Below are 142,855 nucleotides of genomic sequence, written 5' to 3'. Positions count from 1 at the left end.
ATGTGTTGGTAATATGTCCTAGCCCCATGGATCTCTAAACCCCAGGGGAATGATTCTAACCCCCTGCCATTGGTGATATTTTCGTTTTTGAGTCGGTATCACAACCTAACCCCGTGGATTGGAAAACTCAAAGGGTATGGATTCAACTCCCGCTAACCATTTAATCCTTATACATGTACATTATTTAGTATTACACATGTACATTAAAAGCCAATTTCCGTACATTATTTACTGCATGCAATCCAAAACACACATAAAAATGAAATTCAATGCTTGTGGTGGTACTATACCCTAGCCCAATGGATTACTAAACCCTAGGGGAATGATTCAAACTTCCTACCCTTGCCGATGGTTTCATTTTGTGGGTGGGTACCACAACCTAGCCCCGTGGATTGCTAAACCCAAAGGGTATGGATTCAACTATCGTCAATCATTAAATCCTTACATAGGTACATCATTTAGTGTGACACATGTGCATTAAATGCCAATTTTTGTACATTATTTACTGTATAACTAATAAACACACATAAAAAATTAAACTCAATGCATGTGGTAGTACTATACCCTAGCCCCATGGATTGCTAAACCCCTATGGGAACGATTTAAACTCTCTGCCATTGGTGATGGTTTCGTTTGTGAGTGGGTACTAGCCTCATGAATTGCTAACAATGTATAGTACATATACACGAATAACAATGTTTATATTATATTAGGACTGGCAAATCGTGCGGATTGGGTCATTATCGGGTCAACCTGATAATGACCCAACCCAATAAGGCATAACCTGAACTCGACATGTTAAGGAAACTGTAAATCCGAACACGAACCCGACCTGCTACCTTCAAATCCGAACACGACCTGCACCCGACACTAACCCGTTATCGCCACAATATAATATGGGTTGACACGACACGATAACAACCCGAACCTGATATTACACGATTAAAACCTAATATTACACGATTAAACCTTAATTTTTAACCTAATTTACACAATTAAAATTTGTTTTATACTATTTAAACCTAATTTATAAGAAATTAAAAAATTAAGGTAATATATATTTTTTAAAATAATAATAAAAATAATAATATTATTTCTTAATGGGTTACCCGTATCCAACCCAAACCCAACCCGAAATTATCGGGTTCTTAATGGGTCAACCCGATAAGGACACGGATCCAATAAGACTTGACCCCAACCTAATAATTTCGTGCGGATTCGTGTCAGATTATCGTGTTTTGTCGAAAATTTCGAGTCCTATATTATGTAATGGAAGTTTATGAATACATTATATCCACAAATCGAACATTAATTGCTGCTACCTTGTCAATAGTTCACGCAAGAACATAGAATGCAACAAAAACACAAATACCAACATCTTAATTCTCCTCAAAATTTGGTGATCACTCACGCTCATTCAATTTCATCATTACAAACACATTTAAATTGCATGCATCATTGAACAATGAATTTTTTAATAGACAATTATGCCTTGAAGCGTAACGCTCCGTCATCGCATAGTCACTGTAAAAACATAAAACTATCATACAAAATAACTAAAACTTGATAAATCTAAATTGAAATTACATTCTCCCATCGTTGATAATAGTAGAGGATTGACAGTAATGCAAATTAAGCTATTCATTAATCTTTCTGTTGATCTGTAATTTACAAAATTGCAACGATTTGTAGAACGTAAATTCACTTCAAAAATCGTACGCATAAACATTATTTACATTCTTCCATCGTTGATAACCGTGAAATACTGTTGAGATGCTGAAGGACGGCGCAGAACTTCTTACTGTGCGTGGTTGTGTTTAAATTCACGGACAAAAAAATCTCAAGAGAGATTGATTTGGTTTCAATTACAGAAGGGAAAATAAATCTTGCTGGAAAAAAGGCGTGAATCATGGAAACTTACTAACAGCATAATATATCAAATGCCATCCTTGCCTTGCCCCTTTTATGATTATTATAATGTTTAAAAAAAAGATAATAGGGAGCCATATAGACCGTTAGATTGATAAATTGAAGGGATGAGATTTGCATGGATTACTTTTTATAATGACTCAATTAATTTAAATTTTTTAAAAATAAAAAAATAACTCTATTAACATATATTTACAACATATTTTAAAAATTCCTTTTTTTTCCTCTAGATTTTTAGAATCTTTGCACGAATAAATTGTGTTTTTAACTATGAAGAGTTTTCCCCAATTGTTTCCTTTTCTCACTTCCAATCTCACCTGAAGATGAGCAGAAGGGCTGCCGTATCTGCAATCGATCTCATTCATGGAAGAAGATTTCTCAATCGATGGTCTCATAAAACGGGTATTCTCTCTCCTCCATCCTCTCTCTTCTCTTCCAAGGCTTTACAACCTAAGCGGCACACAATAAATTTCAGTGTTGTTAAAGAATTAGATGATGCTATTAAATTGTTTCAAGAAATGAAGAGTATGCGGCCGGAGCCTTCTATTCGAGTGTACAACAAATTTATGAGTGTTTGTGTGAATATTGGGGAGTATTGTTTTGCCCTTAATGTGTTCGATGAAATTCTTCCCTCTGAATATGTACACTATGAGTATTGCAATTAACTGTTGCTGTCACTTGAAAGATATAAACTCTGGTTTTGCTATAATGGCCTTCTTTTTTAAGAGTGGTTGCGAACCAAATGCTGTGATAATCAGCCCTCTCATTAAAGGGTTCTTTTTAGAGGGTAAGGAGGCAGAAGCTGTGAAATTATTCCAAAAGGTTCTGGATTTAAAAGTTTGCGAACCTAATTGTGTTATGATTCTGCACTTGATCGATGGGTTATGCAAAGCTGGACAGGTCATTGCAGCTTATGATTGGGTTCGTAAATTAGAAAGTTGTGGGTGGAGACCCAACGTTTGGGCTTATAGCACATTAATTGATGGGTTGTGTAAGGGTGGAAAGATGGATGACGCTTTGCGACTTCTGCCCGAGATGATCAGCAAGGGTATTTTACCTGATGTTGTCACATATACTTCCATGATTAAGGGACTATGTAACAATGGTAGGCATACCGATGTTGGAGACTTATTGAATGAAATGGCCAATTCAACGATATCTTTGGATGTGCAGACTTTCAATATATTGATCGATGCATATTGTAAGGAAGGGAAGATGGAAGAGGCTACAAATGTATTGGAAATTATGACGCAACAAAACATTTGTCCCGATGTGGTCACATATAATACACTTATTGATGGATTTTGTATGAAAGGTGAAATAGATAGAGCAAAACAGTTACTTGATTCCATGGGAGAGATGGGCTTAAAGCCTGATATTGTTAGTTATAGCAGCTTATTAAACGGATATTGCAAGAAGGGATGCGTGGATGAAGCTAGGCTTCTTTTTCTTGAAATTCCTAATAAAGGTTTGGTACATGATACGCATACTTATACCACCATGATACATGGATTATTTAGTGCAAACAAATTTGGTGAGGGCTGTAAACTTTTAGAGGATATGGAAGATCAACAAGTGTGTTTTCCTGACTTGCATACTTATAATATATTGTTGGATGTGCTGTGTAGCAAAGGAGAGATTGATAAGGCTGTTTCATTGTTGCGCGTGATTGAAGATAAAGGATTTACCCCTGATATTGTTACTTACAACAGCTTATTGAATGGATATTGCAAAAACGGAAGCGTGGATGAAGCTTGGCTTCTTTTTCTTGAAATTCCCAAAAAAGGCTTGGTGCGAACTAACCATACTTATAATACCATGATACATGGATTATTTAGTATAAATAAATTTGCCGAGGGCCGTAAACTTTTCGAGGATATGGAAGACCAACAACTGCGTCCTGATTTATGTACTTATAATACATTATTGGATGGGCTGTGTAGGAATAGGGAGACTAATGAGGCTGTTTCATTGTTGCGCCTGATTGAAGATAAAGGATTTACCCCGAACGCAGTCACGTATGGTGCTCTAATAAACGGATTATGCAAACATGGAAAACATGGCATTGCGAGACTTTTTTTCAATCAACTTCCTTCAAATGGTGTACAACCTAGCCTTCATATATATACTATGATCATTGGTTCATTTTGTCAGGAAGGGTCTTTCGAGGAGGTAAAACGTTTGCTGGTAGATATGGAGAATCGCGGGTGTGGACCTGATCATGTAACATACAATGTCATCATCGGGAGTCTGCTAAAGCAAAATGAGGTTGACAAGGCAAGATCATTCATGGAAGAAATGCGTGAAAAGGGATTCTCAGCCGATTCTGCAACTTCCTCGATGCCAGATGGAGATGATTGTTTCCTCAAATTGATGAAGGACCTTAGGCCCAAGTAATTTGTATCCTAGTCCTTATCAAGTGGAGGTTAGTGATATTATCACCATTCTAATAGAACCATTTACTTTATTCCACTTTTAGTATGCGGACCTCATATCCCACCAACTTTTTACACTCACAATCTAATATAAAAACTAATACTTAAAATGAGTCTCACATTCCACTCACTTTCTCCCTTTACTTTTCTTCACAAAGTCAAACAATTCCTTAAAACTCGTGCCGAGTCAAAATGACTCTTTAAATGGTGGACGGAGGGAGTATGAATTATTTTTTTAGTCAGTCCTTGAAAAGTACTCTCATTAGAAATGGAACGTTTTCCTTTTTAGGTCTCCTATTAAAAATGAAACGTTTACTTAAATGGAAACAGTACTCTCTACTTTTTCCTCTCTGTTACTTTATTATCTTATCATTAATTCACAAAACAATATTACATAAAATTTCGTGCCGAAATCCAATTGTTTAATTTTGTAATTGGGACGGAGGGAGTATATGGACTTTCTTATTTTGGAAATCCAATTTCACTACTATTAATGTAGACGCTACTCTCAACTAACATTACTTCCATTCCTTAAATAGTGTAAAGTAACTATTTTTAGTTTATAATACTCCCTCCATCCCATAAGAATATGCACTATTTCTTATGAAACTAGCAGGTGACATCCATATCATTTTCATATTCCTCCCATGTTTACATTGGTGTACTCTCTCCCATGAAACTAGCATCTCCATAATTTTGAGCAGGTGACATCCATATCATTCTAGAGCTAGAATCATCACAAATTTTTAGACCTCTCTCTTTCCACATTCTGAACTTGATTCATAGAGTTAGCATCAATGACGTGAAATCGTTCGGATGGTATGCTCGCATTTGGACTGTGTCTGCATGTTCCCTGAACAATAAACCAGAACTAATAAGAAAATTTGAACATTAATTTTGAGGGAGTAAAAAATGAAATTTAGTTAAATATTTACAAATTCTGATCTTACATATGTGGCAGGAAATAGAGTGCAGCCCACTACTTTGTCCAACATTTTTGTTCCTTCTCACCTTCATAGAAATTAATGGATAAATTTGATGTTACAAGCTACAATAATTTGATGAAAGGGTACTGCAAGTTGGGACGAATTGATGAAGTCAGTCGTATTTTTACCATGATCTGCACCAAAGGGTTAGAGTGGGATGTGGTTTCCTATAGCATAATGCTAGAGGCCTTATTTGGTGAAGGCCGGTGTGAAGCGGGCTTGAAGCTGTTCAAAGAGATGGAAGCTCTACAAGTGTATCCTAATGTAATAACTTATAATATCCTCATTGAAGGGTTGTGCAATGATGGTAAACTTAGACAAGCAAAGGATGTGTTTGATGAGCTTCTGTCCCGAAATTTGCAGCCTGATGTTATAACATATACAAGCCTTATTGGTACACTTTGCAAAGATGGGCAAACAGAAGAGGCTAAGGATTTAATGGTGCAAATGGTGAACAAGGGGTGCTTGCTCAATAGTGTGACATACAACGTTTTTGTTCAAGGTCTTCTCAAATGGACTAAGTTGGACGATGCGATTCTTGTCTTGAAAGAGATGACTACAAGAGGGGGATGCACACTTGGTGCTACCACTCTTTCGATGTTGATTGAACCTCTACGAATAGCAGGTAAAGATAGTGATCTATTTGATATGGTAAAGAATCTTTTACCAAAGTTGTAGGCTAATGTAGTTGGATGATATGTGTTACATGGTATTACTATTTTAACCTTTGGAGTGCACAAGTTCTTATTTGGTTGTTGAATCTCTTATGTTTATATACTGATATTAAATGCTTGAATTGTATTTTGATGGTTGGATTGTGGAGATTTATCAAGACTCGTATTTAGATATTTCAAAGGATGGGAAACTAGGTATGACTATCAGTCTTTGTGCCACTGTTTGAGCTGATCTCGGAATTCCTTGGGTTTTTCCATGCCTAAGTTGATGACGTTGTCAGCGATGCCTTGTTTGTGGTTAAATTCGTGCAATTTCATTTTCACGAAATGCAAACATGCGTCTAATATGCCTGTTTCACTGCAAAAATCTCTGAAAGTACTGTTCTGCATCGTTCGAGTTCGAGTCATTCGATCTTCAATATCTTCTTCCGTCGTCTGCTGAATTTGGAATAGCAATCGCTCCTATGAGAGTGATGAATATAGTCTTTTTTTCCCAATACGAAGCCATTTCGTTCACTAATTTTGACTGCAGTGAATTATGAGACTATAACACTCATTTTTAGTCATAACCTCATTTTTCTCCAGATACATAAGCAACGCCTGCTATAGGGCCGAGAATCGCGCCCCAGCTGCTTCTAAACTCGGCCCTGTTATGTATGGCTTATTAGTCCAATGCCGCGACCGCTCCAAGCACACTGTCATGCGCTACATCTAATATCGGCCCTACAGTTCTGTTTTTGAAAAGTTCGACATCAACCATAACTAGACCAAACCCAAGGATGTGTCCTCTCGCCGTTTGGTCCATGTACATATTTTCGATTGACATATCAACGTCAATTTCACCTAAATTAAGTAAGATGAGATGGTAGTGAATTTTGTCGAATATGGTGATTGCAAATTGAAAGAGAAGTATCATTCGAGCTTGTCCTATTACGTCAACATTCATAGAAATTCATGGATTCCATCTTAAAACCAATTGGTGATAAGAGGAAAGACCCATGAGACTTATATAATGATTAAGCTCTTTGAGTACACCGATATGAATATTATTATATTCATTTTTATGTTTCAATTGCCAACAAACATCAATCACGACCTCCAAGAGATACAAAGGAACTTAAATTCTTATAATTATCGGAAGATTTATGATCTTATCTAGGCTAACAAACAAGCACTTAGATCTTGAGGTATCTATCTACATCTGTATTTTCGTAATTGTGAGAATTCATATTCATTTTGTGCTTTACACGACTCTGGTGCTATCAAACCCATTCCCGCTAAGAACAAAAAAACCATTCCTGCTAAGAGAAAAATTAGGTTAGGTCAAGCATGGCCCTGAAAAAGATATAAAATGAGTATAATAGTATAATAGTAGTATCTACTTTTAGTTTAGACTAATATTTAATAAAAGTTTAAAATTTTATGAGAAATTAAAAAATGCAATAATGTTTTTTTATGTGTAGTCCAACTCAATCAACTTACCAAGTGGGCCTGACCGAGATAGGTCCAGATTACATCTAGTTCAGCCCAGACTGCTTCAGTCGTGGGTCTGGGCTGAGCTGAGGCCCAATCCATTTGGTAAATATATGTGTAGAAACCTTAATCTTCCCTTTGGACTGGCCAAAATATATGGTGGGCATTTTATATTACCTACTACAAATCAATAAAGTATTATGTATATTTTTATGTATAATTCATAGAAGTAAAATAATAAAATAACGTATGCTATTTTATACTTCAACGACTGAACTCTTCATAATTATACTCTAATAAAGATGAAAAAAATATATGAATTACTTTATCCACAAACATGTGATACAAAAATTGTTAACTTGTACGGATAATTAAACCATATACTTGAAATATCCTAAATCGAATTCCAATATTCAATTCAAAATTTAAACTTCAATTCCTCGGATATAAATCCTTACCCCACAACTCCAAACCATATAATCTTAGTCAATCAACTACTCATGTGCTCAATAAATAAGTAGTATGATAGGATTGAATTGCTAAGATAATGATTGTTAAGATGTTAATTTTTATATATCATAAAATATTATTTGTCCGAATAATAAAAATGGAGATTGGACATGAGAAATCCGATGTGGCGTACTTGCACCATTGGGTTGTTTTTATGTGCTAGTAGTTGGGAAACATGGTCGAGCATCGATAGTGCCACTTCATTTTTGCATATTATTTTTGCTTCTTTATTGATGTACTATACTTGTCTAAGTTCCAACATAACTTTATTTCTATGGTAACCCATGAAAAGGCCAACAAAAACAATAAATATAAAATAAAAATAAATAAAGCTACTATATCTTCATCATCAATATATATTTTGAGATTATTCATATTTATAAAAGGGAAATAGCTGCAAAAACCATTAACATTTCCTGAAATTTGATATTCCCACTATCATTAAAAATGGTGTGAAGTACCATGGATTTTGAATGATACTAAGTTGATTTCCCATGAAGTTAATTTAGGCCAATTTTAGTTGTCGTGGCTTGCCAAACGTCATAGTGTAACCCCTACGCGCAGAACAATCTGTATGATGAATTAAAATTGGCCAAAAAATTAACTAATGTTAGAAAATTACTATGTATACAAAATGTGTATGGTGAGTCAAATTGGCCTAAAATTAACTTCATGATAAATACGTATTTCTCATCATTTTTAAAATTCATTCGAGGAAAATACCAGATTTCTGGAAATGTTTATAATTTTTGCGCAATTTTTCCATTTACTAATTTACAGTTAGTTGCACATCATAAAATTATGAAATATTACGTGTATTATTGTTAGTATAATATTATCAACCCGTTGAAAATTGATGGGCTAATTGGAATCTTTGATAAATACTAAGTCAACCAGCTTATGCTTGTATCCTGTCATGATCTCTCACTATTCATATTTGGACTATTTATTGACACAATTCTTATGTTCTTCACAAAATAATAGGAGTATCTTTAATTTACACCTAACTATTTTTAAATGTATACAAATTTGAGGGTGGCCGTTGACCCTTTTCTCGAAGGGACGAAGGCGACCGTTGATATGTTTAAAGTGAGGCCATTAGTAATGGGGCGCCCTAAGGCGCGCCCTATGGCGCGCCACATCATCAGTTTTATCCTCCTACCCCCCACCTGCAATAGGGCAACCTAAGGCGCGCCCTATGAATTTTCATTTTATTTGAAAATTTAAATAACACACAAAATTAGGAAAAAACTTCATTTCATTTATAGAAATTAATACATTACAATACGAATTAAAAAAATACGCAAACTCAGCGACAGTGGTTACGGGCCCACACTTCTTCAATCATGTCGTTCATGGGCTGAACATGGTCTTGTTGGTTGCGCATTGAGACCTGGCTAGCTAGAACCTCATTGAAGCCCGGCGGTAATCCTCTAGAGGGGGCTCGGTCGCCGTGCTGGACAAGCTAGATGCACCGTCATCATCGTTCCAGTCGGTGATGCTCCCACCCTCATGCTCGACTATCATGTTGTGCTTGATTATGCACACGTACATGACATCGGCGATGACTTTCTTGAACCAGAGACGAGCCGGCCCTTTCACAATTGCCCACCGTGTTTGGAGCACACCAAATGCCCGCTCGACATCCTTCCGCGCCGACTCCTACTTTTGGGAAAATAAAGCCCTCTTCTCACCAATTGGGCAGTTGATCGTCTTCAGAAAAATAGGTCACCTAGGGTATATGCCATCGGCCAAGTAGTACCTCATGTGGTGTTAGAGCATGTTGGCAGTGAACTCGATGGCCGGGCCGTTGCCATTGCATTGCTCGGTGAAGAGGGTGGATGAGTTGAGGACGTTAATGTCGTTGTTCGACCCGGCTACGCCGAAGTAAGCATGCCAGATCCAGAGCCGATGGTCAGCGACGGCTTCGAGGATCATCGTCGGGTGGCTGTCCTTGTATCCACTTGTGAATTGGCCTCTCCACGCCGTCGGACAATTCTTCCACTGCCAGTGCATACAGTCGATGCTCCCTAGCATCCCAGGAAAGTCGTGCGCCGTCTCGTGCATCTTCATCAGGCCCTGGCAATCAGCGGCAGTTGGCTTGCTCAAATATGTGTCGCTGTAGGCCTCCACAACTCCCCTACAAAATCTCTTCAGACACTCCCGGCCTGTTGTCTCCCCGACGTGGAGGTACTCGTCGAAAATGTCCGCCGTGGTGCCGTAGGCCAACTGACGAAGTGCAGACGTACACATTTGCAACGGTGAAAGGCCGGGTCTGCCGATGCCGTCTTCCCGATACGTGAAGTATTCATCACGTGATGACAACGTCCGGACAATGCTGAGAAAAAAATAACACGACATTCTAAACCGACGGCTGAAAACAGTCTCTCCCCACCGTGGTTGATCGGCAAAATAGTCTGCAATCAGACGCTCGTGAGCTGCAGCGCGGTCGCGTAAAAAACGTGTGCCATCGTCCGCCGATCCCACAATGGCGCGGACGATAGGCCATCGTCCGCACCATAGGGCGCGCCCTATGGATCGGCCGCTGACGAAGGGGACGGAAGATGGCGGGCACCCACAATGGGAGCATCGTCCGCGCCCGAGGACGATGGACGCCATAGGGCGTGCCATCGGGCGCCCCATTGCGGGTGCCCTGATATTTTATGAGAAATATTTACAAATTATATTTAATCATTAATATCAATTGTTTCAATAATTTGTACTCCTTCAACTAACGACTAAAGCTCTAGAAAAAAAATTAGATTGACACATTGGAATTAATACCAAAAAAAATTAGATTGACACATTGGAATTAATACCAATTACATAGAGAGGAAGAAAATAGAATCCAAAAAAAAAAATTTGTTGGTTTCTGGGGATTACAAGAGATAAAAGCCGGGCGTAATACAACCCAAAAGAAGGAATACAAAAGAGGAAACTGAACTAGAATGAGATTACAAATGCAAAAACGAAACAGTAACCGTGAATAATGTTTGAGCCGAGTCGAGGAGGCCACTTCCAGCAAGACGAGATACGCCCCGGTAGTGTTCTTCGGTTTGACGTGTCGTCCCCAAAGGTAAAATGGCTACGTCTCTATTGATGCAGCACCGCAATCAGTAGAGCTCCGGCGAACGGGATGGAGAAGAGGACATAGCTTTCGACAGAAAACAATGCAGAGAGGGAGAGAGAGCTTATGATGCAGAGAATGCTTGTGAAATGTGTAGTCCTAATGCAGTAGAATGACTAGCCTATTTATAGGCCGAGCCACCATGCAGGGTCAACCAAGCCATGAAGGCTCATCATGGCAGATCCGTAACCGCCGACGGTTACGAGTGTGTGGCAGGAGTGTGCCATCCGTGTGTGGAGCGTGTGGATTTCTCACGTAATCGGGATCGGGCCCGAGGCCCGCGACCGCGACCACGAGCACGAGCACGCGCTCGGGCGGGCGGGCGGCGGCGGCGCGCGCGTGTGGGCTCTTTCACCCATCTTGGTCCACTATAATTATTAAGTAACATAAAGTCACTTAATTTAAACACATTAAAAGATGTGTTAATCCTCCAATGTGGGATAATTAACACTAGTTAATTATTCCCTAAGTTCCAACTCCAAGCTTTAATTAAAAGCTAATTATGCCCAACTTTAATCCACTATTTCTCACTCACCGGAAATCGGATTTGAGAAAGTGAATATACTACATTTATCTACGTAAAATGTAGATCGACGCTATGTCATTTAATTTCACAAAATTAAATGTCTCGTCACATTTATTATTTGGTCAAAATCCATTGACAGGGCATATTTAATACCATGATTTCTACAAATTTATGTCACAAATTTGTCAATCACGCATCATTTTTTTTTCTTTTTCCTCATTTTTCTTATTACATAGTAATACAATAATATGGTGACTAATAATCCGATACATATTGCATAAATTCCGGGTCGGATAGTAGGCCTGCCATAGTGTCCGGAGCCAAAACCACTTCCAAATCGACAGTTCCGTTCCCTTCGCGGCCTGGGAAGGCCGATATCTTGCCGTCAAATTTATTGGCGCGGCCGCTCCGGACCACGACGGGCCGACCCCACCCGAAATCATTCTCGTACATAGGGAACCGGGGCGAGCTCCCCATCGTGATCATCGCCCCATCGAAATTCCCCAACGGGAAGCACCGCGGGTCCCTCTCCCAAGTCTCCACGTACTTCCTCACCGTGCCGCCGTCGTGCGCCACCACGTTCCTATTCAGCTGCTCGGCGCACCACCGGAGGTCCCTCCCCAGGACCTCCCCGGCTGCCGCCTGCGTCGGGATGCTCTGGATCGCGTTCCCGAAGTACAGCGGCTCGAGCCTCGGCTCGAGCCGGTGCCGACAATTGACCGCCATCCGGAACGTCGTCGTTTTTGCCTCCGGAAGCTTCCTGGCGCGGGTGACCCCGCGCCAGAGCAGCGCGCACAGCGATTGAAAAGACGAGATCTCAACCGCCGCCGCCGCTTGGGGAGCCGCTCCTCTAGAAACGGCGCTCCTGAGCCAAGCTAACGGCGTTAGCTTGCTGTCAGGGTTTTTCAACGTGTCGTTGCTGTGCTTCCCCATCAGCTCAGCGATATCAATTCCGTTTCCTTCTCCTTCAAATTTCCGGCTGTTAACAGCACATTTGAGCCTCTGAATCGATTGTTTACTGAATCGGAAAATCCTCTCCCTCACCGGCGAATCGCTCGAGAAGGTGACGCTCGGGCCGCCCTCGGGCAGCCTGAGCACCGCCGGAGATATCAAAATCGATTCGCGCCTGAAATCCGGCGCCCTAGAAATCCGCCTCAATCCGCGGCTGAGCTCCGCGAAGCTATTGAAGAAATTCCAGAACGAAGTCCCGTCCACGACGGCGTGATTCACCGCACAACCGATGAAAACTCCGTCGGCGAGCTCCGTCACCCTAACCGCCAGAATCGGCCGGAAATGGCCGTCGTAGCTCACCGTCAGATCGAACGGAAAAAATTGCTTCAACTCCGCCGGCAAATCGCCGTCTCCGGAAAACCCTAGCAAATCGCGGATTTCTAGATCTGCGGCGTACGCGTGCGAGAATTCGACACCTGCGTCGTTGCAGGAAATGTAGACGTATCCGTTGGAATCGGTGGTGAGGCGGCCGGCGAGGGGCGGGAAGTGAGAGAGGGCGGCGGAGAGGGCGCGTTTCAGCTGAGAAACGAGCTCCGGCGCCGCGAGAGGGGGGCGGGTGAAGAGGCAGCCTTTTTGAATGTAGTGGCAGGAGAGCATGGGGAGATCGGAGACGGAGAGCTTGAGATCGGGGAGAGTAGAGGCGCGGTCGGGGAAGACGGTGCAATTGGAGAGAATTGGAAGAGGCGACGGCGAAATCATGGTTGATTGCTGTGGTTTTGATCTCTCTCTGTCTTCGCTTCTCTCTGTTTTGGAAGAGAAGGGAGTGAGAGTGATGGGGAGAGTGGGGGCATGGGGTGGTATTTATAGGGGTGCTGGGTTCATGCATTTGTTGTGATGCTGTTTTTCCTTTTTTTGATTTTGGTTTATGGATTTTGGTTGACTGTATATTTTATTGACGAAGGGGTGCTCAAAATATCTAATTAGTTGGCACGTGTACAACTATGGCGTTATGTACGGTTAAATGCTCTGATTATTTAATAAAAATATTTTTACATTTTCCCTTCGTTCCTTCTCCTTTTATCAATAAATATAATATTTATAAATTACTTAAATTTTTAGAATTTATTTAACTTTTAAAAAAATAGTATTATGGAGATAATATATTTATAGCATATTAATTTTAAAATAAATTAAATTAGAATGAATTAAAGAGACATTGTCAAAAATAGTAAAATTAAAATTAAATATTTATTAATAGGCAGACAATTAAAAAATGGAACATTTAATAATGAGAGTTTCGTTCCACTAACATTTTAGTTATAGTATAAAAAAGGGTAACCATGTTCCGTTAATTTTTTTCTCGTAATAAAACTCTTTTGGTGAAATTGAATAAAATATGACTAAAGTGATTATTTAACTAATTATCGTAATATTAAAATTAATATATTACCAAAAAAAAACTAATATCAAATATGAAATTATGGAATTTTGCCAAATTCCCTTATGTGCTGCAATTTTAAAGATCCATCAAAAAAAGTTTGAAACTTGGATCGATTTGTTAGTAATTATTCCATAGTGAAACTTTTGATGAAATTATGTGTGATAGAAGTATGTGAACGTGAGTTAAACAACTATTCATAAATCAAACGATGTCGATTGATTGAGAACTATTTAAAGTAATTGTAATTAATTTTTATCTGTATGCAATCGATTTTTTTTTACATGAAATAGTACGAAATAAATATAAACTCAATGGTTTAATATCATAACCAACGTCCAACTAATTAAAACCTCTAAAAACAAATCTAAAAGCCACACCACATGTCCAAATTCTTCTCAGTATAGCAAGTTGCATATATATCGTCTGATTTATTACAAGTAGCACATAGCCTTAACTAGACATTACCATTGGAAATTGCTATTTGCAATTTACTAGCATTTATTAACATATTAGCAAATAATAGTAACAATAATTAATATTATTATAATTAGTGCGCCGACTATTTACATTCTGTAAGCTGGTTGTCATTCCTCAAATCCCTATAAAAGTCGGCACAATGGAATCCATTAAATCTTACTTGTTTATCCAAACCAAAATATTCATCCAATCCTAATTGGCATTATTTAATTTAATCAAGCTTATGTTTGAGATTACCTGATCCAAAAAGTCGGTTAATTTTAATTTAATTAATATTCTCCATAACCGTCTTTTCTGCTTTGTCGGCTTGCCACCTTATAACTAATTAAAATTAATCACATTTCATATAATTATTGGTCAATACTTATGTATGTGGATTTTATTTATCAATGGTGTGGCCATTATTATATTTAGTTGGGGTTTATTTAAATATTTTAGGGGTTTGGCGTCTAAGTTCAATGGGGGTTAATATTTATATGTCCACGTGTGTGACAGTTCAAGAACAACCCAGATGAAATAGTAGGCTGGATTACTACTGTTCTCTAATGTTAATTAATCTCGATTAATAATTACTTTTGTGTACGTTCGAATCAAATTTAATTTGCCAATTTGGATGAATGTTTCTCGAATGAATGGATGCTTTGAACTTTGCAAAATTACAGTTGTATGATTTTAATTAGTACTATATGAATTATGATCATAGTTTTTTGAATAAAAATTTATGCAGTCCATAGAAGGGTATATTTATTAAAAAAATGTGTATTAATGATTTTGTATAATGCTCAAATCTCTTTGCATTATTATCCTTTTCTACTCCCTCCGTTCCATAGTAATGGAGGCGTTTCTTTTCGGCACAGAGATTAAGAAAAATTGTGTTAGGTGAGTTAAGTAAATGGAGAATAAAGTGGAAAATGAAAAAGGTAGGATGAAGAGAGAAAAAAGTAAGAGAGAGTAAAGTAGGTGTGGAAAATGTGTTGACTTTTACTAAAAAAGGAAATGACTCTATTACTATGGAACGTACCAAAATGGCAAAATGATTCTAGTCATAGGAGAAATATTATATTTTTGACAAATTAATTAAATGTTTTACTAAATCATCACAATTTTCCGATACAAAAATTATTATTATTATTATTGTTGTTGTTATTATTCTAGAATTACAAATAAAAATATGCTATTATTGAGAGTGTGACATTGTATATATTTGGCAAACATTGTTTGTGTATTGTAGCTAGCAAATTAAAAAAGGTAATCACAATATTTTGAAAAACTAGGTTGATGAATAACGAAATGATCAAGTCAATAAAGACGTTGATAGAGTTATCAACCGTTTATACTTTTCAAAGTAGAGATATCATGCATGCAACAAAGACATAACATATTAACTATTGTAGTTAGATTGAAGTCATTATAGTAATTATAGTTGGTAGATTGAAGTCAATATTGGTGCACAAGAAGTGTATGAACAAAGTGTGACAAATTTGAATTTGTAAGATAGTTAAACAAGCTAGACTAATTTTACCAAAATACCCTTACACAAGGTTCATATTATGTTCAGTTTCTATGACCAGATGCTATGTTTTATGTTTAGATCCATTATGCGAGCATTATCAGTAAGTACTTTCTTTGTTCCATGGTAAGTGAGTCATTTCACAAAAACTAAAAATAGGTCTTTGATACGAGTATATCTATAGAATATCCACATATCTCTATTATTCCATATATTATTGATTTTCATATCTTTTCTATTTCTTGATCACTAAGTTAGGTTATTAGGGAGTATTATAAATATGAGTCTTTGTTATCTTTTGAAGGAATCATGAAAGAAATATAATTATCTTTATCGTTCTGTCTTTTATTTTTCTGTAATTTACTCTTCCGTCTTTGTTCATCGGTTGCTCGACGGAGACTCCTCCGCGAACGGACCTTCAATATCCGGCGAATTCTCGCCAATTATCATTGATACGGGTTTCTCCGTATCAGTCTTCCTCAACCACATGTATTGACCTCACCTCTTATTGAAAGCTCATTGATTGTTTGTAGGATTTGATAGGATAGCTTGTGTCGTCGTTAATTTCTTCGTTATTATCGTTGTTCTTTTCTTCTTTCATCTTGCTTTCCCTAATGAAGGGTGCCCCTTATTTCATCTTTGTTGAGTGTTTTGTTTGTGTGCAATAATCACTTGTTTGACTTTGTTTATGTTGAACTTTGGCGCACTACTTCAGTAGGCTTGAGCATTTGTTTGTTATATATTAGTAATAAACGGGAGCAAATTGTTCCAACTCGGTACGACCAAGAATTCATATAAAGTACTCCATATAATTATAATGAATGACCCCTAGCTAGTTCAATTTGTGTGACCTAATTTAATTTTGTAGCTTCATTCATGTATCTATCCCAATTCAAAACTAAATTATTTTTTTATTAGATTGATAGATTCCAATTTTGGCATCTCTCCATCCTCTCTTTGTGACGAATGGTTCAGACCACCAAACTACTACTAATCAAGTCAACTTTAATGCACTAACCATGATATTCTATTAAATGCTGAATAATTTAATATTTATTCCATTTTGTGGGTGGAAAAAATATTATTCAATACTATGTTGACCTGAAAATGGAACTTTTGGCAGTTTGAGCAGTTGGAAAAATATTAAAATAAAGTTCGCATGATAGATTTCTGGTTGATTAATGCAACCTGCCAAAATCCTCTGTATGTGCTTCGAAAAACATTTGATAATATTGTTTGCTCTAAATTGTGAAAGAATATTTTATTTTTTTAATCTTAGGCAAAATGTAAAATTATTTAAATTAACGCATAAGAGTATCCACTATGTTCTATGTTGTTCCCCACCGTTTCTTAACCGTTCCTTAAACTACTATTTGCGGGTCCCACTGTACTTTTTTACTCCATTCCTTAACTAATGAACGGAACCTGCAACCCTCCGTTTCTTATCCGTTCCTTAAATTACTATTCATTCAATTTCATTTTTTATTTTTATTTCCAACACAATTCAATTAAAACAAACACACTTCATTACATAAAATAAACTTACAACATAAAATTCGTAAAAAAACATAATTTAATAATTTCCTAAAAAATAAAAGTACACAATTTAATAATTTCATCACCCAAAGTTTGCCCAAATGTGCTCAATTAGATCCTCTTGGAGTTGGGTGTGAGCGCTAGAGTCGCGTGTCCTTGCACGAATAGATAACCGTTCTTGTATAGACGGATGCGCTCCACTTCGAGGCGGACTACTTGCGGTTGAGCTTCCGGGGGATTCGGGGTCAAACCAATTTCCCGTCTCGGGTCCTTCGTCTTGGACAATCATGTTGTGCAAGATTATGCAGTATACATGATGTCGACCATGCTCTCCATGAACCACGTACGAGCCGGGGCTTTGATGATGTTGAAGCGCGCTTGGAGAACCCTGAACGCCCTCTCCACATCCTTGCGAGCAACCTCCTGCTTCTGCGCAAAAAGAGTCTGCTTTGGGTTCGCAGGCCTGCTGCACGTCTTCACGAAGGTAAGCCACTTCGGGTAGATGCCGTCGGCGAGATAGTACCCCATTTTGTAAAGGCGGTTGTTGGCGACGAAGTTGATGGCCGACGCTTTACTATCCAAAACTTCGGTTAAGAGGTCTAAATAGTGGAGCACGTTTACGTCGGTGTTCGACCCGGGGACCCCTAAGTACGCATGCCAGATCCAAAGCCGGTAGTCGGCAACGGCCTCGAGTATAACGGTTGGGTGGGTGCCTTTGTGGCCGCTCGTGTAGGACCCCCTCCACGCCACCGGGCAATTCTTCCATTGCCAGTGCATGCAATCGACGCTGCCGAGCATCCCGGGGAATCCGTGCACTGTTTCGTGAAGGTCGAGCAGGAACTGACAATCGGTCGTGCTTGGCCTCCGGAGAAATTCATCGGTGAAGGCTGCCCGGACGCCTTTGCAGAATTTGAGCAAGCACAGTCGCCCAGTGGTGTCTCTGATGTGGAGGTATTCGTCGAACATGTCGGTCGTTTGTCCAGTCGCAAGCTGGCGGATTGCTGCAGTACATTTCTGCAGCGTCGTGTGGCTGGGACAGCCGACCACGTCGAACCCTTCCAGGAAGAACTCTTCCCGGGCTGCCAAAGTATTCGCGATGTGGAGAAATAGTGGTTTCCCCATGCGGAAACGGCGACGGAAGTACGTATCTCCCCAAACCGGGTTATCGCAGAAGTAGTCGCGTACTAACCTTGCGGCGGCTTCCTCCCGGTTACGATGGATGTACGTACGGGAGCGTCGTTGGGGCGGCGCGGCTTCTTCCGCCTCCCGTCATCGATCTTCTTCAAGTGATTGTTCCATTATTTGACGCATTTGTTCAAAAGGATCCATTAGTTTGATTAAATTTGGGAGAAGAAAAACAGAGTTGATTTCAGATGAAAATTGGGGTGGGAATAGAGAGGATTTGAGATGAATAGATGTGTGTTTGTAAGTGAAATGAGTATGAAATAGGAGTATTTATAGAGTAAACAAATTAAAAAACGAAAAAAAACGGTAACATTACCGTTGCAAAAATGTTTTTTTTTTTAAAATTAAATTCGCTTTTTTTAAAAAAAATGAATTATTGTTTCACCGTGACGAAACCCACTCGCGGGGCAGCGAGTGGGCGTCACGCATGCGCTAGGAGCTCGCCACATCGCCTCGGCGCGAGGCGAGACGTGTCGTGCCGCGTCTCGCGACGACGACTCGCGGCACGCCATCGGCACGGCATGGGGACGACACGGGCATCCACAACGCGTGTCTCCGCGGTTTCGTTCCGCAGACACGGAACGCGGCACCGCGGAGACACGCGTTGTGGATGCCCTAAATATTTGAGCTCTACCCACTCATCCAAAACTGGAATTTTAAATCTTAGAGGGAACATCATTTTTGGTCCACGAACTTTGCCAAAGTATCATTTTAGGTCCGTGAACTTTAAAAATATCATATGAGGTCCACCAACTATAGATTAATATCATTTGAAGTACTTTTTACTATTTCCAAGTTTTTTTTAGACGAAAATACCCTCAATACCTTAAAGTGTATATATTTTTAATAAATTTATCATATACTCATATTTTTTTATAAATATCTTTACAATATATTTTTGACAAATATTCTAAATATAATTTGACCTTAAATATTATCACTTAATTTTGTGACATGCAAGTAAAATTGCTTCTTCAATTTTTTATATTAATTTTTTTTAACTTGAATAAAGAACTTTTCTTTAATAATAAAAAATTGAATAAAGATCTTTTCTTGCATGTCACAAAATTAAATGATAATATTGAAGGTGAAATAATATTTAGAAAATTTGTCAAAAATATATTGTAAATATATTTATAAAAAAATATGAGTATATGATAAATTTATTAAAAATATACACCCTTTAAGGTATTGAGGGTATTTTTTTCCAAAAAAACTTGGAAATAGTAAAAAGTACTTCAAATGATATTAACTCATAGTTGGTGGACCTTAAATGATATTTTCAAAGTTCACGGATCTAAAATGATACTTTGGTAAAGTTCGTGGACAAAAAAAAGATGTTCCCTCTAAATCTTAATAATATGTAAATTTTTAAAATGAATTGATTCCAAGAAAATCCCTACTCCAACAAATTAAGTTATCCGAGCTTAATAAATTTTTGGATTCATCTTGCATAAACCCTGTAAAAAAATTAAACAAGAATTAAATCAAAAGAGTAGAGATATTATAGTATATGATTCAAAATAACTATGTACCTACTGACTATCAATAATATTCTTCAATGAAAATAAACAAAAATAATATTGTCAAGAACCTATTATAAATTAAGTCGTAGAAGAAATAATACACAAGCAATATTCTAAATTCAGTGTGACATATATGAGTATGACGAATTTCTAAAGCATATTACACTAAACAATTATTTTGTCGCTTGACACCCAATAATTGAATTAAAAATCCTACTGCACCAAGATCAGTTAATTTAGTGATAATCTTCACAAACGAATGATATAAAATAGCTCTAGATTCTCATTACCCGAAACATTTGGTATGAATTTTGTTCTAAATTATTTGTGACGATATAATTCAAGTTAGATTTGAGTTTAAATTAAAATTAGTTTAATTTAGAGCTATAATTAATCATGCTAATTAATTAATATCCTCATTCGTCGAATATATATGTTGTCATCTCAACTATTTTTACATGTAACTTTACAGATATAACTATAGTAGTTTTGGATTAAATTCTTGATAAGAGTGATAAAAGTGACACTATATAAACATGTCCAAGTTCCAACTCGATTCTATTTGGGAATTATGTTTAAAAAAATACTACACTATTATCCTGCTTAATATCTCGAATCTTAAAAGTTGAGATTTAATTTGAAATGACAAGTCAGATTATTGTCAAATGAGACTATACAAGAATTAAATTCAAAGAACAAAAACCTTCGTATTGACTAATTTAGAAAGCTTGTTAATTATCAAAGAATTATGCAAACATTGTCACACCGCATAATATACATTTAGGTACAATAAGTGATTCGGAACATATACTATCTAAATAGTAGTCCTCATTTTTATTTAAACTATAGTATTATTGCAGTTCAACACTTTTCTTGAGTTTTATTTAGTCTCGAACTTTGAACTGTATAACGCTATCGTTGTAATTGACTATAACTAAAATTTACATATAAAATGGATAGAACACATTTAATTTTATAAATTTCGATCCACTGCATTTATCGGGTGACACAACTGACGTGGGACATTAAATGAATCTATAACTGACAAATTAATTATAAAAAATTATAAAAAGAGTCTCCAAATATGGTATTGACCTAGTATATTTATCGGTACAAGTGAAATGATAAGTCACACAATCACATCTATTTCTTTTCTTTTATGTGTTGGTATAGTAATAAATTAGTTAACGTCTCATAGCAAAAATCTTTGGCTTGAGTCATCATCACAATGAACTTTGAAATTTATAATATCCGATTAGTAAATAAGATGGTTTACCACATATAAGAGTTGCAGTCGAAATTAAAATTCCAGTGTTAGGGTCTAATAAAGTAAAATTGGTTCTTTTTTGAATTATGCTATTCTAATCTAATCAAAAGTTTCCAAAAGGCATAAGTCATCAACATATATACAATTGGCAAGAATTCAGAACATTTCACCTCTTCACTCTTCATAATTTTATGTTAGGTTCATGAATATTATAAATAGTGTTTTGCTATTCATGTTTCTTTTTATGATGTTTTAGTATAAAATAGCAAGTTGTAATTATTTGTAGGAGAAATGCATTGAACAGCATATGGTATGAGGTTCCACGTTGAGAATTATCAGAGACAAAAGTTATGAAATGGTGTCATGTCAAAGTATTTGGAAACTTGAGGATGATGTGATAAGAAAACTATCTACAAAATTGATTCTATTTTATGGGACATGATTTGGTTTGTGACTTGGAAACTATAGTACACTCTTGGTTAATATTCGAAAAAGTAATGTTGGTTAGATTTGAGTAGTGTTTTGTCAGAAATACACATAAAATAGTTTTATTTATAGACTATAAGATTTTATTGTGTACAGTAGGAGAGAAAGAATTATTTCTCTCCATAAAAATAGTTAGTTATAGGCGACGTGAGTTTTATTACACAATCGGTAACAAAAGAGAGAAAGTGAAAAACGATGATAAAGTTTTCATAAATAGAAAACAAGATTAATTTCGATGTATCAATCAATATGAAAAATGAGACTATTTTTTATGGATGGAGTGAGTATTAAATTATTGGGTTATTCGGTTTGGACTATTTATGATGTTATTTTGTTTAAGATAATATATTCTTGGTCATGTGTCTCAAACCATCAAATTCTAGCTATATTTTTATATTTTTCATAAATGATAACATTATATCATAATACAAATTAGATCGTTTGAAATCTAATAAATGGTAGGTTCCAAACAATGATCCTTTTAACGTAACTTTTGAACCTAAAACATAATTTTCTTAATTTACATGTCCAAAACAAGTAAATCATTTGTAATCTTTTAATGTGATATAAAAGGTTAGAAGCAAAAAAGATTTAAAAAAAGTTAGAACTATAGAAGTTCAAATAAACAACACAAAAAAGTAATGCGGTAGACTTTTTTTTTATCTAAATCACAAAAAAAACTAAGGGGAAAACAAGCACAACACATCATAGAGTTATTCGTCAATCCTCGTCCATCAAAGATTAGTGGTCTCATCACAGCTTTTAAAAACAATGACAACCTTCGAATTTAACTCGAAATAATTACTAGGAGTCACCTATTCAAACATCAGAACCGGGTCAGACATGTATTGGCCGCCACCATCCCAAATGTAAAAACGGTTTGATTAACTATAAATAAGTAAACACACAATTAAAAGCTCAGAAAAAAATTCAAGAAAATAAACAAAAACTAAATCAAAGCCCTAACACATTTGTAGTAAGCTTTTTGTTATGTTATGCAAGTCGACAACTCTCATAGAATTTAAAAGCAAAAATGATTAAACTATCATTATTTTCGAAATTTTATATCAAACTAAAATAGTACTCCTACTATATTTTTAAAAAGTTACGTATTCAAATCGGAGGCCCCAAATCAGTAAGAAATTTTGGCCCAAGTTAGAGAATCCAAATATTATCGTCAATAAACTGAGTTGACTCAAAAAGCCCAATAAGCTATAGTTAATTTGGAGACAATTCATGGATAGTAAGTAGTATACTATTTTATATTTGGATCATCCAAATCAAAGTCCATTAGAGCCCAAGATATCTCAAACATTTTTTTGTAACGATTAATTATCTGAAAATACTAAAAAACTTTGAGCGACAATTATGACAATTAAAACTTTGGTAGAATTTTCCCTTATTAGTGTTATATTCTATTACGAATATGTTTATCTTCCACGTTGACCAAAATTTATTTTAAACATATAATATAAATATTCTTAAGCAATGATGCCGACCACCATACATGTGCTTGAAAAATGCCAGCATCATATCAGTGCTTGGAAATTATAAAAATATAATTAATACTACTAATTATTTAACAACGATAATAATTTAAAATATGTTAATATTTTTTATTTGTACATAGAAATATCTCGAAAAAATTGCATGTATAAAAATTTGCGGATTATTCACCATAGATATTAAAAAAAATTGACATGCATGGAATAATTATACAAGTCTTTTTTTGAAAAATATTTATCCTCAACTCGCACGACATATATTCAATAATTATGTTAAGTCTTTTTTTGGCATACATTATATTGAATAATTATACTAGTAAATTCATATTGCGTATTTCCGGGCACAATTAAATGTGCTTGCTATTTTGCCGAGCACAAGTAGAAGTGCTTGGTATTGTCCGAGCACAGGTAAAGGTGCTCGTTGGTTTTATAGATGATTTAATAGTTGATACGATTGCGTTCGATACCACGACCAACCTTTTTAATGAAACTAATTGTTCTCGCAAAAACTTAAATCAAATAATTGGTTTACATCCGTATCAACCACTCGGACCGGCCACGAGCAGGGGTTTCGCTACGCTATTGCACGCCATTTCAACATGGTGATTTTTTTAAATATTATTTTAATACATTTTCCTATCTTTAAGTATCTCCGTTCTTCTTCAATACTTGTAGTTTTTGAAATCATATTGCCATTTTAATCTATGTTGCGTATTTCCGAGCACAACTAAATGTGCTATCTATATTTCCGAGCACAATTAAATGTGCTTGGTATTTTGCCGAGCACAAGTAGAAGTGCATATCAATTTTCCGAGCACAGGTAAAGGTGCTCACTGGTTTTATAGATGATTTAATAGTTGATACGATTGAGTTTGATACCACGACCAACTTTTTTACTGAAACTAATCATTCTCGCAAAAACTTGAATCAAATAATTGGTTTACAATCCGTATCAACCATTCGGACCGGCCACGAGCGGGGGTTTCGATGCGCTATTGCACGCCATTTCAGCATGGCGATTTTTTTAATTATTTTAATACATTTTCTATCTTTATGTATCTCCATTCTTCTTCTTTACTTGTAGTTTTTGAAATCACATTGGCATTTTAATCTATGTTACATATTTTGCGAGCACAACTAAAGGTGCTTGCTATGTTGCTGAGCACAAGTAGAAGTGGTCGGTAGTTTCCGAGCATAGTTATAAGTGCTCGCTGGGTTGCCGAGCACAAGTAAAAGTAATCGCTGGTTTGCCGAGCACAAGTAAATATGCTCGGTAGTTTTGCGAGCAAAGGTAAAAGTGCTCGATACTCATTTATTTAATTCACTTAACACAATTTTTTTAAATGACGTGCTAAAAGAAATGCCATTTTTTTAAATGACGTGCTGAAAAGAAACGTCAGCACTACTACAGAACGGAAAAGTACTTATCTGCACTACTACAGAACGGAAGAGTACAATTTCTCTCCATCTAGTAAACTGAAAATTCGAGTAATCATGACTAGAGTTATTATTGACCATCTTTTAAAAAAATTTACTAGCAAATCACCAACATAGAATCTGAAGTATTTATATGCTTATAATTTTTTCCTTAAGCCCAGCCCATTTCGATCCCGATCCCGATCTCGATCGGGTCAACCCAGATAAAGCCCAGCTCAATTATGACAAATTGACAATACACAGTAGTGTAAATTTCGTGTCCATCTCCCATCAGTCATACTGTAACTGAAGATTCAATTCATTTTCAGTTTCAGACAATAACCCTAGAATCGAGAAATCAGAGAGAATGCAGGAGAAGAAAGTCGAAAATCCCGCCAACAAGACCCCTAAGAAGGCCAATCTACTCGATCACAATTCCATCAAACACCTCCTGGATGAGTCCGTCACTGAGGTCTGCCATTTGTCACGAATTTTCACGATCAATTTTGGGGATTCTATTGCAATTTTAGATTTTTCGTCGTTTATTGAATGATTTGATTCGGAATTGACTTCGATTTGACTGGTTTTCATCGGTTGTAGATCGTGACCAGCAAAGGTTATCCTGAAGATGTGAGGATGAGTAACATTCGGTTGCTGATTGGGGCGATCATCATTGTTATTGCTGTCTTCGCGCAGTTTTACAACAAGAAGTTCCCCGAGAACCAGAACTTCCTCATCGGTTGCATCGTTTTATATCCTTTCTCATTTGCCTGATTTGTTAAGCTCAATTTTTTATTTTAGATTTTTTTTTCAATAATTAGATAGAGCATTTATATAATCATTGAGATGGAAAAAACATTTTTTTGGTTTTGTGTCTGTGAAACATCATATGGATGACAAAAAATAAGGAATCCTGGATAATGGTGCCTTTGCATTTAAATATGTAATTGAGCAAAAAATATGAAGGATTATTATTTTATCATTTGAGGATCCATTTATCTGTGTTAGAAAACTGTTTTGTTTGTTTGATCCTTGACATTGGCAAGTATGTTTTGTTCAATGGGATATTGCAACTGATTATAAACATGAAGCAAAAGAATGCCATTCTATTCACCTATCCTCCACCTGTAAGTTCTAACCTTTTTCTCTTTTATGGACTTTATATGCTTAGTTTAGTTTGCTTTTTATTCTATGGGATTTGAAGTACTACCACATAACAATGATTAGTATTCCAAATTGTAATTTTTTTAAAAAATTAGTACTGGTTGAATATGTGAAAGACTTGTTTTTGGCATGGTGTGAATTATGTTTGCCATTTGGTCTATTAATGTATGTATCTTCATTTTTTAACAAATTACGATCACCAGCTCGCACTCTCAACGCTTGTTGCTTCATGTAAAAATGATGCTAAACATTTGGTATTGGTCTTCAAAATTATGTTTTGATATTTTACCTGTTTATGTTCTTTTGCATATCCTGAAGCATGTGAATGATAAAAAGTGGTTTTTTTTATTTGTAACGTTGCTATTTCATCTAGAGAGCATTCTCGGTCTTTGAATGATCAAATGGGTCATTTATATCTTTTATCAAGAAATGATTGGTTTATATATATTTATCTTCATTATACAACACTTGTCACTTAGAATATCCTTCATATCAGTGGCAGAGCTTCTTTATAGCAGGATCCATCACTTAGAATGTATTTGCATCACATTGAAATTTTATTTTAAACTAAATAGTGAGAATGCCTCATGTTCCTGGCCGCAAATCATCTTTCTTTGTATCACATAGGCTAATGCCGAGTTCTAAATATGGTTTGATATTTGATATACATAGCCAATGCATGGGAATATTTAGTTTTTTTAATGTTAGTTGCTTTAATCAATTATGAGATTTTGTAGAGGAAAATGCTGGCCTTTGGTCTCAACTTGGTTTATCCTGCATTTGGGTATAAGTACACTCTAAAAGGCAATTTCATCCCACACTTAATTTTTTATATTTGTTTCAATACTAGATTTCACTTGTTATACTTGCTTCATAATATATGTGGTTTAATCGTTACCAGAGAAAAAGAGAACGTCGAACTGGAGAAACTCTACGGAAATAGTTAGACGATATGGGATTGTTGAGATGCCTTATACATTAAAGTTTAAAGATATAATGTTTACAGTTTCTATTTACTATCCGGATTACCAGGCCTAGGACCTGAGTTTTGCATAGCAAACTGCTCGTATTAGGTTTGTAAGATCTTGGATGAGTTTATTTATATCATGTATTAGCTGACATGGGTTGCACATTTCGCTTTTAATATTTCTTAGAATTTGTATCTCAATGCTAATATTTTTTAGAGCTCAAGATTATGTCGTTTCTGGTCCCCATTTTGACATGTTTTTGCTATTAAAAACTTGGGTGAACTTTTTTTTGACCTGTTTTTGAGAGCTCAAGAAGATGTATTGATAGATGTTGTTAAGGCTTTCAGTTATTCATGTTGTCTTCTTATCTTAGCTGTTTATGGTTATCCATATTGGTCAGGGAATGTCTTTAGTTTGCTTCTTTTCACTTCTTTTATTTCCCTCCCGATCCCATGTTAATGTTAAAGAATGACTTTCTTCTCATTCTGTGTTTCTTGTGTCTGTAAATTGAAAGGCACATCAAGTCTCTCATGAATGTTCGATGAATATTACTAACACTATCTAGGTGTCGGGACCAGGTTGAAAAAAACTTGTATTCAGATGTACCTTTGCATATGTTTCACTCTGCAATCATTAAACAATCAAATTCTTATTTTAGAATTAGGTTATGAATAAAAAATTCATAAACCATGATTATCTACTTGATCTTTTTTATAGAGAGAAAACTGATTACCTGCTGAATTGTTTCCACAGGATTCTTTCAACTCTACCGGGTTAGTAGTAGCTTCTAAGATGCCAAGATTCTCGGACATGTATACACTCACAATAGCCAGCGCAGACCCCCAGTCGATATCTGCAAAGCCACCAGTTGAATTCACCAAAAGCGTGACTAAGTGGTAATCTCTCGACTTTCCCCAAGCCACAAACGATCACATTCTTGATGCTAATCTTCTTGCTTAAATACTTTTCTAGGTTCACTAAAGATGGAGTCTTGGTAGAGGGCCGTTTCTGGAAGGACGTCGAGGGTCTGGTTAATGATTATGCCAAAGAATCTAAAAAGAGCAAATAAATTTCAACTTGTAGCATATACCATTGGATCTTGTTGCTAGATATATGAGGACCAGTTTAATTGACAGAGAATGACAGTGATTGAAAGTGAGAGCTCTCTCTCTTGAATGGATTTTGCATTATAAATGTGCTGATCAAAGGGGTAGGATTGCTGATATAACTCTGATTGAATTGTTACAAGTTAAAATGCGCAAATTCTATGCTTTAGATCTACATCTGCAGTTCCCATGATGTTTATTGTTTTTTTATGGATGAATAAATTGAAATTTTAAACGCTGTATTACGGTGAATTCGTGATGTTTCTTGATATCATTAATTTAGTAAAATGCATAAAAATTAAAGATTGATTTGTTCATTTATCTATAATTGAAAATAAATGAATGATAAACAAATTAAACGTTAATTTTTATTTAATTTTAAAAAATTAATAATGTTGATAATGATTGCTTATAAGATATTATAATTAATTAGAAATATAAAACAAAATAAATAGGTGATATAGACTATATGAGAGCTATGAGCATTAAAATCATTATTTATACATTAAAACTACTTCCTAGATTTAAAATGTCACACACAAAAAAACTCTACTTATTATTTATGGGCCCCTACCAGAATATTTTTAACTTAATACAACAAAAACGTATACAAAATTCCTATTGTCACAACTACAATTATTACAAAGCTCATTTTATTAAAAGTGGTTGTCTATATCCAAGCTTGTACTAAAAAATAATATGTGGGACCTTATATATGCATAACCACTTAATTAAATAATAAGTATTCTGACCTCTGACATATATGATACTATATTCTAAATTATTTATTAAACACATGAAAAATTGACTTCTTAGTCACTAATCAATCTCTTTCTATGGGCGGTTATATTTGCCGTATATGATACAATCAATAATAGAATTTCTTTAAGCACTAGTGGAATTTTAAAAGTAATAAAAATGGTATTCAAAATATATTTTTTATTGAGATATTCCAAATTAAATGTTATACTTCTTCTTTTGGCATTAGTCTCATATTTTATCGTATATTACCAATATTTTATTTATTATTTTTTCTAGTACTTTATTTCCTATTCTATTTGATCATCTTTATAGTACTATTATTTGATTTTAAAACATTAATTTCTTAATTTCATGCCAAAATAAAATACTAGTACACCACTTAAATCATGATAAAAGAAATATTTACTATGTAAAAATATATACTATAATAAAATTATCTTTAAAAAAGAAACATAATACTAGTATGGAGTGAATTGTTGAAGATATCATTAATTTTAGTCAAATTTTAGTTCATTGTGAGTTCTCAGACTCAATTGAAAAATCACAAATATTATACTTATTTGTTTTCAATTATCTAATGAAGAAAAAAATCATCCTCCCACGCGTAATATATTTTTGATATTTTAAATCAACGAAACCGTCTTCTTATGAATAGAGGATATCTATTAAACAATTTAAGGAATTAAACAATTTACGGAATTAAAATTTCGACACGAATACGGAGAAAATACAACCACTTTATTTAAAACAAAATACCTACATAATTATTAAAAAAAATACAAAGTTAAAAAAAAACCTCAAAATTCAACAAATGCGGCCACCGTCTCACTCCTCGTCGTCCCCGCCACCAGTCCCTTCGTGCCCGTGGCCGGTCCCGGCGTCACTCACGAGCAGGGATGACATCCCCAAATCGCGCCGCATACTGTCGATGACATCCTTCAGCATCAACTTGTATAAGGGGTCAGTCGATGCATACCACTTCTCCATGGTGTGTACCAAAGTCTCATGTTGCTGTATGCGGGGGAGTGAGGGGAGCTCGGGATCGATCTAGGAGGAGCTGCCGATTGGACCTCGGAGGACCAGCTGGCGCTTTCCCTAGCCATCCGCATCGCGGTCTTTTGCCCAACCGAGCGACGACGGCGGAAAGACGATTGAGGGGTTGAGAACTCTGCCTAGGCGTCAGGGAGTTCGTGGGAACCGGTACTACTGCTGTACTCCCGGGAGGCGTTGATCTTCGTCCGCTTCGGCCAGTAGCTTTAACACCCGAACTAAACTTAGCGGAAGTCTGCACCACAAGATAAACCTCCCAATATTTGAATTCCTCGAAACCCAATTCACTGTCGGGGAACCGCCGGTGAGACAGAAGCTTCACATAATCGGCGGACATGCCGCTGGTTGCCGTGCGGAGGTTGTTTTGGTAAATGCCGACAAATCGGCTGAGCTGCCTCCTTAGCCGCTCCCACTGTTTCCGGCATTGCTCTCCATCGTGAGGCTTTCCACCTGGCGGTTTGAATTGGAGGTAGCTTTGGTTAATGCGCCACCACATTCTGTCGATATGCTGGTTAGCCCCGACGTAGGGATCCTCAACTACTCTGATCCAGACATTCGCCAGCGCGACACACTCCCCTATGCTCCATATGGTCCTCTTTCTCCCGCAGGCTTCCTTCCCCTTCTCCTCGCCCCACCCTCATTCCCCGCATGCGAGGACGAGGTAGTGCCCTAGCCCTTCCCTCTCCCTTGCTTCCGCGTCCTCCCTGCCGCCTGTGGGATCTCAGTGGGAGACTCCCTGACCGGAGATAGCCCCAACTCCTCAAAAGAGAAAGTCTTAATGCCGGTGAACTGAGTCCGCAGAGGAGTACTCTGGGGGAATCACTAGACAATAAATCCATGTAGGGTTGATAGACATTGTCCCCAGGTGATTGGGGGACCCCCTGCCTGCTCCCCCGCAACGGCAGGCATGCCCCTGCATCATCCCGGGCATTTGGGCATCATCCCCGTCATCGCGGCACTCATCCCAGGCATTTGGGGCATCATCCCACACCAATGGGAGTACATATTGTAGTGTCCGGGCATCATCCCGCCATTTGGGGTTGGGGCATCATCGGCACCATTCTGGGCATCATCTCGGATATCGGTGCACTTCCGCCGGCATTTCCCCCAACTTTAACAGGAAAAGTCGGCGTTTGTGACTCGCTCGTGGCAGAGGAATCACTATCGTGGTGCTCCATTTATCTTCAAAAGAAATGAAAGTAGTGAGAGAAACTCGTTAAAACAATTGTGCGAATGAAATGAAGTTCAACGAGTTGTATATATAGAGTTTTTTTTTTAAAAAAAATTAAAAATCGGGACGTCCCTGGAATGCCGCGGAACTCCGGTGTCCGTAACGCATGTCTGCGTCCTCCTCCCTGCTGCCTAATGGGGGACGTCCCGCGCTGACTTCCGGCACGCCGATCAGACGTCCGCCGGGACGGCCGCCGTTGCGGATGCTGTAATTGGGTAGTTCGCGGGCCCCATCTGACGTGTAATTGGGGAACCGAGCTAAGTTATTGAGCCGGATTTAAATAGATGCCTCACGTCCGTCATTTCCTACAAAGCTCTTATCCCAGCATTTTGAGGTTCCGCTTCTCCCTAAAATCTTCATCTCGATTTTCACGCTACGCTTTCAAATTGCGATCGTCGCGGCAGCACCATCTCCCGACTGATCCAATAGTTTTTGAGATTTGCGAAATGTCGAATTCCGAGAAACAGCAATCGGCGGAGGAGGATCGACGGATCGACGACGTGGATCGCGCCGATCAGGTTTCCGGCGGGGAAGGCTCCGTGGATGTTTCCTCCAGCTGCGACGAGGCGTCGGTGCGTTCGAATCGATCGGTTACGCGGAGATTGACGGAGATTTTGGTGGAGGATAGGGATGCCGATCTGCTGCTGCAGAGGAGCGGGAGAGAGGAGGGGGTTATCCAATGGCTTGGCGCATTGGATTTGCAGGTGACGGGGGCTTGCCGAGCGGATGAGAGGCTGAAGCCTTTGCTCAAGCTGAACGCCTCGGCTGCCATGGCTGAGGATGGTCTGCTAGCTCACCTTAGTCAGGTATGTATTGCAAATTGAGCTTTGAATGAATCGTGTAATTGACATTTTAATGTTTTAATATGTCGCATTTCTTTAGTTAATCTGGAATTGGATATATGCTGCTTGAGCTGTTGATATAATCGTGTAATTGACGAATGTCCCCTTTTTGTTCACAGCACTTTGAGCCGTCAGAGGTTGGGATATTGGCTAGGTGCTTGTGCGCTCCGCTGGTTTCTATCCGGATTGGAAAGATCAACAAACAAGGAACGCTTCTGTCACCTACCTCTGTAAGGTATGTCTGCAAAGTTACCTGTTCTTTTAGGGGGATTGTAATTCAGTTCTTGCAAATAATATCATTTCTTCATGCGCGGAAATCACTTGTAATTTAGGCGAGCAAATTAGGGGTTGTCTATTATCCGTAATGTCTTCGTAAACAGTAGAGTACTGAATTATCCAAAATTAGTTCAGAATTGTTTTAATGATATCTAACTGTTATACACAATCACATTCTAAGATATAGATTTGTAAGCCTACTTGTTATTTGGCTACTAAATTGCTGAGACCAACGATATTGTTTATTGGTAGAAATTCAGTAACAACAAAAAACAAGTTACTAACAAGCAAAGCAATTTAACTAACTTACTTTTGCCCGTGTGACCATTTCTTCCTTTGCTATAATTTATTATGATACGGATATATTAACTGTGCTTGCTTGTCTTGTATTTTTCTTATGTGTAATAGAATAAATATATACTCCTCTTGTAACTTTACTACAAACCTAACCTTCTTTCTAATCCTCTATGCCTCAGAGTACTGATTTCTATGTTATAGAGTCTATTTCTTCTCATTTTGATTAGATAACAGTGTTATCTCTTATACAAACTAAGTGGCTGATATTAATACTGTTTTGTTGTCATCTTGATCCCTAACCTTGTTTTGGGTTCACATTTTGAGTCTCTTTGTATATAAAATTTGAGAATTTTGTTTTAACCTCTTGATGAGCAGTAAATACTGGATTCTAACGTAGATCCCTGTGTCTTGATATGACTTGTTCATACCTAGGAGGTTCCTTTGATTGTGGAGTCCCCGGGGAAGGTTTGTGTAGAAATTTGAGTCTTTGTGGTTCAGAGGAGATTTTAGCAGTAATCTTTTCATATCTGTTGACGCATTGTATATATCCGAGAACTGTGATCATGATTTGCTCCTTTTGCTTAACTACTACTTCGGTTTGGATTAAGCTATTATGTCTTCTGTGTTCTTTATCCTATGCTGTCCTTATTTTCATGATATTTATCATGTCTGACGCAAGTTATGTTTCTATAGCTAATGCAAATAAATGTATCTTCACCGTGTTTGCAAATTTCTTATTATTCCTGACTACCTAGGGTGCTGTATTTTAGATTGTTAATGGTAACATTGTTCATCCTTCCAAGTGAAAACATCTTCTTACTTGTAGGTAAAATGGCGTAGACTATTATGATCTCTGATTAAGAAGAAGTAAAGGTAGCTTCATGCTTCTACATTATAGCATGCTCTACAAGAGTTTGCTGACTTACTGTATATTATCAGTATTCTTCTGTTTTGATGTCCGTTACTGCTAATGGTATTTAATTGTGATTCAGCTGTATAATGTTTGTGCTTTTATGTATATATGTATCTGTTTTGTTAATTTTTCCCTATCTTGCATGCAAGTTGCTTGGAATCAATGTTCCGTTTTGTAAATAATTGGTTAGAGAAATTATTATTATGTGATGAAATTGTGTAGCTAATTCATTTTGAGATTTCAACCTGTTGTTTAGTTCTTTAAGTTGGTCTTTTCAAGATTTTGTTGCATTTAGCACCCTCGAGATTGCAATAATGCTGCGTTACTTAGAAATTTAGGCAGTGGTAAAAATTTCATTATTCCGGCTATCTAAACTATTGTTTATTAACCAGTAAACTTTTTTCAAGCGGACCAATATCATTAAGTGTGTTCAAAATTAGGACATAGATGTACTGCAAGTGTTCAAACTTAGAGGGTATGGTGATTTTAGTTATAGATGGAGATAAGATGAGGGAAAAATAAACACATGAACTTAAAGTTCGATTTCCACAAAAATAGGACCTACTTAAACTGGGTCACCTGAATCTTGTATTACTTTACAACATGCATCTCGTTACCATAGATAGTGGATTTGACTACTCTGACTTGGAAATGTGGGTTTCTGCCTGTAGTTGTTTCGTATTACTAGTGGGTATCAGGGGAGATGTCGGCAGTCATTGGCCTTTTCTTTTTGTTTGGAATCTACTTCCTTTATACTTGTGCTGATTCTTGTTTCTGAACCTTGTTGTTTGAACAGGGGGAATTTATGTCTCACCCTTCTGCCAACGTCAGATTTGCGTTTATCATTTAATGGAGATGATGGTTCAGAGGAGAGGCTGGCAACATTAAGCACTGAGGCTCAATGTACCGATGTAGAAATTGAGGAGATCCCTGCTGATAAGTCTGGAAGGTCCTTCTTTGTGAAGAACTCAGATGGCGTGGTTTCTTATTTTTGGTGCTCTGAAAAATCTACGCTTTTGGGATATGAATGGCTCAGAAAGGTAAGGATTAAAATATTGCAAGCCTTGTTTCATGATGGTCTATGTATACATAGACATTTCTCAATTTTAATTTTCTTGTCGGAACAGTTGAAGGATTTGCTAGCTCAGAAACCTTCACTCGCTGAACTCACTGGAATTAGCGAGTCACGACTCAACTCTTTTGTGAGTCATCTTCGAGCATACCTTGCGGGATCAGTGGCACATAATGGTCAAGTAAGTGGCATGCTATCGGCTAGCCCTTCAGATGGCTCTGCTGATTCATCTGAACATCATAATCCTCATTCTTTGGCCAATTGTTCGAAGAGTTCACGCGTCAGGCAATATGGCAGTCAAGGATCAAAGACAAACCTCATCTACCAGGGTTGTTTAAGTCCCAGGTCGAGTTCGTTCAAAGAAGGCCTGCAAAAAAGTTTGTCTGACGTAAGGAGTGCCGCCAGAGAAAAATTGAGGCGTCGTGGTGAGAATAATGTTCCATTTATCGACAGCTTACTTGAGGCTTCAACCAAAAGTGGTGATTGCTCTCAGAAAGGCAAACTTGCTGAGGTGAATGGGAATGGACCTTTGTTAAGCTTAAACTTCTTGGAAGTATTTGGTACTTCTGGGGAGCTCCCTCTTTCAGGACCCGAAACACAGGTTCCTTCGTCGAGTCCATCCCCCTTTTCTCCTCACTACTGCTGGTGTCCTCCCGTTGCATCAACACTGCAATTCACGCAATTCACTAAAGTTCCCATTTCATCCACAGAGTCCTCCCTGCCTCCACTCTCGTCTCTGCTATCATCGTCAGCTCTCGTGACCTCAAAACCATTGCTAGATCTAGCTGAGCTTCCACCTTTCGATTTTCCTAGCTTCCTTCCAGAGCCTTTGGTTAGATTACCATCTTCACAGCAAATCCCGACGTTCACACCTTTGATCTGCGACCCTATCGTTCATATTCCAGTCATTGACATCTGCTCGTCTGGCCAAGGGTATCTAGTCAGTGCTGGTCCTGCCATGTCCACCTCGATTCCACCCTTGAACCCGAACCTCGTCGACCCTCTCCTTCCAAATGGCGAATCCATGGTGGAGAAAAGCGCAAGGGAGACGCTCCGGATGCTCATCAACAGCTCCAACCAACCCAACCCGAGGCTGCTCGAGGTATGGCCTTCTGTCCTAAGCAGCAGCATTGACAGCCATAACATACTTGCAGCAGCAGGAAGCAGGGGTCTTTACATTGGAACCAAGGATGTCGAAGCTAGTCGCATGTCTTCTTTCGAGCTTGTTTTGTTGTCCGATAATTCGGGGGCCAGGGGTGGCATTGTCAAAAGAGTTGCTAGCAATGATCATAAGGAGAAGGCATCTACCTCAGATCCATCTAGTTTCGAAGAAACTATAGAATGATAGATGTCTCTTTGAGTTTTATTATTCAGCGAAAATGTATAGAACTCATATCTATCAGCTTGTGGCTTAATGTAATTATCAATTTTTTTTGAGAAAATGGAAGAAAGAGAAAAAATGCAGTCTTTCTATGATTTTGATGAGGCAATGTTGTTTAGTTTGATTAATTAGGCAAAGCTACTATATAAACATTTATGCAAACATTTTCCACCACAATTTGACAAAAAATGTACTCCACTACAATACTCAATTAGAATGAAACACAATAAAACTTTTATATTATATCTGCAACTTCAAATTTTCATTACCAATGTGAAATAATGGTGAAATGTCTTATACTATGAATTACTCCATATAATTACTACTCCCTCCGTCCATGAAAAATAGGACACATTATGAATGACACGAGTTTTAATGTGGAATTGGTAAAATAAGAGAGAAGGAAGAAAAGTAAGAGATAAGTAATGTTAGTGGAATATGAGATCCATATTATTAGTAAATAGTAAGAGAAGGGAAAAAAGTAAGATAGAAGTAGTGTTAGTGGAATATGTGGTCCATATTATTAATAAGAGAGAAGAGAGAAGTTATTGAAAACTTTCATTTTTTTAATGTGCTCTATTTTTCGTGGACAATAAAAAATGATAAATGTGCTCTATTTTTTGTGAGAGAGAGTATCTTACATGACAAAGACTATAACTCCACTATTTTTATTTAGATTTGGCTACAACCTGGTTCGTTTACTAGACCCACATAGATGTACCATGCGCTTAATCAACTATTGGACAAAACCATTTGATTTGAAATTTGCCCATTAAGAAAATAATGGATACAAATTAGCATTTGGCACCGTTATCGACATATCGTTAATTCAGTATGGGCAAATTGTTAAAAGTAAAATAACAATTTTGGTCAATTTTTTTATCTATCTCACAGCGATAAATAACGGTTAAACATACTACCTATGAAGTTTGGATTTATCTTAATTATTGCACAGTGAAAAAAGATTTGAACTATAAAAATGGTCCTTGGACTATAGATTTATCTCGCCCATAGTCCCAGAACTTTAAAAATATCGCCAAACATCATTGGACTAAGGGTTTATCTCGAAATTGGTCCTTTTGCCATTTTCTGATACAAAAATACCCTTTTAAGGGTTTGAGCAATTTAGTCTTTTTACAGTTTTAATATTTTAAATCTGATATTATTTCAGTGATGTATTAAATCTTATATTATTTCAAAATTATCATTCTTCTTCCCTTTTATCATCCTTCTCTTTGTTTCTTTATTTCAATATTAGATTTGATTTTATAAAATTAAATTTTAAATTTAGATTTTTAAATATCATTAAAATTTTAATAATTAAAATTATTAATTCATGGTCACTATAAATATTGATTAAAACTACTCCGAATTTGACCAAACTAGTATTAACACCCGAGCTATGCACGGGACATAAGAGTTTCAAATAATGAATATAAAATATAATAAATATATAGAAAATAAGAATTGAAAGCAATATGAAGATTTAAAAAAATAGAAATGTACTTATCTTGTCTCACTCAAAATGAAGAATTTACTACTCCCCAGTGAATGAAACATTTATGCAATTTTAATTTATAATCTAAGTGAAGTAAAAACAATAAAATTAATGACAAAAATAAGATGTGTGACTAATGATCTAAGAGTATGAATTAATTAGAATAAGATATACAAATAAAGAAAATATGTGTGAGTAAAGATGTTTATTGAAAGTGCTATGCAAGTCATTAATCCAAATAAAAGGCAAATTAATATATAAATTTAATAGCTTAATTTATTAAAAAATAATTTGAAAAAAATATATGGAATATTAAACATATCCACATTAAATATATGAATAATTTAAATCATATAAATTTAAAACTTCTTTGAGAAGTCAAGTTAGAAAATTTGTATTATCCAATAATCATATTTTAGTTGACTGTTTATTTCTTTCTTTTAATTTCAGACCATAGTATAACTTGATATACATTGCCAAAGACTAAATGAATTTTTTATATTGGAAAGAATAAATTTCTTACTTCCCGCCACATATACGTATAAAAAGTAAATTACTACTATCACTTAAAATAACGATAATATTTTATGCATCTTGTTTGTTTTGAATAATGTGAGAATTTACACTACTCTTTATATTAAGAAGTTATACAAACTTTATAAGTTAGATTTAATTTTAAATATATATAATGTCATCTTATTCCTTAGTTTAATCTATAAACTTAGTAGTATTGTTTAATTAGAGGAGAATTAAAATATAAGAACTAAAAACTTTAATTGAGTAAATATAGGATGGAAATTGTAAGCATTACATATATGTGTTGTCGTTTAGCTTGTGAATTAATTCGGAGAAAAAGTATTGCAATAAATGATTAAATCTCAATTTTAACCTAAATAAATGGAAGGCAAACTAAACTCTCTAACGCAATTTCAATTTAACTCAAATATAAGTCTAATTAATATATAAATTTAATAACTTAATTATAAATTTTTTTTTAATGGTAGTGCACTATTTAAATGTGTTTTAAAACTTCTTCAAGAAGTTAGCATTTTATTGGGCTATTATTTGTCCAATTATTTTTGCCTTAAAAAATTATTTTTGAATAGAAGACACCTCATTTTTCTATTTTCCCTCCAAAAAGGGCATTAAGGACTTTTCATCAAACTTGCATTTTAGATTATGATAGATTTTGTACTCCGAAATCTGAAAATTTTCAATGTTGTGGAACGGAGGGAGTAGTACTTTCGACAAGTTGTCCAAATCCAAAAGGCCAAGTGAACAAATCCAAAATTTATGATTTTTCTAATTAATTTTCAATATTGCGGAACATATTAGTATTTGACCAAACTCACTAGTACTTTCGACAATTTGCCCAAATCAGAAATGGCCAGGTGGAGGGTAATTAGGCAATTAAACTAATAATTGTTCAATGAAGAATGTGTTGTGTGTATGTTTTATACTTTTATAGCTAACTGAACCGAGATGCATATGGAAATGGTTGATGTATTATACTCTCTTCGTCTAAATATAGTTTTTTTTTTCATTTTTGTTTGTCCCAAAAATTTAGTTCACTTCCATTTTTTTTATAAATTTTTATTATAAAGTGGGCATCATTCTCTAATCACTTTTTTTGTCCCGTATTTTTCAATTTCGCATTAAAACTCTATTTTTCTTCAATTTTAAGGGATCCGAGGGAGAGCATAACTGAAGCTGCAATTCGATATTTTCAACTAGAAGAATTATTCTTTAATACCTTGTGTGGGAATATCCTTATTTCCTAATCAATGAGGTTGGTTTACTAAGTGAAAAAGGACCACACAAAACAGAATGCACCCATAAACAAATTATTGTTTTCAGTTGCATCAATGTTTAAAGTAGTAAATCTTGCAATTGACTAAAACTCATGCATCATTTATTTTTTACCCCAATAGACAAATTAGTTAGCTTTATTTCTTCAAATTTCAAAAGGACAAATAGTGTTAACAAGAGTGACAAATTTGGTTTGCACGTTCTGTTATCAAATTCGGCGTTGCAATAATGTTCTCTTTTTCACTTGTTACACCAACTTGTCTCCCCTCACCTTTTTTCTAATTCTATTTCTCAAATCATTATTTAAAAAATAAGTACTACTGTATTTTTTTATTTTGGATAAATTGACAAATATAAATCAAATATATATAATGAAGTTTATAATTTTCTCAATTATCCCATTCGCACGCCTCATTTCTAGCATAATATGTGATGATTTGACCGCTGGTTTTAAACGTGTTACTCACCAAATAAATATGTGTATAATTATATGGAAGGAAATTAACATTCCCAGCATAGGCATAACACATATCATAGTGCATTTCACCGATAATAAGATATGTGGAATAATTGCAAAAAAAATGCAAACTTTGTAACTTATTCAGTTTTAGAAAAATGAGATGAAGACAACGAAGGAGAAATAGATTTGAGTGAGGAAACAATTACTCCCATAGCTGATAACCTGATACAACGTGTGTGTGTGTATACAGTGAAAAGCTGCAATTTGAGATCAACTAACTTACTAATGCAACAGTAATCTCAACTAACCAAATTATAAAGAAGCACAAATATCTAAAAAGTTATGGTTGTTATAAATGATTGTTATAAATTTACTATTTGATAGTATAATTTAAGTTATGGTCGGAGATGTCTAAGAAAGAAGATTTAAGAGTTGATTTTTTTCCCAAAAAGTTTTGAAATCATGAAGTGCAGCAAGCACATCTTCAATCGATTTATTCAAAACAACAGAATTCGGTTCTGGCATTTCTTCGAGCACACTGTGTGCAATGTGAGATAGATAGATAGATAGTGCTCTTTTAATAATTCAGTAAAAGCCAATATATTAGCTGATGGTACATTTTTTCTCTCCCAAACTCCCAACCAATCACTACCAATCCTCTCAAAATGACGACTCAACCAAGAATCCCTAGCTTCGGCGACGGCGACGGCGACGGCGACGGCAACGACACCGTTTGGGAGTGCGCCCTCCCCTACGCGCGCGACCGCGGCGCGGTCTCGCTCGTCTGCAAGCGCTGGTACGAGATCGACGCCATGACCCGCAAGCACGTCACCATCGCCCTCTGCTACACCGCCACTCCCAAGCAGCTCTCGCGCCGCTTCCCCCAGCTCGAATCGCTCAAAATCAAGGGCAAGCCGCGCGCCGCCATGTTCAACCTCATCGGCGAGGATTGGGGCGGCTACGCCGCTCCCTGGGTGCAGGAGGTCGCCGGATCTTTCACCAGGATGAAGGCGCTCCACTTCAGGCGCATGATTGTCTCCGATTCCGACCTCAAGCTGCTCGCCACTTCCGCCGCCGGCGTTGCGCTCGAGGTTTTGAAGCTCGATCGCTGCTCTGGTTTCAGTACCGACGGCCTCTTGCATATAGGGCGCAATTGCAGGTACAAATTACCGATTCGTCAATTTTTTGAATGAATTCGATTTCCTTCAACCGATTTGTTTATCAATTTGAATGATTTCATCTGTCTGTTCGAATCCGGATTTAGGGTTTTCTTATGATTTTGGTATTGTTATCTAGGGTTAATGTTGTTAATTGCAGTAGCTAAAGTATTTGAGCTTAATTGAATTTGCAATATGCATAATAGTCATTTAAATCACCAAATTTGATTGAATTCTAGTTTGAAATGCTCAAATTTAATGGTGTGCTTTTTAATAGGAATCTGAGAACTTTATACATAGAAGAGAGCATGATAACCGAGCTAGATGGCGAGTGGCTGCATCACCTTGCTTTGAACAATACTGTTCTCGAAAACCTAAACTTCTTCATGACTGATCTCAAGAGAGTTAGATCCGAAGACATTGACTTGCTAGCGAGGAGATGTCCGTCTCTGACCTCCGTGAAAATTAGCGACTGTGATATTTCGAAGCTAGTTGAGTTTTTCAGAAACGCTGGTTCACTGGAAGAGTTTGCCGGCGGCTCTGTAACCGAGCCTCCGGCTCAGAATGGCGAAGAATTTGCTCCTTCCGAGCAGTTGGAAAGGTACAGTTCGATTTCGTTCCCCCCAAAATTGTGCCGTTTGGGGCTTACCTATTTGGGTAGAGGAGAGCTGCCGATTTTGTATCCTATTGCTGCAAAGCTTAAAAAGTTGGATCTTCTTTATGCCATGCTCGACACTGAAGGCCACTGTCAGATACTGCAAACATGTCCTAATTTGGAAGTTCTTGAGGTAAAAATTTTGAGCTTTTTATTTAACATGGAAGTGAATAGTTTTTATTTGGTTGAAGTCCTTTACAACTTGGTTCCGTTTGTTAAACGTGATGTTGATCGCTTATATATACAGTTTTTGTTGAATCATTTGCAAAACGCTTTTTGACATGCTCGAAAACTTATTTACTATTCTAGATAACATACGGCCACTTAATAGGATTGGAAATTTTTGAATGATTCAAGTGTTCCTAACCAGTTTTATTAATTTTTGGATTATTTATCATATTATAATTTCAAATTTGCTCAATTTATATGCAATAGGCAAGAAATGTTCTTGGAGATAGGGGTTTGGAGGTTCTTTCTCGATGCTGTAAAAGCATGAAAAGGCTTAGGATCGAGCGGGGAGCTGACGAGCAAGATATGGAAGATGTCGAAGGCGTGGTCTCACAGAGAGGGCTAATCGCTCTGGCTCAAGGATGCCTCGAACTGGAATACATAGCCGTATACGTCTCCGATATTACAAACGCAGCATTGGAATGCATGGCTACTCACTCAAAAAATCTATGCGACTTCCGGCTGGTCTTACTCGACAGAGAGGAGAACATAACTGATTTGCCTCTCGACAATGGAGTTCGAGCTCTATTAACAGGTTGTGATAAACTCATTAGGTTTGCTTTGTATCTCCGCAAAGGGGGGTTGACAGACGTAGGCCTCGGTTACATAGGGCAGTACAGTCCTAAAGTGACATGGATGCTTCTCGGTTATGTTGGGGAGTCCGATGCAGGCCTTCTGGAATTCTCCAAGGGATGCCCGAGCCTCCAAAAGCTCGAAATGAGAGGCTGTTGTTTCAGCGAACGAGCACTAGCTACAGCTGCTCTTCGGTTGTCTGCTCTCAGATACCTGTGGGTGCAAGGGTACAATGCGTCTAGCGATGGCCGGGATCTCTTAGCTATGGTGAGGCCGAACTGGAATATCGAGCTGATACCAGCTACACGGCACATTGTTCACGATGCAGAGAGACAGCGGCTAGTGATTGTCGAGGACCCTGCTCACATTCTTGCATACTATTCCCTTGCAGGGCAAAGAACCGATTTCCCGAGTACTGTCCGTCCTCTGGACGCTAGCGCCTTCCGCGACCCGTAGATCTGTCACACGACGTGGCAATATCGCTCGCCTTTGCGCTTCCTCAGTAACCTATGCTCTTTATTAGCTCTGTTGTTGTATCTTTCTAATAAATTCTCTGTAAAATTTTGAATCTCATGGATGTTGATATCCATTATTGTAAGTGTAGATAGTTTGTTTTTTTATGATCTTTCTTTCCATATCTGATTGTGTATGAAATCTTATGTTTGTTGAGTGTAAATGTCACTTTGTTTTTGCTTTCATCAGATTAGGTAAATGTCGCTTTTAGTAAATAAATTTTTTGGAAGTTTTTTCATTAATGTCTCCTACTTGTTGAATTGATTGGCCAAATCCACTGTCTATTAAAGTTAAATTGTTTTTTTAATTTAACGTGGGGTCGAAGTCACTTTTATGGTGTTAATTTAAATATAGAATTTGGGTGTATTCCATATCACTCAAAACAAACTTGTCTTGTTTGAGAATTAAAAGGGAAAATAATCGACATTCACCAATAAATTATTCGTGAAGACGTTGATCAAACAGTCTTGATTGAGAATTGAAAGGGAAAATAATTGATATTCACCAATAATTTATTAGTAAAGACTTTGATCAAAGAGTTGGATTGCATTGTATTTCTACTCTCATATTATTATGTTTGGAACATTTAAAAGACTTTCATATTTATCTAACACAAGTTCTGATAAATATCAAAATATCAAGTATATAGACAAATGGAAAAGGGGGCTATCTTTATTTATTTATAGAATTGTTATATTTATATATTTTGTAAGAAAATAGTGGTAGGATGGTAGTGGTGGATAGTTACAGAAAATGTAATTGATTGTGAAATATTTCATGGGAACAAACTAAAATAGGAAAATGGGTAATATTTTCATGGAGTACATTTAATTAATGTAGTAACTTTATACGTTAATATATCGGGGATGGAGTTATAATTTTATAAACTATTAGCAAAATTATAATTTTGTATTTTCAAACAAATTTGATAAAGTAAAACTAGAATTCATTCATTAAAACTGAAAACAAATTTTATAATTCTCACGATAAAAAAATTTGTGTCAAATATACATTTTTTTATTATGAGTTTAATATACATTTTTTTGTTAATGTAAAATTTAATATGCGTATCATTAGTTTAATAAATATATAATTTTATGTTTTATTATTAATTTGCATCAAGTATTGTATTAATATAATAAAAATTATGTTACAATTAAAAAAAAATAATTTAAATAATGAATTAGCAGTTATAGGTCTTAAAAGTGATCATTGCAAAGTGATCTTCATTCTTAATGTGAGTCATTATTTTAATATATATTTTTTCTTTGATAAAAAAGAATAAAATGATTCAAGATAATATTGATGGATTGGGCCTAGATTAACACAAAAAAAGTTCCTTAACATGGGTCAAGATTGATACTCTATGACAATCAATAATAACGGATGCAATTTCAACACAAAGCTAAGCTGTACGAACCAACAAAATTCTATATTATTCTTTCTCTTCATTTACTTTTTCTCTCATTTAACTATTTATTATCATTTTTTCAAAACGAGTGCTGAAAATAAAACGCATCTACTGTAGAGAGACGGAGTAATAAATATGGCATTTATTTTTCTACCTTATGAAAAAAGATGGCGCAAATCACAACACATGTGATACTAAAGGCCTAAAGCTAAAACCAGAACTTTATTCATTTTCTGATATAAAATAATGAAAATAAACTTAAAGGTACAACCATATACATGATGATATTACAAGCAAATCAAATGCAATAGTTCATAAAACATTTTATCTTTTCTGGTATGTGTGTGAATTATTGACATGCAGCTTGAGCCTTGAGCACATCATCCTCTTCACTCTCAACCTCTAAAACTTTCCCCAAAATAATTTTATAAAAATATTTAATTTGAATGTTCAACATTTTGGAAGATCTCTTGGAGGAGGCAAGATTGACTCATTTGGGCCTTTCCCATTTTCCACCAAAATTGCCATCTTAAGCCCCCATGTTGTGTGCACTTCCAAATGACAATGCAAAAACCACATTCCTGCACACGATCATCAAGATTAAGTTGTCACAATATTACTCGAGACTGAATTGATCCGAGATTACCTGATATTTATTTTGTCATAGAAAACATGCCAAAGACTCATAAATCAAAACTAATCTTACGTGATTATGATAATGCAAAGATTTTATAGTTTAGTGCAATAACATTATATGTTAAATGCAAATAATTCATGAAAACTACATTAAAACGAGATTTTGTGTTTTGTAGTAATTCATACCAGGATTATCAGCTCGGAAGCGTATGGCGGTCCATCCACCGGTAGGCACACTAATAGTATTCCTCTCAACCGGGTCCACAAGATTAAACCTCTTTGGATCATTCACCGCATCATAATTCCCAATCCCTTTCCCCACCACATAGAAATTAAATCCGTGCAGATGCATCGGGTGGCTCTCCGGCGCGATCACCGCCGTCCCCTGCACCACGATCTGCACCGACGAATTATACCCCACCCGGTAAACCCTCGTCCCCGTCGCCGTCCCCATATTCGCCGGCGCCGCCACCCCCGTGTAGTTCCACGGCGTCACCGGCGCCGCCGGAAAATCCGCCGTGTAGACGCCGCTCACGTTGTAGTAGTGCGCCTGCAGCAGCGCGGTGGCCGGCATCACGAAGCTGACGTTGTTGACGTCCGCCACCAAGCGGGTGCCGTTGACGCACGACGCGCACGGGTTCATGCCGACGCCGATGGCGAGGAGGAGCGAGTGGTCGGTGCCGCCGGGCACGGCGGCGGGGTACTCCGGCGAGTTGAGGCAGCGGAGGCCGTCCTCGAAGGCGGTCGTGATCGGGGTGGCGTTCCGGGCGGGGACGGCGACGGTGGCGCCGGCGCCGGAGAGAGGGGCGGCGCCGGAGTAGCGGAGGGAGCCGGTGGCGACCTGGTTGTCGGTGGCGACGATGGTATCCATGAAGGGGGAGATGGCGATGACGTATTTGCCGATGGGCTGGTCGGCGGTGAGGAGGGCCGTGGTGGTCTGGCCCGGCCCGATGAATATGGTGTCGGTTGTGAAGGGCTTCGTGTAGGAGGCATCTACTTCGACGACGGTGAGGCGGTGGCCGGCGATTTTGAAGAAGAGCTCTTCGTTGACTGCGGCGCTGACTATTCGGAGGAGATATGTTTTTCCGGTCTCCACGTGGAACGTGTACCCTTCAATTCAACAATGGAACAAATTTTAATCGATAGTACAAATTTTAATTCAAAATTGACAAAATAGAAGGGAGAAAAAGATCGAATATCAAAATATATGAGTAAAAAATTAATTTTGGTCTTAAATATATAACTAAAATACTAATTTGATAAAAAACATTCACTTTTTAAAAAACAGCGGCATAACAAATGAAATCCTTGTCCGAGTGATACTTTTTTTTACAGTTTCGTAAAAAAACTAACGTCATGCCACTGCGCAATTAGCGTTAACCATTAATTTTTTGACGGAACCATAAAATATGACTATTTCGGCGACATTTTCATATGTTATGAGCCTGATTTTCAAAAAGTAAATGTTTTGAATTAACTTCGTATTTTGCTCATATGTTTGAGACTAAAATTGACATTTACTCTAAATTTTTTATATTATCTAAGCTATCACTTAGAAATAATGATGTTATATTATAGTACCCGAAGAAGAGCAATTTGGAGAAGGGCCGGGAAGGCCGTTAATGGTGTGTGCATCGGATACATTAGGCGGTAGGCCGGCTTGCATAGCAGTGTTGATCACAGATTCGACATCCGCCTTCCACCACTCTCCTGCTCATGAACCATGTCAAACAGTAAGAAAATTGTTTTTATTGTTCTTTGACACAACTTTTTAAATTTATATTTATTAGTACTATTAAAAAAAATTGACACATGAAATTATCTGAGTATTTTTTGTGTTAGTTATAGACAATAAGTTTTATCAAGAAGTCAAATAATAACAAAACTGTCATTTTGATATCATAAATTCAACAAAATTCCCCAGTATAATTATTTCTGTGCCCCTGCATCTGAGTTGTTTAAAAACCTACCTAATATAATGATCTCTTCTTTATCAGGCTTGGGAAATGGGTAAGGAATCCCGAGCCTAGGCAGAATGACAATTGCGCCATGCACGGTAGCTCTTTGCCAGTTGATATGTGCGTGCCAAAGCAAAGTCCCTCTCTGCCCCGTGAGGGTAAAATTGTAAACGTAGCTCTGACCCGTCTGAATCGGGCATTGTGTGATATAAGCCGGCCCATCGGCCCACCCAGTCCGGAGCTGCCTAACGCCGTGCCTAAATGCAAAGTCACCACCATTTCAGCCAAAAAAAAAACAAAATCTAATAAATAAGGTTATTTCTTTTTAAATGCACAAACTTTTAATTTTTTAGGGGTTTTCCTACTAACTACTATTTTATACTACTATTAAATGAAATTTATGCTCTTCTAATTTTTTCTAAAAATAGTTACTCTGATCTAAATATTTACATCAACTAAATGCTATTTTTAGTAAAATTCAAATACACGTCGGCTTATAGTGTTTGACACGTTGGAGTCACGTAGATAGTAACATGACATGAATGAGCCAAATTGGTTTAAATTTGGTTAGAACAGCTTGTTGGGGGGAAATTCAAAAGAACACTAAATTCATATATTTTGATTGAATGAAAAAAATCAAAAAATACTAGTAAAAGAATATAATAAAAGACCAGTGTATTGTGACATTGTCTGTGACATGGTTCACAACCCTAACAATGACTGTATCATCTTCCCTAGCATAGAGAGTGGGCCCCGGGAATTTTCCGTTCACGACAATGGTTGGCTTGCTCGCGCATAGCCTCGTCATGTTCTTCCTCACCACCTGCACAAACACATTCAAATATACATAATCTCAACAAAAGAGTGTTTCATGAGATATTTAATCATGTTTTGTGTCCCCAACTTTTATCTTTACGAAAACCCTCGTGACTTTCATTTGTGTCCTCACTAAAAATCAAACATTTCATAAATTTGTGAGTTATTTTTAGAGAAAATGTAACTAGAGAACATTTTTCGAAAAACGGTAAACGTTGGGGACGCAGAACGGGATTAAGCGACGAACCACTTACCCTAAACTTATAGTGTCGGATTCTCGATTCGACATACGAGGAAGAGGAGAAGAGGGTGAGAAGTGTGAGAGCTAAAGCCAAACCAAGTTTTGCCATATCTCTGATTTTTGGCTGTGGAGTCTCTGTTTAGGATAGGAGAGTAATCAGAAGAAGGTAGAGTTATAAGGGAGAGTAAAACAAATGTCGTTTTAGAAGAGTTTGGTAAGGAAGAGGCCATGCAGTTTTCTTGGGTATTACACAAAGTGGATTTATTTAGTGAATGGTATGTATCCTCTATATTTTGATATCTTAGACATGAATTTTGTCTAATTTTTTCAGTACTTTACGTGATTGCTTTGGTTGTTTTATTTCTATTGTCAAAGATGGGACTTTGATTTTTTTTAATATCTCCAAACTTTGAGAATAGAAGGGATAGTTATGTACTACCTCTGTCTCATTTAAAGTGGAATTTTTCTTTTTCGACTAGAAATTTTATACAATACTACTCCCTCCGTCCCATTTAAGATGACACGTTTTCCTTTTTAGTTTGTCCCAACTAAGATGACGCATTTCCTTTTTTAAAACTTTCTCTCTCCAATTAATACACTCAACCACTTTTTTTCATCCGTATTAAAATATTCATATTTCGTTCTCTCTCTATTTTAATACTTCCACTCACATTTTCTCTCTCCAATTAAACACATTAACCGCTAATTCCTAAAATCTCGTCCCGACTAAGGAATGTGTCATCTTAGCCGGGACGGAGGGAGTATTATTTTGTAAATTAAGTGTAGGGAGCGATTTCTCATTTTTGAAAAATATGTCACTTTTAGTGGGATGTCTCGAAAAGGAAAACAAGTAACTTTAATTGGACGGATGGAGTATTTATAATTACTATGGATGAGTTGCAAACTAGGCTTGCCGGATTCTCTAGCCACTTAACAGACTACACGAAATCTCATACTGAAGAAGAAATGTTTCGTTTTGAATGAGACAAAGGGAGTACTTGACACTTTTTTTTCATTTGTTATAACTGAATTTTGCACAACATTTTAAGATATTCTTGAAAAGCAACACCAAAAATACAAAATTCATTCAAGAAAGTTACTAATTAAGAGGTGGAAGTGAATGATTTCTATGTATGAATAGATTGCTTAGGTGCAATGTCTTAGCAAGTATTCCAGAAGGGTATTAAACTGTGCAGTGCAGGAGTTGGTAATTGGGCTAAACGACAAAGGAAAAGATTATTAGTTGAGAAATAGTTTTCATTTAAAACATGCATCATCAATCTTTAAAATAAGTTAAATTACATGAATTTACAAATAAGCAACACTATAAAAATGACCATTTACACACCCTATAGCCTCTAGCTTTCCATTTCCCACAACAGCATAGATCTATTGGCTCAAAAATGTCCTTTTTCCAATGTTGAGAAGTTACACATCTTTTTCTTCACCACAATCACAATAATTTGTTCAAAGAGTGTGACAGAGTTTCTAGATGAGATCTCAATAGCACCCTCAACTCTATTGATATTAGACTTGTATAGATAACCCCGATTTACCTCTGTGGTGACTCGAACACCTGTCTATTGAGTGAAATGGTAGAGTGCTATCAACATGTTTTAAACCTTGTGTTTTGGTGCATCAACAATGCCTCTTGAAGAACAGACATAAAATTTCTTGCACATGGCTAAGGAAAACCATGCTATCAAGTCAAGAACTCTTGCTTTCTTGCAAATATGAAATATCTATAAGGACAGCTTCTTTTTTTGTGATTCTTTGAGAAAAAAAAGATTCATTCTCTTCATCAAAAATAGGAGGTAGAACAAAGATTTCTTTTTTCGATTCAATCATGTCCTTGCAGATTATCCATTTAATATACAAACAAAAACTTAAAGTGTGCGTGTGTTAACCTAGTGGTAGAGTAGTTATGTCCAAGGCCAAAAATTACAGATTCGATTCCACCGTGTTACCTTTAAAATTTATGTTTATTTATCAATAAAAAATTCAAAAAACATCTAGCTAGGCATATATATAACACTACAAAAAAGGGGAATTAGTGACGGAAATTAGTGACGGCCACTGAAATTTCAAGAATGAATGACGAAAAATGAATGAAAAACGACAGTCACTAATTCGTGACAGAATATTCTGTCACTAATCTGAACTTACCAAGGCAATTGCATTTCATTTCTATCATTGTAATTTTAGTGATGGACAAATCCGTCACTAATATTTTTTAGAGACAAGAATTTGTCCGTCACTAAAATTACAATGACGGAAATGAAATGCAGCTGTCTTGGTAAGTTCAGATTAGTGACTGACGTTTTTCATTCATTTTCTGTCATTAATTCTTTAAATTTCAGTGGCCGTCACTAATTTCCATCACTAATTCCCCTTTTTTTGTAGTGTAAGAGTTCCTGAGCTTCTTGTAAATTAATATCTCCGCATCATTGACAAAGTCTAAAATAGTGATCTATATATTCCTATAAAATGGAATAAATATAGTCATAGTTTGATTGTTCGTAGTAGTAAATAGGCAAGAAAATAGAATTTATTTTATAGCCTTACAAAAATAGGAGTAAGTTGTATACTTCGCTGAAAAAATCCTTTTAATTGAAGACAAAAATGTATAACCTCCTATCTTCGAAAAGGAGTCTTAAATTAAATGTGAATGGAATGGAATGAGTTAATGAAATGTCAATTTACTTTTATTAATGGTGAAAGTGAAATAGTACTATTTTTTAGTAGTATCTGAGATTGCAAAATGATTCTTTGCACAATAAATGCTTTGGAAACTACAAAGACAAAGTCCCAACTAGCATTGCACAAGAATTTTGCATCATTGAGACAAAAATAAAAAGAGTTTGACAACAAAGAACTCATGATCAAGATATATTTCCATCTTTAATATTCATCAAGACATAGTTTTACATGTAGAAAATCCATATTGCTCTAGCTAGACAAGATGGCCTCAAGCAGTAGCCCCGACCGGCGCAGCAGACTTGAGTCTGGATGACCCGTAGAGGGTTTCCTCGAACCGAATGATCTCATTCTTGGATCCATAGGCCACTTGAGTCCTGTCATCAAGATTGATGACCTCCTTGTCCAGCACGGACTGCTTTCCGTCGCTGCTGTACCCGCCCGCCTTCTCGATCAAGAACCCTAAAGGCGCCACCTCGAACAGCAGCCTCAGCTTGGCCTTGGCAGTTGGTGAAGTCACATTTGTGAAAATTCCCTTTTCCTTCACAATGATCTACATCCCAAAAAACACATAACATCTTAGCCTGACTAAGATCTCGCCTCGTTGTTTAGGATTTAGGGTTTAGACGTACCTGATTGACATCGGGCACCATTCCTCCGGTGTATCTCAATGTGTATTTCTCACGAACGTAGTAGTCGACCAGCTGTGGATTCGAACTTTATACCGTTATTTATATATTCAAATTTAAATCATGAAAAACATGAAGAAGAAAAAAAGTGTGGAAAAGGAAGATAAGAAGACAAAAGACCTTGGCATAATCAGAATTGTCAAATGTAGCCCTCAAATTACCAGGTGAAAACATCTTTCCCTCTCCAATAGATGTTGTGTCCTTCACATGTTGCCATTTTCCTTCAAGGCAAAAAGAGATTTTTTTTAAAATCTCACTAATATATAATGAGTATTAGTAACACATTGTTCCATGAAGCAGATACTAATATATACTCCTTTCATCCACAATTTAAAATCTCACTTCGACCCGACGTGGAATTTTCTAAAATGCAAAGAAAAGTTGGTGGAAAAAAGTAAGTGAAATGGGGTTCCATTAATATATGGAGTATTAGTTTTATAGTAATAGAATACGAGTATATTGATTGGGTGAAGTGTTGGGTGCATTTGCCAAAAATGAAAAAAAAGTAAATTAGAATTTAAAATCGTGGAGGTTCTGAAATGCCAAAATGAGATCTTATTTCATGGACAGATAGAAAATTTTCCAATGCTATGTCATTAGATGATGACAAAAATTCTTTACAAATTCATCATTCATAATCATACCTTCATCAAGAAGGAGGAACTCATGCGTCCCTGGGCAGTCCTTGAGGGCGAGAACATATGTCGTTCGTGGCCCGTAAATCCCCATCGCAGCAGCAACCTGCTGAGCTCCGGTGACTCCGGTGAGCTTGTCACCAGGCCACACTCCAAAGATTGTGCCAACTGTGAAATTTGTGTCCACAATGCTGGAGCCGTCAAGTGGATCAAAAGCAACACTAAATCCTCCTGCTCCGAATCCGATATCATAATTACATCACTGATGAAATAAAATACGAGATTTCGTACGAATACACACCTTCGACAGGGCCTCCCATGTCTTGGAGCTCTGGGACTTCCTCGGAGCAAGCATACTTGCAGAAGTGAGAGTATTGCAATGCCTACGCGTTTAAACTCACATTTCTTAAAATCCGTGCCAGAATAAAGTAAAGACTTTGGACTTCCTGTCCTTTGTTATTCATTCTCTTCTTACGATAAATTTGCAACCAAAGAAAATACACTCGTACATACGCATCAAGACACAAAAAGGGTGATCGAAGAAGGAAAGTGAACCTCAAAGAGAAGCTTGTCAGCAAGCATATCAACAGCAAGCTGCTCATCTCCAAAAGAGTTGACACAGGCAGTTCCACCACATGAAGCTGTCCTAACTTTGAATGAAATTGTTCGCAGTGCCTCTCCCATACACATCATCAGCCTAATCAGCCCCTTGTCCGATGTCGATTTTGACAGAAATTCTTCCTGTAATATACATTTCGCAACAACAATCATTAATGGTGAATCCAGAAAATAGAACTCGTGTGTTCCTAACGATAATACTACTTCTGTCCACAACCAATAGTCATATTTTCTATTCGAGTTTGTCTATAAAAATTAGTCACCTTCGATTCTAGTAAGCTTCATTTTTCAATAGATTGAGGCTCATCATGCACTAACAACATTTTCTATATCTCTTTGTATATTATTCATATTTTTAAACCACACAATGTTATTTTGTTTATGAATAGACGACATCGCTTAATCATTTGCGATAACATCCACACATAGTTTTTCGATTATAATATCATATACTACAGTTTTACTAAAAATCTGCACAATGGGATTATTGAAAATAAATCCGAACTTCATAAAATTTGTCCAAATTTCATGAATTTTCAGACAATTTTCTCAAACAATCAAACTCAATCCTAAAACATGCAACCACTGAAACAAAAAAAATATCAGATAAATGCACTTTTTAATGCTACTAAAGACACTAATTTATATGTTTAATTACACCACCAGCGCTTCATAAAATGTCATTATTGTTAGTGTCACAACTAAAATTACAGGACATAAATAAAAACACCCTTAAAAACCAAAAGATTAAGATAATTGCGTTCTAAATTATGGTTATTTTTAAAAAAATTCCAACCGCAAGTAATTTCGTCTTAATTTTTGTGTCCATGAAACATAAGTTTTTTTTAAAGTGAATATTTACTAAGATAATAGTATTTCTGTATCCCTCAACCTCTGTATCCATGTGTAATGCCAAGACTATTGGTAATAGATGGAGGGAGTAATTCTTACCAGACTGTCTCCAATCTCACACTTAGTCACAAGGGTGGAAGAAGAACTCTTCCCATTCGCCTTCATCGATGATCTCGGCGCCGCCCGCAACGACTCCCCGAATATAGAGCTCCCTTTTGAGCTCTGCACCAATTGATTTCACAAACCAAATCACTTTCAACTCAATGTTGCAAAATCACCCAAAAAAAAGAAGAAAAAAATTTCAAGAAACCTTTGAGCGAGACGATGGGAGTGCAGCAGAGTATTGCTGATGAGAGGAAACATTGGGCAAGATTGCGACACGTGTACAGCATGCCATTGCAGCTTCCATCTTTAAGTTTAGGGTTATTACAAGATGATGTTCTTGAGTAACTGGATTAACTGATTCTTTTTTCTTGGGTTACATTACCATTTGGGAGTGAAGAGATAAGTTGGGGGGTGTGATTTCGATCTCACATTAATTTGTGGCTTAGATGTTGGTGGCACATAGCTTGGGATATGGGTGTGCATCATCAATTTGTTTGTATATTCAATTTGTAAAGTCCACTTTATATTAATGTATAGAAAGTGAAGAAATACCCTTGATATTTTGGGTCTTGGAAAAAGTGAAGAAATACCAATCTAATTATCTATAGATATTAATGTATAGAAATTTGTTCACTCATTTTTTTACAGTTACAATATTAATTCTAATCTTGACAAGGAGATACATTCAATGTTAGGGCATTAGCAATTGCATGCATTAAAATTTTTAAATTGCATTTCACTTGTTTTATTCATGGCACACACCTCATTTTTTTCCTTTATTTTTCATATTTCATACAGTACTCCATAATTTATAATCATATAGTATCTTTGTACGCAAATAATGAAAAAAATATGAATTTCAGTAAAATAAAAAAACTACAGTAACTTAAGACTTAAGAGAGTCCCATAAACACCAAAAAGGGTCATTAAATACTAGTATTAAAATCGCCACTAATAAAACAGCTGCAGTGGCCAAAGCTTGTAACAATTTCACTTCGTGAATAACTCTTTAAGTGATGTATTTATGTTACTTATTTAATTATCTCCTATTCTTTATTTTGTGTCAATAAAAAAAATAAGTACTTCGTCTATAAATTTTTTATTCGTTTATGTTATTATTTTATGTATCAACTTTAATATCTATATTAAATTACTAATTTATTTAGTGATGCTATGATTTGTGCAAAATAAAAAAAATGAGATAGAATAGAAAAGGAGAGAAACAAGAACAAATAAAATTATTACGTATTTGAATAAAATCTTACAACAAAACCTCACATCTTTAATTACTTTTCATAGATTTTTATTCATATTACTTACTCATAGAGTCTCTTTAATTATCATTCCTTACTTAGAGCATCTCCAATGGCGGACGTCCGGTCGGACGTGCGCGACGGGCCACTGGGACGTCGGGTGTCCTCGGACGTCGGCGCGACGGGCGGGCGGACGTCCGCCATTGTGGCGTGGGTCGGACGTCTGATTTTTAAATTTTTTTTAAACTCCGATTAAAAAAAAATTAAATTTTTTTTTAATTTTTTTTAAACTCTATTTTTTTAAATCATGTATGTTTTTTTTAAATGAAGTTGTTAATTTTTCGCGTTCGTATTCGTGTTGAAATTTTATTTCCGTAAACGTAAATTGTTTTATTTGTGAATTTGTGATTTTTTTTTATTCGGGAAGTCCTAGTGGGAAGGGCGATGGGAAGGACGGATTGTGAATGGGGATGTCCTAGTGACGTGACAGTGGGATGGGAAGTCCTAGTGACGTGGCGGGAGGTGTTTCGGGATGTCCGAGTGGGACATCCGCCCACTGGAGATGCTCTTAATGTCAAAAAAATGTACAGCAAACCATACACCCCTTTCTCCCTCTTTCAAACCGAAAATTAACTGAATTTGGCGCCAAATCCCAGCTAACATACGCCATTGATAAACCTCTCTTCCCCTCAAAAACCCCAATCCCCACACAACAAAATGTCTCCCCTCCTCCTCCTCCTCTCCCCTTCCTCCGCCGCCGAATTCCAGGAGCCAATCGGATCCTCTAGTCGTCCACCCCCTCCTCCGATTCCTCGACAAAACGAACTCCTCCTTCCTAATCAACCTCCATCCCTACCACATCCTCAGAATCAACTCCGAAATTCCGATCCGATTCGTCCTGTTTCAAACGAATCCGTTCAATTTCCGAGACGACGACGTCACCGGAGCCAGATACCGCAACCTCTTCGAGAATGTGCCGGTGATCGTGGAGGAGACCGGCTGATCGGCAAAGTTCAGCAGTTCGATCTCAGTATTCGACCGAACAAGGAGATAGTGGACCCATGCAGGACCTCCACGACCTCCACTACACCCACGATCTATTTAGTGGTATGAAGCAGTTGTCAACCTGCAAGCCACGATCTTGGTTCAAATGTATAAATAGAACTTAGATCAGATAGACAAGGGTTAAGCTCTCTAGATATCGAATCTCATATAGCAAGTCAGTATTGTAAGCTGTAATCCAGATCAAGCAATACAAATTTGCCCTCCTTTCTTCCCGTGGACGTAGATTTACCTCAGTAAATCGAACCACGTAACTTTCTGTGTCGTGATCTATATTTATTACCTGCATTTATTACCATAAAAAATTCGCCCAATCATCACATTTTTTTTATAGTTACAATATTAATTCAAATCTTGACAAGGAGATATATTCAATGTTAGGGCATTAGCAATTACATGCATTAAAAATTTTAAATTGCATTTCACTTGTTTTATTCATGGCACACACCTCATTTTTTTCCTTTATTTTTCATATTTCATACAGTACTCCATAATTTATAATCAAATAGTATCTTTATACGCAAATAATGAAAAAAATATGAATTTCAGTAAAATTAAAAAACTACAGTAACTTAAGACTTAAGAGAGTCCCATAAACACCAAAAAGGATCATTAAATACTAGTATTAAAATCTCCACTAATAAAACAGCTGCAGTGGCCAAAGCTTGTAACAATTTCACTTCATTAATAACTCTTTAAGTGATGTATTTATGTTACTTATTTAATTATCTCCTATTCTTTATTTTGTGTCAATAAAAAAAAATAAGTACTTCATCTATAAATTTTTATTTTCGTTTATGTTATTATTTTATGTATCAACTTTAATATCTATATTAAATTCCAGGAGCCAATCGGATCCTCTAGTCGTCCACCCCCTCCTCCGATTCCTAGACGAAACGAACTCCTCCTTCCTAATCAACCTCCATCCCTACCACATCCTCAGAATCAACTCCGAAATTCCGATCCGATTCCTCCTGTTTCAAACTAATCCGTTCAATTTCCGAGACGACGACGTCACCGGAGCCAGATACCGCAACCTCTTCGAGAATGTGCCGGTGATCGTGGCGGAGACCGGCTGGCTGTTACGGACGTCCTCCGTAACGTGACCGGATGGCGATCTTCTCGGACGGATAGGATGATCAATCCTTCGACAAGCTCGAAGGAAGGCTCACGATTTGCCGGTTCTCGGACGTTCTCCGATGAGCAGCAAATAAGGAACGAAAATTATACTTGATACTCAAGCCAAGTTGGACGAAATACTAATTTCATTAATTGATTGAATGAATAAAGTGATAACAATAACTCCTATTTATAATGCTACTAACTTAATGAACAAGAAATAAATATCTAAACAAATATGGAAAAGATATGGTAAATCAAATATGCAACTAAATAATTGGGATATGGATATGATCGTATCAACTCCCCCACGGTTGAAATCCACCTTGTCCTCAAGGTGAGAACCATGAACCATTGACGAGAGTTGAAAGCGAAAGCTTTTGCGAGGCGTCTCCTCCTGGATCAAACACATATCGAACAACTGAATATCTCCCTTTATCACCTTTGTCAAAAATCAACAAAGGAGACCCGATTTTTCCGGAAAAATTCCTTGCCAAATCGTAAAGCTTGTTCACGCCTCCAAGAATGTTCGAATCCAACACGTCATTGCGCGGAGGGATCAACCTTGCATCGGTATCGAGCGATGTTGATCGATGATTCATACTTGTAACATCACTGATACTCAAATCCACATAGACACCAACAATTATGCACAAACCGGTGTAAGCATTATCTCCTTTCTTGCCCCAACAATTCTCAACAATAGATTTGGATTGCACTTGAACAACAGGGAATGAAGCGATGACCTTCGGCACAATCAATTCTTCACTTCGGTCATTCACGCATTGCGTCGTGCTGCTCGGCTGCGTCGTGCTGCTCGGCTCCGGAAGCGCTGCGTCGTGCTGCTCGGCTGTTGTCGCCTCCAGCTCGGCATGCTCCAGCTCGGCATGCTCCAGCTCGGCATGATCCCGCTCGACATGCTGCTCTGCTGTTGCGTCTGGTGTCGGGGGTCTCGTATCAACCCCCCCTCCGTTAAAAATCGCCTTGTCCACAAGGCGAACCTCCGGGAACTGCCTACCAATCGCCTCCATCGGCTCCCACGTTGGCGTGGGGCCATACAACAGTTCTGGTTCTGGTACTGGCTGTGGCGGTGGTTCCGGCAGCGGAGGAGCGCGAATCTCTCCCACACGACAACCGGATGTACGGGAGGGCGGATCCCAGCAAGATCGGCGACGCCTCGATCCGGAATAGAAGTCCACATAGTGTTGTTGTTCGGACTCTTCCATCCCCAGGTATCGATCCCGCGGCCTGTCCCAGCACGTGCGGTGGCAAGGCTCGGGGCGATCGCGGTACGGCGCCCGATGAACGTTCTGCTGCTGAAGACAGTCGTCGCGCCAATGTAATGCGCGGGCAGCGCCTCGTCGACGACGGATATCCCCACCACGGTCTCGTCGTCCGTGGATGAAAGGCTGGTGGACATCGTCGTCTGCCGCCCAAGCGTCGCGCGGGGAGTGATACCCTTCGTCATCAGGTTCGTCCGAGAAATAGGGGGGATCAGGTTCGGGAACGCGCGGCGCTTCCAACTTCTCCAGCCTGAGTTCCATTCTGTCAAATCGCGCCAAGATCTTCTCCAACCCGGTGGAGAAAATCGCGGCTGTTCCTGCCACATCGTGTGGCGCCTCGGCGGCAGCCTGGAAATTGCGGCGCGGATATCGCGGCTGGTCGTCGCCGCTGGCGCTAGAAGGAGGGGGCTGATATTGGTGGTAAGTAGCCATAACTAATACGGGAAAAAATGATGTTGGAGTGGAGGGTTCGGTGGTATTTTTTTTTTTTTTTTTTTTTTTTTTTTTATGGAGGATGAGTACGGGATGAAAGCACCAGTTGTTACGGACGTCCTCCGTAACGTGACCGGATGGCGATCTTCTCGGACGGATAGGATGATCAATCCTTCGACAAGCTCGAAGGAAGGCTCACGATTTGCCGGTTCTCGGACGTTCTCCGATGAGCAGCAAATAAGGAACGAAAATTATACTTGATACTCAAGCCAAGTTGGACGAAATACTAATTTCATTAATTGATTGAATGAATAAAGTGATAACAATAACTCCTATTTATAATGCTACTAACTTAATGAACAAGAAATAAATATCTAAACAAATATGGAAAAGATATGGTAAATCAAATATGCAACTAAATAATTGGGATATGGATATGATCGTATCACTGGCCGACCGGATCGGAGGCGGAGGACGCCGGAAACTACGCCGAGATGTACTTGCGCGGCCTGTAACGCATCTCCGATCTGGATCTGGAACGCCTCTGTTTGATGAGGGGATTCAGAGAGGTACAATCATCAATTCGAATGGTACAAGCGGTGATGCGGCGGCGGGAGGGGAACAGTGGGGGATTTTGTACCCAAACATGACGATGAAGAACAGATTCCGTTTCTCCGATGGGATACGGTTGTATCATCCGAGGTTGGCTCGATTTCTTGCTGTGATTTGCTTTTGATTGTTTACCTGTATTATTGGAAGGATTTTCTTGCGGTTTTGGATTTCATTTTCAATGGTTGATCGGAGAAGGTAATTTGGTGGAATTTTTTCTTGTGAATATTCCATTTTTGTTTGATAGAATGATGAACGGTCGATGAGATTTCCTTTTACCAGATGCATTTTCTATGTGAAATTTTAAGCTTTCTACATTAATTTGTATAAAATCAAGAAATTGAAGAAGATAAGTTTGTATAACTGTATTCTCTTTGCTTTAAATTTAGTTTCAACATGTTTAATTATGTCATTTGTTAACACTTAACCACCCCTCCAACCTCATAATGATATTTGTAATAAGTTCCAACAGTAATTTTGAATATAATGGGATTTTGCAATACAAAGTGGCACCATTTTTGGTGCCTATAGGAAAATATTGAAAAGGTGTCAACATGTCAAATCTATTCCATAACTTTGATTTCATTTCACTAATTGACTGATGTCAAAAGAATTAAGTATAATAACATGAAGTGTCAGAGTTGAGGAAAGAATGCAGTGAAATACACAAAAAAAAAGATCTGATTTAGTAACCGAGACTGAATGCAATAAAAACTCCTACACAGCTAATCAGGTGACGGTTTGTTGGTACAGTTTGGCGCCCTCGCCCATGCCTTCCGGGACAAAATTCCATACACTCCCAGCACAGCACAGCACAGCACCGATACTCACTGAATTTGTTTCTATCAAATGGTATCACCTTTTCATATCACGACACGGACGGTTATAGTTCAAAGACTTCACGTGTTCCTTCATTTAGTACGCTTCTTGGCTTCACTGTACAGGATGACGCCCAAGACTGTTAGTGAGTATCCAAGCATTCCAGTGACAGAGACGGGGTTCTTGAAAATTAATATGGAGACTACAACAGCCACTGCGCCTTTAGCGTTTCCAAGGACCTGAAAGAACCCATAATGAAATTAGCAACCAAGGTTTCCCATCATTATAAACAAGGAGTACAGTAATTGGAAGTTATGGATGCAATAGATATGTTATGTCAACCAGTCGCAGATAGCCGGCAGAGCACAATGACAAGTCAAGAATCTAAAAACAATGTGTATTTACCCAACAATTCATTCAGAGTAGTCGAAGCTTTTCTGTACATTTTGAAGGCGTTCATGACATGCTTAGCTGAAACTGAACCATAAGTTTCTAAAATGTTCTGGTTTTCATGCAGTAGATACCAAGCATTTAAGCATAGCCTCAGCATTTTATAGCCCACGTTTAATGGTGGAACTAATTGTTGTTCTCCACAACCAATTCAAATTTACATCTAAAGACGCTCAAGATTGAACCGAGAAACTAACATAGATAGTACCTGACATGCATTGACAGACCTAGAAAGGTGCACGTAACACGAAGGAGTGGTGAATATTGGCAAATGTAGTTTACATGAATAAATGAATGGATAGCTCAGAAAGCAGAGATTTAGATTAGAAGAGTATAACTGATTCAAAACCAACCTCGGGCATATTATTCTCCAATTAAATGAATAAAGAAATACACAAAAAATGTTTTTGGAGGGGTATGCATACATTTCTCACAATCACAGTAAACACAATGAGAGACATATATCATATTGTTATTTCATTTTGCTTCAAACACAGCAATCATTCCAACCGTCCCATTAACTTTTCAATTCACTACCCTTTTGGAAATAGGAGACTAAAGGTTAGTTGAAAACAAAAATCAGCCAGTAAAAAAACAATGACTCAAAGCAACCAGAGTCAAGATCAACCAACAAGCAAATTGACAAAGGAGACAATTTTTTGACATTATTGCCGTAAAATGGTGGAGTACTTTTACTGGGAAAGAAGTACCTGAAGAGTGAGGGCACTGGTGTGCTTTGTGACCAGGAAATTGGTCAAATTTACAAAATATGCGAGTGCAGAATTGAACAGCAATAACCATATGATTTTGATATCCTCTCTTGCAAGGGCCAATGTGATACCAACAACATTTTCTTCCATGAGGAGAGTTACGGGAAGTAGAAATACCACAGCTATAGGAGCCATATAGAGGAGCAAATTCATAGAATTCAGTTTTTCCCTTCAGACAGAAAGAGGGCTATCAGAATATGAAAGTGATAATAAATCACATAATTAACTTAGCCCTATGATAAGTTCAGGAAAATACATGGTAAGCTATAGTATAGAATTATTACCCTTCGGAAGAAAGCAAAATACCCTGAACCACTGATTTGAGTGCCCTTGCAGCTGTAGCACCAACACACATGATAAACCCAAACAAATGGAAACTAGGTTCACCCTACACCAATTAAAGAGGTAGATAATTAGAACCAAATTATGCGTCACTAGCACATAGTAAAATGAAAAGAAGGGAAATTGGAGCACTGTGCCGAAGAAATTTGTATCAATATTAGAACCAACATATCAGGCAACCCTTGCTTCAACGAATCTCTCATACAAAATGTAAAAACAGAAACACCATCATCATAATGGCCCCATAAAATTGATCTCAATCTGATCCAGTGAAAGCAACCTCCACCAGCAAAGAAAATAGAATAGCCCACGCTACAATATATGGCTTTAAATACACAAGCTACCAAAGAAGTACTGCAAACAGACCAACATCAGTTTGATGGTAACACCAAAAGAAGCTCTTTTTCCCAAAATGCAAAAGAGGGGCATTTGACCAACACATTCTTAACTAGCATAACAATTCTTTAACAGTTGCATTGCAACACATGATACAAGATTATTCTTTTGCTCATATTTTCCTCATAGAACATCACCAAATCCAAGCTGCCTAACACAATCAATGCATCCAATTAAGCCAAGTAGGCATATCAATCCATATAAAGAGAAATCAAAAGGCCAAAACACAAATCAAAATTAACCAAACCACAATTCAATCAAAGCAAAGAGGCATACCCCACTCGCGATGACAACTCCAGTAACAACAGGAACCAATGTCAAATAAGTCAACCACGCCTCCCTCTTGAGCGTCATCAAGTAGGCAAACACCGCAGTGAAAAATGGCGTCGTGGCGCCGATCGCCTGATTGAAGCTGACCGGCAAGTACTTGAGCGAGATGTTGCCGCTGACAACGGAAGCGCAGAAAATCAAGCTGAGCGCCGAGATCTTCATGAACTGAACCCTAGATCTTATCGTCTGCATCGGCACCATCTTCATCCACGCGATCGCGATGTAGCTGAGCAGCGAGCACGCCGTCATGTGGCACATCGTCAGGAAAATTGGGTACTTGAACCCGTAATTGCTCAGCAAATACTTGTTCAGCAGCAAAACCCCAATGTTCGACGAGTACCACGACGCCACCAGCCCGATCGTGAACAGCCGCCCCTGAGACTTCGCCGCCACCATCCTCGGCCAATTCAATTTACAAATACCCCTATTTATTAATCAAACAACCGGAAATTATACAATCCCCAAATCCTATCGAGTATCGACGGATTTCTACAGCGCGGTTTACTGAAAATCCAGCACGGATCTAATAGGGCTCAAAAAGGGGAAAACCGACGGACTAAATCGAAGGGATCTGAGTTGCATTGGTGGTAGAATCGTAAAATTCAACGGCTCAGATTCAGCACCAAATCGTCAACACGCAGAAAAAAAAATCAAAATCTCAGAAACTCTTAATGCTTATACCTTAAACGAATGTTGAATTGCTGAAAATGGAAATGCTACACTTTGAATAGAGCTGAAAATGGAGACGAATAGCGCGTTGTGTGTGTGTGTGTGTGTGAGAGAGAGAGAGACGACCGACGAAGGATTTGATTAGCAGAGGGTTTATTACTTTATTAATTTGATTAATTAGGAATAATTATTAATATACTAATCACGGATGGAATAGTTATTTATTTTAAATGTTTTGATATTGGAAGATTCGAGGAAACGTCTTAACATGTGGAAAAATACAACAAGAGAATTTAACTTCTATGTTGAAATTAATATTTGGCGTAATTAAAATTTCGATTGAGAAATTAATTGTTTATTGAGGAATAGGACGTGGACTTGCCATTTGCCTAATTGCTGTTAGGCTACGACTTTTGTAAGATTTCCAATTTTATCCAATAGTTTTGAGAATAGAATTCCTCATTGTATGTGATAATGTAGTGATCATTCAGTTCAATTAGGAGCTCTAAACAAAATGATCAAGGTTGTTAACTTATGAAAAAGAAATTGGATTTTGTAGCTGACGTGTCAAAGTTGAGATAAATGCACTACAATAAAAAAAAATCCTAAAGGGCGTTTTTAATGCAATTAAGTACTGTATTTTTAAGAGTAAAGGCCAAAATTGGTCCTGAACATATAGCCATTTTACGATTTTGGTCCTAAACATTATCTTTTGGATTTTTTGGTCCTGCACATATGGACATTTGATCATTTTGGTCCTCCGTCAATATTTCCGTTAAAAACTAACGGTCAACATTATCTTTTGGATTTTTTGGTCCTGCACATATGGACATTTGATCATTTTGGTCCTGCACATATGGAATTTTGATCATTTTGGTCCTCCGTCAATATTTTCGTTAAAAACTAACGGTCAACGGCCGATTTTTGACTAAAACAATGGGTTGGGTCGGGTCGTGTTTGGGTCGGGTTTGGGTTACACGTTAAGAAAAAAAATAATATTTTCTTAAAATCTAAGCATAATATTTTCGTTAAAATCTAAGCATAATATTCTTAAAAAATTAATTAATATTTTTTAATTAATAAAATTAAAGTATAGTAATTTTTAATTAATTTTTTCATGAATTTGAAGAAAATATTATGCTTAGATTTTATTAAAAATAATTTTTAATTATTTAATTTTATTATATAGATTTAATATTAGTATACTTTAATTTTATTGTTTTGATTAAAAAATGATTATTTTAATTTGGTAATTTTTTATTTTATCGTGTAATATCATGTTTAAATAGTATAATAACATCATGTTTTAGTCGTTATAATATTTTTAATCAACAAAAATAACTAAAAATTAAAGTTTTATAATTTTTTAATTAATAAAAAATAATTATTTTTTTTCTTAACGTGTAACCCAAACCCGACCCAAACACGACCCGACCCAACCCATTGTTTTAGTCAAAAATCGGCCGTTGACCGTTAGTTTTTAACGAAAATGTTGACGGAGGACCAAAATGATCAAAATTCCATATGTGCAGGACCAAAATGATCAAATATCCATATGTGCAGGACCAAAAAATCCAAAAGATAATGTTGACCGTTAGTTTTTAACGAAAATGTTGACGGAGGACCAAAATGATCAAATTCCATATGTGCAGGACCAAAATGATCAAATGTCCATATGTGCAGGACCAAAAAATCCAAAAGATAATGGTTAGGACCAAAATCGTAAAATGGCTATATGTTCAGGACCAATTTTGGCCTTTACTCTATTTTTAAATAAATCTTAATGTTTCAGAAAGCGTCTTATTCTTGGCGTCTCAACAAAAATTAGAGAACATAAATGGAAACGTCCTTAAAAAATAAAAATTAAATTAGTTTATCCAAAATTTAAAAACACTCTGCTTTTTGTCCTAAGAGCATCCGCAATGGCGGGACGACATCATTGTGCAAAGGTGACGCGGATACGGACGTTTGCTGCGGACACCGGAGTTCCGCTGCATTCCCAGGACGTCCGTCGCGGCGTCCTTGCAGACGTCCGCCATTGTGTTGACCCCACAGACGTCCGCGCGGACGTCCCGATTATTTTATATTTTTTCAAAAATTCTATAAATACAGCTCTTTGAATTTCATTTCATTCGCACCACTTGAATTAACGAGTATCTCTCTCTATCAGAAATTATATTTCCGGATGAATTTTCTACACAGCAATTTTAATGGAAATAAAAAATTTCCAAGCTCGACCCCAGCCAGGGGCTGCCGCCCCTTGGACCCCGCAACTCGGGGGCGCTGCCCTCGAACCCCCGTCGAATCATAATGGATTCAAACAAGCGCGCACTCCGCACTTCCAAACTTATATGATGTCTCATTATGACAATATTGATAAATCAAGTTAATCCAATTACACTAAAATAACCAACAAGACATGCGTCAAAAACAAAAACATATTCGTCTCCAGAACGATATAATTGAAGAAGTATGGCATCAAAGAGGGTCGTCGTTGATGGAATTTGTATTTATTGAAGTGTACTTTTTTTAGTTTTTTTTTTTGTTGAAATGTACCTTTCTTATTTATTTAATGAAATTTTTATTCCGTAATCGTGGCGAAATTTTAATTCCGTAAATTGTTTTATTTGGTGAATTTGTGGATTTTTATTATTGTGGGAAGTCCGTCGTGATGTCTTTGGGGATGTCCTTATGACGTGGCAGTGCAGTGGGAAAGTCCTTATGACGTGGCAGAAGGTGTTTTTGGGATGTCCACGGGGATGTCCGCCGGGACATCCGCACCACGGTGGATGTCCCAAGTCGTTGTTATCTTTTAAAATTTTCTGACGTAAGCGTTCGATTTTTATATCCTTCAAAATTAAGTTTTTTTTAGTGATGATACTCTATGACGAAAAGTTTTAAGTTCAAATTCAGTATCTTTGCGGTGTAATATATTTTCATTGTCTACTAAAATACTGGTATATATCTAATAGAGATGAAGTGGAAATAAATAAAAATGATAAATTTACTTTACCTACGTAGATATCGTCTTTTTCGACTGAAACTACACATGATTAGCGGAAATTAATTTGAAAATGTTAATTGAAAATCCAATCGCGTTAGCCATGTTAAAATGAATTAAAAGCTTGATATATTTGCCAAACAAAATTTTAAGTCGAGGCACATAACTAAATTTTAATTAACTAACAACTGAAAATCCAACCTTGTTAGCCGAATTAAAAAAATTAAAAGCTCGATAGTTGTCAAACAAATTTTTTAAATTGATATTCCCGACTATAATTCGATCAAAATTCAACAATTTATCTAATTTTCTTAAAAGATGCATTTGCGTTTGGGCATATTTATGTTCTTTACAATATTACTTACACATATTATATCAAACATATACTAATATACTATTCACGTGTTATATTAATTTTTCAAATTTTCCTTTGTGAGAAAGAGGCAAATTGTATTAATGATTGAACTAACAACTATCCAATACAAGACAAATATAGGTGGCTTCACTCTCATCTCTTCAACCTTATATATATACCCAACAATAAATATATTTTCTACACATCAAACAGAGTAATTTAGTAGTCCCAAAAAATCAAAATGAAAGCAACATATCTCTTCATCCTTGCCATCTTGTTCATGCACGAGGCCATTTTCACACAATGTGTGGAAGAGAAGCCCTTCTCTTCCACCGTTGCTTCTCTCTCCGATCAGCCGCCGCATTCACATTTTGATGATCAGAAACGAGGTGGCCTGCGCCCGCCGCCGCCGCCACAGGCCGCCGGAGGTCCTCGCCGGATGAGGATAAAGCCTCCGCCGAGGCTGAGACCACCTCCGCCGCCGTGATTGGTTGTGGCCTAGGGCTTAGGTTTATTGCGAATTAAATAAAACCAAGTGTTTGTAACTGTCTATGAATGTTATAAACTAGTACTGATTTTTCCGAATTTATTCGAGCCCCTTTTTGGTGGAGTTTTTCACGGTTACAGTTCCGGTTGAAGAAAACCCAACTTGTTAACAAGCCACATGGTTCTGGTTTTGAACCATGAACCGGCGGTTGTGACGGTTTAGGTGGTTTCCGGCGGGTTCCAATTGGATACCGATTTTTATTTTTTTAAATTAATATTTTCTATTTTTGAACTTATAAATAAAATGTAAAAAATCAAATTTAAATAATGGAGTACAATGCATAAATTAAATTTAGAGTAAGGCAATGAGATTGGAAAGTGAATTCATTGTCAACACAAGATGAGATGAATAGTAATGTGGATGAATGGGATATGTATAGATAATAGTAGAGAAGTAAAAGTTCATCGTTTAAAAAAAAATGAAAAATCAACTTTAACCAATTTCTTGCAGAAACCGATGGTTAACCGTTTGTTTACCCATCGGTTTCTATAGAAAATCGGCCGAAAATGCAGCCTTTTTCCAGTCATAGTATATAACATGCACACCTATATGAACATAACCGATCTAAAAGAAACTGAGATTACATACAGTTTATGTAAAGTTTTATATGTAAAAAATTAAAGTTCGACATTATTATATCAAGCACCTAACTTTACACTTATATAGACACGATGTGGAAATAATTTTATGTTAGTAACATATAATTTCATTGTTTTCGACTGAAATATAATTGTATATGATTAGTTGAAATTGATTTGAATATGATCATGACATTCTTAACTTAAAATCCGATTGTGTAAGCCAAATCAGAATAAATTAAAAGTTGATTACTTACAGACCACATTCTCAATATTTACCACGATTTTATGTGGAGATGCATTTGAATGTTTGGATGTTTGTGATTAATGATCCAACTAACAACTACACTATACACAAACAAATATAGGTGATTTAGTATCCTTAGAAGATGCATTTTATTGTTTGGACGTTGGATATTTAGGTGCTCCACAATACTACTACCATAAAATCATATCAAACATATACTATTATTCATGTGTCACGGGCATGTTAACTTTCAAATAAAGCATAATTAATACAATTTTTTTAAAAAAAGGATAAATAACTTAATTAATTCAGTATAGATAACCACCTCCACAAAGATAAATAAAATGAAGGTCCAACATATATATCTCTTCATCCTTGCAATCTTGTTCATGCACGAAGCCATTTCCACACAATGTGTAGAAGAAAAGCCTTTCTCTTCCAACGTTGCTTCTCTCTCGACAGAAACGAAAGCTAGAGGTACTAACCGGAAGTGGATACAATCGCTGCCGCCTTAAGGCCGAGTCTGAGACCACCCCCGCCACCGTGATTGGCTGTCGTCAAGGGGTTCAATTTTTGCGAATTAAATAAAACCAAATTTTTGTATCTGTGTTGCAACTGTGATTGACTGGACATACCATATAACAATATATTTGACACCACCTCCGCCACCGTGATTGGCTGTCGTCAAGGGCTTCAATTTTTGCGAATTAAATCAAACCAAATTTTTGTATCTGTGTTGCAACTGTGATTGACTGGACATACCATATAACAATATATTTGACACCACATCCGCCACCGTGATTGGCTGTCGTCAAGGGGTTCAATTTTTGCGAATTAAATAAAACCAAATTTTTGTATCTGTGTTGCAACTGTGATTGACTGGACATACCATATAACAATATATTTGACACCACCTCCGCCACCGTGATTGGCTGTCGTCAAGGGCTTCAATTTTTGCGAATTAAATCAAACCAAATTTTTGTATCTGTGTTGCAACTGTGATTGACTGGACATACCATATAACAATATATTTGACACCACATCCGCCACCGTGATTGGCTGTCGTCAAGGGGTTCAATTTTTGCGAATTAAATAAAACCAATTTTTTGTATCTGTGTTGCAATTGTGATTGACTGGACATACCATATAACAATATATTTGACACCACCTCCGCCACCGTGATTGGCTGTCGTCAAGGGCTTCAATTTTTGCGAATTAAATCAAACCAAATTTTTGTATCTGTGTTGCAACTGTGATTGACTGGACATACCATATAACAATATATTTGACACCACATCCGCCACCGTGATTGGCTGTCGTCAAGGGCTTCAATTTTTGCGAATTAAATAAAACCAAATTTTTGTATCTGTGTTGCAACTGTGATTGACTGGACATACCATATAACAATATATTTGACACCACCTCCGCCACCGTGATTGGCTGTCGTCAAGGGCTTCAATTTTTGCGAATTAAATAAAACCAAAATTTTGTATTTGTTTTGCAACTGTGATTGACTGGACACACCATGTAACAATATATTTGAACTACTAAATTTTGAATGGTCGTTGTCTATCAATGTTATAAATTAAATGATTTCTCCTAATTAATTCGAGCCCCTTCTTGGTGGCTCACCGTATCTCACTATCCATTTGACATTTCGGCTAGCAGCTCGATTTTTTTATTATTATGAATCTCTTTGGTATAAAACATTTAAATGTCGAAATTGAAAGTTTGTTCTATATTTTTATAATGCATGAATATATACTTGATAAGTTATTAATTTTTGTGATCATTGTAGTCACCACCTTCAAATAATTCATACTCCTTCCGTCCCATCCACGCGAGATATCCACATTTCCTTTTTAGTTTGTTCCATTTAAAATATTCAACTACTTCTTTTCTCTCTATTTATTCCATTTAACAACTACTAAAATCTCGTGTCATTCAAGAATGTTGACATCTTGAGTGAGACCGAATGTGGAGTGAGTACTTTCCAGTTTTCAATGAAAAAATCCAATTTTTTTTGGGTTGACCCGGAATTGGATGGATACAGCTCATACTACCTATTTTACCATTTTATTTTAACAACGTAGTATTTGATAATTTAATGATGACTATGATAAAAAAAAATAATTATACAAAAAATAAAGTTATATATTACATTGAATTTTAATAATAGACGAATAACTCACAATATCCAATTCACTTATAAGAACGGTTCAACAACTCAATATTATTAAATATTTTCTTATCATTCTTTTTATTTTATTTTTTATCATTAGTACTTAATTATATTTAAGTTTATGTTTATCATGTGTGTAGTATCTTTAATTATTTTACTATGTGTTCATGTTTTTCAACTAATGTCGTTTTTTATGAATAAATAATTATTTATTAACTCATTTCTTAGTATGCCTTGAATCTGTTCGGATCATGTTTCCTAATTGGGATAGGATTATGTTTCCGAACTAGGATAGGATCTCATGTGTGCCTATTTATATGGGAGTAGAGCACATAATTCTGTGATCTTAGATCAAATCTGAAATCTGTAGCCATAATCTGAAAACACTCTGAATAAAATTTGTTCTCCGTTCATGCCCGTGGATGTAGCCAATTGGCGAACCACGTAAATATGTGTCATCTTTACGTTCTTTTTGTTTGTCGATTACACAATTGCTCTATTCTGTCACAACATCATTTGTGGTGACGCCCCATATACGATTTTTCGGCTAGCATGTAAATTTATTCAATCATTTTTCTTTAAAAAACAAAGTCAATTTGTTATTGTATCTAATTGCGTTGTAAGGGAAGATTCGAGGTAACGTCTTCCACATCGATATTGTGGAAAATACAATTACTTCCGACGTTGCATTTAATACCATGGAGAAAATAATTGTTATTGAGGAATTGGATGTGGAATTTTCATCATAAAATGACAATTTGGTAGGGCTTACTCGTTATTTTGTGTTCTTACCAACTTTTCTTCAACCATACATATTCTACAATTTACAAATCCAACATATGTATGATGTATCAAAAATCTCCCAAAAATCAAATGAGAGCAACATATCTCTTCATCTTTTTCATCTTGTTCATGCAAGAAGCCATTTTCACACAATGCGTGGAAGAAAAGCCCTTCTCTTTTCTCTCTAAGGGGCTTCCGCATTCACATTTTGCTGATCTGAAAAAAGGAGGCCTGCCGCCGCCGCCGCCGCCGCCGCCAATAGCTGCCACAGGTCCCCGCCGCGAGGACCCGAAGGTGAAGCCGCCGAGGGTGAAGCGGCCGCCGCCGCCGCCGCAAGTCGCCAAGGTACTCACAGGCCGAGGGAGACCACCTCCTCCGCCGTGATTTACCTGTCTTACTGTCTATCAATGTTAGAAATTACTCTACATTGTCCATGATTAATTGTCTTACTTTGGCTCTGATTCAAAATTTCAGAAATATAAAGGATAGTTTGAAAAAAATTAGTGATTGTGCTTCTTATTAGTTTTATATTTTAATTAAAATGTGAGAAGTTAGTTTAATGTTGGTCTATTTATTAAATGTAATAAAAAGGACATTAAAGAGTTGATTATATCTGAGCTGATTATCATTAATATCTTTACTTTTTTTATATTATAAATATAAAATTCTTATGAATAAATCTATCTCTCTATATAGATATATTAATGAGTGCAGTATAATATTTAGTTTGATTAGTTTTTTGAGTAGTCCGAAATCCAAGCTTAGGATTGTACATTATTAATTCAAAAAAAAATCCAAAAATATTACTAGTAGCATATTTTGGGAAGAATAATAGCTAATTTATTGACTGAATAAAAATTAAAAATAAAAAGTCCTTCTTGACAAGGGAAAAAATATACCTACATGCCACAAAAATATATCAGAAAATATTATACAAAAAATAATTGATAGTTGGAAAAGGGGGGAAAATTGGTTTGAAAAAAATCGATTGTAAAAAAAGAGAGCAATATTTGGCCTACTCCAGCCCCCAACAGGTCAATGAGTAAAAAAAATGTTTTTAACAACTTAAATTAACCATTTTGGTAAAATTTGATCATGTTTTCAACTCCAACGAATAAGAATCTGAAAAATTACAATAGACGTTTCTTGTAATAGGAAATTACTTTAAAACGAAGACATTATCCAATTACTTTAAAACTCCAACGAATGGGAAACTGAGAAGATGCACATAGACATTAATCTAAAATCACTTAAAAATGTAAAGTACCTAAAAAGGTCGAATATATACACATTATACTTGCACATATTGTAAGCTATCTCTATCTATCTCACAAACAAATTTTGTGCATATAACATTTGCTAATTTTTTGAATAATACAACACGTTTCCCTTCTCATTAATTATATAAGGAGTATATAATTGGACTTTTTAAATATTTTACATTTAAAAGCAATTCATGAATACCAATTAATTTCAAATGATGTATTAAGTTTTTCATTGGAAATATGTATAATTATCTAAAAATCCAATTTGAAATAATGTGTACGTGAATTTATCATAAATCTTTCATATTAAATCCTTTTCAATTGCATACAGTATAGTACTACTAAATAATAAATTATTTAAATAAAATATCTGTGATTCAATTTAAAATTTAGGAACATTATGCACGTACAATGTATGTATATGTATGTTTGTTCTTCTTAAATTCAACTAAAACAAGATGGGATCGAATCAGATGCGAAATTGATTTAGGCACATTAATAGGACTAATATACTTGGACCACATAACATAGGTTATAGGACGATGATGCTTTAATTGGAGAACCAATTATTTATGCAACTATTATCTGTTTACTTTCAACTAAAAATGCACTTTAAAAGTCTACAACCGAATAATTATTCAGTTTTGACTTTGACAATCATAAAGCACTAGTATTTCATATAGAACTAACAATTTTTAGGCCATCTGCAACGCATCCCTTAGCCGACGAGACGGATAAGAGATGGCGTTGCAGCCTTCCGTCTCCATCCCGTCCCGGAGGGACAGCTCGCGAGACGTCTCGCCACGCGCGTTGGCGACGTGGCGAGCTCCGGTTCGTCCGTGACACCCACTTGCCGGCCCGCGAGTGGGCGTCGTTTTTATCCGAATTTTTTTTTTGTTTTTTTAAAAAATTAAGGAAAAATTCAAAAATTTAAAAAAAAAACCAAAAAATATACTAGCCGTTTATAGGCGTTTTTTTGCAAATTTTTAATTTTTTTTAATTTTTTAAGCCTCCAATCACTTCTATAAATATCAAATCATTCCCACAAATTAATCTACCATAAAAAATATGTTTTTTTTTATTTAAATGATGTATTTTTAATTTTTTTAGGATTTTATTAATGAGGTTTTTAATTTTTTTAGAATTTTAAGTTGTAATTTTATTTTATTTAATGAAGTGTGTTTTATTAATTGAATTTGTTGGAAATAAAAATAAAAAATAAAATTGAATGAATAGTTAAGAGATGAGATGGTTAAGAGATGGAGAGTAAAAAGTACAGTGGAACCCATGAATAATTAAGAGATGAGACAGTTAAGAGACGGATAAGAGACATCATGCGGATGGTCTTAGGAGCTTCTAAAGAAATTTAACAACTAGCTAGGTGTACTTGTATCCTAGACTATATTTTTAAAAACATAAATGATTCGAGTACATATAACAATTTTATATATTTTGAAATCTGAAAATCATGGGAGAGGATCCCCTGCTGTGCACAAATCACAGCAGGGCCCTGCTGCCCCTCACAAAAATATTTTTAATATTAAATTTTTATTTATTTTTTAATAAAAGAAATAATAATAAAAAATAGGATTGTATGGGGCAGCAGGGCCATGCTGTGATTTGTGCACAGCAGGGGATCCTCTCCCGAAAATCATACAAACTTCGTATAATGTAAAAGATTATTTGTCATGCTCAAAGTATTACTCCCTCCATCTCACAATAAGAAACATATTTTATCATTTCAGTTCATCCCACAATAAAAAATCATACTTCACTTTTACCATAAATGATAAGTAGGTCTCACATTCTACCACATTTTATTATAAAACTAATATATATAAGTGAGACTCATATTCCACTAATTTATTCAATTCAATTTTTTTGCATTTCTTAAAACTCATGCCATAACTAAATAGGACTCCTATCGTGGAACGGAGGGAGTAGTAATTAATATAGATGTCTAACAGGAGACTACGAGTGGAATTATTTCATTTATATAGTACAAAACTCGTAAGCCTAAAATATGATGAAATGCAAAAACGGAGTAAATAGTAACAAAATGTATCAAAATCAACGTAACAGTATGTATTAATATCTAAAATCAAACAGATTTAAAAGAACAATAACAAAGCGAGCAACACACATCAAAGTGTTTTCGTCAATCTTCATCCACTAGAGAATATACTTGCAGTATTAGAGTATTTCAAAGCATAGACAACAACAAAATGTAACGAAATCAACTTTACGACAAAGTAAGTAAGCGCATTATCTGAAAGAAAACAAAAACAAATGAAAAAAACAGACATATATCGAAGTACATTTTTTTTGTCAATCCTCGTTTAGGGGTGAGCAAAAAAACCGGAAACCGAATATCCGAACCGAACCAAACCGAAATTTTGAAATTCGGTTCGGTTTTTTCGGTTTTTCTGTTCGGTTCGGTTTTAAAAATTTCGGTTTTTCGGTTTGGTTCGGGCGAAGAAAAAAACCGAAAAACCGAATTATATATATATTCTATTAATTTAATATATTCTACTATATAATATATATTATATGTATTATTAATTTTATATTATATATAAATATTCTATTAGTATATATAAAATAAAATAAAATACACATATATAAATATATATTTATATTATATTTATTTTTTTCAGGTTTTTCGGTTTTGTTCGGGTTTTTCGGTTTTGTTCGGGTTTTTCGGTTTTTTAAGTTCAGTTTTCGGTTTTTCGGTTTCGGTTTTTAGGTTTTTCGGTTTCGGTTCGGTTTGGATTTTGAACTAAATTCGGTTTTTCGGTTTTGGTTCGGTTTTGGCAAAAAACCGAACTGAAACCCGAATGCACACCCCTATCCTCGTTCGTGAAACAATATTAGACTCATAATCAATGTTTATGTTTCTTGGAGAGATGGATTACCTAACCACCTACGTATAGTGTCCATAGCTAGTTGATGAGACAATAAGATCTTCAATAATTTCATGACTCTTGTTCACCATTTTGTACTTTTGTTGTTGTTCTTTTTATAGCTTGCCATGATAAAGATCTCTATTTGATTTTGGATTATATTTATTATTCATTATTACTAGGATTACAATACAAATATATTTTCATTGATTTTTATCTATCATTCTTTCATGTAGGTAATATTTTTATTATTATTACAATACAAATATCTTATCATTGATTATTTATCTAACAATCTTTCATGTATGTAATTTTTCCATCTTTCTATATATGAATATACCCTAAAGAAGATAATTATATAATGATATAAAAGAAATATTCATCGGTTTCAAATATTGGTTTGCCCTTATTCATGACTAATAGGTTTTGTGCTTGTAATATTACTAAAAACATAGTGGATTTAAACCCAAAACGGTGCAAATTCAATGCTAAAAAGTATTAATTTTATGTAATTAAATTATAAACAAAATATGGGAATCCACAACTTAAAAGTATTTGTTGGAATAATAAAGTGCTGGCCCTTTACACTTCAATCGTCATGTTATTATATTAACGCATGCAAAAAAAATGTATAAAATGGAGTAATAGATAAGCATGCACTAATCTATTGAGAGCAAGAAACTTTTTAAAAGAAAATATTCCACCATCCAAACTCAACCATTCTAATTTATTCTCCCCTAAAATCGGATAAACCAATAATCGAACTCACTAATGTTGCTGATTATTAATGCCCCACTCATTTAATTATCTAAATAAACACTAAAACCCATTTATGTTATAAGATAGCAATTTGTGAATAAATAGTATTTATTCAGAAAAGATTGATTTCAACGGAACTCAAATTCTACGCAACAAAGTTAAACCCCACACGGTTAGTATTATTGGGCATAATATTTTGCTTCTTCATTTACTCAACTTTAATATTCTCTTCACCTAAATTTCCAAACATCTTATTCATCAAAATCTTCTACTTCATCTTTTCCTCACTTTTTATTTATTAATTCCTTGTAGAATATTTCCCCACATCTTTATAAAAGCAAACACACATTAAAAAATTTCCCATCGACTTCTCATATAGTGGCAAAGCTAGGCGTTTCACGCTATTCACTAAGAAGACATTTCACAACTTGCTCATCGAAATTTAACATAACTCAAAAATTATATAATGTATTTATTTTAACTTCGTGATTTTAATCTTAAAACGATGATCAATAACAAAGATGGATAAATGAATTAGCCATAGGATTAACGCTTTGCTTCTAAAAAACTACTATTCTCAAATTTAACTAGTTTCAAAATAAAGTTACTAAAATACACTAGAATATTTCAAAATCATCAGAGTTGGCACACACATGACAATATGTTCGAACCAATCATAATTACAGAAACAAAGGGAAAATAGTAAAATTGTAATTAGCTTAACACAACACATGACAATACGTCCGCATCACTAAAATTTTATTCCCTCAACAAGAGTCCACCTCATATTACCAAACCTTTCTTCATTAAAAATCTTCCACTTCATCTTTTTCACACTTTTATTTATAAACTCCTTATAGAATATTTCCACACATCTTTAAATAAAGAAACACACACTATTTTTTTTTATATTTCTTATGGCTTCTTCTTCCTCCTCTTCTTCATTTCCAAACATATATTCATGGATCCAAAACCTCCCACCAATCCACCAATGGGAAACCCCTTCCAAATCCATCAACCTCTGCCCTTCCTCCTCAACCCACCCCTCTCTCAACCTCTCCCTCTCCACCCTCACAAACTCCAAAATTTCTCTCTCCATAACCGCCAATTACAACATCCCAATCCCTATATGGACATCCAAAAAAATCACACCAAACCCTACCTCCAAAACCCTCATCGACCGCGACGGTAGCAGTACCGGCACCAGCAGTACTGCCCCCGTCGCGGCTATGCTCTGCAACTTCATCGAGGACTTGCTCCGCTACTGCTCCACCAGGAGCGGAGCCTCGTCCTCGGTCCGCCTGCCGCGGGGCTACCCGCGGCAGGACCGCATCGCCGAGACCTTCAACGCGGCCTTCCTCGGCCTGAGCTTCGTAGTCTGCATCTACGAAGCCCCGGCCGACCTCCGGGGCGCGTGCCTACACTCGCTCAAGGAGCAGCTCGCGCGCCCCGAGACGAGGGAGGCGTCGAAGACGCTGATGCGGCAGATGGGGTCCGGGGTTGAGGAGCGGTGGATGCGGTCGATGAATCTCGCCATCACGAACTGGGCGGCTGAGATGCAGGCTGCGAGGGCGTCTCCGGTGGAGACGCCCTCGCAGCTGTTCTCCTACAGCTTCTCGATGGTCGGGCTGTTGAAGGTGCAGCTGTACTGCCCTATCATAGCCATGACCATCGTGAAGGCGAGCGGGCCGTCGCCAGACGACCGGCTCGCCTTCTCGCTGAATTATCATCAGCTGGAGGGAGTCATACAGCTTAATCATAGGGTCTCGGTTCATGAGAAGTGGATCGAGATCAAGGTGAATACCGATAATATAAGGTAATTGCAACATTAAATTTAAAATTATTTTTTGTATTAATTGATTCTTAATTAATGTATTGTGGACTTTCGAATTTTGGGAGGTATGCATGCGAATTTGTTAGAATATCGCTGTTGTTTTGGGTTAAACATTAGTCGTTATCAAAATTGATAGCTTAAATTGCTATGTGTATTTGTTTGTGTGTCTAAGTTATTCATTTTATTGGGAAACCAAATTGGTGATGTTGTACTATAATTTAAACGGAAAGATTCTAATATAAACCTTCTTATATGTATGTATTAATAGAGTTTCATGAATTATATCTAGGACTATGGCTATTCATTTTATGTTAATAAATAATTCTCACATTTCTTAATTTTGTGGATTAATTGATCGAATCATGAGTATTTATTTCTAGTGGCGTAAGGCGGAAATAAATATGGTTAGGGATTCAACTATTTTTATAATTTTTAGACGCCGATTCCATAAAGGTTAGCAACATTTTTTGAGAATTTACTAAAATTTAAAAATTTAAAAATTAGAAATCAATTAATTTTTATGGACTTAATTATTTATAGTTTCTATTACTCATATGATTATACAGTATTATTTAATTAATTTATTTTTTTGGAGAAATTGCTAGATAAAAACCATACGTACTTCTTCATTATTTAATTTCACTATACAAAAAGAAAAACTTTGTATAGTATGAAATATTCGTTTTGGCGTTGTCGTCCTCATCTTCAAAAGTTAGTGGGCATATACTAGACTAGTCCAACTATGAAAAAACAAAATACTATACATTGTATATACATTATTATTTCGAATATTAATTATTATTCACGTGTAATTTAATTTTATTCTTTAATTATACATTCGCGCAATTTAGTTGGTAAGACATGTTCACGCAAAGTTTCAATTTTGACCAGATGCGATGTTGTGAACTTTTATTTCGAATATTAATTATTCTTCACGTTTAATTTAATTTTATTCTTTAATTATATTTTCACGCAATTTAGTTGGTAAGATACGGTTCACTTAAAACTTCAATTTATTTGACCAGATGTGATGTTGTGAAGCTCTTAACGGACACCCTAATGAGCGAGCGCGGCGCGGGGCCGTCGGAGAAGCACTTCCCGTCGCGCATCGCTCTCCAGATGACCCCGATGCAGCAGGCGAGCGTGATCAGCGTGTCGGTGGGCAAGTCTTCGGAGAACGCGGCCAGGGAGATCGGCGTGGAGAAAGGGATCGAGGCCTCGTTCGAGCCCCCGACCGGGATAGGGCTCCACTTCTCGGCGGGGGAGAGCTACACGACGAGCCTGCGGCCGTGGAAGTTCGAGCCGTCGGTGTACGGGAACACGGCCAACTTGAACTGGTTCCTCCACGACAGCGAGGACGGGAGGGAGGTGTTCTCGTCGAGGCCGTCCAAGCTGGCGCTGCTCCACCCGAAGGCGTGGTTCAAGAACCGGTACTCGAATGTGAACCGGCCGTTTACGAGGCAGGGAGGGGTGATATTCGCGGGAGATGAGTATGGGGAGAGTGTGAGTTGGAAGGTGGAGAAAGGGTGTTTGGGAGGGGTGATGGAGTGGGAGATTAAGGGCTGGATTTGGTTGACTTATTGGCCTAATAAGCATAGGACTTTTTATACTGAGACTAAGAGGTTGGAGTTTAGAGAGGTCTTGCAAATTACTCTCATTTAGATTTATATAGTACATTATTTGTGTTTGATTGATTTTACTAAGGTTAATTTGGGGATTTTTTTTAATGTTTGGTTGGTGGAATTAGTTCTTAATTTAGTGGTGGATGCGCTCGAAATTGGAACTATTTGTTTTCGTTAGCTTTGGTTGAATTCGAATCTGAATAGTCAAATTTCAAGTATTTAATCGTTGGGTATTATTCGTTGTTTTTTGTGACAATGTATATTCGAATCTCTTGTGATTTTGGATAGAATATTTAATTTTAACAATATACTACTACTACTTTGTGCATATATTTGTGCTGTGATTTTGGATAAAATATTTAGAGTTAAGAAAAAACATTTATTTTGAATAAGCCTGACCTTTCATAATAAATCACTAGCCTCATGTTTTACTTACAACTTTTTTGTCACAAAGATGCACGTGTGAGTGTGTAATTTTTGTGACAATTACAATAAAATTGTGTCATTTTTAGATATTTTTATCGTAATGTATAGATCCTCTCTTTGTGAAAGACTAATTAGCATCGAATAGTTAGTAGGTAGATGCGCTAACTAGTTATACAAATTACAACGAACAATAATTATGAAATATTTAATGAAATGAGAGGTTACATTTAATTTTCGGAAATTGGTCTCTAATATCATAAACTTTGCCTAAAATTTGGTATTTCCCACGAACTTTGAAATTAGTATATAATATCACAAACTTTGTACTTTGTTTAGTATTTCCCATGGCATGTCTATTATTATATTTGACTAACTTACGAGGCCTTTTCATCATACTTAACGCAATTAAATCAACGTGGTTTTCAACGTGACATTTTATCCTACATGTTATCAACACAAATCAACGTGGTTTTCAACGAGGCAGGGCCGCACGCTCTATGGCTTCGGCGGCTGAGATTTTCTCTAATTTTTTGATATTCTGCTGTGATTTTGTTATTTCTTAGAAGCTGAAATCGTTGATGTTTCAAGATCTGGTATTTTACTATCTTAATTCACCTATGGAAGAAATATCTTGTTGGGGAAATGGCTCTGTTATTTCACAATTTTAATATTTTTCCTGTATTTCATTAGTTATGTATTTTCACTAATAATTTATCATTTCACCTAAATAAGCACTGTTGTGATTGGATCGCTGATTTGTTGACGTGAATGAATGAAGAGAATTGAGTGTGGAAGAATTGCGAAGAACGTTTATTGATCGAGTGAAAATTGAGCTACAAATCGAAAGGGAATCCCCTGCTAACTAACTAACTAAACAGGTATTTAAAGACTAACAATCTAACGGCTAGTTAGATCCGACGGCTGTGTTTTAATAACGGCTAGTTAGATCCGACGGCTGTGTTTTAATCTCTAAACTAAAAACTTAATCGGACGGACGGTGCCTGTGCATCTGAAGCTCGATCAAGCTTCTCATTGTGTTCTTCGTTCCATGATGATGCGGCTGAGCTATCAACTCACAAACCTCCACCTTGATGGTTCAGCCGCCTACTCCTCCATCTTACAGATATTCACAAGCTTCATACACAACTCAAGCTTGTTTTTAGGTATCGGTTTAGTCAGCATGTCCGCTGGATTTTCAACCGTGTCTACCTTGAAAACTTTCACTTCTCCCTCCTCTATCTTTTCACGGATGAAGTGCAAACGTACATCGATATGTTTACTTCTTTCATGATATACTTGATGCTTGGCTAAGCATATCGCACTGGTGTTATCACACCCAATAGTGACTGTATTCTGACTCACACCAAAGTCATTTAGGATCCCTCTAAGCCAATAGCTCTCCTTTACAGCGGCTGCAAGTGTCATGAATTCAGCCTCTGTAGTAGATAATGCAACCACCGCTTGAAGACTACTCTTCCAACTTATTGCCGAGCCATAGAGTGTGAAGATATAACCTGACTGAGATCTGCGAGTGTCTAAGTTTCCCGCATAATCAGAGTCAGTCCACCCAATAAGAGCATCATTTGTGAGCTCTCTTGCACCATCAAACATAATCCCAACATTACTAGCCCCTTTCATATACTTCATCAACCATCTCAAGGCTGACCAATGCTCCTTCCCATGATTAGACATGTATCTGGAAGTGGCTGAAACAGCTTGAGCAACATCAGGTCTCGTGCTAATCATTGCATACATGACACTTCCTATCATGCTTGCATAGGGAATTCTCATCATCTCTGCTGCTTCCTCATCAGTTTTAGGAGATTGATCCATTGAAAGCTTGTAGTGCTGAGCCATAGGAACTGATACTTCTCTCAAATTATCCAGTCCAAACTTTTTAAGCATTCTCACCACATAATCAGACTGAGTCAGCCAGATCCTTTTCTTCTCTCTGTCTCTGATCACAGTCATCCCCAATATTCTCCTTGCTGGACCCAAATCCTTCATCTCAAAAACAGAATTCAGATCATCCTTGACCTTTTGAACCTCTTTCATGCATGCTCCGGCCAAGAGCATGTCATCAACATAGAGTAATAAGAAAGCCACAGCAACTCCACCAACCTTCTTGATGTAAACACATTCATCATATTTAGAACTTACAAAACCAGCAGCAATCATGTGATCATCAAATTTTCTATGCCACTGCCTTGAAGCTTGCTTCAATCCATAAATGCTCTTCTTAAGGAGACAAACCTTCCCTTTGTTTTCTGGTTTGATAAAGCCCTCAGGCTGCTGCATGTAGATTGTTTCCTTAAGATCACCATGTAAGAACGCGGTCTTCACATCAAGTTGTTCTAATTCCCAGCCTCTTCTTGCCACAATAGCTAGCAATATCCTGATTGATGTGTGTTTTACAACCGGGCTAAAGACTTCATCAAAATCAATCCCCTGTTCTTGTGTAAAACCCCTTGCCACCAATCTAGCTTTGAACCTTATCCCTTCAATTTTTGAAGCCCCAATCTTCTTTTTGAAGATCCATTTGCAGCTTACAACTCTCCTTCCATCCGGCCTCTCCACCAACACCCAAGTCCCATTCTTTAACAAAGATTCTATCTCTTCTATCATGGCTTGCATCCACCTCTCCCATTCCTTGCTTTGCATAGCCTCATTATAGGAACTTGGCTCTGAATATTCAACCTCTTCAGCAACCAATAAAGCATAAAAGAGAAACTCAGCATCTGAGTATCTAGATGGTGGTTTGGTGGGCCTTCTGGACCTATCTCTTGTAAGTCTCCAGTTCTCCAACCTTGCTGTCTCAGGCTGTTGATCACCTTGATCCTCCTGAACTGGATCAACTACTACATCATGAGTGTCATCAGATAGCTCATCCTCCACCTGAGTTGAAGACTCCACCTCAATTGCTGAAGTAGAAACAGAAGCTGCAGAGACCTTATCAGTAGTCTTATCTTTGAATGGCATGTCATGTTCCCAGAAGATCACATCTCTACTTATCACAATCTTCCCATTACCTGGCTCTATGCACCAGAGCCTATAACCTTTCACACCTGGTTGATACCCAAGCATAACACATTTTAATGCCCGAGCCTCCAATTTTCCCTGCCTCATGTGAGCAAATGCTTTGCATCCAAAAGTCTTTAGTTCAGAATATCCACTATTACTTCCATACCATCTGAAGTCAGGTGTGTCTCCATTTAAGCTAGAAGAGGGGCACTTATTCAAGAGTTTAACCGCAGTAGAAGCTGCTTCTGCCCAGAACCTTCTTCCCAGACCAGAATGTAGGAGCATGCATCTGATCCTCTCCAGAACCGTTCTATTGAATCTTTCTGAAACCCCATTTTGTTGGGGATTCATTGGTACTGTTCGATGCCTTTTGATTCCTCTAGACTTGCAATATTCATCAAACTCATTAGATAGGTATTCAAGCCCATTGTCGGTTCTAAAACACCTCAGACTCATCCCTTTTTCTGCCTCCACCTATGAGCACCACTCCTTAAACCGGCTGAAGGCCTCAGATTTTTCTTTCAATATGTACAACCATGACTTTCTAGAATAGTCATCGATTATACTCATGTAATATTTACCTCCTCCAATCGATTTTTCTTGAGCGGGCCCCCATAAATCACTATATGCATAGTCTAGAGGCTGAGAAGATGAGTGAGTGCCTTTAGGATATGGTAACTTCTTGGCTTTCCCCAATATGCATTCCTCACATGAAATGCCTTTTTCAGCATCTGAGCATGACAGAATTCCTTTCTTGACTAATTCCCTCACACAGCCGGCTGATGGATGCCCCAGCCTGTTGTGCCACTGCATTAGACTACAAGAGGTCACAGCATTTGATTCCCCAGAATTCTTGCTGCAGATTAATGCATCCATATAGTAGAGACTGCCTCTTCTTTCTGCTTTCATCAGTGTCTTTCCATCCTTGCACACCTCCATTTTCCCATTGGCAGATGTGAAGGAACACCCTTTTCTCTCCAGAAAACCTAAAGACACTAAGTTTCTTTTTACATCAGGGATATATCTTACCCCACTCAGAACAATGGTACCCCTTATGTCCTCAATCTTCAATCTCACCGAGCCAATCCCTTGAATAGAGCACACCTGATTGTTTCCAAGAATAACAGAGCCAGTAGCTTCCCCAATTTCTTCAAACCATTCAATGTTCGGACACATGTGGAAGCTGCATCCGGAGTCCATGATCCAGGATCCCAAAACTCTGCCATCAACAACATTCAGCACCTCATTAATCTCATCATCATCCACCCCCTCTGCCGAATTAACCGCCTTGCCCTCACTTTCTTGTTTTTTCTTCCAAGCAAAGCAATCTTTCTTTATATGACCTGGTTTCTTACACCAAAAACAAGAGCGGGTTTCTTTCTGACCTGATGGATTGTTCTTGAAAGATTCTTGAGGTTTCTTGAAGAGCTGCTTTCTTCCCTTAAATTTTCTGACATTCAAGCTCTCAGCATTTGAAGTCACATCCTTCATCTCGCCCTTTTGAAGTTCTTTAGCCCTCAACGCAGTCTGAACCTCAAGTAGCGTGATGGTTCTGTCCCTACCATACAGGAAGGCATCCCGAAATTGATCATAGGAACGTGGTAGAGCATTCAGCAACAAGATAGCCTTGTCCTCGTCTCCTATCGACACATCGATATTCTCTAAATCATCTACAGCCTTGTCGAACTCCTCTAACTGCTCCAGAACCCCAGTTCCTTCCAAGAACTTGTACGAGTAGAGACGCTGCTTCAAGAACAGCCTATTCGCAAGGGACTTCGTGAGATAAAGATCTTCCAATCGAGTCATCATATTCGCTGCGGTCTTTTCTTTCGCTACTTCACGCAGCACCTTGTCACCGAGGCAAAGCACAATAGCACTATGCGCTTTGGCCTCAATTTCAGCCTTCTTGGCCTGCGCCCTCTCATCCAAGGCCGCCTCCTTCCCCTTTTCATCATCGACCACAAGCGCCGACACCAAGCCTTGTTGGATCAACATAGCTCGCATTTTCATTCTCCAGAGGGCAAAATCATTTTTCCCCGTAAACTTTTCTGCCTCAAACCTAGAGGCCATCGATCTTCGCAGGTTCGCTTCCAGAACGTGAAATCAACACCGATCCAAGAACCACTCTTCTCGCCTCCCTTCGCTTCCCACAGACGGCGCCAATTGTTGTGATTGGATCGCTGATTTGTTGACGTGAATGAATGAAGAGAATTGAGTGTGGAAGAATTGCGAAGAACGTTTATTGATCGAGTGAAAATTGAGCTACAAATCGAAAGGGAATCCCCTGCTAACTAACTAACTAAACAGGTATTTAAAGACTAACAATCTAACGGCTAGTTAGATCCGACGGCTGTGTTTTAATCTCTAAACTAAAACTTAATCGGACGGACGGTGCCTGTGCATCTGAAGCTCGATCAAGCTTCTCATTGTGTTCTTCGTTCCATGATGATGCGGCTGAGCTATCAACTCACAAGCACTAAAATCTTATTGAAATTATTGTACTAAAATCTGATCGAGTGGTGGAGCTTGAGATGAAGCTTTCCATTGCAATTTGCAGTAACAGCCCGATCAGTAAATGGATGATAGGTTTGATTTCTATTCCCTCTCAAATAGAGTAGTGAATTGTTGTTTAAGGTTAGATAATTGCTGTGTGATTGAAGAATTGGGGACTGGATAAGCTGCTGCTATTGTAGATTGTTTGATTATATTAATTTGTAGCTACAAAATGTCTTTGATGTGCAGATTGTTTTTGACATGAATAATTTTTTATTGTGAATCAGTAAGCATTGGTAATATGATGAGCACAAGTTTTGATGTTTTGAAGATAATAATTTGCTGGAAATTGAAATTCATATGAAAATTCGATCCCTTGTATGCTCGCTTTCTTCTCTATGCTGGTTATAGAACTTGATATACTCCAATCTGTTGGTTTCTTTGTGTGATCTTTGCACATACAATTCATGTCTTGATATTTTGTTGAACTTTGGTAGGCTTGATGGTTTGAAACAGAGGGATTATTACCACCTCTCTATTCCAATTTCCATCTGATGTTTTGTGTCATTCATCAAAATTCTGTACAAAAAGGGTAAAAAACTGTGTGGATGATGTTTGGTGTGATTCATGAATTTGATTTTCTACAAAAAGTATGTACAAAAAAACTAGTAACAGCCATGCAAGGAATCCTTTCCTGTCTTCATCATCCGATTAATGAGCTTCTCCCCTCTCATCCTCTGCTGCTGCAGCACCAGCACGGACGCCGTGCTCCCGAAGTCCGGCGCCGCCAGTATGTCCCCGACGACGCCAAGCTCGGGGCACTCGCTCCACTCCCCGAGGCCCAGCAGTATCTGGGACTGGTGGTTCCTCCCCACAATCAACAAGTCATAGCAGTTCTCGAGTGCCCTGAGCGACGAGGCCAGCCCCACCCCATCCTTCACCACCTGCTCCTGATACACGAAGTTCTGGTTCTCGATGTTCTGATGCCTCACCTCGTCGATCTGGCAGTTGTCGTGCTTCCGATCGCGCACCGAGTCGCACCCGTAGAGGAGGTACCGGATCACGGTCAGCGTCGCGTTGTCGTGCCCCGCGATCCGGGACCCGTAGCAGAGCGACTCAGCGTCGTCGGCCCCGCCAAGGTAGACGACTGCCACGCGGTACACGAACTGGCCGGTGAGGATGGACAGCTGTCCCGTGAGGATCCCTCTGTCGACCAGGATCCCCACGGAGCAGGGGGCGTGCTCGAGCACCTTCACGTTCATGCTCTGCACGCCCTTGTTGATGGATCCAATGGATCCATCGATCTCCCAGTGTTTATGGAAGGGGAGGATGATCACCGTTGCGCTCTCGTCGATGGCCACACACAAGATGTCGTCGTGCACCGTCTGTAACGGCGACACGACGCTGAAGGGCTGGACGGTCACGCACGTCTGGTTGTAGAGCTCGTACTGGCGGAGCGCGCTGACGATCTGGCTCGACCGCTGGTTGTTCGGGTCGAGCGAGCGCGTCGTCTGGTGCGAGACCAGCATGCCGGTGATCCGGCCCACGACCTCCTCGAGGATCACCGCCACGACCCCGACCGGGCTCATCTCGGTCGCATGGGAGGCCTCGAGGAGGTTGACCATCGTCGGGACGTTGTCCTGGTGGTGGATGCAGAGCAGGATCCGCAGCCCGGCCTCGCGCTTCGCGTGCTGGATCGTCTGCCTCTTGGTCGGCATCAGCCGCCGGGTCGGGTCATAGAGGAGCCGGACCAGCGGCGTGATCACCGCCATCACGCCGACGACGGAGATCACGCTGAGGGCGAACTCCTGGTCCGTCAGGATCCCGCCGTCGCGCCATAGATTGAACATGAGGAGCTCGGAGATGCCCCTCGCATTCAATATAAGGCCGACGACGACGGAGTCCTGCAGCCCGATGCCGCAGAATCGGGAGGCGATAACGATCGCTAGAATTTTAGTGATGCAGCAGGAAGTGATGACAAGGGCTATGATGGAAAAGCTCCTGAGATTGATCTTGAAGATGTCTGTCTTAAGGCCGCTCGTGGTCAGGAAGGTCGGGTAGAGGAACTTCCCGATGGGGAGGTCGAGCTTCGAGATCATCGGGGCGCCTAAAGGCGGCCCGTCCGGGGTGATGAAGCCGAGCACGAGCGGCCCCAGCATGAAGTGCTGCCCGATCACCTCGGTGGTCAGTCCAGCAATCAGGATAGCGGTGAAGCACATGAAGACATGGTTATGACTCAATGGCTTCCCTGCGGGGATTTTCTTCATTAGCTTGAGAATCGGAGGCCTGATTATGAGAACCATGAAGCAGACTAAGAGGAAGGCTGATCCGAACGATTGGACCGATTTCTTGACGTCGAATGTGGATTGGAGCACAGCAGCCATTGTGATGAAGAGGCACATCCCGACGAGGTCGGTGAACATGGAGGTGGCGCTGGCGATCCGGCCGAGGTCGGAGCTGGCCATCTTGAGCTCGATGAGGAGGCACGAGACGTTGGCGAACGCGGTGAGGCACTGCGCGGCGCCAAAGAAGGGGAGGGACTTGGCCAGGGATTTGTCCATGGAGACGTGGTTGGCGAGAAAGATCGTCAGCCAGAGGGAGAATACGAGCGTGACGAAGATGGCCGAGAATCCGAGCACCATGGCATGCCTCTCCGGCCTGACCATCATCCTTGTGTCGGTGCGCACTCCGATGGCGAAGAAGAAAAACATGATGCCGAACATGGCCACGGTCTCGAGCGTCAGCATGCTTCTGGCGGGGAACAGGATGGACCCCATGATGCCCTTGTGCCCGAGCACCGATGGCCCGAACAATATGCCGCCCTGCGCGGGGAAAAGCATAACTCAGTAATAATAATTCCTTACTATCTCTGGTGCTCCGGCGATGGGGCTTACGAGGATTTGCGCTACGATGGAGGACTGGCCGAGGGGGCGGAGGAAGATTTCGATGAGCAGCGAGGCGAGGGAGATGGCGGCGAGCTGGAGGAGGATGAGGGGAAGGGAGAAGTTTAATGGATTGCGGTTGATCCAGATTCCGAATGTGGCAACGTTGTCTTTGTATTGACAGACGATGTTTCTGTTTCCTTCAGCTATGTTTCCTGCTAATGTAGGATCCATGTCTCTCTTTTTTTGTTATTTTTCTTCTTTTTGGATGAGTTTTTAAACTATTTGGGGAGGTTTGGTGGCCATTTTTGTGATGGATGAAGATGGAGGAAATGGGGATGAAATGAAGAATGCATTCTTCTTCCCACACAAGAAACACACATACTCTCACACACACATTCAACACACCTTCACTTTTGATGAATGGTTGTTAAGAAAATAAGGCTATATATATCTTTTCTTTTGATGTATATGACTTACATTAACATGTAATAAACTCATTAAATTTATCTACATGATTATAGAGTGTAATATACAAGTATACTCTGTACAATTACTACGTGTGTACAAATTGAGGTTTTTCCTATAATATTTGTGGTATGATAATTGGTGTGAATATTTATTAATAAATTCTAATCTATACTCCCTTCGTCCCTGACATGTATGGACTATTTTTTTAGTCCGTTCACGAAAAGTATAAATATTCTAGTTTTGGAAACTCATTTCTATGTAAAGAGATGAAACTCATTCTCCACTTACAATACTATCAAAAAATCTTTCTATTTCTCTTTTACTTTTCCAATTATTTATTAAAACCTGTGCCGAATCAAATGTTCATAATCTTTGGGGACAGATGAAGTATAATATATGATGGCCATAAAATATCAAGTATATTGGTCAGGATTAGTCTCTTGGTTTCATACATTCAATGCATGGTACATTGGTACATATAAAAGAGTTATAGAACGAAATTAGTCTGATACTGAAACTCCACATAGAAATCAGGTCAAAAGTTAATCTGTATGTCTAAATGCAGAACAAAAGACATTGAAGATTTGGAAGAGATACTAAACAACTTCATGGCAAGGCTAATTAAAATCATATCATGGCTTTGCTGAAAATAAAAGTGTCACCTAAGTAATACCCACGACTAGCAGCAGGATGTGTTCATAAAACTAGAGCAGAACAAAACGATCTTTTACCGATGGCCGTTGCGCCGATCACTTGCCACCCAGAAGAACTCTCATCGTAGCATTCCATCTGTTGCCATCGGAAAAGTAGATGACGAGCATGAGAAATATCAACTTGACAAACCTTAAACGGGGTGTTTAATTGAGTAATACTATTGCATCTACGGAATATAATCATGTACTCATAGTTGGACGACACGGTTTTTAATTCAAAATTTGTGAAGTAAAGTAAAATAAAGAGAAAAAATGGCTATAAGTATTATTAGTGAAAAAAAATAGGAACTACCATATTAAAAGAGAAACTTACAAAAAAATAGACAGACTAAGTTTGGGATGGGTAGAGACCTTTATTTATTTATCATCAAAATTCATAAAAATATCTATAAATTGAGACCATATTTGATACTTCTACTATATACTAGACACTAAACTTCTCTCTTTTTCTAGGCATTGCAAAGTTTAACTTTTACCATTTTTAGCATTTTTGCTAAAATTTATAATTTCTTTTATTATATGTATGTCATTTTAATACTTAAAAAATATAAAACATAATAACTGTATAAAATGTCATGGCTGGGTGGTCGGATAAATCTATCAAAATAGGTGAGGTTGGGTTGTGATGAATATTGGTGACATGGAAAATAGAGAAATGAACTAATTATCGATGGGGTTGTCCTGTTGGTGTTGGTGTGATTGTTGTTAAACATAGTCTAAGCATATTCTCAATTCAATGTGCTTACCAAATCAAGAACATCATTGTCCTGAACCCCGCCGATCACGTACATTTTTCCCCCAAGGACGAATGAGCCGAAATATCCCCTTGACACTGTCATCGGTTCCCCCACCATCCACGAGCCAAATCGTGGATCAAACACCTCCATAGTCGCCACCATTTCATTACCATTGTAGCCACCTATAGCGTATCTGCAAATGAGAACGTATGATTGATGTTCCTAACTCGGGGATCCCGGAAAACACAAAATCAAAGACAGTCACTTTTGTCAAGAAGCTGCTGCGTCTTACAATTTTTCTTTGAATGCGACTAGAGAATGACACCCTCTTCTCTCGTTCATACATCCGAGGCTGGTCCATGCAGGTTGTCTAGGATCAAATCTTTCGACTGATCTGGTTTGAGTTGAAAAGACAGATACAAAAGGTCGAAGAGGAAAGGATGATTATACACAATGATTCCTAATAAGCTAGTTCGAAATATGCATAACTCTGCCTAGGAACAAGGTATTCATAGGTAGTAGATGGATGTTGTGTGAGTGAAATCTTTGTTCAAACGAGGCAACCATTTAGTCCTACTGAGCCCAAAATAAAAAAACCAATTTTTTTTCGAACGGGAATGACAATTAGAAGTTCATTTTGGTTGGTTTCAGATACCTGATGAGCCAAGGACAAATCGAGAATCCCAGTACTTGTAAGAGTTAATCATAGTGCAAGATAATGATGTATGAGTGCAAAAGATGAAAGAAGATATTAGAATTTTATCAAACCTCAGATAATCCTTTCCATCATAGCCACCAGCAACATAAACTGCACTGTTCATGGCTGTAGCAGCAGGAGCAAAACGCTACAGAGAGAAAGAACCAACATATCAAAATGCTTTAAATACAAATTTAGTGGAGCCTGCTACTTTTCACACAAAACATAACTTTCTAATTGTATTTGCGCAAAGTAACGACCTGCTTATAAGGGGATGAATGGAGTATTACTTCAGTGCTCGCATTAGACTGAACTTGCAAGACACGTCAACTCTTGTGCACACAACAATGTCATGAAAGGAATTGGCAGGTATAGATATAACAGCTATACTACGTACAACTTTGAAAATTTTAAAATAGAATTATTTCGCTAAGACTCTTAACAAACCTTTTGAAGCATGGATTGAGTGTAGATCCAACTACCAAAATTTGGATCAAACACTTCCACCTCTGAGAAACATTCAGCCCCATTTCCACCACCAATTGCAAAGATTTTATCATGCATGGATGCTCCTGCTGGACTTCCTTTTTTCATCTTTAGAGAAGGCCTCTGGACCCATTGATTACTGATTGGGTTGTATGATTCAACTACCAACAGCTAGATATATTAATTTGATTTACAACAATAAAAAAGAAAAAAAGAAAAATTAAGAGAGAGAATCAGAGTCATGGAATTCATACCTGAATCACACCATACACCATCAAGAGTGCCACCAAAAGTGTAAAGCTCGGTGTTCAACTTTGCCACTGCAGCATATGTGCGAGTAGAGCTCATCGAGCAAAGTGGTGTGACATGATCCTGATTTGGAGAATACAAACTCAAATCTGGAAGCCAAGAGAACCCATCAAAGCCCCCGACAATGAATACCGACTCCTCAGATGCGGAATAAGAGATCGAACAGCCCTCTGTACTGCAGTTATCTGGGGCACACGATAATTTATGCTCCAGCTTATGATAACTCCTCCTCAATAGATCAATTTCTAGTTTGGAAAGGACCTACACAGTTGTTAAACTATCAAGATTAAAATGAAGAAAGCATACAAACGCAAAGGCAAAACTTTTTCACCCACTTTCCTTTAAAAGTCAAACAATTTTTAAAATCCACACCGGTCCAATATGGAACATTTATTCCCGAATGAAGGGATAATACACAAAAGATGCTGAGCAAGAAGAAGAATAACCCCAATGGGACTTAAGTACCCTTCTAAGAAAAGAGATGTTTGCATGGTGGATCAGTGATAGAAATTGATATTACTAACAAGGGCGTGGAATCATTAGAATTCATACAATCCATACTCAAACATTTCCTTCGGAGTTTCTTAGCTCCACAAGGATAATTAGAATTAGTATGGCATGGCAGTCCGAGTCGTCCGACTAAGTTAACAACTTGAGCACAGCCATGATTGAAAAAGCCAAATAAGGAAATAGCATATCATAGATCCCAGATGTTTGCAGCTAGAGCATTAACTAATCATGTCAAAATGATGTGATTTGTAACATTTCAAAATAAGCACAAAATGCAGTAACTGATAAAGAGGTGCAATTTTGAACACAAACATTGCTCGAAATAAAAAAGGAAATGCAACACAGTCTAGTAGCTTAACCTAATTGAAAACCTCCATTATGCAACCTAAGTTAATTAAGCGCAACTACCATATATGCTCAGCTGGGATGAATATTAAATGAAATGTAGTCTCCTAGTCATTTATATGAGTTAATATAAGTTATATTATAGGAAATATGGAAGTTCATAAGGACATTGAGAAGAACCAAATAGCACTACAGCCCAAAAGGCGGAAAACTGCAAGAAAGAAACCATACCAACTCATGCTCCAAATGCTTAATCTTTAGACTTTGGTTCAACTGGGAGACCTTCAATCCTTCAACTTCTTGCATTAACCTCACAATGTATGCCTTACGATTTAAGAGGGGAGGGATATATGAGAATGTAAACTGGAAATATGTGTATAAACAAACATTGGAAATTTCATAACCACACATATACTGAAGTTACCTTAATGATTGCATACTGAAAATTAGAAGATGATACATCTGTTAGCACCCCTCCAGGCAATGGATTATTGTTCTTCTGAGAAGCCCTATTTGACAAGTTAGGCTGATCATGGTCTCTCTCATAACTTCCTAGGGATGCCAAAACAGATCTTACTTTTTCTTTGGTATCAATGCATACCTCTCCAGGTTCCTCAGCTAGCACATAATCCATTACTGAGAGCATCAGCTCACCCTCTCCATCTAAAGAAGTTTTATCCTCTGAAAATGGCACATCAAGCATATCACTATCTTGATCATAATATTGAGCGCATGCCATCTTATTTTCATACACTTCTTCACCATCATCAACCGCAAAAGAAATGACTTCTGAACATTCCACAACGCATGAGTCAGACATTGTATTAGTTGCATCTTGACAAACTTCACAAGGGAGTTTTGCCATTTGCTCAGACGATGATGTAATTTTCCGCTCCATATCTGATATTGGTAAATTTAAACTTGCACTGTTAGTTTCGCGAACTTTCCCATTCTTTAACAACGAAATTGAAGGTTTGAATAAATCGGCCCACTTTGTCTCTTGAGCAGAAGAGTCTGCATTCTTTTCTGAGGCAGATGAATGCATGTCCTCGTTTGGCCTCATCTCACCCATGTCGGAAAATTCTTCAGTATCATGGTTGTTCTCTTCATCTGCAATATCATCTTGACTGGAGTTGGACAAAATGTCTAACATGTTGCTGTAGGTGGTGTCTGGAGGATGAGGCCACTTTTCTAGACGAGGCAGCTTTTCTGGTATTGGTGATGATAGAAATAGTTTCATCAATCCTCTATTTTGGTCTTTGTCAAGCTCAAACCAAAAATGCTTCTCTTCATAGTAATTCTTTGCTATGATGGGCTTAATTTGTTCTTCAAGTAGAGGCCTGCACTTCCTCCGTTCACGAATATGTACCTAAAAGAGATGACTATTGTGAATACGAGTACACTTTGTCCACTAAAACGATCCAATATTGAACTAGTGAAAATTGATGAGCATGATATAAGATAGAATTAACTCTAGTTCTCCCAGAAAACCCTCCAAACGGCATGGCATATAGATAAGAAACATGGGATTGTCATCATTTTTATACCTTGTCCCTTTGTGCATGTTTTGTTTACCTGTGCAGGGTATGGTGTAAGCTCAGTTCCCTCACTAGTTATCCATGCACGTGGGTTGATATTCATCTTCCCGCATGAAACTGCTTCAAAGATACCGTGAAGCTTCCGGTCAGTATAGTTGAACAGATACAGCGTAAGGCCAGCAGTCACGTTCTTAACATACGCATAATGTGGACCTGGCAATCCTGCTCAAGAATATTTCAACAGAACATCACAACTCAGTAACTCCAGACTAGAAACATTAGCATAAAATAGAATATAACAAAAACATGGAGGCCAAGAAAGTAGCGAACCGAAAAGCCCATCTTTTAAGCATTCCACGATAGTGTGGCGCTTGCATCCAAAAATCACAGCCCCAAGTTTATCTTTCTTCAAGCCTCTCCAAGGGCGTTCAGAATTTGTCTCCAATCGAAAAGTTTCCCCTTTACTCCTCATCCCCTTCTACACTTTTATGAAAAAAATCACCATTGTTATACATAGCCACACAACTAATACTACATTAACCATACAATGCAAAAAGATGAGAAAATCCAGCTTTACGCTTGGGCGTCCAACTCAAGTCAGTCAAAAACTTACAAAGTTAAGAAGCGAAGGAGACGTTAAAGATGGGTAAAAGGCATAATCTCCCGTAACCAAAAATTTAACACACTCGAAATCATAAACAAAACGCAGAATACACTCATTGTATAATCAACACAGCAAAGAACAACACAGAGTTTTTCAGTGTGAGCACTAAAACACCAACACAAGCAGCTACTTAGCGTGTTCCTCCATGATCACACGTACTGCATGCCTATTAACAAATCAACCAAAAAATAACACAACAGTACTACTCGGAAATAAGTTCTAGAATCTTCATTCTCACGATTATCCAAAAACACACACACACGCACGCACAAAATGGGCTGAAAATAGAAATTATCACCTCGAATTTCAGGCTTACGGCGACGATCGGAGGCCTGAGCAGCACAAATCAATACCTCAGAAGGAGAAAGCTAGGGTTTGACGAAATGTAGAATGAAAGAGGAGAAATGAACTGACGTTAGAGAGAGAGCAGAAACTACGGTGAATTAGTAGTTGGTGTGCAGAGTGCTTTTTTAAATGCTGCAGAGATTTTGCGCCAAAGTTCTAAAACTGGGGCTGTGGGTACGGGCGTAAATGACTTTAATGCCCCTCGTTGGTTTCACGTGCCTGAGGAAGCACCTAGGGATATAAAAGTAAATGGGCAAAATTGCATAGAAATGGATTGTTGATTGATTTATTTCTGGCATGTATGGTATATAAAGCAGAATCTTTTCCTATCTTGGGGAAGAGACAGAAATTTTGATAATTTTGCTTTTCTCCATATAATCATATATGCTTACAACTTCCCCTAAAAATAATTCCATATTTTGATAGTACTACCAGTTTCTCATTTTGATATATCCATCAAAATTAGTCTTGTTCCTAATTAAAGATGAGTTTTTATCAATTTGTTTTCTTACAACTAATATACTTTTCCATTTTTTATGGCAGTGAATTTTTGCTGAGCCAGTTTCAGGTCCAACTTGCGTGAATCGAATCCGTTGATTGAAACAAAAATCAAACACTATCTTAATATTTAGAGATTAAATTCACTAAACTTTCATGAAACAAAGATGATTGATTATTTTAACTAGAAGAAAGGAGAGAGATATTTGCTAACCTTTAGTATTAATCATGTTTTATAATAATTTTATTAAATTTCAATACATTATCATAAATATTGGAGAGATTTCAGAAAAAAGGAAATTTGCTGATCTTTTAGAATTTGGGATTAAATTTGCTGATCTTTCGAAATACGCGATAAAGGCATGCACATTTTTCAGATTACGGAATTTTCAAGTTTTTCTCTCTTTTCTTTTCATTTTTCTTATTATTTCATTTACAACATTTATAAATTGACCAAACTACCCTATAATAATCTCACCCTTTATCTAATATTTTTCATCCAATATTCTGACCTCAAATCAAAGATTTATGTGCCAATACTAGTTGAAGAGAAAATAGTCTTATCAGTTGAACTGCCCTTCATCATTTTGTAGGCTTGGTAAGCATAAAGTGGCACTATCCATACAAAAAGTTTAGATACTAACTATACAACCAAAAAAAGAAAGATGTTCACAACTTGTTTCACAAAAGAAGAGCAGAAAAGAAAGATCTTTTACCAAGTGATTTCATTCTAGTCTCATGCCAACCAATATCCTCATCGTAGCATTCGACCTATTTGCCATAGCAAAAGAAGATATAGTCAGGGCAAAATTCGTATCTATATGAACAATTTACAAGTGATTTCTCCAATCACAGCACATAATGTGACTTCACAAGTTAGCAAGAGATTTCTGATACATCATGGAGACCATCCTCTCTCTAAGAGTATGTTTCTTTGTGATTTGCTTTACTTATTTATCTCCACTTAATTAGTTGGTAGTATTAGTTAGCAAATGGGATTTTTTTCCATTTTAAAAGATTATCAATAATGGGACCAACCTCATTTGCCACTTGGTGACTCGAACCCCTGAGCGAGAAACGTCTTATACCAACTAAGTTGCGTTTCATCTAGTGAACAAGATTGGTTTGGAGGCCTTTATTTCATGAGAATTCTTCCTACTTATAACAAGTTGCATGTAAGTCATTTAATCATTTGGGAAATCTTCACTAAGAAATGGTTTGGCGCAGGGGCGGATCTATATGTTATTAAAGAGGGGCAATTGCCCCATCTCATGTTTTTCATCCCATGTATTTATATACCCATTTTAAATTAATTTCTTTTAATCTTCTACTAATTGCCCCTCCTCAAAATTTTAAAATTCCTTCATACGTAAATTTGCCCCCTTTCCTACAAATTCCTACAAATTCCTAGCTCCGCCCCTGGTTTGGCGGGTGATTGTTTTTAACACTTTGCACTCTACAAAATCTATAAAGAGTTCAGCTTTAAGGACAAGTTGGATTTTAAAGGGTCAAGCGTGATATGCATCGCGACCACTAGAGTGGCAAACATAGGAGGCAGATAGGGGTTTGAACCGAGGGGATTCGAACACCCGGCCTTTCAGGTACAAAGACTTAAAGTCCACCACTAAACTAAAGTCCAAAATCCCGAGCTTTATTGGCCAAAGGTCCGGGAATAAAGTTCATGTTTGAGAACTCGATTTTTAATTTTTAATTTTACTTGGAGAACCCTAAAGTTGATCTTGAATAATTAGAGGAAGTTCCTGGAGCAGGTTCATTTCTATTTACCTATATTAGTTTGGTATATCATGTCAAATTAATTACCCTAAGGCCTAAGCAAATGATGCTACATAACATACCTGGTCTAAAACTTGAGTGTCCTGCAAACCACCAATAACGTATATTCTTCCCCCAAGGACGAAGGAGCCAAAGCATCCCCTTGAAGCTTTCATTGGTTCCACCATCATCCACGAATCAATACGTGGATCAAAAACCTCGACACTTGACACCATTGTATCTCCATCATAACCACCTAAAGCATATCTGCGATGAAAAACTATAACTGAGTCTAACTTATTGGATATGGGTATTGAACAAAACCTGATACATTACACAAATTAGCTTTGAGTAATAGGGAAGACAGCTAAAGCTACCAATATGATTTTTTTTTTGAAAAACAGCATGCATAACTTCAAATATTTTCAAACCAAGGCGTTACTTACAACTTTTCGTTGAATGCAACAAGAGAATGACACCCTCTTCTCAAGTTCATATCATTGACGTTGGTCCATGCATGTTGTCTTGGATCAAATCTTTCAACTGATCTGTTTATATAGAACATAGCTCTGTCGTTACAATCACGACATTTGACTGAACTTGCAATTTCAGTACGACTCGTGTAGCAAAAGAGCAAGATAATATATATAAGTAAATAAGAAAGCCTTGAGGTGCATACTGTGTAACCTTGACGTGCATACTAACGACACATCAGAGTACATTGTGAGAGAAACAAATAATCGATAGTATAATTGTTCAACCTAAGATAATCTCTTCCATCATAACCTCCAGCAACATAGAGAGCACCATTTAGATCGGTGGCAGCAGCAGCAGAACGCTGCAGAGGGAAACAACACAGAGTTACATTTAAAATATTAACTCAATCAATATTGATATTTTATACTCCATGTAAAGAAAAAGGACGACTGCTAACCTATATTTAGAAAGTAAAGTTACTACACAAACTAAATTTTATAAGATTTGTTATTTTCAAACATTCACCCAGTCACCCACACACACATATATAGGAGAGGGATATAAAAACAAAACCACTTACCACAATCTTTTCCGCAATATCTCTAAATTAATGTGTCAATATCTCTAAATAACTACTACTTCACTTAAGAAAAAGGTTAATTTTAATCCTAAAAATATACCAGTTCTAACTAATTAAATAAGAGGCGGTTTTGCCTTTTAATTAAAATAGAATACTTTATAATTTTACCAATATAATTGTGATATGTAATTAACATAATTTAGTAATTATTATTGTACACTGTGAGGGGAACAAAATCTAGTACAATGATAAAATCTTCAATGCACCTTTTCAAGCATGGGATCAGTGGACAACCAACTTCCAATGTGTAGATCAAATAATTCCACCTCTGAGAAGAATTCAACTCCATTGCCACCACCGAGTGCAAATATTGTATCATACATGGATGCTCCTGCCATAGATCCTTTTTTCCTATTCAAACAAGGCCGCTGGATCCATCGATTATTGAAGGGATTATATGATTCAACTGCCAACAAAAGTGTTAGCTATTTCACTTTTATCATAATGAAGTTCAAATGGTATGAGTTTATTGTCAATGGGGTGTTTATACCTGTGTCGTACCACACACCATCATGAGAACCACCAAAGACGTAAAGCTCACCATTCAACTTTGCTAGCGAGGTGTGAGATCGAGTAAAGGTCATTGGGCAAAGTGATACAACATGATCCTTAGATGGAGAATACAAACTCAAATCCGAAAGCCACGAGCATCCGTCAAATCCCCCAAAGATGAATACCTTCTTGGGTTTAAGATTTGAGGACGCACTGTCTTCTCTCTTGAAGTTATCTCTGGTAGAGGCCAACACAGTACTGAACTTACTACCACTCTTTAGTTGATCAATTTCGACTTTGGAGTGGACCTATGTAGGTGACGAATTACCAGACTATCAAGAACACCAACAACACCAACAAATATGAACTGGGAAGTGAAAGCACGAGAAAGTAAAATGTGCCACGATCAACTTTAGACGGATTATCGGAAGGCTGACTCTGACATTCTTCTCAAAGGATTAATTACATTGCCATAAGAAGATGAAAGAAAATGATGATAGACTAATACAAGCTATGAAACCTCTGGCAAAGCATGATTGATTTATACATAGCTCAACTGGGTGTTGTGTAAAATTTAACAAAATGGTGAATGGAAAAAGGAGAGGGAAGACAAAGACGATTGGCACAAAAGATCATGAATACTAAGGAGCTAGTAATAAGACAACAAGATATTGACAATGAATGCCCCTTAAAAGTCGGGGAAGCACATACCAATTCATGCTCCAGATTCTCAATTCTCAGCCTTTGTTTCACCTGGGATAGCTTCAAGACTCGTACTTCGTGCATTAACTTTATTATATAGCAATAAGATTCAAGATGGTGTTAATAACTGAGAAAGAAAACTATGGGAAATGTGTAAATAAATGCAAACACTAAAGCTTCTTAGTTGGGCAGAAACATGCAGGTACCTTAGTGATCACATACTCAGAAGATTGTGTATCTCTTTGCACCACTGCAGACGTATCATTTTTGTCCTCTTGAAAGGGTTTATCAGTCAAGTTCAAATGATCTTGATTTCTCTCACAGCTTTCTATCATCAGCAAATCAGTTCCAGGTGTTGCTATCTCCTTGGTATCATCTCTTTCCTTAAGTTCTGAGGGTTCATATACAACCTCTTCATCAGAAAAATCATTTTTTTCTGAAGATTCCTCTGTCATATTGGGCTTATTATCACTGTCTGAATCTACGCATTTCGAATCTTGATACTGCAAATGCTGAACCTTATTTTCATAAATCTCCTCCACACTGTTTTCTACAAAAGCACTGCCTTTCCAACTTCTCATATCACATGGATCACGGTCACCGAGGAAAGGTTCAGAGGGCAGTTTGCTCCATCTGCCAGAAGACGACACAAACTTCCACTCATTATCCAAGAAATCTGTCACTGAAGATTTTGATTCTACTTCCTGACATTGCAAATCTTCCTCATTCGTCACCTTGCATGAAGATGATGAAGGTTTGAACAGTTCACTCCACTTCTTCTCTGTACCAAGAGAATCTTTATAACTAACTGAGGTACATGAATCCTCCTTCTCTGCACACTTGATCTTCTCAGCTGTATTCTCATATGCATCAGAGCTGGACAAATGTTCAAACTTTTCCCAAGTTACATTCAGTAGACGAGGGACCTTTTCAGGCTCTGGTGATGGCAAAAATATATTCAGCAATCTTCTATTCTGTTCATCATCAAGCTCAAACCAGAAAAATCTGTCTGTATAATAATTACTAGCTATTATAGGCTTAAATTCTTCCTCAAGTAAAGGAGGACATTTTCTCTGTTGACGGACTCGTACCTGAAAGAGAAAAGCATGCCATCTAACTAAAACAATCAACCATCTAAATTAACAATAATGAATAATGTATGAAAATGAAACAGCCAGCAACCATATCATCATGCTCAAAAAGTTGGTAGACTCACAACCCCATAATCACCCATACAGCAATACCTGCATAAAGCAAGCAAGTGATTCATAGTTTTCACTCTTTCAATTTTAAACCTGTGAAGGGTATGGGGTATTCTCAACACCCTCGATGGCAGCCCATGCACGTGGATTAATATTCTTCTGCCCGCTGGAAACTGCCTCAAACACTCCATGAAGCTTCCGGTCAGAATAGTTAAAAAGATACAGTGTAAGGCCAGGGGTCACATTCTTCACATATGAATGATGATGATCTGGTAATCCTGCTCGGGATTTTTTTTCAAGAATTTTCAAAAACAATTTAATATCATCAAGTACGAGCATTAGCCTAAAAAGAGTATAAACATGTAGGACGTGTAGAAAGCACACCAAATAAATTGTTATCTAAGCATTCCATGATTGTGTGATTTTTGCATCCAAATATGACAGCTCGTAGTTTATCCTTTGTTAAATTTCTGGCCGTTCTGCTCATATTGACTGTCCATTCGACTTGAGCTTTCTCCTTCAAAGGATACGTTCTAGTTTTTTTCCCTTTCCCCATCTGCAATTACCAAGAGCTAGATATCAAAGTCAAAACTACAAAACTCAGACAAAACATAACTTTCATGACTCCAGTTTAATCCAAATTTTAAATGAAGGCATACAAAAAACAAGGAAAATATGATCAGCCAGTCATTGGAGAAATTAATAGAAGTGGTTACAGTCCATGACGAAAACAGAGGAAAAATAGGAAACAGAGAATCACCAGCACTATCATGAATCCGTGAAGAAAACAGAAAAAATCGAGCTCCAACTTACAATGCATCCATCAATTAAACATTTTAAGCAAAGTAAACCACATGCTAGTACTGAAACTGAGTTTGCACTTACAGATCAACGTTTTTCAAAACAAGCAAACATACCAAAAAAAAATGTAAAGGAAAAAAAAGGTAGGAATATAAGGAAACTGTTACCTCAGATTTCAGGCTAACAGCTACGATCAGTGATATGTGAAAAATCTGATCAAATTAGTCATCGGAGGAATTAACAGAACGGTTACAATCCAAGATGAAAACAAAGGCAAAAATGAAACAGAGAATCACCAGTTCAGCACTATCATCAATCCGCGAAAAAAACAAAAAAATCGAGCTCCAACTTAGCATGCATCCATCGACATAACAGATTAAACAAACTATACCACATACTATCAGTCTATCAATCACTGCATTTGTACTAAAACTAAGTTTCCGATCTCAGATCAACGTTTTCACCGTCATTGAAACAAGTAAACATACAGAAAGTTTTAAAAAAGGAAAAACGTAGGAATAGAGGAAACTTTTACCTCAAATTTCAGGCTATAACGGCTACGACCAGTGATCTGTGATAAACACAACTACAAAAAGGAAAATGATTCGGAATTTTCTCAGCGCTGGAAAAGAGGAAGGTGTACGGACGCTTCAAGCTTTGGAGCTGGTGACATATATTTGCATATAGTGAAGAGTGTGCTACAGAAATTCTGTGTAAAGATAGCCGTGTGGATGACGCATAATGACAATATTACCCCTAGCTAGCTGATGGCAAAATTTGAAGGAAATTTCAAGTTGATATTTTTGGCAATTTTCAATCAGATATAGATAAAGTCTGTCAAATTCTTTTACAGAAAGACTACTTTTATGCATGTGATGATTTCTTTTTTAATTTTATGATTCAATAATTTCTTTAATCTAATAAAAAAATAAAACCTGGTTACTTATATTTTAACTGAAAATAGACGGAAATAGTACAAAAAATTATGTAGTTATTAAACTATGGAAAAGTATAGGATGTAAAATATTGACAAATTACCGATTTTTCCTTTGGAGTAAAGGTGGAAGATTTTCAGTTTATTTTCTTATAAAGATAATTTCTGGTAAATGTAATTTTTAAATGTCTGAATTTGTAGAAGACATAATCATCACGTAGACTGGTCACTGAAATATTAGGGGTAAAGAAGCATTTTCCCTAAAATATCAATTGTGGAAATGGTAGGAATTTATATCAACGTGTGTGAAACGATAAGTTCAGAGTAAGAGCATCCACAACCGTGCTTTTGCCAGTGGCACGATTGTGGGCCCGACCCCACTTTTTCTGTCTGCTCTCTGGCAAGAGCACAACACCCATGGCTGTGCTCTTCCGCAAGGACGATCACAATTAATTTAAAATTCAATTACACAAAAACATTTCCATAATACTAAAATTCATTAAAAAACCACAATAAATATTAAAAATTACAAATAAAATAAAAAAGACATAATTAAAATCCTAAAAATTAAAAATTACATAATTAAAATCATAAAAATTAAAAATTACATAATAAAAAAACTAAAAATTAAAAATTACATAAATAAACTCCTAAAAATTAAAAATTACATGATGAAATTTGATGTGAATTTTTGGGAGTGAAATTGGAGGTATTTATAGATGAAAGTGTGTATTTTTGGGGTAAAAAAATGAAAAAAAAAAAAATTTAAAGCGGAAAAAAACGGTTATAAACGGATATATTTTTTTTGGAAAGTGAGTTTTTTTTTTATTTTTTATCGGTTTTTTTAATTAAAAACCGATTTTTTAATTTAAAAAAAAAATTAAACACAACGGCTATGCCGTTGACGAATCCCAGCGCGCCACGTCAGCTGCTCGCTGGCACGGTGCTGCTCGATGCATCGAGCAGCGCCGTGCCAACGGCGCAAGCGCAGCGGCGCGGACGGCCGTGGCGACGGATGCCACCGTTGTGGATGCTCTAATGTCTGTATATTTTGAAAAATATTAGAGCATCTTTGATGGTTCTGGACAAGCCATAGGCTAGCCACAACTCCTCCTGCCACATCATTACCACTTAAAAACTCCTCTTGTCACATCATCAGGACAAGCAACTGGACAAACAATAGGCTAGCCACGATAAACAAAATTATAAAAAATAAATAATTACCAATCACACAAAATACGAAATTAAATTTACGACACAGATACGGAAAAATTCAATAATAACATTTAAATTTTAAAAAATACATTAATTAAAAAAAATTACATTAATTTTTTTAAAAAAAACCCCTCCTCCACGCACGAGCCCCCGCCTCCGCCTCACTCGTCGTGGCAGTCGCCGTCGCCGCTCGCGTCTGAGCCCCCCAACTGTGCCGCAGCGGCATCCAAATCGACCCGCATACTCTCGAGCATTGAGTGAAGAAATCTCTTCTCCACGGGGTCAGTTGCCGCCTTCCAGTCAGCTAAGATCTTGTACATCTGAGCCCGCGTTTGTTGACGCGCGAAGAAGGCGAGCTCGGCTGTCGACTTGCCAATAGGGGGGATGCCGACTGGACCTCCTGGGCCTGGCGAGCCCGTTGCTCCCGCCTTTGACCCCGTATATATAGTGTTTCGAAAATTAAATAAAATAAAAAATAAAAAATCTGTTGGTCGATCGCTCGCCGATCGGGAGCTTGCAACGGCGGCTAGCCGATCGGTGAGCGCATCGGCCAGCGCCCGAAAATCAGCATGCGCTCGCCGTTTTTCTCTCCGATTTGCCGCTCGCCGGCTGCAATGATTCGGCGAGCGGACCGGCCAGCGCCGAGAATCGGCTAGCCGGTCCGCTCGCCGCCATTATGGATGCTCCTAGTAGTATTATATTTTATATTTAATTTATTTGTGAAATCTTAATATTTTATCAGTAGTATTTCAGATTCCACAGCATTCTTAATTTATTAGCATTAAATCAAATTACACATCAATTATCTTGTAGAGAGAAGATGTGGAGTACATATTTCCCATAGAAAGAAAGTTCTTTAAATTTAGAGAGAGATGAAATTCTACATAGTAGTATTTCCCATAAAAAGGAAAGTTCTTTAAATTTATTTATGGCAAATTGGTGATTAAAGTAAAGTGGAAAGCTAAGGAGTTAATTGTTCTTCATTGAAACAGGTGAAGCACAGTCATATGTATCTTCCAGCTTTTGGCACCTCTTCTTCAATTCATCAAGTTCTTGTTTGGAATGTACCTACACAGATTTTCAAATACCAGAGCACTCAACATTGAAATCAGATATCGAAGCACAGTTTGACTACAAGAAAACCCCACATAAATCTACCAAATCATGATATTGCAAACAGTCCATATGTATGTATACAGTATGCTTGTGTGTATTCAAACAATTGTGCAACTTCAAATATCATTACTAGTCTCCTAGAAAGATGAGTAAAGAGAGGCTGAAAGAAAGCTCTAAAAAAGATATTGCAAAGAGTCCACATATATGTGTATGCATGTGTGTGTGTGTATTCAAACATTTGTGCAAGTTCAAATATGAATAACAGTAAAGTCACTTATCTTCTAGAAAGATGTATTAATGGGGGCAGAAAGAGAGCTTTAAAAAAAGGAGAATAGTTCACAAAATCAGAGAGTATGGAAGAGAGAAACAGTACCAACTCCAGCTCCAGAGTCTCAGTTTTCAGATTTTGATTGAACTGGAAGGCCTTCAACTCTTTAACTTCTTCTATCACCTTCATCACATTTCACAAGACACAAGAGGAAAGTAGGGTGAGGAAATGTTTTGCTGGAAATAAATGAATGCTAGAAACAGATGGAGGATGTTATACCTTAGTGATCATAAGCAGAAAATCGGGATATTGCATATCTTCTTCAGACTTGTGATCTTGAACCCTCCTATCCATCAGGTTAAGCTCACCGGGTACCATAGTGATGCTTGATCCATTGTTTGCTTTGCTATCTTCTTCAGGTTCCTCAGGTTGCACAGGATCACCCCATCCATCGAAAAGAGTCGTATGCTCGCCGGTTGCCAAAGTGAAGCTTGATCCATTGTTTGCTTTGCTATCTTCTTCAGGTTCCTCAGGTTGCACAAGATCACCCCATCCATCGAAAAGAGTCATCTTCTCCGAAGATGGCATGTCTTTTGGATTAGGCATACTTGTGTCTCCATTATGATATTGCACAATGTTTTCAGATATCTCTTCCAAATAACTGTTAACAAGATTGCTATCTTCCCAACATTCCACAACACTTGAGTCACTCTCAACATCAGCTGCAGCGTAAGGAGCTTCAGGAGGTAATTCACCCCATGCATCAGAATTCGAGGCAGACGCATCAAACCATTCTGATTCTGATGCTGATGGACTCAACACTTTCTCAGGTTCGGAAACTTCAGCATGGTTTGCTGCTGATGAAGAAGATGAAGGTTTGAACAGCTCACTCCATTTCTTCTCTGGGGAAAAAACATCTCCGTTAGTGACTGAGCCATTTGATTGCTGCTTCCCTTTTAAACTTGCCTCTGCTATTTCAAGACATTCTCCCGAGTTCATTACAGTAGATCTGGACGACACATTGTTAATGCTTCTCTTCCAATCTGCATTTGAGGGGCGAAGTTTGTCTTCTGGATATGGAGATGGTTTGAACAATGCCATCAATCTTTTTGTCTGCTCTTTATCAAGCTCAAACCAAAAGAGCTTCTCTGTGTAGTAATTCTTTGCGATTATAGGTTTCATTTCTTCTTCGAGCAAAGGATTGCATCTACACGTTTCACGGACCCGTACCTAAAACAGAAACATATCTTGGAATATGACTATACTTCCATAATGAAGAAACCACTATCTGAGCAAACATCTATTGATAAACATTCGAATTTAAATAACTTACTATCACTTCTCTATAAGCCCCCTTTTAAAAAACCACCCAAATTAACAACACTCTATGCATAAACAAGGGAATCTCAGCTTTGTTTTGTACCTGGGCAGGATATGGTGTAGTCTCAGAACCCTCACTTGCAGTGATCCACGCATTCGGATTGATATTCATCTGTCCACACGATATGGCTTCAAAAACACCGTGAAGCTTCCGGTCACTATAGTTAAAGAGAAAGAGAGTAAGGCCAGGGATCACTTTCTTCACGTATGAATAATGCGCAGCTGGCAATCCTGCTCAAGAAATTTTCAAACAACATCAAAGAGTATCGCATTAAAGATAGATGCATTAACCTAAAATAAACTATAAAGACATTAGACTATGAGAACACACCAAAAAGCCCTTTCTCTAAGCATTCCTTCTTAGTACTGTGCTTGCATCCAAATACAATGGATCCGAGTTCGCCTTTGGTCAAATTTCTAGCAGGTGCACCACTGTTAGCTTTCCAGGGATCTTCATACTTCTCACTCAGTGTAATCGTTGTGGTTTTTCTGCCCGCCCCCATCTAAAGAGCTCAAGCTTTAATAGAACAAATGAAGATGAATATTATCAGAAAAAAGGAACTAAACTATGCATAAATAACAAGACTCAGTATTGACAATACTCAAAAGTATGCACCATAAACTCGATTCAGTAAGCAATAAATTAGACCGATGATTAAACTGAATCACGAGCATCGAATCCAAAGCTCGAGAAAACGCAGGGAATGAAAGCGAACAGAGTCAGCAATAGCACCCAATCAACGATGTAATTAGTAAACCGACCTCAAACAGAAATTTCTTTCAACATAAACATAGCACTGATACTACTAAAATACTCCAGCATAACTCGATTCAGCAAGCAAAGCTTGAGAAAACGCATGGAATCAAAACGAACATAGTCAGCAATAGCATCAGTCAACGATGAATCAGTAAAGTTTACCTCAAACAGAAATTGCTTTCAACATAAACACAACACAGATGCTACTAAAAGAAGATTGTTAGTATTTTTTCAGATCCAAACTCTTCACTTTAGTCAAACAAAAAACGGAAAAGGGGGGGAAAACGTACCGATTTTCACCTCGGACTTCAAACAAGCAAAAAACTGAGAAGAGTTTCACGTTTATACATGTGATATTGGACGTCGCAGATTTCTCTGAAAGGAATGGAGTGAGGAGATCAAAGTACTGCTGCTTCTCTATTAAATGTTGCAGAAGTTTTTTGCACCAAAATAAGAAAAAAAAATGTTGCAGAAGCTCTGTGCCAACATGCCGGAAAGGTGGTGGTTTTGGTTGAAATGCCGATATTATCCCTGTTACAACAAAGGACAAAATTAGTTTGATTTTAGGATTTTCTCTTTTTTCTTTTTTTGATATTATCTTAGGGAATATGGTAAAATATTTCAACTTTTTAGTTAGTATAGTAGTTGACGGTAAATTTTTGGGTTCAATTATTGGCAAATAGTTAATTACTATTTTATATTTTAATTATTTGTATTTTGTAGTGTAAATTGTTAGAAATATAAATTTACTAGTGGAACACGAACGAGAAATGTAAATGCTTTTTCCCTTATTTATTAATTACATATTATCCGTAATCAATCATTATTGTATTTGTATAAAGAGTATTATAAATATAAAATTTTGTTCTCTAATATTGTCTTACTCCAACATTCCTAAGTGATTTAACATCTTTTAGGATCCATCAGACTAATTATCAATACAGTCCAAACACTTTATAAAATAAAATTTCAAGGGCCAAATTCGAATCTTATTATTTTGAGTCGTCAACTCTATATCTCGATGCCACGAAGTAGTCCAAAGTTGGTGTCTCGGTGGATGAAACTATGCTCATCTTCACATAAAACATCATGATTTAACATCTTTTAGGATCCATCAGACTAATTATCAATACAGGCCAAACACTTTATAAAATAAAATTTCAAGGGCCAAATTCAAATCTTATTATTTTGAGTCGTCAACTCTATATCTCGATGCCACGAAGTAGTCCAAAGTTGGTGTCTCGGTGGATGAAACTATGCTCATCTTCACATAAAAACATCATGATTTTAGAGTGTTTGAAGGATCGAAGGATCAGGAAATACAAAGGCATACGCCATGTAGACTCCCCCAACACACAACTCGCATGGTTCGAGGGCATTATGATAGAGTCAACCCAATGTTCAAGTTCTACATTATGCGAAACACAATACGAAGAGAAAGAAAAAACAATTCAAATGGATTGAATATGTTGAAAGATGCGTTTGCCCACCTACAAGAACGAAAATAGAGCCTTGTAAGTACGTAAAGACTTGGGAAATGGTTTGCCATAAAGTGGATAGACAACAAATCGACTGAACTAAAGAGAACCAAACCAACATTTAATGACCAATTCAGCATAAACAGAGAGGATCCAAATTGCAATAATTGCAATATTTTTATTAAATTATTAGCAATTTATTTATTTTATTTGAATCCAAATTAATCACTCCTTTAACAAAATTGATTACATAGAAAATACAGGAGGATCTAAAGCGGGTGGAGAAACTGAAGAAAGGGGCGGAAATTTCGAGGTATAAACAACTCATCCTCTCCCATTACTCACCGCTCTCTATCCACCAAGCGCACATTGTAATCCTCGACATCTTCTCATTTCTCACACCGACAAAATCAGCTCTGTCGAGCTCCGATTTCCTGTTGGATCTCTGCGGTTATTGACAACTGAGCACCATGGAGTCTGCCGCCGCTCTCCGCTCTTTCGATTGTAAGGCGCATTCTCTTTATCTTGTGTTGGTGTGGTTGAACTTGAGTTTTTAGATATGTATGCATTTGTGTGATTGATTGTTTAGTTCGCGTGATCTGAAAAATCGTGTGGCTTATGCATTGCGCTTAACTGCTGAAGATTAGCTCTGCGTTAATGATCTATTTGTTTGAAATTGCTGTTTATGTTTAGTGGACATTGTGTTAGTTGAAGATCAGTTCGTGCTGTGATTGGAACATAGGCCTTTGTTTATGTTTTTATCTGTAAATTTTTATATGATGTTATTGAGCTGGGAGAGCTGTAGTTTCGTTTGTTATTGTGAGCTGAGATGCAAAGAGATGTGAATTTGGAAATGAAATGATAAGTATGGGAAGTAATTATGTATTGACATCTACTGGATTTCACTCGTGCGGACAACATAAGAATATTTGGCACCGTAATAGGTTTAGTCCATACAAATTTGGAAGAGGAAAGAATGGAGTAACATGTTTTTAAGTTTGTGTGGATGTGCCTCTTGTCAATCTAATCTCGTTTTTTACTCACTCGGCTTATATTTTACAGCAGTTTACTCATATTCTTGATATCTAATTCTAGCAGTTTTTGTTTATATGGTCATAAACTATTACACAACTTCTAGTAATTCAGGCCTTTTTAAAGCATTTATTTGATCAAAACGTGCTTTCAGATGCAGTTGGAACAAATTCCCACATTAAGTCTGTTCTTCAAAGACCTGGCATTGCTGCATACTGTGACCTAAGCAAATTGCCTGCATATGGTGGAAAGAATCTTTCATCTAGAAAAAGACACGCGGCACTACTTGTTTCATGTGCAAAGACATCTGAAGCTACTATTTCAGCCAAAGGTGGGTGGTCTTTATTCTCTAGTGCTATCGAGAAACAGCAAACGATTTTTCTAGTACATAATGAATTTGGTCCCTATTTGTGATTATTACAGTTTAAAATCATATCATGTCTACTCCCACTTCAGGTGATCCTAATGGAGCTGTTCTATCAGATAAAAAATCAAATGGCGCAGTAGAGAAAAAGACACCAATAACTGCAACATTTCCCACTGGTTTTGAGGTGTTATTTTGATTTCATCTAGTTTACTTCATATTCTTCTCTCAAAATGCTTTATTCGTCAATGCAGAACCAATCATATACTAGTAGATTTAGTAAGTTTTCCTGCAGCCCTCACTCATTCTTCGTTATTCAAATTGGTTTATAGTTCGGTCACTTCGGTGTTTCCTTAAACAAGTTACAAGAGAAGTGTTTAAGATACAGCCACTTTTTTGCTCACAAACCTTTGACTTTGTGATTGACAATCATAGATTCATAGACGTACTCGATATTGATGAACTTCAATTAGCTACAGCTGTTAAGAACTGATTGTGTCCCAGGTGATTAGTATTTACTACTAGTGTTAGGAAGTTAGGTGTTGAAGATGAGAGAACTCATTTGCAGCAAAGATGTTTGCAATGTTTTATATTTGCTTCAATGTGGTAAATCAGAATTGAGCTTTTTATGATTGTTGATGAAGTATTAGAACTTTTACGGTTTCCAACAGCTGATGTAAACTAGAATGCCATGTAAAGTGTTTTCTTGGATTTGGCAGGTGGTTGCGAATTTCTTGCTTCTGTTGTTCTTTTGCGTTTCACAAGTTTAAGCTAGTATCTAAGATAACTGTTCTATTTACTTAAAAAATGTCAATGTATGTTCTTTTTCAGACCCTGCTGACCGAAGTTTGCGATGAGACAAAGATCGCTGAGCTGAAAGTCAAGGTAGATAATCTTTCTATATAAGCTGGCAATTTATTCATTATTATTACTATCTATGACTTCTCTTACTGAACTAGCATATTCTATCTTTCTAAAAGCTTGTGACTCATTTCAAATTCAGTGGGAGCAGATGTATTTAGATGCTAGATCTTGATAGATAGCTCTGTTTTATGATAACTAACCCCCTTTACACTTCAATCTAAATTAAAAACTTTACTTCTCACTCTTTAAGTTAGATTTCAGTCCATCTGCTTTCATTGTATATTTTGATTGAGCAAATTCAGTATTAACCTTAAAAAAGAAACAAGGCATCAATTAATTGGAACAAAAGAATTCTAACAATCAGAGAGCTACATCCTGTCCCTAGAAGCTGGAACCAGAATTATTTTCATGATATAACATTACTCCCTCCGTCCCTCAAGAATATACACTCTTTCATTTTTAGTCCGTCCCACAAGAATATGCACTTTCTAATTTTAGAAGTTTTTTCTCTCTATTGAGGTGGGACACTAACAATATTTCGTTTAATTTTGTCTCTACATCTCTCTTACGTTACCAATTTTACATTAAAACCCGTGCCGACCCCAAAGTGCATATTCTTTGGGGACGGAGGGAGTATAACTTAAAGAGAGCTAAATCTAGTCATAAATAGAGTGATATAACTTGCAAAATATATTTGCTGACTGCTTTTGATTGCACTGATCCATGCTTTAACGTTATTTTTCTATGGATTTCTCCCACCATGATATAACAGTTAGGAGCCTTTGAGATCCACATGAAGCGGAATATTGATGGCCCGCCAATCCCTGCACCTGTTGTTCCTCATGCAACAGAATCTTCTGCACCAAGTAAACCTGCTGTTCCTCCTCCTCCATCTAAATCTTCTGCAGAAAAAGTGAGTTCATTTACAAATGTCTCTGCTGAGAAGGCTGCCAAATTGGCAGCCCTGGATGCTTCTGGATCCAGTGGGTATGTTATAGTATCATCACCCACGGTATGTATTGTGTGACCTTCGAATAGTGGTTTGCTAATATCTACAATTTAGAAACAAATTTCCATATCTCTCTCTCCTGTCCATGATAGGTTGGTTCATTCAGAAGAGCCAGGACTCTCAAAGGAAAGAAGCAACCACCTGCCTGTAAAGAGGTACTTACCTTGCAAGACACTGGTTACGCCATTTTCTTAGTATTCATGTATTCAGATATGATACTACACCCATTTCTTCTTGCTCTTTCGGATACCGTAGGGTGACCTGATCAAGGAGGGACAGGTGATAGGCTTCTTGGATCAGTTTGGCTCTGAACTCCCTGTCAAAGTGAGTCTTACATTCCACATTGTCATATTTATGATCTGCTGGAGCCTAGACTCTTTTCTAATGATTTTCCATCTTCTTTCATGATCATATGGGATAATCATGAAACAGTCGGATGTGGCTGGTGAAGTCCTAAAGCTCCTTTTCAGTGATGGAGGTATAAACACCTCTGTTTCTTACTTCAGTAAAATTCTTCATTATGTAGTTATAGATATCTTTAAATAGGCAGTAAACACTAAACCAAAACCAAATAGAGGAGAGAAAACTAATTCGTTAACAACATACAGCATCACATGTTTCTTTCGCTCCATAAATTCCTATTAGGTGGCGCTATTCACTCTATTTGCTATCTTGGTTATTTGATATACTGCTTAGTGCTGATATACAACGCATCTGCCGCCTTGTTCGAGGCGCCTGTCTTGTATTCAATGCGGAACTTGTACCCCATCAACTTCCGTACGTATAGTTGCTGATCCGGTGTCTGAATTATCTGGTGCAACAAGTCTTTCAGACTCTTTTGGTCACTCCTAATCACGAATTCGCGTCCCAACAAATATTGTCTCCATTTCTGCACCGCCTCCACGATGGCATATAATTCTTTGTGGTAGGTCGATGTCACACGACGTCGAGGACCAAGTTTCTTGCTGAAGAACGCCAATGGGTGGCCATCCTGCAACAACACCGCGCCCACTCCAAAATCCGAAGCATCAGTCTCTACATAAAACACCTTAGAGAAATCCGGCAAGCGCAAAACTGGGGCTGATGTCATGGCCTCCTTCAACCGTCCAAAACTGTCATCCGCCAAGGGCGACCACGCGAAAGCGTCCTTTTTAAGCAACTCCGTAAGGGGAGCCGCGATGGATGCATACCCTGCGATAAACCGTCGATAATACCCTGTTAATCCCAAAAAACCACGCAATTGCTTGACTGTCGTGGGCTTTGGCCAAGCCACCATCGCCTCTATCTTGCTTGGGTCGGGTTTCAGCTGTCCAGCCTCGATCAAGTGGCCCAAGTAATCCACCGTAGAGCAGCAAAAAGTGCACTTTGATAATTTCACAAAGAAGCTATGGGCCTGTAGGATAGAGAGCACCTCATGCAAGTGTTTCGTGTGTCTCTCCAATGTCGGGCTGTAAATTAAGATGTCATCGAAGAAAACAATGACTGACTGGCGAAGAAGAGGTCGAAATATATCATTCATAGCTGCCTGAAATGTCGATGGTGCATTTGTAAGCCCAAACGGCATTACTAGAAATTCAAAGTGACCATCATGTGTTCTGAAAGCTGTCTTGAACACATCCTCAGAGTTCATCCGGATCTGGTGATAACCTGCCCGGAGATCTAGCTTTGTGAATACCCGGGCAGCCCCAAGTTCATCAAATAACTCATCCGTCGTAGGAATGGGGAAGTGGTCTGGCACCGTCGCTGCATTTAAAGCCCTGTAGTCGATACAGAAACGAAACGACCCATCCTTCTTCCGGATAAGTAGCACTGGTGACGAGAAAGGACTCTGGCTCCTCCTGATTATGCCCGCGTCTAGCATTTCCTTCACTTGCCGCTCTATCTCTGTCTTTTGAAAGTAAGGGTACCTGTAAGGCCTGACATTAACAGGCTTCGAATTAGGCAGTAGGTGAATCCTATGGTCAAATGGCCGCGCTGGCGGCATTCCCGACGGGAGCTGAAAAACCGCGCGATGTTGTTCCAACACACTCAACACCGGAGCTGACAAATCAGAGGGAAAAACCATCGCATCCTCGGTCGTACCCAGATCTGGCGCCAACTGTAACACTTCAAACACATGAGCCTCCCCCCTCAAACGGAGCAGCGAGGCAGCGGCGCTGGTAGAAACCTCTCGAGGCACGGAAGGTGCCACCTTCAAGCAAACTGGGACATCATCTCTTAAGAACTCGATAGTGCCCTTAACAAAGTCGTTGGTGACCCGTCTAAGAGAGTGCAACCATGATAACCCCAATACTACATCCAAACCATGGACGGGCAGAATATGCAACGTGACAATAAACTTCTCCTGTTGAATAAACAATTCCGTTGCCACGCTAGCAAAAGAACACACCAACGACGCCCCATTACCCACGTAGACTCGGAATGGCCGCACTGCAGTCAGCGGTAGTTTCAGCTTCTCCGCAATTCGCGGGTGTAAAAAGTCATGGGAGCTGCCCGTATCGACAAGAATCGTCACCTGTTCCCGTCCAATCTGACCCCGCAATTCCATTGAGGCCGAATGTGGTCGTCCTCCCATCTAGGGCTGACAATTTTCGACACGACACGATAATCCGACACGAATCCGCACGAAATTATTGGGTTGGGGTCAAGTCTTATTGGATCCGTGTCCTTATCGGGTTGACCCATTAAGAACCCGATAATTTCGGGTTGGGTTCGGGTCGGATGCGGGTCGGATACGGGTAACCCATTAAGAAATAATATTATTATTTTTATTATTATTTTAAAAAATATATATTACTTTAATTTTTTAATTTCTTATAAATTAGGTCTAAATAGTATAAAATGAATTTTAATTGTGTAAATTAGGTTAAAAATTAAGGTTTAATCGTGTAATATTAGGTTTTAATCGTGTAATATCAGGTTCGGGTTGTTATCATGTCGTATCAACCCATATTATTTCGTGTCGATAAAGGGTTCGTGTCGGGTGCGGGTCGTGTTCGGATTTGAAGGTAGCAGGTCGGGTTCGTGTTCGGATTTACAGTTTCCTTAACAGGTCGGGTTCAGGTTAGACCTTATTGGGTTGAGTCATTATCAGGTTGACCCGATAACGACCCAATCCGCACGATTTGCCAGCCCTACTCCCATCGCATAAATGTATGACAGGTCCGCGGTAATGATCTCCTCGGCTGGTGGGTCCGACTCCTCGGACTCCAGTTCCTCATCGTCCATGCCCATATACACCAAGAATTTCCCTTTACAAACGTGTCCGGGAACCCATTTATCCGGGCAATACCAACACAACCCCTTCCGTGTACGCTCAGCCCTCTCAGCAGCCGAAATGCGAACCACCGGTAAGCCTGCAAAGTCCGCACTCCTCCCTTTGGGTTGTCCCCCACGATTAGCCTCCGCTCCAGGCGGTGCCCCCGATGGTGTGATAGCCAAAGGCGGCTGCTGTTGCGTTTGTTCCCGGGGTAGCCACGCACTTGTCGGTCGCAACATCAAACTCCACGGCTAAGGCCATTGCCGCAGCCACCGACGGAGGGTACTGAAACTTCACTTGATTTCGAACCGGTTGTTGCAACCCCTCCACATACAAAGTCACCAATCGATTGCTCGGCACCCCTCGAACTCTATTCAACATACCCTCAAACTCCCTGTTATATTCTTCCAACGATCCCGTTTGGCATAATTTGGCAATCACCCCGAAATAGTCGACAAAGCACTGTGGATCAAAACGGCGACGGACATCCTCCAAAAACTCCGTCCAACGAGCCGATGGATTACCCTCCCGATAGTTGAAAACCCATTCAGCCACCGATGGTTCAAACAACATAACCGCATAATGTAAGCGTTGATCCTCTGCTAGTCGACAGTGATCAAAATAAAACTGAACTCTAGAAATCCAACTTACCACGTTTGAACCATCAAAACGCGGCGGTTTCATCGTCAATCCGGTCGGTCTGTCCGATGAATGAGAGCTGCCCCACTGACGCGATCCTTGAGGCTCCCAAACTGGGCCCGAATTCTGAAATTGCTGCTCCGGCAACGGCCGATGGCCCCACGCATCCCATGCTGCGGATGGACGAGAGGCAGGCGGTGCATCCCACGAAGAGTGATGCGGCTGACCGGAAAATCTATGGCCCAAGGCCTGTGGCCCAGTAGGGTTAGGTCGGAACCCCTCCTGAAACCCTAGAAACGGGACGCTCGCCGCAGGAGGACAAGATGGGATTGCGATGCTGATCGCCGAAGATGGTGGCAACGACGGTATTGCAGCCGCAACTGTTGCGGTGGTGGACCCAGAATATGGTGGATCCGGATCGGGTCTAGCCGCATGCCGCGTCGACATCGAACGTCGTTCGAAATCATCCATTCGAACCTCAAACCTAGCCATATTCGCCACAAGATGTTCCAGCAAGGTCTTCACCGGATCCAGGGCCGGCGACTCCGATAACTGAGACACTACCGGGCTGGTCACCACCGGCAAGGAACACATAATCTCCGATCGCGCAACTCCGGACTGAGAACCTGTCATGAGTTCAACAATGGAAGCACCAGTTGTTAAGAGAAGACTCCCTCAACGCGGATTCGTCGGCGACGAGCAGTCGACGACGGGATGGATAACGTGGACGTCACGGGCTTGCCCCGCGATCAGCTCCAATATTAGGGTTGACGGAAAGTAAAACAACGAGGAGTAGGAAAAATATGTTATTTCTTGATGAACAATTCATAACACAATCCCCTTTTATAATCTAAGGACCCTAGATGATTCGACTCTCTTTTGCGATCCGGGAAAGAATCACCAAGAAAACCCGGAAAGGAGCTTATTGGGCTCGACTCTAAACTTTAATTAAATCGGTCCAAATAATGAAATGGCAACATCCAAAATAAATACTAATATTAAAGAAAGCAAAATAACTCTCCACGTCTGAATCTTCAACGCTTTTTCCGTGCGACCACGAAGTCTCCATACTTCACTGGAGGTCTCGACTCCCGTCGTGGCCGGTCGCTCCTGCTCGGCACTGCCGCTGGCGCTCTTTCTTCCCCTGCAGTTTCAAACACCAACTGATTCTCCTCTGCTCTCGGTACCTCGCAGCCTTCCTCCCGTCTCACTTCGTCCCCTTGCGCTTCTGTGATTGTTGTCGGGTGTGTTCCCGTATCACACTCCCAATTTTCCACCCCCTTCAAATGCAAGTTAGTGAGTGAGTTGCAGCATCTTTGCAGCATACCATCCACAGTCTCTATAATGCCAACACTAGCCTCTCTTGACCACTCCTCACTCACATCTATGTTCAATTCATTCAACCTGCCTAAATCCCAACTCTCAACACTACCACTACTAGCATCCATCAATTTAGGAACACCTTTGATTTTCAATCTTCTGAGACGAGTAGATGATTTAGCGAGGCAGTCGATTACCATTGGTAGACTCTTTAGGCTCCTTAATCTCTCCAATCTAAGAACCTCAATTGTAGGGGCCCATGACTCCAGCATTTGATGCGGCAATTCCATCAGCTCTTCACACCCGATAATACTCAGCTCACAAAGGATCCATTGCGATTGTCGTGCTCCACCACTTGGATTCCCAATCGACTTTATACATTCACAATCCTGAATATGCAAATACTTCAGAGAATTGAGGGTGTCCATGCCATCCGGTAATTCTCTCAACACACCGCATTTTGATATTTTCAAATCTGAGAGATTCTGATTGTTATAGAATAACCATTCTGGTAGACATTCCAATCTCTCTAATCCTCTAATTTCGAGTGACGTTAAATGACTAAATGAAGCATTCATAAACCTTACCTTTTTCAATCCGTCCAAACAAAGAAACTTGAGATTCGGCAAGTGCTCCACCTTTGGGATTTCCTCAATTTCTGAGCACTCGGAGAGTGTTATTGTAATCAAGTTGTCAAGCGGTACCCATGTGCCATGAGGCCCATCACGCACTGTCATCTTCTCAATCCATGTTGGAAATCTTTTGCCTTTGAATCCTGAAATCTTCAAATTCTTCAGCTTTGGATGAGGTTGGAGGCCTTCCAACACACTCTCATCATTTCTTTCATCATCTCTACTATCACTCCATTCAAACACCAAATCAAACAAATTTGGCTTCTGAAATATATTTGCTCTCAGAGCCTCTTCTTTATCACGCACATTCTCCAGGTTATGAATCTCTAGTGTTCCTTTGAGATTCTTCAAACTTCCGAGCTCTTCAATTTGATAGCCTTTTTCTTTGCCCACTGTGAAGTGAGGCAGTGTTTGGAGACGATTCAATCTCCCAATCTTTGCCGGCAACTTCGTACTAGAATTGATATGAAGATGCCTTAAGTTAATCAAGTACTTCAACGTACTTGGCAGTTTCTCTAATTTCCATACATTTGCTCTTAATGTTTGCAAGTGATGGAGTTCACCAATCCACTTAGGAAGGTTTCTAATACATGTTTTTGAAATATTCAGATTTCTCAAATGTTTTAACTTCCTAATCGAATAGGGCAACTCTTCATCATTATAACTGGACAGTGTAAGAGTATGTAAACATTCAAAGTCTGAGAACTTCGTACCAAATGTTTCACCATGCAAGAATAATGTTCGCAAATGCTTGGTCGCCTTTTTTGGAATAGGACTCGATTCTGCTTGGAGAAACAAGTATCGAATTGGGGTGCTGCCATTATTGGATAAAACATAAGCTGCAAGATCATGCACAAGATCGTGCATAACACAACTTTCCACATTTCCATAATCATCTCTCATTTGAACTTGCAACAGAGAGTTCTGTAGAAGCACATGAAAATACATGTTGCCCACGGACTCCATATCATCTCTTCGGCTTGGTTGAAGAAACCCTTCTGCCATCCATAGTTCAATCAACTCCCGCTTCTCGATTTCCCAACCTTTGGGGAAAACTGAACAAAACATGAAGCACTTCCTGAGCGACGGTGAAGACAGGTGATCAAAGCTCAATTTCAATATTTTTGAGATATTTTCACCTCCTTCAACATCTGAAAGCCAATTTTCATTGATGAAGCGCCACTCTTCTTCAGACTTACCACGAAACACTCCCCCGACTACATTGGCAGCTAAGGGCAAACCTTGGCATCTTTTAGCAATCTTTCTTCCAATCGTCTCGAATCCTAATGAAACTTCACTGTTTTCATCAAAAGTTTTGGCTTTGATTATGGACCAACAATCTTCATCTGATAAGCCATTCAAAAGATGAATATGAAATGAGTTAACAATTGAAGCAACCTTTTGACTCCTGGTGGTGATGATAATGCCATTACCCTTTGTAGAAGTAACTCCCAATAAGGAGTTTATAAAGTCTTCCCATTTCATAACATCATCATTCCATACATCATCAAAAACAAGAAGATAAGTTTTTGCCTTGAGAGCTTCTTGAAGCTTTTCCAATATATCATCTCTACTCTCAACTCCATCACTCCTTTTAGTCAACTTATAAAGTATTTTGTTGAAGAGACTCATTGTATCAAAAGTTTGGGAAACATGAACCCAAATATGTGATCTGAATCGAGCCCTTACCCTTTCATGATTGAAGACTTTTTTTGTCAAAGTAGTTTTCCCCGCACCTCCCATTCCGACAAGAGCAACCATAGAGAAGATCCGATCATGCTGGATGTCGGTGAGCACATCAACTAGTTTAGGCACATCATCATCTCTTCCAACAAAAATTGGATCAAGACTGAACGAATCCGTCTCAATGGAAGTATGAGCAACTGCAGCGGGTGCATTCACAACCATGCTTTGAAGGCCAAGATCTAATGCTCTTTTGTTCATAGATTCAAAATCAACATTGATATGTTTGATTGTGAAAGCCATATTACGCCGACGTGAAATGCCATGAAAGGATGAGAAGCATGATAGTACCTTATCCTTGGCTTTGGGTGTCTTCATTTTCTTCACTTTTTTGTGGAGAAGATGATAGCTGAGTTTGTCCAAGACATTATCAGCATCGAAAGCCAGAGCTTCGAGCTCCCTCAACCAGATTTTGACAGCATCTTGAGTGATGAATTTCTTCTGTGCATCACTCAAGTATGCTACAATCATGACCAAAGTCTTCTGCAGCTGTTGGGCATCTTTGTCGAGACCTCGAAGTAGAGAGTACTCTTCCCTTAAAACGTTGATCAGATTTTGGAGAAGAACTTCGATGGCTGCAGCACCTCCATCCATGGCTTTGCTTTGCAGAAGAGATATCAGTGTGAGAGAAAATGGTTTTGAATTTTTCTTTTCTTTACGAAGATGAGTGTTTGAACTCTGAATTGTAATGTGAACTAGTGGATGATTATTCAAAGGATTTGGAAGCTGCCGCCATCAATATTTAAACACAAATAAACTCTACTAGAATCGGGGCCCACGACTCTATAAAGTCTTAAGTTTATACTCCCTCCGTCCCTGAAAATTTGTCACCTATTTCCTTTTTCATCCGTCTCTAAAAATTTGTCACCTTTCACTTTTACCATTTTTGGTAGTGGACCCTACATTCAACTAACTCATTCACACCCACATTTTATTATAAAACTAATATATAAAAGTAGGATCCACATGCCACCAACTTTTTTACCCACTTTCTATTATATTTCTTAAAACACGTGCCGGGTCAAATGGTGACGAATTTTGGGGGACGGATGGAGTATTAAATTTTGTTGAATTCTTCTCCATTGTCTATGAATAAATGTTTAATTTCAACTCCATACGGCTTCTAAGAAATATATAGAAAATTGGATAAAAAGAAATTAGTTACATTCCAAAATATTAATTGAATGAGCTAGTCAGTGAAAGTAAAGTCTATTTTTCAATAATAATAATAATAATAATAATAATAATAATAATAATAATAATAATAATAAAGTAAGATTGTGAACATTTAAAGGAAGAGGCTTTAGTCACACACTCTTTCAAGGTTTGGAATGTGTAAGTATTCTTTACGATAGATAGATGCATCAATGCAAGGAAATTCATAGACAAAGACTCATAGACAAACATTATACCCCAAAGAATAACTAAGATTAATTAGAGTTTGTCCACAAAATTTGTCTATATTCATGTCGGAACAACATAAAAAAAAGCAACTAATCATCCAAAACAAACACTACAAATAATCAAAATCAGTAAAACAATGGAGAGCTCGATGTGAAGATCAATGTTGGTGCGCATCTTCTTAACTTTTCTCGTCTTCCTCCTTCCTTGTGTTTTTCTCCCTTTTTCGTTGCTGAATGATTGAGAAAACTGCATTAAAAACTGAAATTTGCACTTGAATGAACAAGCCACCAGCTGGCTAACATTGGTGAGACAAATCACCGGGCGGAGTAAAAGTCTCTCACCGAATTTTATTCCTCAAATGACCTCTGATGACCAAAATTCATTATGCATCAGCCAATTCCTTAGCCTGTTTGACTAGTCCCATGTAAATATCAAAGAGTAATTGGAAAATCAAGGAAAAAAAAAGATTCATTTGACTTTAAAGGACCCGTTTTATAGGTGATAAACCAAGGTTAAGGTTGGTGGGACCCACCACAATCCAATGTTTGATAGCCTGGATAAATGCAATCCAAGGCCCGAAAAAAATTGCGGCGGCCCGCCAGGCCCGCGTGAATAGTGCCCGTTTTCACTATTGGGCTTAGTTAATGTGACCCACAAAATTTGTGGGTTTATTTTATCCTCTTGTGGGTTTATTTTATCCTACATAAATCCTACATTTGGCCCGAAAATTTTATCCTATGTTAATCCTCTTGCTATAACCCACTCACTCTATAAAACGGGTCCAAGTGTCCAGCAAAGAGAACTTGTCTCATTTATGATTCTCTATATTAGCAAATTTTCGTGAAAGAAAACAATGAAGAATAAGGTGCTCAACAAAAACTAAAAAATTTGGAAACATCAAGATTTAGAAGATCACAGACCTCACACCACGACGATGAGGATGATGATGGCGACAACTGTAATAGCCGGGACTAAGATCTCGAGAATTTTCGAAACAAATACTAGAAGTGTTATACAATTAATGAATGCATAATTTTATTTCTTGAATAAAAGAAATAGTACAAATTTCAGAAAAGAATTAAAGCTAATGAATTTTCCAATGTCATTTAATCTCAAACTAACAATTTCACAATCCTTGTCGACACAAAAAAAATATAAACCAAGCTACACTATTACAATTCGAGTCCCTAGCATCTATATCGACCTCCATCGCCGAACCGTCTCGGCAAAGCAGCGACGAGTCCGAGAAGCCACGAGAGAGGGCAGCCCCGTAGCAGCCGCAGCTCTTGCCAAAGCACACAAAAAAAGAGAATTAGTTGCATAAATTAAAGACAACTAAAAGAGGTATTTAAAAGGAGAATGTGTAGCCTTACCTTTTCAAAAATGAGGAAGTGTTTGGGCTAAAAGGAGCAATTCCAGCCGGCACCTTCTTCCAGCACCTGCAGGGGCTCAGGGAGACTGTGTTGGACAGCTTGTACTCCCTTCCTGCCTGCCATTGTCAAGAAATCCCCTAGCAAATCCCTGCCATTCTTTGTGCACCTGCAAAAAGGAGATAACTTATGAATGAGCCAAGGTACCATACAGCACAGAACAGCCACTACCATGAAACACTAGAAATTGTTTACAAAAGGGGCTCAGGGTACAGTGTTCTGCAGAGCTGCAAGAGAGCAGCCAGCTGCCTAAGCTTTTTTTCAGTCAAGTACAGCAACCATTGTGCAGCTTTCAGTTACAAGCTGTGCATAAATATGCCACACCCCTCGGTTCTATCTTTCCTTCCACCACCACAAAATTTGCTCAGCCTCATATCAGTTTGAGCAGCAAGGAAACGAGTTAAGGAGAAAGAGGGAGAACCGAGGCAGTGAGGAATCGAGCAAGAGTAAGAGTAGCTCCTCTTCAGTCACAAGAGGTAAATCCTCAACACCCTTTGTGCATCTTTTTACGCAAACACAGTAGGTAGCACAGAATAAGAACTTAGAAGGACATAGAAGTCATGCTTAGATCTCTTAGCCCTTCAATAAACATGATAGGAAATAGCTAACAAGATGATACCACAGTATAGCCTCATTACTACAAGCTTCGTTGGATTTAAGAAACAATTACCACAAGCTCAACCCCTCCATGAGATTCAATCATCCATAACAGAATCTAAGAAAATCCCCAATGCTAAGTCACAGAAACATAGGAATTTGCCGGCTCCTTTTCACACCACTAAAAGGAATAAAGAAGAAACTTAGCTTTGGGAGGGGTTGGCGACGGAGGAGCTGCTGGGCAGCTGGACCGTCGGGGTTCGGCCCGATGCTCGGCGGAGGAGCATTTGCTGCTGAAACCATGGGGCATCGCCGCAGCGTCGGCTAGGGGGCAGAGGGTCTACCCGACGGCGTTTCGCGAACACGGTGGTGGTGACAGCTCGCAGCAAGCCGGAAGTTGAGAGGGGTGGGCAGGAGATGGCGACGGCGTAGAGGGAAACGCCGGCGACGGAAGGCGAGAGATGAGAGGAAGGGGGCCAGGGTTCCCGATTTCTTTTTCTTCTTCTTTTGTTTGTGAATTGGGGGAGAATGAGGAAGAATGGGGAATGGGGGCCGATGCATTGGAGGAATAAGGAGGTTTGGGCTTGATTTCTTTGGGGCTGATAATTAATTAAAAAAAGGGGATGGGCCTGTAAATAGAAATAAATGGAGAGAGGAGTATAGTTTGGGCCACTTTATTTCTTTTGTTTTGGGCCTGAATTAATTAAGGGGAAAAGACCAATCATTTAAACTGGACCGAGATTCAATCGACGAGCTTGAAAATAATTTTGTGTCAGGAAGGAATTGAGTTAAGGAATTGGGCTTGGAGCTTAATTAATTTAGTTTCCTAAGCTGCGGAAGAAGAGGATTTATGAGCCGTGATGAAATAGTTTTCGATAAAATAATTAAAGCGGACTTTAATAGTCACAGTTTTAATTAAAGAATTTAGATCTCTAATTTTTGAAAGAAAGAGATAAAATAAAATAGCACACGCTTAGGCATGCATTCATGCAAGATAAGCATTTTCTTTAAAAAGCCTAATTTAAGTATATTCAACTTTGTAAAGGAACGTCGTCACTCGACGCGTAATCCCAGGACAGAAAAGCACCCGTTTTTGCAAGAGTTAAGCAATTGAGGTGGGGTTTCTCTTCCTTCTTTTAAAGCATGCTTTATGTGAAAATATGATTATTTGAATGAGTTGTCATGCCATGTTTTGTTTTATGATTGCCTATCTGTTGGCTATGCCAACCCAGTTAAATCGAATTCGGGTCCCAGTAGGTCAGTAAATCCTACTCGGACTAGTGTACACATAGGGACCGTGAGCTAGCGCTAGGTTGGCCGGTCCGTGGGTCGTGAGCTAGCGCCAGGTTGGCCGGCCCAGTGGTCGTGGAATGTGGCCACATTCCCGATTCACGCAACTGATATGGCATATCATCAGAAGTTTAAGAGACTGCAGTCTATTTTCAGAAAGAAATAACAGATTTTAGTGACCGGGATATATTTTCAGTAAAACCCCGCGTTCACTCAGCTTGGCTGACAACTAAAAGAAAATATTTTCGGCATGAGCCCACTGAGTGCATCAAGTACTCAGTCCTGCATATTGTTTTCCTTAATGTGCAGGTTGATTGTTGTCAAAGCCGAGGAGGTGTTGGGACAGAAGACCAAATAAGTAGGAAGGTAGCGGGTGTAGTGTGTCTTCATACATACTACATCTGTCTTGGTACTCTTCCGTTGCGCAAATTCAGAACATTCATTTAACAAAGACAATTTCTCATAACTACTCTGATTCAGCATGATTTGTACCCTCAACACACTTCAAACAATGTTTCTTTTGATTTAAGCATCTTATGATGAGTTGAGACAGTTTCAGTATGTTTTAGTCGCGGTAAAGCTACACTTTCTTTGACTAGGGAGATGTGGTCGTGACAGAGTGGTATCAGAGCACTTTTCTTTCGCTCTGACCCAAGAACCTTCCTTCTAAGCCTCAGTCCAGAAAAGATAGTACTAGGCTAGAAGATGAACACAATGTTAAGTACAAGATCCCAACACCTCAGCTCGACACGATCAACTGCAGCAGAAACAGGGGCCTACGCCCGCTCGTCCAGAAAAGAAAATTTTAAAGAAAGAAAAATATTTTTTCCATTTAAGAATGAAAATGAATTTCATGGGATTTTCAAAAAAAAAAAAAGAAAAGAATTTTCACAGCCCTTTTTGGGAACGAAAATGTGTATTTGAGATTTTTGCAAGATGCAACGTGATAGTTGATACTTCGCATGAGATATGCTTAAAGTATCTGTGACTTATGAGCTTGACATGAATGTATAAGTGTCATGTGGACTATATATGCGAACCTAGAGTGCTTTAGAGAAGTACCTTAGGTGGGACATATAGGACCAAGTACTAGCAGAACGAGAATTTGTTACCGCCTTCCAGGGCGACGAGACCAACTAAAACCCATCAGTTTGGGCAAGCTTCAAATTCCAAGGAATTATGAGAAAGAAAAGATGAGCCAAAAAGTACTATTGTACTACTTATAGACAGCAATTAAAGGAAGTCCATTCTTTTAAGCACACAGATAGTATACATATGTATACTAGACGATGAACCAAGAAGTTCCCAATGTCTTTACAAAGACCAAGTTTTAACAAAAATAGTTTACTTTCAAGCCTGTTCGGGAGATACATCCCTACACGGAAAGAGATCGTACCCGCGACCTAGTAAAGTGATCTAATGTGGCGTAACAAGCCCAAGTGGCTACGTGATCCAGAAGCGATACTTATAGCGTGCTACGAAGCACGATGGAGAATGTAATGTTTTACCAGAATCAGCGTTCTAAGTTATCGAGAACGATATGAAAGTATGACCTCCAGCTGCGGTTATCAGTTTAACAGCACGAGGAACCCCATCTTGGAATGTATGGTTTCCCAGAACGCGTTTAGCATGTGCGAGCTCCACAAGAAAAACAAGGGAGTGTCACATAACTAGAACCGATGATTATAATCAATAGTACTTACTTGGATTCCCAATGAAATCCCTTCTAAGAGTCCTTCCAAGGACGATACCCTCGTCTATTCAGACTCTAGTTTTGACTCGCAAGTACCATGTCAGTGTTCCTTTTTCTGTGCGAGGTTTGACTCATTTCCAGCTTATGGACTGCAGTCCTTTTGACTCATCGTACATAAAGAGTAAAGTTTTGACTGTTTAAGCTCCAGTCGTAAACCCTAAATTCTACAGTTGTTCATATCTATGATCTTCGGATTGAGCGTATTCCTCAGACATTCTTTGAACCTCCGGGACAACGATGTCCTGTCGGCTATTAAGACCTTTGATTGACTCACGTTCTGCAAGTAGTACGCCACTTTCATTCTCTTCAGGAAAGCGGTGACTCAGTTTCAGTTCCCAAATTTGGGATACTCTTATGTTCCAAGCATCGTTATTTGTTGTTGCCTCCTTTGAGCCACAATATTGGAGATTTATATCTCGATTTCTTGGACCTATGCAATGAAATTTCATTCTTACGATGCTTACGTTGTGATCCCCAGAGTGATCAAGACAGTTAAACATTTTCCTCAGGGAATTTCATGTGGTGCTGGAACTTTTTACCTCCCTATTTTGAAATCCTACAAAGGTGAAATTTTTCGACCTCGATTCCAGTACATGTATTATTCCTAGTCTCGGAATTTTTTCTGCAGCTCGAAGTTAAGGCAAGCATATTGCACCTTTCCCCTAACAAGCTTGCCCTAGCTGATTTTTTCTGAATAGTTCATTTCAATGCGTTGCCTTAATGAACCTATGAAATCATTAATGTGATTTTGTTATTCCATATCGAGATGCCTTTGAAACATGATCAATGTTCCTTCATTGAAATCGCCTACGTTTATAAATTTTCGTGGTTGATCATCTTAGGCGATGACATGTTTGAACCACTGTCCTTGATGCCCAGATCCTTTCAGTTTAATTGGACAACTGTATTGTCCTATTTTGCAGCTTACTATGGGAATTTACAGTTAATTCATTTCCATCCAGTTTTCATGACCTATCTCATGATTATTTCTAGCTCCCACCAGGGGTGAGCCTCAGCTTCTATGAGTTTGCCTGGAACCAGTTGAACTACGTAGTTCTTTGAATGAACTCAATACTTACCTTCAAGGTCGATTATCGACAAAAATTCATATAAGTTGAACAAGAGATGTTATTCTAGTCCAGTTGGGTATTCAGTAGCCCTTCAAACTTTCAGTCATACTCTCTTGTGTGAATAATAATCCAAGTTAAGACTATTAGATTAATCATCGAGTTATTGATACGAGGCTAGCAGAAAAAGGCATGGTCTCAGTTTCTTTCAGATACGCATAATAAATACGTCCCCATGGAGACACGTGCAGGAAATGATGCACCAACCAGAAGCGTCGCATAACCGACAGCAAAGCGTTAAATACTTCGAATCTACGTACCGCTTGTGACCAGCAGGTGGAAGATCGAATATTTTGTTGTATAGAGAAGCAACTAGCCTTGAGTAGAGAAATATCAAGGAATATTTGAGGATTAAATGATGTCCGAAGACGTAAAAGACCTATATGGTAGTTTGAACGATCAAAATGCTTACTCCGAGTAAGATAAGTAAGCCACAAGAACAAAGACTCAATCATGGGCATGTAATGAAAGCCATGGAGAAAGTACGAGTGTATTCGTAGTTTATGTTTGACGGAACAAATCCCATCAGCAAAAGGGATTCGTCTGAGAGGTGGCCAGGAAAGGCTAAAGCTGGAGAGACATTCGGGGAGAGGAACGCGTGATAGCACAGCTACCCTCACCATCACTACTATGAAGGGAAAATCGAAATTTTTCCTTAAAGAGTTATCGCAAGAGAACGGGTTTAGAACCCTATAATATAGAGCAAGGACAAACGTTGACAACAAAACGCGACGAAGTATTCTACGATATGCCACATCCCAAATTAAGCGGCTCAGAAAGGAGCTGTCGATAGAGTTTTGTGTTAATCTAGACACGAGATCTACATCACTTTGGAAAGTCATGCTAGATTATTTCACCACGAATCGCTCAGTCGAACCAAAAGAGCATGGAGACAGTAGCGTTGGGAGAAAGAAGCCAACACATCCACATGCACAGATCCAGTATTCAAGGTTTAACGCGAGTAGAATAAAGTCTATGCTAAATCATGACAAAGAATCGCGGTGAACACAAAAGCATCTTGAAACGATGAAAGTAGACTACCTCAACTAAGCGAGAGGTTACGAGGTCATTAGGCTAGCTCAATGACTACGATTACGATCGATACAAGCATTTGAGAACTTAGTATCTGACGATGAAATCTAAAACGAGGAATGGCTTCAACCGCCAGACGAAATGGAACGTCTAATGGATGACTTGAATCAGTCATATTATCTCAGTCACCAGATAGAAGGGCGCTTAAGGAACAACAGAACTTAAGATCTAGATACAAGAACTACTAGATGCGCATTTTTAGACTCAGTGTGTGACCATGTGGTACACCAGAATTCTTCATGAAGAAGGATAGAACGTTGAGAGTTGAGAAAGTTAACACTCAAGAACAAGTATCCTTTACCGAGAATCGACGATCTTTTCGATCAGCTGCAAGGAGCTAGAGTCTTCTCGAAGAACGAGAAGGAACACGAGGAACATTTGAGGGCCACTTTAGAAACGTCAAGAGCCGAGAAACTCTATGTTAAGTTCAGCAAGTGTGAGTTCTGGCTTAATGAAGTGAACTTCCTTGGACACATAGTGACAGCAGAAGGGATCCGAGTAGACCCCGCTAAGGTTGAGGCCGTGCAACGTTGGCAGTCACCAGCGACGCCCAATGAAATTCGAAGTTTCCTAGGTCTGGCAGGATACTATCGAAGATTCATTGAGGGGTTTTCTAAAATAGCGAGGCCGATGACTCAACAGCTCAAGAAAGGAGTTAAAGTCAATTGGACCCCAGAATGTGAAGCAAGCTTCCAGTTGCTAAAGGAAAAGTTGACCACAGCGCCAGTTCTAGCTGTGCCAGAAGCGGGAGTCAACTATGTGGTGTATACAGATGCATCGAAGGTCGGACTCGGGTGCGTGCTGATGCAGAAAGGCAAGGTGATAGCATATGCGTCACGCCAGTTGAGGCCGCACGAGTTGAACTACCCGACGCACGACCTGGAACTAGCAGAAGTGGTACACGCTTTGAAGATTTGGGGACGTCACCTCTATGGAGTTCGATGTGAGATCTTCACAGATCATAAGAGTCTCAAGTACTTCTTTGAGCATAAGGATCTAAACATGAGACAACGTAGATGGCTAGTGTTAGTCAAGGACTACGACTGCGGTATAAATTACCACCCAGGCAAGGCCAATGTGGTAGCAGATGCCTTGAGCAGAAAGACTGCACCTCAAGTGGCTACCTTCCTCACACAGGAGGAAGAGCTTATCAGAGAATTCACCATGATGGGACTGGAGATAGCAAGAGCCCCGGAGACAGTGGACAGCAAGATTTCCACCTTGGTCATAGAACCAGACTTAAGAACCAGAATCATTGACGCCCAGAGATACGATGAAGCCCTGGAAAAGGTTCGTCTCAGAGTGAGGACCGGACAGGGAGATGGTTACAACAAAGAGGCGGATAATGCTCTCGTTTTCAAAGGGAGGTTATGCGTACCCAACGAGGAGGCACTTAGGAACGAGATCATGAGTGAAGCTCATGAGACACCCTACACTGCCCATCCTGGAAGTACGAAGATGTATCAGGACTTAAAGAAGCAGTTTTGGTGGGATGGCATGAAGAGAAGCATAGCATCGTTTGTAGAAAGATGTCTGGCCTGCCAGCAAGTGAAGGCTTTACATCAACGACCCTATGGGAAGTTGCAGCCTCTCGAGATCCCAGAATGGAAGTGGGAGCATATAGCAATGGATTTTGTGACAGGATTGCCAAAATCACAGCGAGGAAACACTGCCATCTGGGTGGTTATAGATCGCCTCACCAAAAGTGCTTATTTTATACCAATCCGAATCACATATGGATCCGACAAGTTGGCTCAGATCTATGTGCAAGAGATCATACGCTTACATGGCATACCAGTAACGGTTACTTCGGATCGAGATTCGAAATTTACTTATAGATTTTTGGATAGGCCTACAGCGAGAGTAGGGCACTCAGCTGAATTCCAGCACAACATTCCATCCACAGACAGACGGACGGTCCGAAAGGACGATTCAGACATTAGAGGATATGTTGAAAGCCGTAGTGCTCGACCGTGGAGTAAGCTGGGAGCCAGTACTTCCACTTATAGAGTTTTCCTACAACAACAGTTACCAGACAACCATAATTATGGCCCCATATGAAGCACTCTATGGGAAGAAATGTAGATCACCGCTTTACTGGGATGAAGCAGGTGAGAGAAGAATTCTCGGACCAGACTGTAATAGCCGGGACTAAGATCTCGAGAATTTTCGAAACAAATACTAGAAGTGTTATACAATTAATGAATGCATAATTTTATTTCTTGAATAAAAGAAATAGTACAAATTTCAGAAAAGAATTAAAGCTAATGAATTTTCCAATGTCATTTAATCTCAAACTAACAATTTCACAATCCTTGTCGACACAAAAAAATATATAAACCGAGCTACACTATTACAATTCGAGTCCCTAGCATCTATATCGACCTCCATCGCCGAACCGTCTCGGCAAAGCAGCGACGAGTCCGAGAAGCCACGAGAGAGGGCAGCCCCGTAGCAGCCGCAGCTCTTGCCAAAGCACACAAAAAAAGAGAATTAGTTGCATAAATTAAAGACAACTAAAAGAGGTATTTAAAAGGAGAATGTGTAGCCTTACCTTTTCAAAAATGAGGAAGTGTTTGGGCTAAAAGGAGCAATTCCAGCCGGCACCTTCTTCCAGCACCTGCAGGGGCTCAGGGAAACTGTGTTGGACAGCTTGTACTCCCTTCCTGCCTGCCATTGTCAAGAAATCCCCTAGCAAATCCCTGCCATTCTTTGTGCACCTGCAAAAAGGAGATAACTTATGAATGAGCCAAGGTACCATACAGCACAGAACAGCCACTACCATGAAACACTAGAAATTGTTTACAAAAGGGGCTCAGGGTACAGTGTTCTGCAGAGCTGCAAGAGAGCAGCCAGCTGCCTAAGCTTTTTTTCAGTCAAGTACAGCAACCATTGTGCAGCTTTCAGTTACAAGCTGTGCATAAATATGCCACACCCCTCGGTTCTATCTTTCCTTCCACCACCACAAAATTTGCTCAGCCTCATATCAGTTTGAGCAGCAAGGAAACGAGTTAAGGAGAAAGAGGGAGAACCGAGGCAGTGAGGAATCGAGCAAGAGTAAGAGTAGCTCCTCTTCAGTCACAAGAGGTAAATCCTCAACACCCTTTGTGCATCTTTTTACGCAAACACAGTAGGTAGCACAGAATAAGAACTTAGAAGGACATAGAAGTCATGCTTAGATCTCTTAGCCCTTCAATAAACATGATAGGAAATAGCTAACAAGATGATACCACAGTATAGCCTCATTACTACAAGCTTCGTTGGATTTAAGAAACAATTACCACAAGCTCAACCCCTCCATGAGATTCAATCCTCCATAACAGAATCTAAGAAAATCCCCAATGCTAAGTCACAGAAACATAGGAATTTGCCGGCTCCTTTTCACACCACTAAAAGGAATAAAGAAGAAACTTAGCTTTGGGAGGGGTTGGCGACGGAGGAGCTGCTGGGCAGCTGGACCGTCGGGGTTCGGCCCGATGCTCGGCGGAGGAGCATTTGCTGCTGAAACCATGGGGCATCGCCGCAGCGTCGGCTAGGGGGCAGAGGGTCTACCCGACGGCGTTTCGCGAACACGGTGGTGGTGACAGCTCGCAGCAAGCCGGAAGTTGAGAGGGGTGGGCAGGAGATGGCGACGGCGTAGAGGGAAACGCCGGCGACGGAAGGCGAGAGATGAGAGGAAGGGGGCCAGGGTTCCCGATTTCTTTTTCTTCTTCTTTTGTTTGTGAATTGGGGGAGAATGAGGAAGAATGGGGAATGGGGGCCGATGCATTGGAGGAATAAGGAGGTTTGGGCTTGATTTCTTTGGGGCTGATAATTAATTAAAAAAAGGGGATGGGCCTGTAAATAGAAATAAATGGAGAGAGGAGTATAGTTTGGGCCACTTTATTTCTTTTGTTTTGGGCCTGAATTAATTAAGGGGAAAAGACCAATCATTTAAACTGGACCGAGATTCAATCGACGAGCTTGAAAATAATTTTGTGTCAGGAAGGAATTGAGTTAAGGAATTGGGCTTGGAGCTTAATTAATTTAGTTTCCTAAGCTGCGGAAGAAGAGGATTTATGAGCCGTGATGAAATAGTTTTCGATAAAATAATTAAAGCGGACTTTAATAGTCACAGTTTTAATTAAAGAATTTAGATCTCTAATTTTTGAAAGAAAGAGATAAAATAAAATAGCACACGCTTAGGCATGCATTCATGCAAGATAAGCATTTTCTTTAAAAAGCCTAATTTAAGTATATTCAACTTTGTAAAGGAACGTCGTCACTCGACGCGTAATCCCAGGACAGAAAAGCACCCGTTTTTGCAAGAGTTAAGCAATTGAGGTGGGGTTTCTCTTCCTTCTTTTAAAGCATGCTTTATGTGAAAATATGATTATTTGAATGAGTTGTCATGCCATGTTTTGTTTTATGATTGCCTATCTGTTGGCTATGCCAACCCAGTTAAATCGAATTCGGGTCCCAGTAGGTCAGTAAATCCTACTCGGACTAGTGTACACATAGGGACCGTGAGCTAGCGCTAGGTTGGCCGGTCCGTGGGTCGTGAGCTAGCGCCAGGTTGGCCGGCCCAGTGGTCGTGGAATGTGGCCACATTCCCGATTCACGCAACTGATATGGCATATCATCAGAAGTTTAAGAGACTGCAGTCTATTTTCAGAAAGAAATAACAGATTTTAGTGACCGGGATAGATTTTCAGTAAAACCCCGCGTTCACTCAGCTTGGCTGACAACTAAAAGAAAATATTTTCGGCATGAGCCCACTGAGTGCATCAAGTACTCAGTCCTGCATATTGTTTTCCTTAATGTGCAGGTTGATTGTTGTCAAAGCCGAGGAGGTGTTGGGACAGAAGACCAAATAAGTAGGAAGGTAGCGGGTGTAGTGTGTCTTCATACATACTACATCTGTCTTGGTACTCTTCCGTTGCGCAAATTCAGAACATTCATTTAACAAAGACAATTTCTCATAACTACTCTGATTCAGCATGATTTGTACCCTCAACACACTTCAGACAATGTTTCTTTTGATTTAAGCATCTTATGATGAGTTGAGACAGTTTCAGTATGTTTTAGTCGCGGTAAAGCTACACTTTCTTTGACTAGGGAGATGTGGTCGTGACAACAACATCAGTCTATATAGAAGTCCAGAGATTTGTACAAACTGCACATGGAACAAAAATCACATGCTATCAATATTCATCAATTGATAGATTGGATGGTTCTATCTTAAAATTTTCAAAACTTGGTAGTTTTGGATATATATGTAAAAAATAGAGATATGAAATATGAAAAAATGATACTAGCTCCCTCCGTCCCAATGTAGCAGAGGCATTTCGTTTCATCACAAGAGAGTAATGTAAGAGAAGAAATGTGTTGCTTTTTTGCTAAAAAATGACTTAGTACAACTCAAAAAGAAATACGACTCAGCTAAAGAGGGATAAAGGGATTACTTGCAAATCGTTCTTGATTACCAGATTGGGATGGGCAATCAGCAATATATAATTTTAAAATTTTGGAGAAATCCTACGAACTTCGATCTTCTTTTCTGACTATGTCCGAACTTTGTTCTTAGCTTCAATCTCAACCTATATGGTGTGAAATATATCCAAATGAGTCAAAGAAACACTCTCAAATAAATGCACGGATTCTATTTGATTCACATCACATCCTAGTTTCTTGAAACCTTAACTTTTATCCAATACCAAAATCAGACTTCAAAAATAATTATATGATTTGCAAAACCTAAAATTAAAAGGAAATAAAAAACGTAAATAAGAAATAAAATTTGAAAATATGTAATATAATGTTTTTATTCCTCAAATGGCCACCGATGAGCAAAATTCATTATGCATCAGCACACCTCTAACGAAATCCTATGTTTGATTCCTTAGCCCGTTTCACAAGTCCTATGTGAATATCAAGTTATTCTAAGGCCGTGACTTTTTAAGCTCGTCGGCGGGAACTGCATCAATAAGAGGTATAAGATGGTTAATGACGGAGAGGAATTTAAAGCACTACAATTACATGCTTAAGAATTTAAATTTGTTTGGACTTTTGTTTTATAGGAAAATTGCACCAAAGTAGTAGTAATTGCCAAATCAAAGAAAAAAGATTCACTTGACATGTGTACAACAAATAGAACTTATGATTCTCTATATTAGCAAAGTTTCATGAAAGAAAACAATGATGAAAAAAACTTGCACATCACAAAGATTTTTTTTACAGAAACATCTTTCTGACCTTGAATTTCACAGAAGCTGTACCAATAACAACAAAAATCATATACTATTAATATTTGTCAATTGGTTTATCTAAGATCGGATGGTTCTATCTTAAAATTTTGACAATTTGGTAGTTTTGGAAATATATGTAAAACCGCAGGCAAAATATAGAAAACAGAGAGGGACCCATTGCTTCTGTATATTCTGTTCCTAAACGGATATGAAAAAAATGATACTTACTTGCAACAACATTCAAACGGGTTGGTAATGAACCTTGATTTCCAGACGGGGATGGTGGCTGCGCCAATCCGAATCAATACATAGTTCAGGGCAATCCCTAATGTTTAAATCTCTTAATGCATCCATAGAGGGAAGACGCTTCAACTTGTTGCAACTATATAATTGTAACTCCATAAGAGATGAGAGGTTCCCCAACCATTGGGGCAATTCTTCTAATCCTATATTCTCCAACTCTAAGCTCCGAAGAAGAGTGAGATTTTGAATGGATTGGGGCAGCCACTCCCAATTTTCCACCCCCTTCAAATGTAAGCGATCAAGTGAGTTGCAACATCCTCGCAGCATCCCTTCCACAGTCTCTGCAATGCTAACACTATCCTCTCTTGACCATTCCACACTCACATCTATCTCTAATGTTTTCAAGCTGCTAAGATCCCAACTCTCAACACTACCACTATTAGCAGCCATCAATTTAGGAACACCTTTGATTGTCAATTGGTGTAGATGAGGAGATGATTTAGCGAGGCAGTCAATTAGCATTGGTAGATTCTTTAGCCTCCTTAATCCTACCAATGAGAGATAATCAATTGTAGGGGCCCACCACTCTAGCATTTCACACGGCAATTCCATCAGCTCTCCACAGTCTACAATGATCAGCCAACGGAAGATCCCCTGTGATTGTCGTGCTCCACCACTTGGATTCCCAATCGACTTCAGATTCTCGCAATCCATAATACACAAACCCTCCAGAGAATTGAGGGTGTCCAAGCCATCTGGTAATTCCCTCAACAAAGGACATCGTGATATCTCCAAATATTTGAGATCCTGATTCTTAAAGAATAACCATTCTGGCACACATTTCAATCTATCTAACTCTTCTAATCGGAGTGACGTTAAATGATTGAATGAAGTATTTATATACCTCACCTTCGTCAATCCTTTCAAACAAAGAGACTTGAGATTAGACAAGTGCTCCAGCTTTGGAAATTCCTCAATTTCTGAGCACCTGTAGAGTTTTATTGCAATCAAGTTATCAAGTGGTACCCAAGATCCTTGAGGCCCATCACGTACTTCCATCTTCTCAGCCCATGTTGGAAGTCTTTTGCCTTTGAATCCTGTAATCTTCAACTTCTTCAGATTTTCATGAGGTTGGAGGCCTTCCAACACACTCTCATCATTTGTTCCATCTTCTCTACCATCACTACATTCAAACACCAAATCAAATAAGTTTGGTTTCTGAAATATATTTGCTTTCAGAGCCTCTTCCTTATCACGCACCTCCTCCAGATTACGAATCTTTAGCCTTCCTTTGAGATTCTTCAAACTTCCGAGCTCTTCAATTTGGAAGCCCTTTTTTTTGCCTACTGTGAAGTAATGTAGTGTTTGGAGACTAGTTAATCTCCCAATCTCCGCTGGCAACTTTGTATTAGAACCAATATAAAGATGCCTTAAATTAAACATATACTTCATCGTACTTGGCAGATTCTCTAACTCCCAACATACTGTTAATGTTTGCAAGTGATGGAGTTTACCAATCCATTTCGGCAAGTTTACAATTTGTGTACCATAAATATTCAGATTTCTCAAATGTACCAACTCCCTAATTGAATTGGGCAACTCTTTATAGTCACCAGAAAGAGTGAGATTATGCAGACATTCAAAGTTTGAGAATATAGGAGTACCAGAAGTTCCACCTTCCAAGAATAATGTACGCAGAGGCTTGGCAACTTCTTCTGTAATAGGACTTGATTCTTTTTTCAGAAACATGTATCGCACAGGGTTACTGCCTTCTGCATTATTATGGGATAAAAGATAAGATGCAAGATCATGCACAAGATCATGCATCACACACCTCCAAACATTTCCATAATTATCTTTCAGTGCAACTTGTAACAAAGAGTTTTGTAGGAGCACATTAAAAAACATGTTACCCACAGACTCCACGTCATCTCTTCGGGTAGGTTGAAGAAACCCTTCTGCCATCCATAGTTCAATCAACTCTTTCTTATCGATTTCCAAACCTTTGGGGAAAACCGAACAAAATGTGAAGCACTTCTTGAGCGATGGTGAGGACAGGTGATCATAGCTCAATTTCAATATTTTTGAGATATTTTCACCCCCTTCACCATCTGAAAGCCAATTTTCATTGATGAAGTGCCACTCTTCTTCGGACTTACCGCGAAGCACTCCCCCGACTACATTGGCAGCTAGGGGCAAACCTTTGCATCTTTTTGCAATCTTTCTTCCAATCATCTCGAATCCTGATGGAACTTCACCATTTTTATCAAAATTTTTGGCTTTGATTATAGACCAACAATCTTCATCTGATAAGCCATTCAAATGATGAATATGAAATGGGTTAACAATGGAAGCAACTTTTGCACTCCTAGTGGTGACGATAATGCCATTTCCGTTAGTAGAAGTAACTCCCAGTACGGAGTTTATAAAGTCTTCCCATTTCGAAACATCACCATTCCATACATCATCAAGAACAAGGAGATAAGTTTTACCCTTGAGAGCTTCTTGAAGCTTTTCCAAGATATCATCTTTGCTCTCAACTCTAACCTTGAGAGCTTCATGAAGCTTTTCCAGAATATCATCTCTGTTCTTAACTCCATCACTAGCCTTTTTAGTCACCTTATAAAGTATTTTGTTGAAAAGACTAATTGCATCAAAAGTTTGGGAAACATGAACCCAAATATGTGATCCGAATCGAGCTTTTACCCTTTCATGATTGAAGACTTTCTTAGTCAACGTAGTCTTCCCCATACCCCCCATTCCGACAAGAGCAACCATAGAGAAGATCCGATCATCCTGGATCTTGGTGAGCATGCTAACTAGTTTAGGCACATCATCATCTCTTCCAATAAAGATTGGATCAAGACTGATCGAATCCGTCTCAATGGAAGTATGAGCAACAGCAGCAGGTGCTTTCACAATCATGCTTTGAATGCCAAGATCTGTTGCCCTTTTGTTCATACACTCAAAAGTAACATTGATTTGTTTGATTGTGTGAGCCATATTACGCCGACGCAAAATGCCATTAAATGGTGAGAGGCATGATAGTACCTTATCCTTGGCTTGGGGTGTCTTCATTTTCTTCACTTTTTTGTGGAGAAGATGATAGCTGAGTTCGTCCAAGACATTGTCAGCATCGAAAGCCACGGCTTCAAGCTCCCTCAACCAGATCTTGACAGCATCTTGGGTGATGGATTTCTTCTCAGCATCATTCAAGTAGGCTTGAATCATCCCCAATGTCCTTTGCAGCTGCTGGGCATCCTCATCGAAACCTCGAAATAGAGAGTACTCATCCCTGAAAAGGTTGATCAGGTTTTGGACAAGAACTTCAATGGCTGCAGAAGACACTCCTTCCATGGTTTCGCAGAGAGAGAAAATGCTTGCAAGCTTATCTATGAAGATGAAGAATGTGTGGAAACTTGTGGATGGTATGCTAATAATCAATGTTTTAAAAACCAGACCGGCAAGCGAACCGGCGACGTTACTGGTACACGGTTCAACCGGTCCAACCGGTCGAACCACCGGTCTAACCGTTTTACTGTTGCAAATATATATAAAAATATATTAAATATATTAAATTTAGTAAATGATTTACCATTAAAAATATATCACAAAACATTAAACCTTATAGATAATTAGTGATGTATAAATACAAATAATATTAAAATTTAGTAAATATATTCAGATATATATATAGGGATGTATTCATTTCCTTTTCCTATATTTCCTCCTTTTTCCTTCTTAATATCAGCCATTAGATTAGAGAAATGGACGGTCAAGATCAACATTGAGTAATTAATCCCGTGTTGCATTATTTGTCCTATTTTGTGCATTATGAGGGTACAATAGTAATATAATAATGGCTGGAAACCGCTACGAATAATGCACCACATGGTAACGAGTAATGCATATAATTACCTATATAATGCACAATTTATGAACTGCAATGCATACGAACAAGATGTGCTGTGTTATGATGTTTGACACACGTTTCTTGTTTCCCCTAAGGGTTTAATAAGCTTAGGGGCTAGGGGATAGTACGTACGCATTAATAACAAAATATATAACGATACGAATAATTCACCAACTTGTCACGAGTAATGTATGTTATTAACTATATAATGCACAATATGTGAACTGCAATGCATACGAATAAGATGTACCATGTTATGATGTTTGACACATGTTTCTTGTTTCCCCTAAGGGTTTAATAAGCTTAGGGGCTAGGGTATAGTACGTAGACACGTATGTAATCTTCACATGGTAACGAGTAATGGATATAATTGACTATATAATGCACAATTTGTGAACTACAATGCATACGAATAAGATGTGCTGTGTTATGATGTTTGACACATGTTTCTTGTTTCCCCTAAGGGTTTAATAAGCTTAGGGGCTAGGGTATAGTACGTAAGCATAAATAACAAATTGTAAACCGCTACGAATAATGCACCACATGGTAACGAGTAATGCATATAATTGACTGTATAATGCACAATTTTTGAACTGCAATGCATACGAACAAGATGTGCTGTGTTATTATGTTTGACACACGTTTCTTGTTTCCCCTAAGGGTTTAATAAGCTTAGGGGCTAGGGTATAGTACGTACACATTACTAAATGCAGGTATGTAATCTTCATTGCGATGATTAACCCATATACACAATACCTCTAATAATGCATAATATACTCAGATAATGACAATTAACAGCTACATAATGCACTACCTAGACCAAATAATGCACATACGTATATTCCAATAACAACAATTTGTTAGTAATGTCTACGTACTATACCCTAGCCCATAAGCTTATTAAACCCTTAGGGGAAACAAGAAACGTGTGTCAAACATCATAACATGGTACATCGTATTCGTATGCATTGCAGTTCACATATTGTGCATTATATAGTTCATAACATCCATTACTCGTGACAATTTGGTGAATTATTCGTATCGTTTTATAATTTGTTATAAATGCGTACGTACTATACTCTAGCCCCTAAGCTTATTAAACCCTTAGGGGAAACAAGAAACATGTGTCAAACATCATAACACAGCACATCATGTTTGTATGCATTGCAGTTCACAAATTGTGCATTATATAGTCAATTATATCCATTACTCGTGACCATGTGAAGATTACATACGTGTCTACGTACTATACCCTAGCCCCTAAGCTAATTAAACCCTTAGGGGAAACAAGAAACGTGTGTCAAACATCATAACATGGTACATCTTATTCGTATGCATTACAGTTCACATATTGTGCATTATATAGTCAATTATATGCATTACTCGTGACCATGTGGTGCATTATTCGTAGATACCAAAATGTGGCAGTTCCTTTTCCGTCAAATGACAATAATAACCCTGTAATGCACACAACCACCTTCTATAATGCAACACGGAATCAGTTTTATAGAATCAATTTGGTCCATTGATGCCTTAGATCTAACGCGTAATATTAAGAAGGAAAAAGGATCTAAGATGTGAAAAGGAGAATAAGGCTCCCCTATATATATATATTTAATATTAGTTAGTCTAGATAAAAAATTTAATATTTTATGTATTAAAATAGATAATGTTTATATTAATTTAAGAAAATTTATTTCGTAAAATAATATATAATTAAATACGAATTATCACTCTAAATATTACTTCCTTCGTCTCACAATGTGTTTAGACCACTAAATATTACTTCCTTCGTCTCACAATAATTATCACTCTTGATGGTAGCACATGTTTTAAGAAATATAAAAAAAATTGGTTGGAAAAGTTAGTGGTATGTGAGACCTATTTTTTATATTGATTTTATAATAAAATGTGAGTGAAAGAGTTAGTGGAACGTGGGACATACTTACCATTTATGGTAAAAATTAAGTGTGACAATTATTATGGGACGGACCGAAATGGAAAAGAGTGACAACTATTGTGGGACGGAGAGAGTACTTGATATAGAGAGCCAATAATTTGAAGGAATCAAGAAAATATTTGAGAGAACGAGTCACACAAAAATCACGAGAGAAAGAGCATGAATCGACAAGTGATGGCAAAAGAATTGGCTATTAAGACTCGTCTCAATATGCACGGTCATAAGAGCGCCACAACGCTACAAAATACAGTCGATACATTAAGGTGGCGTTCGGTTGCCATGACTAATATCATGAGACTACCCATCTAGGATTAAGTTGTGGGATTATTTTAGTTGGAGGGGGGAGACTATGACTAATTATCATGAGACTATCCATCTAGGATTAAGTTGTAGGGTTCAATCTTATGAACCAAACATGATACATATTTAATCATGAGATTTAATCTTGGCAACCAAACACCCCCTAAATTTAAAATCCTAATCCCAGATAGATAACTCGTTGTTAAAAATAACTTGACTTTATTAAAAAACATAGGCTCAAAGCTAAAGAATTATTACTTCTACCAGAATTAGGAACTATTTCACCATACGATGTTTTTATTCCATTATGTCTAAACTTCATTCCTTGGCTAGTAAAAGTTTTACCCAAAGTATTTGAGATTAAAATTAATATTGGTAAAGACATGGAGTGTGCCATGATATTCATAAAGGATATCCACACTATTGAGGAGTAAGAAGTTCAGTGTATATATAAGCACTTGAGGCCATCCACAACGCTGTTGCTATATTGTTCCTTAAACTACTATTTGAGGGTCACACTGTATTTTTTTACTTCATTCCTTAACTAAGGAACGGAACCTGCAACCCTCCGTTCCTTATCCGTTCCTTAAATTACTATTCATTCAATTTCATTTTTTAATTTTATTTCCAACCAAATACAATTTAAAAAAACACACTTCATTAAATAAAATAAACTTACAACATAAAATTCGTAAAAAAAACATAATTTAATAATTTCCTAAAAAATAAAAGTACACAATTTAATAATTTCATCCGTCAAAGTTTGCCCAAATGTGCTCAATTAGATATTCTTGGAGTTGGGTGTGGGCGGTAGAGTCGCGTGTCCTTGCACGAATAGATAACCGTTCTTGTATAGACGGATGCGCTCCACTTCGAGGCGGACTACTTGCGGTTGAGCTTCCGGGGGATTCGGGGTCGAACCAATTTCCCGCCTCGGGTCCTTCGTCTTGGAAAATCATGTTGTGCAAGATTATGCGCGTATAGATGATGTCGACCATGTTCTCCATGAACCACGTACGAGCCGGGGCTTTGATGACGTTGAAGCGCGCTTGGAGAACCCCGATCGCCCTCTCAACATCCTTGCGAGCAGCCTCCTGCTTCTGCTCAAAAAGAGTCTGCTTTGGGTTCACAGGCCTGCTGCACGTCTTCACGAAGGTAGGCCACTTCGGGTAGATGTCGTCAGCGAAATAGTACCTCATTTTATAAAGCAGGTTGTTGGCGACGAAGTTGATGGCCGGCGCTTTACCATCCAAAACTTCGGTAAAGAGGTCGGATTGGTGGAGCACGTTTACGTCGTTGTTCGACCCGGGGACCCCGAAGTACGCGTGCCAGATCCAAAGCCGGTAGTCGGCAACGGCCTCGAGTATAACGGTTGGGTGGGTGCCTTTGTGGCCGCTCGTGTAGGACCCCCTCAACGCCATCGGGCAATTCTTCTATTGCCAGTGCATGCAATCGACGCTGCCGAGCATCCCGGGGAATCCGTGCACTGTTTCGTGAAGGTCTAGCAGGAACTGACAATCGGTCGTGCTTGGCCTCCGGAGAAATTCGTCGGTGAAGGCTGCCCGGACGCCTTTGCAGAATTTGAGTAAGCACATTCGCCCAGTGGTGTCTTCGATGTGGAGGTATTCGTTGAACATGTCGGCCGTTTGTCCAGTCGCAAGCTGACGGATTGCTGCAGTACATTTGTGCTGGCTGGGACGGCCGACCGCGTCGAACCATTCCTGGAAGAACTCTTCCCGGGCTGCCAAAGTATTCGCGATGTGGAGAAATAGCGGTTTCCCCATGCGGAAACGGCGACGGAAGTACGTATCTCCCCAAACCAGGTTATTTCGCAGAAGTAGTCACGTACTAACCTTGCGGCGGCTTCCTCCCGGTTACGATGGATATACGTACGTGAGCGTCGTTGGGGCGACGCGGCTTCCTCCGCCTCCCGTCGTCGATCTTCTTCAAGTGATTGTTCCATTATTTGACGCATTTGTTCAAAAGAATCGATTAGTTTGATTAATTTGGGAGAAGAAAAACAGAGTTGATTTGAGATGAAAATTGTGGTGGAAATAAGAGGATTTGAGAGGAATAGATGTGTGTTTGTGAGTGAAATGAGTAT

The 142,855-nt window shown here is 38.2% G+C and overlaps 14 protein-coding genes and 2 pseudogenes across 22 annotated transcripts; 7 read left to right on the top strand and 9 right to left on the bottom strand.

The window, feature by feature from the left end:
* Positions 1 to 2,148: 2,148 nt before the first annotated feature.
* On the top strand, positions 2,149 to 6,110 carry LOC121777543 (annotated as a pseudogene).
* A 5,660-nt stretch (positions 6,111 to 11,770) lies between these two features.
* LOC121777843 (uncharacterized acetyltransferase At3g50280-like) lies at positions 11,771 to 13,429 on the bottom strand. The gene has a single exon (XM_042175193.1). It carries the CDS (start codon positions 13,368 to 13,370, stop codon positions 11,916 to 11,918), a length of 1,455 nt encoding a protein of 484 aa, XP_042031127.1. The 5' UTR covers positions 13,371 to 13,429; the 3' UTR covers positions 11,771 to 11,915.
* An 11,807-nt stretch (positions 13,430 to 25,236) lies between these two features.
* LOC121777766 (probable signal peptidase complex subunit 2) lies at positions 25,237 to 28,373 on the top strand. The gene is made up of 5 exons (XM_042175120.1): positions 25,237 to 25,432; positions 25,561 to 25,712; positions 26,006 to 26,087; positions 27,846 to 27,988; positions 28,065 to 28,373. Exons 1-5 carry the CDS (start codon positions 25,328 to 25,330, stop codon positions 28,159 to 28,161), a joined length of 579 nt encoding a protein of 192 aa, XP_042031054.1. The 5' UTR covers positions 25,237 to 25,327; the 3' UTR covers positions 28,162 to 28,373.
* Positions 28,374 to 31,560: 3,187 nt separating this feature from the next.
* On the top strand, positions 31,561 to 36,117 carry LOC121775936. The gene is made up of 4 exons (XM_042173037.1): positions 31,561 to 32,047; positions 32,203 to 32,318; positions 34,366 to 34,609; positions 34,697 to 36,117. The coding sequence occupies exons 1-4, from the start codon at positions 31,688 to 31,690 to the stop codon at positions 35,984 to 35,986; spliced, it is 2,010 nt and encodes a 669-aa protein (XP_042028971.1). The 5' UTR covers positions 31,561 to 31,687; the 3' UTR covers positions 35,987 to 36,117.
* A 4,071-nt stretch (positions 36,118 to 40,188) lies between these two features.
* LOC121775937 (coronatine-insensitive protein 1-like) lies at positions 40,189 to 43,100 on the top strand. The gene is made up of 3 exons (XM_042173038.1): positions 40,189 to 40,948; positions 41,224 to 41,734; positions 42,037 to 43,100. Exons 1-3 carry the CDS (start codon positions 40,455 to 40,457, stop codon positions 42,856 to 42,858), a joined length of 1,827 nt encoding a protein of 608 aa, XP_042028972.1. The 5' UTR covers positions 40,189 to 40,454; the 3' UTR covers positions 42,859 to 43,100.
* Positions 43,101 to 44,529: 1,429 nt separating this feature from the next.
* Positions 44,530 to 48,151, bottom strand: LOC121776027 (laccase-22-like). The gene is made up of 6 exons (XM_042173140.1): positions 47,991 to 48,151; positions 47,592 to 47,743; positions 46,933 to 47,177; positions 46,544 to 46,672; positions 45,149 to 46,072; positions 44,530 to 44,907 (listed from the first exon to the last, which is right to left on the bottom strand). The coding sequence occupies exons 1-6, from the start codon at positions 48,084 to 48,086 to the stop codon at positions 44,777 to 44,779; spliced, it is 1,677 nt and encodes a 558-aa protein (XP_042029074.1). The 5' UTR covers positions 48,087 to 48,151; the 3' UTR covers positions 44,530 to 44,776.
* Positions 48,152 to 50,837: 2,686 nt separating this feature from the next.
* Positions 50,838 to 54,027, bottom strand: LOC121777749 (sedoheptulose-1,7-bisphosphatase, chloroplastic-like). The gene is made up of 8 exons (XM_042175099.1): positions 53,779 to 54,027; positions 53,568 to 53,690; positions 52,554 to 52,739; positions 52,300 to 52,381; positions 52,008 to 52,229; positions 51,484 to 51,584; positions 51,307 to 51,378; positions 50,838 to 51,227 (listed from the first exon to the last, which is right to left on the bottom strand). Exons 1-8 carry the CDS (start codon positions 53,875 to 53,877, stop codon positions 50,946 to 50,948), a joined length of 1,167 nt encoding a protein of 388 aa, XP_042031033.1. The 5' UTR covers positions 53,878 to 54,027; the 3' UTR covers positions 50,838 to 50,945.
* A 1,516-nt stretch (positions 54,028 to 55,543) lies between these two features.
* Positions 55,544 to 59,671, top strand: LOC121776985 (annotated as a pseudogene).
* A 224-nt stretch (positions 59,672 to 59,895) lies between these two features.
* On the bottom strand, positions 59,896 to 63,271 carry LOC121775704 (probable sugar phosphate/phosphate translocator At3g11320). The gene is made up of 4 exons (XM_042172727.1): positions 62,385 to 63,271; positions 61,655 to 61,758; positions 61,311 to 61,539; positions 59,896 to 60,389 (listed from the first exon to the last, which is right to left on the bottom strand). The coding sequence occupies exons 1-4, from the start codon at positions 62,832 to 62,834 to the stop codon at positions 60,243 to 60,245; spliced, it is 930 nt and encodes a 309-aa protein (XP_042028661.1). The 5' UTR covers positions 62,835 to 63,271; the 3' UTR covers positions 59,896 to 60,242.
* Positions 63,272 to 76,631: 13,360 nt separating this feature from the next.
* Positions 76,632 to 79,496, top strand: LOC121775943. Its single transcript, XM_042173047.1, has 2 exons — positions 76,632 to 77,543; positions 78,587 to 79,496. The coding sequence occupies exons 1-2, from the start codon at positions 76,645 to 76,647 to the stop codon at positions 79,221 to 79,223; spliced, it is 1,536 nt and encodes a 511-aa protein (XP_042028981.1). The 5' UTR covers positions 76,632 to 76,644; the 3' UTR covers positions 79,224 to 79,496.
* A 6,292-nt stretch (positions 79,497 to 85,788) lies between these two features.
* On the bottom strand, positions 85,789 to 88,322 carry LOC121776984 (cation/H(+) antiporter 15-like). The gene is made up of 2 exons (XM_042174118.1): positions 88,018 to 88,322; positions 85,789 to 87,945 (listed from the first exon to the last, which is right to left on the bottom strand). Exons 1-2 carry the CDS (start codon positions 88,237 to 88,239, stop codon positions 85,789 to 85,791), a joined length of 2,379 nt encoding a protein of 792 aa, XP_042030052.1. The 5' UTR covers positions 88,240 to 88,322.
* A 641-nt stretch (positions 88,323 to 88,963) lies between these two features.
* On the bottom strand, positions 88,964 to 94,938 carry LOC121776588. Of its 4 annotated transcripts, none has more exons than XM_042173784.1 (11): positions 94,774 to 94,938; positions 94,142 to 94,294; positions 93,849 to 94,033; positions 92,698 to 93,642; positions 92,505 to 92,597; positions 91,364 to 91,679; positions 91,071 to 91,270; positions 90,695 to 90,771; positions 90,219 to 90,320; positions 89,936 to 90,119; positions 88,964 to 89,265 (listed from the first exon to the last, which is right to left on the bottom strand). In XM_042173784.1, the coding sequence occupies exons 2-11, from the start codon at positions 94,281 to 94,283 to the stop codon at positions 89,173 to 89,175; spliced, it is 2,337 nt and encodes a 778-aa protein (XP_042029718.1). In that variant the 5' UTR covers positions 94,284 to 94,294; positions 94,774 to 94,938; the 3' UTR covers positions 88,964 to 89,172. The 4 variants fall into 4 exon arrangements, 2 of the variants coding, with proteins under 2 accessions (XP_042029718.1, XP_042029717.1); XM_042173783.1 differs by having other exon boundaries at positions 94,142 to 94,289; XR_006045336.1 differs by lacking the exons at positions 88,964 to 89,265; positions 89,936 to 90,119 and having other exon boundaries at positions 90,275 to 90,320; positions 90,884 to 91,270; positions 94,142 to 94,289.
* A 940-nt stretch (positions 94,939 to 95,878) lies between these two features.
* On the bottom strand, positions 95,879 to 107,564 carry LOC121776983. The gene is made up of 17 exons (XM_042174116.1): positions 107,366 to 107,564; positions 106,650 to 106,835; positions 106,362 to 106,549; positions 105,218 to 106,168; positions 105,044 to 105,121; positions 104,527 to 104,622; positions 101,573 to 101,617; positions 100,989 to 101,160; positions 100,698 to 100,882; positions 99,609 to 100,493; positions 99,412 to 99,489; positions 98,699 to 99,008; positions 98,415 to 98,614; positions 97,853 to 97,929; positions 97,538 to 97,639; positions 97,175 to 97,358; positions 95,879 to 96,089 (listed from the first exon to the last, which is right to left on the bottom strand). The coding sequence occupies exons 2-17, from the start codon at positions 106,819 to 106,821 to the stop codon at positions 96,000 to 96,002; spliced, it is 3,813 nt and encodes a 1,270-aa protein (XP_042030050.1). The 5' UTR covers positions 106,822 to 106,835; positions 107,366 to 107,564; the 3' UTR covers positions 95,879 to 95,999.
* Positions 107,565 to 108,700: 1,136 nt separating this feature from the next.
* Positions 108,701 to 112,631, top strand: LOC121777271. Its single transcript, XM_042174463.1, has 9 exons — positions 108,701 to 109,057; positions 109,740 to 109,916; positions 110,042 to 110,136; positions 110,781 to 110,834; positions 111,586 to 111,825; positions 111,915 to 111,977; positions 112,078 to 112,146; positions 112,255 to 112,300; positions 112,468 to 112,631. Exons 1-9 carry the CDS (start codon positions 109,024 to 109,026, stop codon positions 112,614 to 112,616), a joined length of 927 nt encoding a protein of 308 aa, XP_042030397.1. The 5' UTR covers positions 108,701 to 109,023; the 3' UTR covers positions 112,617 to 112,631.
* Positions 112,632 to 116,754: 4,123 nt separating this feature from the next.
* LOC121776982 (putative disease resistance protein RGA3) lies at positions 116,755 to 120,009 on the bottom strand. The gene has a single exon (XM_042174115.1). It carries the CDS (start codon positions 120,007 to 120,009, stop codon positions 116,755 to 116,757), a length of 3,255 nt encoding a protein of 1,084 aa, XP_042030049.1.
* Positions 120,010 to 130,326: 10,317 nt separating this feature from the next.
* On the bottom strand, positions 130,327 to 137,978 carry LOC121777261 (disease resistance protein RGA2-like). Of its 6 annotated transcripts, none has more exons than XR_006045454.1 (4): positions 134,564 to 137,978; positions 133,963 to 134,064; positions 130,663 to 130,828; positions 130,327 to 130,574 (listed from the first exon to the last, which is right to left on the bottom strand). XR_006045454.1 is itself a non-coding variant. In XM_042174450.1 (2 exons), the coding sequence occupies exon 1, from the start codon at positions 137,933 to 137,935 to the stop codon at positions 134,576 to 134,578; it is 3,360 nt and encodes a 1,119-aa protein (XP_042030384.1). In that variant the 5' UTR covers positions 137,936 to 137,978; the 3' UTR covers positions 133,329 to 133,687; positions 134,564 to 134,575. The 6 variants fall into 6 exon arrangements, 1 of the variants encoding a protein (XP_042030384.1); XR_006045451.1 differs by lacking the exon at positions 133,963 to 134,064 and adding an exon at positions 133,553 to 133,687; XR_006045453.1 differs by lacking the exon at positions 133,963 to 134,064 and adding an exon at positions 133,574 to 133,687.
* Between the last annotated feature and the right edge of the window lie 4,877 nt (positions 137,979 to 142,855).

Source organism: Salvia splendens, chromosome 18 (genome assembly GCF_004379255.2).
Source record: "Salvia splendens isolate huo1 chromosome 18, SspV2, whole genome shotgun sequence".
NCBI lineage: Eukaryota > Viridiplantae > Streptophyta > Magnoliopsida > Lamiales > Lamiaceae > Salvia > Salvia splendens.
The sequence above is the reverse complement of the archived record's forward strand: the minus strand, read 5'-3'. Positions and strand labels throughout refer to the sequence as shown.

Coding starts and splice junctions, on each gene's coding strand:
- LOC121775936 (XM_042173037.1), top strand. CDS start 31,688: ATGTCGAATTCCGAGAAACAGCAATCGGCGGAGGAGGATCGACGGATC. Junction 32,048..32,202: donor TGCTAGCTCACCTTAGTCAG/GTATGTATTGCA, acceptor TTTTGTTCACAG/CACTTTGAGCCGTCAGAGGT. Junction 32,319..34,365: donor CTGTCACCTACCTCTGTAAG/GTATGTCTGCAA, acceptor TTGTTTGAACAG/GGGGAATTTATGTCTCACCC.
- LOC121775937 (XM_042173038.1), top strand. CDS start 40,455: ATGACGACTCAACCAAGAATCCCTAGCTTCGGCGACGGCGACGGCGAC. Junction 40,949..41,223: donor CATATAGGGCGCAATTGCAG/GTACAAATTACC, acceptor GCTTTTTAATAG/GAATCTGAGAACTTTATACA. Junction 41,735..42,036: donor CTAATTTGGAAGTTCTTGAG/GTAAAAATTTTG, acceptor TATATGCAATAG/GCAAGAAATGTTCTTGGAGA.
- LOC121775943 (XM_042173047.1), top strand. CDS start 76,645: ATGGCTTCTTCTTCCTCCTCTTCTTCATTTCCAAACATATATTCATGG. Junction 77,544..78,586: donor GTGAATACCGATAATATAAG/GTAATTGCAACA, acceptor TTATTTGACCAG/ATGTGATGTTGTGAAGCTCT.
- LOC121777261 (XM_042174450.1), bottom strand. CDS start 137,935: ATGGAAGGAGTGTCTTCTGCAGCCATTGAAGTTCTTGTCCAAAACCTG.
- LOC121776984 (XM_042174118.1), bottom strand. CDS start 88,239: ATGGATCCTACATTAGCAGGAAACATAGCTGAAGGAAACAGAAACATC. Junction 87,946..88,017: donor CCATCGTAGCGCAAATCCTC/GTAAGCCCCATC, acceptor TTCCCCGCGCAG/GGCGGCATATTGTTCGGGCC.
- LOC121776983 (XM_042174116.1), bottom strand. CDS start 106,821: ATGGGGGCGGGCAGAAAAACCACAACGATTACACTGAGTGAGAAGTAT. Junction 106,550..106,649: donor CTTAGAGAAAGGGCTTTTTG/GTGTGTTCTCAT, acceptor TTTCTTGAGCAG/GATTGCCAGCTGCGCATTAT. Junction 100,883..100,988: donor CTTAGATAACAATTTATTTG/GTGTGCTTTCTA, acceptor AATCCCGAGCAG/GATTACCAGATCATCATCAT.
- LOC121776982 (XM_042174115.1), bottom strand. CDS start 120,009: ATGGATGGAGGTGCTGCAGCCATCGAAGTTCTTCTCCAAAATCTGATC.
- LOC121777749 (XM_042175099.1), bottom strand. CDS start 53,877: ATGGAAGCTGCAATGGCATGCTGTACACGTGTCGCAATCTTGCCCAAT. Junction 52,740..53,567: donor GTGAGATTGGAGACAGTCTG/GTAAGAATTACT, acceptor TGTATATTACAG/GAAGAATTTCTGTCAAAATC. Junction 51,228..51,306: donor TGGTGCCCGATGTCAATCAG/GTACGTCTAAAC, acceptor TTTGGGATGTAG/ATCATTGTGAAGGAAAAGGG.
- LOC121776588 (XM_042173784.1), bottom strand. CDS start 94,283: ATGAGGAGTAAAGGGGAAACTTTTCGATTGGAGACAAATTCTGAACGC. Junction 90,772..91,070: donor CTCAATCCATGCTTCAAAAG/GTTTGTTAAGAG, acceptor TTCTCTCTGTAG/CGTTTTGCTCCTGCTGCTAC. Junction 90,120..90,218: donor GTCGCATTCAAAGAAAAATT/GTAAGACGCAGC, acceptor TCTCATTTGCAG/ATACGCTATAGGTGGCTACA.
- LOC121777766 (XM_042175120.1), top strand. CDS start 25,328: ATGCAGGAGAAGAAAGTCGAAAATCCCGCCAACAAGACCCCTAAGAAG. Junction 26,088..27,845: donor TATTCACCTATCCTCCACCT/GTAAGTTCTAAC, acceptor TTGTTTCCACAG/GATTCTTTCAACTCTACCGG. Junction 27,989..28,064: donor ACCAAAAGCGTGACTAAGTG/GTAATCTCTCGA, acceptor ATACTTTTCTAG/GTTCACTAAAGATGGAGTCT.
- LOC121776027 (XM_042173140.1), bottom strand. CDS start 48,086: ATGGCAAAACTTGGTTTGGCTTTAGCTCTCACACTTCTCACCCTCTTC. Junction 47,744..47,990: donor TCCGACACTATAAGTTTAGG/GTAAGTGGTTCG, acceptor GTGTTTGTGCAG/GTGGTGAGGAAGAACATGAC. Junction 47,178..47,591: donor GACAATGTCACAATACACTG/GTCTTTTATTAT, acceptor CTTTGCATTTAG/GCACGGCGTTAGGCAGCTCC.
- LOC121777843 (XM_042175193.1), bottom strand. CDS start 13,370: ATGATTTCGCCGTCGCCTCTTCCAATTCTCTCCAATTGCACCGTCTTC.
- LOC121775704 (XM_042172727.1), bottom strand. CDS start 62,834: ATGGTGGCGGCGAAGTCTCAGGGGCGGCTGTTCACGATCGGGCTGGTG. Junction 61,759..62,384: donor GAGTTGTCATCGCGAGTGGG/GTATGCCTCTTT, acceptor TAATTGGTGTAG/GGTGAACCTAGTTTCCATTT. Junction 60,390..61,310: donor CCAGTGCCCTCACTCTTCAG/GTACTTCTTTCC, acceptor GGGTTCTTTCAG/GTCCTTGGAAACGCTAAAGG.
- LOC121777271 (XM_042174463.1), top strand. CDS start 109,024: ATGGAGTCTGCCGCCGCTCTCCGCTCTTTCGATT. Junction 109,917..110,041: donor AGCTACTATTTCAGCCAAAG/GTGGGTGGTCTT, acceptor CTCCCACTTCAG/GTGATCCTAATGGAGCTGTT. Junction 110,835..111,585: donor TCGCTGAGCTGAAAGTCAAG/GTAGATAATCTT, acceptor ATGATATAACAG/TTAGGAGCCTTTGAGATCCA.